Raw genomic sequence first — 144,179 nt, forward strand, 5'->3', positions numbered from 1 at the left:
TAGAAATGCATGCATTGATCCAGTCTGTCCATCTGGTGGACCACACTGATCAGCAAGAAATGTGCAGCAGTCATTATGTGATGTCAGAAATTGCAGGAGGCAGAGGTGTGGTTCCATCCAACTAGGAAGATATTTTAATCTCCCAACTACAATGAACCTCACGGGGTTGATGGCTGTCTAGCTCACTATTTAAATTGTTGCAAGTGGACCAGGAATCCCAGGAATGGAGATTTTCAGGGTATTTTGATCATTCATACTTTCAAATAAAAGTCAGCAAGTCAACTCAACAATGTGCCTTTTTGAGCATACTGCAAGGAAATCCCAGCAACTTCATCTAAGAAAAAGATGCAAATAGAATGAGATTTTGACAAGGTCATCAAGTTAAGTTACTACTTGAGAAAATCACCAGCAGCTTTCTTGAGTGAAAAATTATATATATCAGCCAATAGGAACTCTGTATAGTGGGTTCCAGTGTATAGATCCATCTCCACTCATTAGGTGGGCCACATGTACATGTTGGATACGAACTGTTGGTGTGCTTCCTTAAACCACACTGCATATTGTCCTCTTTACACTTGTGTGCCATCTTAGGCCCCACTCAAATGTCCACACACTTGTGTTGGAGGGGCTAATTAAATGAACCACTTCTAATGTTTTGTTCTGTAGATGCTCATAAGATCGACGCCAACAATGTAATGAAATGTAGAACTCATAGAAGGCTATAAGTTTGGGTTGGCAGAGAAAGTGGCTCCCAATTCAATTCAAATGAAATGGAAGAAAACATCCATGCAAATGGAGTTAAACAGGTCGCTAGGGTCATTAATCTGATCTAGAAGAGCTGATGCCAATCCTAGTTTCAACAAAGGCCAGACACAAAACAAATGCGGGAGGGCCTACATACTTAAACTACTAAGGCCTTATTTAGTAGACGCCTAAAAATGAGTTGATCTCTTTTTAATTAACAGTAATTATGTGTTAGAGATCTTCATCTCTAATACATAATCATTAACAGTGAATGCTTGTTTGAATAGTGGAAGAAGCAGAGGTTGTATTTATTTTAAAATTCATATTAAGCAGCTACCTAATTCTCTAATAGTATTAGCTATTATGCTTGTTACAAGTAATCAAATAGGTTGGTTTTATGTTCAAGGAATCCATCTTCCAGTCTTCTATTCACTGTTTGGCTGGGTATCTCTCTGCTTACTCGAAATTTGCCGATGGCAAATGGTGGGGCAGGATTACTAACTTCGGTGGGGCCATCGCCAAAATAGTGGGTTTTGAGAATTTAAGGGACCCACAAAATCAGGATTGAGGATTAAGCCCTAATAATGCCAATTTTGGCAGGCCACATACCCTCCATCTCAGATATGTACTTGTGGAGCAGCATTTTCCTGGTTTAACTACCATATAATTGTGATTCAGGGGTTAAAACGCTGCTTTCTTGTGAAGAATCTGACTTGGAGATGTGAGGCCCACCTGAAATGCCATCAGGGCACGATCTCGATTGTACACCAGATGATCCCCTAAAAAAAGAAGACAATTTGTTTCATTTACACTCTGTTTATAACATTGATCTAGTCCGTACATTTTGTAAACCACACCCATCAGCAAAAAATGTGAAGCAGTCATCATGTGATGTGAAAAATGCCAGGAGTCAAAGAGTTGTGTGCCATCCAGCCAGAAAGATACTTTCGTCTCTCAACTGCATGGATCCTGCAGTATTTATGGCTGTCTGGATTATTTTAAATTATTATATGGCGAAGAATCTATTACAGGTGCCTAAAATGGAACATATATAGGCAATAATCTTGATGTGATCTTACTTAGATGCGATCCTTCTCTTTCCCTTTGAACATCTCTAGTTTGTTGTGGGGTGTAGCATGGAGATTGAAAAGGAATATGATTATTTGTTTATTTTAAAGAGAGACTGCAGATCAGATCATAAGGATTGTTTGAGCATTGAGGCTTTGAACTGTGGCCCATACATGGCAGGGTACATGAGATAAATCATACATGTCCATGGTAGTACCTCAATTTGTGTCCCATCACCAATCCCATGGCACAAAAAACTAACCAGACAGCCCCCATCAAGTGACCAGTTGCAATCACAATCACCATACATGTCTATGTTGGAGATTGGGGTGAACAGAATTTGAGGTGTACTTGAAGGACAGCTTCCTTTCCTATTGAAATAAGAAACTCGGTCAACATCCTGCATTATTAAGGAAGGTGGCCCACAACATTGACATTACGAATTAAGGTAACAAACATTGGCAGCTTCTCTATGCTTTTCATGTCCTTTTTTAATATGAAAGTCAGTCAACATCCTTTTTTAATTCTTCTCTTTTGAGTCCTTGTTCTCCCACTTCATGAAAAGTAGAAACAAGAACATGCACTGTTGGTTATAGGTGTTTGATTTACTAACAGAGGTTGTGAGTTTGAAGTTTAGTACTGGTAATTAAGCGACCTGCCTCAAGTAACCATCGCCAATTTAAGTAGTGGTTAGAAGTGTGGGTGGGTCCGACTTAGCCCTGCAATGGCTACATCAATTTCCCTTTTATTAGCTTCTAGTCCATCATTTAGGCTGGTTAATGTTTCATTCTGAAATTGATATAACTCCGACGACACTGAGTCACATCATATTAATTTTTAGACCATGGGTACGACAGAATGTATTAAGTTGATCAAATGTGCAAACCACCTCGACCTACAGGGCCAAGTCACTCTCACAAGAAAGTTTTCTAATGACCCAGCTCAAAATCTTGTCCAGCCTAGTCAAATACGCCACATTCCGAGTTAGGACACCGGATGGTACGCTTCGTGGGAGATGGCTGATGTGGTAAGAGTGCGTAGAGTAGCATAGCCTCATATGTTTCAACTAAGGAATGATATGCACTAGGTCAAAAATCAAGCTAATCTACTCATTGGGTAAGCTACACATTAATGTTGAATATGGACACACATGGGTGGTCTGCTAATTGAGTGGAAAGCTATCAAAGATCGGGCCATTCCACTCATCTCTTGGAGTTTCTACCACAAAGGAAGGTATCTTGGGCCTGTTTGGTCCATGGGGTTTAATGGTATGGAATTGTATTAGATGAAAACAATGACAGCATGTCTGGAAATACCATGGTATTTTGGGCATCTAATCTCCATGTTTGAGATAAAATTCTTCCTCTCCGATAAACACTGCATTAAGTGAAACCTTGTATGGTGGATCATGGAATTGTAATCAACAGATTAGATAGAAAACTGATGTTGGTCATTTGTACATGTATATAACTATAACTTCACATGTAAAGGGTGTATGTGGAAGGATCACGTGGATAAAACACATGCATCAATGTGGCGCCGACGTGTAGTGGATTTCAAAGTAGCTTCTTGATGCTTTCCATGATCCTCATTATGCCACAGATGATCCAGTACCAAAACTGACCATCTGTTCCATTTATACACGCGCCTTTAAAACCTTAGAATTTATCACATGAATCTAATCTGAAACAATGAACTTGGAACATCCTTGTTCTGGTGCTCAAAATGCATGTGGTGATCCCGTCTGTCCATCTGGCGGGCCATGCCCATTGGAAAAAATGTACATTAGTCATAACAAGATGTTGGAAATTTCGGGAGATAATTAAGAGGTGTGGTGTCATCTGGCAAGGAAAATATATTAATTTCCCAATTTCTGTGGGCCCCACTGGGTTGGTGGCCGTCTATATCATTTTTTAAATTGTTGCAAGTGGACCATTGTTTATGTTCCCAGACAGGAAGAGAGTTGTTGGAGTTTATTGTATTTTATTTTTATATATTTATATATTTATATTTCTTTTATCATTAATCCTTTCATGCAGAAAGGGTCCGCAAGCTAACTCAAGAATGTCCCCTTTCTGGCCGGCCGTGCTTAAAGAAAATCAATAGCAGATTCCTCTAACAAAAGGATGCACATAGAATGGACACGGCTTGGGTGGGCCACCCTGATGCATGTGCCTTACATCCAGTCCGTCCATCTATCTGCTTCATTTTTTGGATCAAGCCCCAAAATGAGATGTCAGAGTGCATGTAAGGCACATAGATCATGGTGGGCCCTACAGTGATGTGCCACATGTAAAACAATTACCCGTTTATGTTGAAGAGAGGCTGTAGATCCGATTATTAAGATTTATTTGATCATTGAGGCTTTCGGGCTGTGGCCCATTAATATTCCTTGGAAGGGCACATAAGATGAAGCATACATGTTGGTGGAAACTTAGATTGTGTCCAATCCCCAAACCCATGGCAAGAAAACTCAACCAGATGGCCCCCATCAAGTGATCAGTTGCAATCAAGATTACATAGATGTCTATGGTGGAGATTAGATTGAACACAATTTAAGGTGTCGTTGAGGGCGAGATTCAAATAGAAGCCTGATTAACGGTGCTGATGAAAGATATACCACATGGTGGCCCACAAACAAACCAATGGTCAACATCCCATTCACATTATTCCATATAGTGTGGCCCATCTGATTTGTGGATCGAGCTGATTTTTTACCTCAAGTTCTAACATTGAGCATAGAATTTGATTAGCAGAGTGGATTTTGTAATTAGAACATGATGGGCCTCCTAGACTTGGACACGGGCATAGTGGGGCAAGATTACTAACTTCAGTGGGCCACTGCCAAAATAGTGGGTTTTGGGAATTTTAGGGACCCACAAAATCAGGATTGAGGATTAAGCCTTAATAATGCCAGTTTTCGCGGGCCACATACCCTTCATGTCAGATTTGTACATGTGGAGCAGCATTTTCCCAACTTAACAGCCATATAATTGTGATTAAGGGGTTAAAACGCTGCTTTCTTGTGAAGAATTTGACTTGGAGATGTGGGGGCCACCTGAACTGCCATCAGGGCATGATCCTTATTGTGTCCTGAATGATCCCCTAGCGAACAGACCATTTCGTCCATTTATACACATGTTTAAAACCTTGGGATTTATGACATTCATCCATTGGAAATGTTGGAACTTGCAAGGTCCCTGTTCAACCACATGACATGCATGCATTGATCCAGTCCGTTCATATGGTGGACCACTCTGATCCGCAAGAATTGTGCAGAAATCATTATGTGATGTCAGAAATTGAAGGAGTCGGAGATGGGGTTCCATCCAGCTAGAAAAATATTTTCACCACCCCACTACGCTGGGCTCTGTAGGGTTGACGGCTGTCTAGGTCACTATTTAAATTGTTACAGGTGGACCAGGAATCACAGGAAGGGAGATTTTTGGGGTATTTTGGTCGTTCTTACTTTCACGTAATGGTTGGCATGTCAAGTCAATAACGCGCCTTTTCGACTATACTTAAAGGAAATCACCAAGCAACTTTCTCTACAAAAAAGATGCACTTACGTAAAGTGAGATTTTGTCTAGGTCATCAAGTTAAGTTTCTAGAGAAAATCACCAGCAACTTCCTTGAGTGACAAATTACATATATCAGCCAATTAGGACCTCTATATAGTGGCCCACCAGACCAACAATCCTAATCCATCCACTAGGTGGGTTCCACTATATAGATCCATCTCCACTTATTAGGTGGGCCACAAGTACATGTTGGATACGAACCGTTGGTGTGTTTCCTTAAACGACACTGCATATTGTCCTCTTTACACTATTGTGCCATCTTAGGCACATTTGGGCTAGTTAAATGAACCACTTCTAAGGTTTTGTTCTATAGATGCTCATAAGATTGACGCCAACAATGTAATGAAATGTAGTACACAAAGAAGGCCACAAGTTTGGGTTGGCAGAGAAGGTGACTCCCGATTCAATTCAAATGATAGAAGAAAACATCCATGTGAATGGAGTCAAGGAGGTGGCTGGGGCCAGGCCAATCCTAGTTTCCAACAAAGGCTGGATACAAAACAAATGCAGGAGGGCCTGCATATGTAAACTACTAAAGACCATATGTAAACTACTGAAGGCCTTATTTAGTAGACACCTAAAAATGAATTGATCTCTTTTTAATTAACAGTAATTATGCGTTGGAGATCTTTATCTCTAATACATAATCATTAACAGTGAATGCTTGTTTGAATAGTGGAAGAAGCAGAGTTTGTATTTATTTCAGAATTCATATTAAACAGCCACCTAATTCTCTAATAGTATTAGCTATTATGCTTGTTAAAAGTAATCAAATGGGTTGGTTTTATGTTCAATGAATCCATCTTCCATTCTATTCACTGTTTGGCTGGGTATCTCTCTGCTTACTTGAAATTTGCCGATGGCAGATGGTGGGCCAGGATTACTAACTTCGGTGGGCCATCACCAAAATAGTGGGTTTTGAGAATTTAAGGGACCCACAAAATCAGGATTGAGGATTAAGCCTAAATAATGCCAATTTTGGCAGGCCACATACCCTCCATGTCAGATTTGTACTTGTGGAGCAGCATTTTCCTGGTTTAACTGCCATATAATTGTGATTAATGGGTTAAAACACTGCTTTCTTGTGAAGAATTTGACTTGGAGATGTGGGGCCCACCTGAATTGCCATCAGCGCATGATCCTGATTGTACACTAGATGATCCCCTACCCAAAAAGACAATTTTCATTTACACTCTGTTTGTAATATTGATCCAGTCCATCCATCTTGTGGACCGCACCTATCAGCAAAAAATGTGAAGCAGTCATCATGCGATGTCAAAAATACCATGAGTCAAGTTGGGTGCCATCCAGCTAAAAAGACAGTTTGATCTCTCAACTGCATGGACCCTGCAGTATTTATGGCTGTCTGGATCACTTCAAATTATTAGATTGCGAAGAATCTATTACTGCTGCCTAAAATGGAACATTATAAGCAATAATCTTGTATGTGATCTTACTTAGATGTGATCCTTCTCTTTCTCTTACTTTCGACATCTCTAGTTTGTTGTTGGTTGTAGCATGGAGATTGAAAAGGATTATGATTACTCATTTATTTTAAAGAGAGGCTGCAGATCAAATCATAAGGTTGTTTGATCATTGAGGCTTTGAGTTGTGGCCCATCCATGGCAGGGCACATGAAATAAATCATACATGTACATGGTAGTACCTCAATTTGTGTCCCATCACCAAACCCACTGTACAAAAAGGTAACCAGACAGCCCCCATCAAGTGACCAATTGCAATCACGACCACTATACATGTCTATGTTGGAGATCGGGGTGAACACAATTTGAGGTGTCCTTGAAAGACAACTTCCTTTCTTATTGAAATATGAAATTCAATCAACATCCTGCATTATTAAGGGAGGTGGCCCATGACATTGACATCAAGAAGGCAACAACATTGGCAGCTTCTTGATGCTTTCCATTTTTTTTTTTAATTCTTCTCTTTTGAGTCCTTGTTCTTCCACTTCATGGAAAGCAGAGTATAGACCTACAGTTTCATCATTTTCAATTCCACATTATTACATTTTCAGCTCTTGGGCATTTCCACCTGTGTAGAGAGAGAGAGAGAGAATTCCTTCATCCACTTCTGCTCCATCATCACACATCTGTGGTGTGGTTCACCTGTGTGGATAGCTTACGTCATCCTCTTCTTCTACCAAAGGATCTGACCCCGCTCTCTGTTTCTCCCTCAACCTGCAATAGATCGGTGAGAGACTTCTTAGTTTAAAAGATTTATATTAAACTCTTCATCGTACAAATCTATCCACGCAGTTGTGATCTTTTAAAGGTAAGATCTTATCCATTCATATTTAGATCATTGTTAGAAATTTGACTTTATCACACATGGGATGTTCCTAGGAGTTGGATCCTTAAAAATACTGAGTTTCCGCTGTTTTTATACCCAAAGGATCCAACAACGCCTCACCCCACCATGAAAATGAGATGCTCTGAAAATCATGGCAATCCAACCATCAAGTGGTCCACCATGCAAATTTAAAGGATTATGTTGTGGCCCACTTAATGATTAGATTAGCCTGATCTTTTAGATGTCTGAATTTTTTTGGTGGAGAAGCCCTGTGGACGGTTTAGATGCCATACATGCACCGTGATGTTCTGATTTTGTCTTGCTTCCTTGTACCTGATAGAGGTCATATAGGTCATTTGGTACATGCGACAAAAAATAAGGTATTTTCAGGACTTAAATGGGCCACACGAGAGGAAACAGTGGAGATTAAGTGACCACCGTTGAAATATTTATATGGCCACAAAGTTTTTTTTATCGGTCTAAGTTTTTAATGTTTTCACTTCATCCCACTAAAAATGACTTTATAAACGGTTTGGATGGCAAATAAACATCAAGGCAGAGTTAACGGCAGAAATTTCTTTCACCACTGTTTCATCTTGTATAGCCCAGTTGAGTTTTGGATCCTCCTATTTTTTTGGTTACATTTACTAAAATGAGCTCAAAAAATGGATGGACGGGTTGGATTTCTCATAAACATCACGGTGGACCCCACCTTGCATCCCGCGCAGTAACTTCCTCCCAAAGACTTTAACAGGAAATCCGGTTCCGGGGTTCGGGAGAATCGAAACGGATTGGCTACTCCCCGGCCACCAGCCAATGGCTGGTGTTTGGTGCTATGTGGGCCCCACCATGATGTACATGTTTCATCCATGCCGTGCATCTATTTTTCTAGATCATTTTATGTTATGATACCAAAAATGATTTATATCACAATCTCAAGCGGACCACATTACAAGAAACAATGTTGAATGAACATCGACCATTAAAAACATTTCTAGGGGCCATAAAAGTTTTGGATCAAGCTGATATTTGTTTTTTCCCTTCATCTGGGTCTGTATGACCTAATCAACAGATTGGATGTCAAATAAACAGTACATTGGGCCTTAGGAGGATTTTAATGGTGGATATCCAATTACTATTGTTTTCCTGTTGTGTGGTCCACATGAGATTTATTTTTTTCTCATTTTTGGTATAAAACCGTAATATGATCTTTAAAAATGGATGAACCGAATGGATGAAACACATATATCATGGTGGGGCCCACGGAGCACCGACCACTAGCCACAAAAAGTTCTATGGGTCTCATCATGAGGTAAGTGTTACATTCAAACCTTCCATCCATCTGGCTAGCTCGTCTTAGGGCTTGAGACGAAAAATAAGATAGATCTAACTATTAAGTGAACCACACTGGAAAAAGTAGTAGGGAATTGAACGTCTACCATTGAAAACCTTGTAGGGGTCACAGAAGTTTTGGATCAATAGGAAATTTGTTTTTCCTCTTCTTTCATGTCTTTGTAACCTTATGAACAGATTGGATTGAAAATAAACATTATGGTGGGTCTTATGAATTTTTTAACGGTGAAAATCATTATCCGTGATGCTATTTGTGGTGTGTCCAGTTGATCTTTGGATATGATTCATTTTTTGGATAATGCTCTAAAATGATCTCGAAAAATGGATGAACGGTGTGGATATAATAAATACATCACTGTAGGGCCATGTAACTTTTATCTCCTTTGAACCGTTCGTACAACACGGAGCTCGAGGAGCCCGAGAGGGTGCCGATTAGGTACTACCCCCAACTGTTCCGAGCTCGGGATAGGCAGAGGCACCATGATGTATGACTTCTATCCACACGGTTCATCCATTTTTCCATATTATTTTAGAATGGTTTACCAAAAATAAGACGAATAAAAGGCTCAAGTGGACCACACCACAGGAAGTAGCAGTGTTAAGGACACACACCATTGAAACCTTCTTAGGGTCCACCGTGTCATTTATTTTCCATCCAACATGTTGATATGGTCATATACATCTGGATGAAGTGAAAAAATAAATATCATCATGATCCAAAACTTCTATGGTCCTTGAGAATTTTTCAACGGTAGGAATTTACTCTCCACTATGTGGTCCATTTAAAACTTGAATGTGCTTTATTTTTGGTAAAACATTTTAAAATAATATGGAAAAATGGATGGACGGTGTGGATAGAAGTCATACATCATGGTAGCCCCTCAGTAGCCCGTGGGGCCTCCGCCTGTCCCGAGCTCGGAACAGGCAGAGGTAGTACCTAATCCACTCCCCGGCTCGCATGACACGTACCTACACCAGCTATATAGCTGGTGTGTGGTACACTAGCCAATCTGCTTCCCTGATTTTCCCTATGTGTGGACTTTGGAAGCGGATTAGATACTGACAGGTTGAATAGCGAGACTAGCTACTGAAGTCACGTCACCAAGTTCACCAAGTTCTATAGGGCCTACCATGATGTATGTGTTGTATCTATACTATCCATCCTTTTGGAGAGATCATTTTAGGCCATGAGATAAAGAATGAGTCAAATCAAAATATTGAGTGAACCCCACCACAGAAAACAGTGAGGAGAGTGACGCCCTCCGGTGAAACCTTCCTGAAGTCCACTATGATGTTTATCTGATGAACAAAAGGCACAAAAATTCTACCCTGGTCCAAAAGTTTTTTTGACCCCATGAGGGTTCAATCCCAATTGTTTCCTAATGCGTGGCTCACTTGAATTTTAGATCTATCTCATTTTTTAACATGTTATTGGAGAAACGACCCTATGTAAGTATTTTAATATAGATTAAAACAAATAAGAGAAAACAAAAATCCAAACAAACATATGTAAAAAAACCCTCGTAGGTAAAAAAAAACTACGGCATAAAATGATGATATTTAGAGAAGCTCATAGGGATGTAGAGAACTTACGGCCAAAACCCTAAATCTCTTTCTTGGAAGCTCTCAAAAAACACACATGTAAGAAAAAAATAAAAATAAAAATCGTAACCCACTCTTCACTCTAACATAACTTACTAAAAGCCACTCTTTCAAAATAAAGATGTCAAAACTACCCCTCTAATGATCTATTAACACGTGTGCCTTGTTAACACGTGAAATATGGTTCATATGGGCCCATAAAAGTGAATAAACCCAAAGTGAATTTGGTGTCAAAATTTTAACAATATCTTCCTTGATTGTAAAATCACTGGTGTCACAATTTTAACAATCTCTTCCTTGATTGTAAAATCACTTCATTGCCTGGTCAATTTTCTTTTAAACATCACCATCATCGTTTTGTGAACACTCCATGTCTATTTCTTTTTTGCTAAGTTGAGAGAAGTCGAGCAGAGCTTGAACTCTTCAGTAGGAACGACCTTTGTAAGCATATCCACTAGATTCTTACTGGTGTGAATCTTATCAACAGAAATATTTCATTCTTCTAGCATCTGCCAAATAAAGTGATAATAAATATTAATGTTCTCATTCAGGGAGCAAATAAAATTTGTGCCGTTCTGCAACAATATATCTGAATCATGCTCACATGGTTGTAATCAGACTACATGGTTGGATTTCTGGGGCTCTGTCCCACCTAAAAAAACAGATTAGATCGGAAAGAGGGGCCCACTTGAGTGTGATGGGTTCTCCCAGACAATGAAGAAGATGACGAGCATGATAATGGTGAAATGTTGATGGAGGGATAATCCTCTACTGTAAGTCGCTTGGAGGGTTTGCATTGAACCCCAGAAATTTGTGGGACCCACCAAATGGACGATTGACCACCATTTCTTGGTAGGTTTCAAGATTTTCAGCTGTGGCCACAAACTTGTGCACTTGCGAGTTTTTCGCGAGAAATCCAGATCAGCGCGAGATAGCCTTGTTGGCTGCCTTAAAATCGACATCTGAAAGGTGCTAGGCAGTTCATATATGGAAGTGAGCGGTTGGGATCGTGCCAGCGTTCCAAATGGAAAGATTCTTTCCGCTACTTTTACAGCTGTGGAAGTCCTAAAACGAAATGGATGGAGGGCTGGGATGTACCGGAATGGAAGGTCTAGACTGTGAGAGTCTTCCCATATAAGGATTGCCAGCTTGGCAGCCATGGAATGTTTCTATTTTTGGAAATGATTCGTGCGCACCACTCAGTTTGCGCTGGATTTCGCGTGCACACAAGTGCATAGTGACGGGTGTGATTTATTGGGTTTTGGTCAGCTTCGAGAGCTTGTCAAGATGGACGGTTTGGATGGTTCGAACTGATCATGATGTTGGGCACAACGACCACAAACGGACGTGGTCCGTTCGAGCTGCACTGGGCAGAAATCAGAGAGAAAGAGTGCTTTTTTTTTTCTCCTATATTTAGTCAGCGCCCCTTTGACTGGGCTGGCTGGACTCATGTATTGCGAGTGGGCACGTCTTGGTGCACACGCACCATAGGTGTGGGGTCCACAGTGATGCCTTGAGAAATCCTCTCCGTTCATAGGACTCCATAGGCCTAACTGGGTCATTTGACCGAAGATGCGGGAGATCAAAACTTAGGTGGCCCATAAAAACTTGATTTTGAGTTATTTCATTGACTTTTATTAATTCAATGGTCAAATTGATTTCAATACGAACTCTAATGGTAAAAAAAGGTATCAGGAATTTGTTTGGATAATTAGGACACTTAATCTATGGTCTTTTACTATTAATACCTTTATTATAACATCTTTCATAATATAAATTATTATTATTATTGTCTTAACTTACAATTGCAGTGTCTACTTCTAAATGGAATTGTCCTTGTGATCGATTCTTAAGGTAATTTTTAACTATTGTGTGGGCCACACCACATGAACGTCTAATTACCCAACCTTGGTTTATTGAGCATTCAAACCATCTAATGGTTGAATTGACTAATATATAATTACCAATAATCTTAGGGATCTTAAGAATGTTTAGGTGTGATCTGGGAGTTGGATATGAAATCAAAGAATCTGATGTGTGTTCTCAAAGGATGGACCATTGTAAATTCGACGAATTGTGGATTTGATGGTTTGACAATTCATCATGAAAATCAATGGATGATTGGCTTGGCTTATGGATGGAAATTACTTATAATGGTTAGACTTAGGTCAGGTTGTAGGTGAATGTTAACATAAGATAGGTTGGTACTTATACTACGTTAGGTTACACAGTAACACCCGAGTACTAAAAAGTATGGGGTGTTACAGAGAATGAGAAAATCAAATGCAAAACTAACTAAGTAATGGAAGCTAAATAGATGAAATGATTTTGAGAGTTTTTTAGGGTGTGGAATTCAATTAATTTGAAAACAACACCCAAGCTTCAAAGTTCTACATATAGGTTAATAACCCATAAATCATGATGATTTTGATAATCACAATTAGGATCCGAGCACTATGGTCAGCCTAATCAAAAAATAAAACAGTTAAATATTTTTAATAACTGATATAAAAGATTAGAGAATTATGGATTAGCATCATCGATATATATTCTCAGGCGCCAGTGATTTTAAGCATTCAATATCCATGAAATAATGAATTAAAGTAATGTAACAGGTTGAGAACATCTCTCATCTAAGAAATCTAATTGATATAGGTTAAGCCTATCCATCAATATGGATCTCACATGATGGAGACATATAGATATCACATGAGGATAAAAAACCTAAACCTAGATAATTGATAACATGTATACACCATTCATCTCATCATTAAAAATAATCAATCATCATAATTTATAAAATCATTAAACCAATGTGTTTCCCTTCTAGCTTGGGCTAAAGGGAATTAGAAAAACATAACTAAATTGCAAAAATAAAAAGCAACAGGAAAGCAAGAAAAAATAAATAAATAAAACTTGTAAAGAAAAATAAGAACTATGAAACTTGAAAGCTCTCTAAAAACCCTAGAAAAACCCTAGAATGCTCTTAAATGCTCTGAATAATGCTTAGGAATTCCCTGGGAAACCCTATTTATAAGTGGGGAACTCCCTCCAAACAGATTTGAAAAATTTAGAAACTGCCTCAAATTTTCTTACTCCGCGTAAATCCTTTTATGACAACGAGCAACTTTCGATGTCATCTAAGATTGGCTTCGATGTCATCGAAGACTACATCCAATTTGTTCAGCAACCAAACTTGATTTTCCTGTAATTCTTCCATTGTCATCTAAGAATATTCTTCAATGTCATCTAAGCTGAAATCCTGCGAATTTATGCACTACTTTCTGTACTTCCTTCCTTTTTCACTTGGTTTTTTTGACTCTTGGGGTCTTGAAATCTTCAATCTTGGTCTCCAAATGTCTATTCTTTTACTCGGTGATTCTTGAGTATCAAATCCATGCTTTTAACATTCTTTTTTAATCCAAGCTTTAAAACTCACCTTACAACACAAACATGTATAAAATATACCATTAAGCAGTTTCATGTTCATAAAACCAAGATATAAATGAGAAAAAATATGCAATATTTGAAACTCAACAATGGTTCAAGCCGTAGTTTTATAAGGTTGTCCTTCGGGTCTTGGTTAAAGAGAGTTCTCGTTTTAGTTCATATCCAACTTAGTGATAAAAAACTCTTCCACTATGTCTATGGTCATAGATTATCCTAGAAAGGTTTCCAATAGCCTAAAACTTTATCTGTATATTTCTATTTCGATCTTATAGGTGTGGGTTATGAGAAAATCACTCTTTAATTTCATTAATTTTGAGAGAGAATGAAGAATCAAAAGTTCTAAGATATTTTGGAGGTTTAGAGGGCTGATAAAGCTAGGAAGGGCGCAGAAAAAAAAGAAGAAGAACATCGTCTCCTCAATGTAGTATGAACTTTGAATCCACAAAAGAATAAGGAAATCATAATATTTTAGTAAAGTCCGCCTCTAATACAAAATTACAAAGTCTTAAACAATCAAACTCAGCCCTACTCAAGAGTCGTAGTTCAACTATACTAGAAAATACTTAGAAATAGAAAAATACACCAAAAACAATCTAATTTAATTATACAGGACGATTCCTGGCATAATTAGAAGCAATTTTTTAAAAGATATAAAGTCCTAAAACTCAAATATTTTTTAAAAGATATAAAGTCCTAAAACTCAAATATAAAAGAGATACATTTGGTCCATCGACAACTTGAAGTTGAAGAAATTTTTTGTTTCAACCAATCTATTGTTCATAACATTTATGTCACTTTTAGTTACTAAATTAATTTTATAATTTTTCTAGTAATTTATTATTAAGCTTAATTTTATTTCACAAAATTTCGTTTCATTTTAATTTCCCAAAAATTTATAAATTTTTTTGAAGTACTAGTTGTCCAAAACTGACGACTTCAGTATGATTGCAAAACGTCTCTATTTCTTGTAATGTTTCTTGTACTTTAAGTAACTGAATTATTTTTATAATTTTTATGATAGTTTATAATTAAGTTTAAACTCATCTCGTAAAATTTTATTTCATTTGGAGTTGTTAAAAAATATTAAAATTCTATAGGTAATAGCTGTCTGAAATTATTGATACTTGGATACTTGTTAAAACATCCTAAAATTAATTATATTTAATTTAATTTTAATTTTTATTTATTTTTGTAAAACTAGACTTATCAACTTTCAATATGTATTTTGAATCACCTCAATCGGAGTTATATTTAAGTAAATATGAAATTTTGAATACGACACAAAAATAGACAAAAAAATTCAAAAATTTTGGCGATGGGGCCGCCTATTTGGTGGTGGAGCCGCCGCTCCCTGCCACTCCGGCGGTGGCACTGTCAGTGGTCCGGTGGGGAGCCGCTGCTTTGTTGGCGGTACCGTCAGCCCTTGGTGGATTTTGGCGGTAGCGCCGCTGGATTTTATTTTTTTTATTTTTTTACAAAAGAATTTTTTTCCCACTTTTTTCTCTACTACATGTATATGTATATATGTATATATAAGCATATAAATATTTTTTTCTCTATTTCCTTCTTTATTCATTCAACAGGTATATTTCGCAAACCGGAATGAGTTACTTGACGTAGCATATACTATTTTGGGGTAGGATAAGCTACTTTGGCCAACCAACCAACCTGACTATTTTGCGAGATTCCATCAGGTCGTCAATCAAAAATCCATTTTATTTTCGTTTTTACTATTTATAGTAAGTTTTAGTTTGATTATAACTCTTCGTCCTTTGAGCTTTAGGAGTTGTGTCCAACATGAAAGTGGTTAAGCCAAATAGGACACTTACTATAAAGATCAAATTTACTATTTATATTAAGTTACGAATTTTAGAGAGTTGGAGTTGGAGTTTGATTCTGAAACTTCTTATAAGGTTTGGTATCACTATTTAAAGGATTGTAAATTCATTTTTATTATATACCAATGAAATTTCAAATTTTCTAGAATTTATTTCTATTTTCTTATTTTCCCTTGTGGATTCGAGGTATCTCTATGAGGAGTCCAAAGAAGCTCCGTGGATTCAGAGTAGTTATATATGGTATATTTATAAGGGTTTGAATTTAATTACTAAATCAACTTTAATATCTCTAATTAATGAACATATGTAATGTTTGACATAATGGTTGTAAGAAGCCCATTGAAATATATACATTGCTCGAAAATGATGAGATTCCAAGTATCGGATGGGCTACAAGCACAAGATCATGTCCGAGTGACTAAAAAATGATTTTTAACCATTGATTTACATGGAAAATGTTTGGACGGTGCCGATCATTATATTAAAGTAATTATAGTGATGCAATTGATAATCTAGTTATTTTAAGATATCATTAGTAGGCCATGTGCCCAATAGTTTAATAGTCTAATGACACACATATTGCACATGCAACTCTTGGAAGTATTTTAGATGTAATCCAAGCTCTCATTGAGGATTTCAAACCTCCTCTTTGAGGGGATTTGAAACTCCCAGTTACTTTATGGTGCCAAACAACTAGGGGATTTGAAATCCCCACAAATCCATGGTGCTAAATGACCCCTAACTATTAAGATCTAAACCCTGGTCATGTCATACATTGTGAACATACATGATCAGTCGTCTTGTGAACCAATTCAATTGACTTAGGAGAACCCCGTTGCAACTAGCATTGGGTGCAAGCATCCTGTGTAGTCCAGCTACTGTCGATCGTGCGTATTTAACTCGGGTTGATCGAACAAGCCTAGGGTGACTGGCCTAACTCGGGCCACCCCTTGGTTTGGGTGATTTACCGACTGACCCAATATCCTAAGCAATTCTAAACATCGCTAAGAGCTAACAATTCATCAGGAAATCATAATAAGATTTAATATGAAACCTAAATTTAATAACATAACTACCTACGCATTTCATTGAACATATGAGCATCAACTACCATGCTGGAAAGAAGTGTCAAAGCTCTTCGCTCTCGTGGAAGATAATTCCCAGATTCTTCTAGGAGATGGCACTTATAATTCGTGGTCCTCCAATTGGATAGGTTTAGGCCCCCTACAAGGATGGATCTCAGGCCAAATCCCCATAAAGCAGCGCTATCTAAAGGTCAAGGACATCCTGGGACCTAATGGCATTCTGCCTAATGCCACTCTGCCACCCATGCTCCATCCTGTGGTCCTACAGCACGTCCTATCAAAGGGTCTCTTTATGCAAATTGGAGAGGATATTCCCATTTGGATCGGGGAATCATCAAGAAAATTCCCAGCTAGGTCAGCCTGGAGGATAATTCGGTAGGCCGATGTTAGAAGATCTTGGTCTAAATGGGTATGGCATGCCAAGGTGCCTCCCAAAATAATGATGTTTATTTGGAAACTGCTCCACGACGCCATCTGAGTGGAGGTCAACAAAAAGAAGCTGAAAGGGGTGTCCCTCGCATCCTGTTGTAATTGTTGTAGCTCAGGTAGCCCTCGTCAAGAGGAATCGCCGGATCATCTCTTTGCAGCAGGCGATCTGTCCTGCAACCTTTGGTCCGAATTTTTCCTCAATTCTTGACGTTTCCTTCCTTTCCGATCAGACAACAGTAGGAAGAGCAACACAATGGTGGGCTTTTGCCTTAGTCTCGTCCAACATAGGTACCATTCGAGGTTTGGCCACATCACTCATCCTCTGGGAAATATAGATCTCCAGAAATGCAAAAGTTTTTAAAGAAAATCAGATTTGTGCAGCCTGGTCCATTTAGAGGATTAAAAGTTAGATTTCCGTCATTATGAACTCATTCCGAACTCCAACAGGCATGCGGCAGAGTAACAGGGACGGGGTTAGGGACCTTGGCATCTTGGCCAAAATGACTGTTTCAATGGTAAGATGGAGAAGGCCTAAGGCAGGGTGGTTGAAGTTGAATGTTGACGGGTCCTCTAGGGGAAACCCGAGCCCATCTAGCAGTGGAGGAGTCTGCAAAGATGAGAGAGGTAACCTCATTTTTGTTTGCATTCACCAAAGGGCAAGGAGTTGGAACCAGCTTCCAGGCAAAGACCAAAGCAGTGGTGGCAGGTCTAATCCTATGCAGGGACAAAGGTTTTGACAAGGTGGAAGTGGAAAGTGACTCACTTTCGGTGGTGAACTTATGATCAAGTCCTGTGGTAAATTTTCTACTAGAAAAGGCGTTCTAATCATATTAGGGACTGCCGGTGTCTCAATTTCCCACATTCCAAGGGAGTGCAATTACGTGGCTGATAGTCTGGCTCAAATGGGTAGCGATAACTAGCAGGACAAAGTCTTCATAGTTCCTTCTGATCTTCCATTCCTTGCAAAAGGGAACCTTGTTCTCGACAGGACGGGCTTGGGAGCGATAAGGGTTACTTACTCAGAACCGGCTAGAAGTAGAATTTAAGGGCACGGTAGGTTTCCCTTTCCCCTGTTTTTGCGAAAGGGAAGCCCGAATTGTAATTTGTTCTATACAGTTCCCTCAAGATTATATATACATATATATTTCCTTTAAAAAAAAGTAGCTTATCTTAAGTAACTTACAATCCAAATGCCCCTATAGGTCATCTCCTAATGATGAATGGACCACATCAAAGGTGCGACCCACACAATGAATGGTCTATATCAATGGCCCCACATGATGGACGGTGGATGTGAGGGGGACCAAACAGACTCGAGGAATAATTACTTATGATGTTTGAAGCCAAACATGCTTTTCTAATTTTTGGCTAATAAGTATGCTGTTTACCAAGCGTACTTCTCCACTGAATAAGTAGAAACTAAAATAAGTTGGTTATAGCATTAGTTGCTTATCTAAAGTAACTTACCATCCAAATGCCTCCTAAATATGCAACATTGTGTCATATATGGGTGCTTGGAGCTAAATCATAGCATGCTTAGTGCATGTGGGATACTTGAAGATGGATAATAAACATGCATGTGGCAAACGTGGTATATGTGATAGTTGAAGTCGAAATATGGCACATGTGATACATGTGAGGTGCTTGAAGTTGTAGGGTGGCACATGTGGCACAAGACATGCATTCACACATTTGACACATGTGGGCCCTTCAAGAACTTGTGCACATTGGCACATGAGGCACATATGGAGGGATTGAAAATGGACGATGGTAGGTGTGGCACATTGGTGCATATGGGTGCTTTGCACATGTGTGGCACCAAAGAAGATGAACGATGGTACATGTACATGGGCTGCAAGAGAAGATAGAATGCTAGTACATGTGGCACATTAGCACATATAGGATGCTTTGCACATGTGGGGTACAAGAAAAGATGGAATGATAGAATATGTGGCATAGTGACACGTGTGGGGCACAACCAAAGATGGACAATGGCTCATTAGGCATATTCATATATGTGAAGCCATTGAAGATAGATGGTGGCACATTTGAGTTTAACTCCATTGTCTTTCCATAATGTAAAAATGACCTCCCTTCACACCAGTGGATGTGTAAGAATAAATTAAAAATAGTTTTCAATAAAGATACAAAATGGGAAAAGAGGTTAAAACAAAAAAAAAAAAAAAAAAAAAAACAACTAAAATTTAGTTTCACGGGATTATTTTCTTTCCTTTCATTAATCCAAACAAGCCGTTGTGATCTTAGGAATAAAAACACGTAGAACGAGAGATTTTGTCAAGATCATCATGTCAAGTCAATACTCTAGAAAATCACTAGCAGTTTCCTTAAAAAATTGCACATCTTAAAAAATTGCACATACCGGGCAATTGCCCACCAGACCAACAATCCTAATCAACGAACATGAGCCACACGTAAGCTGGAGACAGACAATTATGTCAACTCACGTGTTGGGCTCTCATTGGCTTATTATATAGTGAAGAATCTAAGATAGATGGAACATGTACATGCAATAATAGAAGAGGATATGATAGATGAAACATATATAGGCAATGATAGAAGAGGATAATCTTGTATGTGATCTTTGAGATCCTTCTCTTTCCCTTACTTTGAACATCTCTAATTTTTTTTCTTGTGATTTCCTTGTTAGGAACAAGGAATGGCAGAAGCAGTTGTATCCGGCATTCTTCAACTAGTTATCGGAAAACTAACCTTGCCAATCCTAGAACAGTGTAAACTGTTCTGGGGTGTTGACAAGGAGATGGAAAATCTAATAAGTAAGTTATCGACGATAGAAGCAGTGCTTGCAGATGCAGAGGAGCAGCCAGTACAGAGCAAGGCGCTACAGAATTGGCTGGGAAAGCTTAAAGATGTGGTTTATGATGCAGAAGACATATTGGATGAGTTCACAAACGAAGTGGAAGCGGAAGCAAATGTGGAAACTAAACGCAGAAAAGTGAAGATTGGGGATTGCATTACGAAGGCATGCAACTTCTTTTCGTCATCTAACCCACTGGTATCCCGTTCAAATATGGGGAATAAGATAAAGGAGATAGGACTGCGATTAGATGCGATTGCTGAGGAGAGGTCTAAATTCCATTTGAGAGGGGGAGAACGGGTGTCGGATATTAAAGGCCGAGAACCAACTGACTCGTTTGTAATTGAATCAGATGTTTATGGAAGGGAAGAAGATAAAAGAAGGGTAATGGAATTACTTATTAATGAGGATTACATAGAGGATGTTATGGTCATTCCTATTGTCGGTATGGGGGGACTTGGAAAGACAACAGTTGCTCAGCTAGCATACAATGATGCGAGGGTGGAGAGGCATTTCGATTTAAGAATGTGGGTTTGTGTGTCAGATGATTTCGATGTGCAGAGGCTAACAAAAGCAATTTTAGAATCTGCTGCGGACAACAAATGTGATCTCCTAGATGTGGATTTACTGCAGCGTCGCCTTCGAGAAAAGCTGAGTGGGAAGAAGTTCTTACTTGTGTTGGATGATGTATGGGATGAAAATCCCGAGAAATGGTATCGGTTGAAACAATTTCTCAGAGGAGGTGCAAGGGGTAGTAAAATCATAGTAACTACCCGCATTGAAAAAGTTGCTTTAATCGTGGGCACTCTCCCTCCACAGCATTTGCAGAGATTATCAGATGATGATTGTTGGTCTCTGTTCAAGCAGCAGGCATTTGGGCATGGAAGACAAGAACATCCAAACTTTGTAATGCTTGGAAAAGAAATTGTGAAGAAGTGCGGGGGCATCCCTTTGGCAGCGAAGGCGCTCGGAAGCTTGATGCGCTTTAAAACAGAGGAAAGAGAGTGGTTGTTTGTCAAAGAAAGTGACATTTGGAATCTACCTGAAGAAGAGAATCACATTTTACCTGCTTTGAGGTTGAGTTATTATCATCTTCCACCACATTTGAAGCAATGCTTTGCATATTGCTCAATATTTCCAAAAGATTATGAAATCGAGAAGGAGAAGCTAATCCGACTATGGATGGCAGAAGGTTTCATTAAATCATCAGGCAGAAGTCAACAAATGGAAGACGTGGGTGGAGAGTATTTCAATAATCTATTATGGAGGTCCTTCTTTCAGGATGTTCAGAAAAATAAAGATGGGAATATAGTAAGGTGCAAGATGCATGACCTTGTGCATGATCTTGCATGCTCTGTTGCTAAAAATGAATGCTCGATTGTGCAGGTCAGGAATGCAATGAGTATCCCTAACATATCTCGTCGTTTGTTGTTGGAGTGCGGGGATAACATATGTGCCCTAACAGACCCAGAGCCCTCAAGGAGAGCAAACCATTTGCGAACGCTGCTTGTTCTTGGAAGTCAGTATTTCAGCATTTCTCATAATTTTTTGGTACATTTTATGTTCTTACGTGTGCTAGATTTAAACTGTGTGAATGTCACCGTGGAGTTGTTGGTTTCAATCAGCAGGTTGAAGCACTTAAGATACCTTGAGTTCTCTAATACTGAAATACAAGCCCTTCCTGAATCCATTTGCACCCTTCACCATTTGCAAACCTTGAGACTCTCGAACTGTTATAAACTTGCAGAGTTACCCAGGGACATGAGCAAAATGACTAGCTTAAGGCATCTTGATATCAGTGAATATTTTAAATTGACCCATATGCCAGCTAATATGGGAGAATTAAAGTTCCTTCAGACCTTGCCAATATTCATAGTTGGTAAGGATAGTGGATGTGGTATAAGAGAGCTGCAAGGTCTATACCTAGGAGGAAACTTGACTATTCGAAACCTCGAGAATGTGATGTGTGCAGCAGATGCCCAGGAAGCAAACTTGAAGAATAAGCCAAACCTTTGTATGTTATACTTTTCATGGGGTCGTGATATTGATCTTCAGTTGAAAGTAAACATTGAGCAAACCTTTGAAGGTCTCCGACCACATTCAAATCTCAAAACGTTGACTGTGGAAGGGTATATGGGTGTCAGATTTCCACATTGGATGAGTTCTTCATTGCTTCCGAATCTGATTGAAGTTTCACTGATCAATTGCAGAAGATGTGAACAGCTCCCCCCACTCGGCCACTTATCATTCCTGAAGGTTCTTGTGATACAAGGAATGGATGCTGTGAAATCTATTGGCAACCATTTTTACGGCAGCAATGATGTCACAGAGGCATTCCCATCACTGAAACGACTCACCATCCGAGATATGCCTAATTTAGAGGAGTGGTCAGGATCCAATGGAAGAGAAGTACTCCCTCACCTTGTCAATTTAACTGTCTGGGGATGTCCAAAGTTAACAACGCTTCCATTCCTTCCTTCTCTAAAAAAATTGAAATTGAAGGATGGTAATGAGATGTTGTTAGGTTCAGTGGCAAATCTATCCTCACTTTCCTCCCTTTACATTGAAGGTTTCAAGGAGCTAAGGTCGCTGCCAGATTGGTTGTTTGAAAACCATACCCATCTCTCGGGCCTAACAATTCGGGACTGCAGTATGTTGGTATCTTTGCCAGAGCATTTACAAAACCTCTCCTCTCTCCGTCAGCTGTGGATTGAAGACTGCAATGGTCTAACGTCCTCGAGACTACAAGGCTTGAGCTCTCTTCAACATCTTTCCATCCAAGGGTGTCAAAGCTTAACGAGTTTGATAGGGGGACTGCAACAACTCACTGCCTTACAATCCTTGGAAATTATTAATTGTCGGGAGCTGGAATATTTACCAGAGGATATGCAACACCTTACTTCCCTTCGACACCTCAATATATACAGCTGTCAGAAGTTGACATATTTGCCGGAAGGGCTACGACATGTCACAACACTGGAAGGCCTACGAATCGGTAGTCGGGGAACTGGAATGACTCTGCCGGAGTGGATAGGAAACCTGTCCTCGCTTCGACGTTTGGAGATTAACCATTGTGATAAATTGACGTGTTTGCCATCAGGGTTGCAACTCCTAACAAACCTCCAACACCTACGAATCTGCCGTTGGCCATGTCTAACAGCTCTGCCGGAGTGGATAGGAAACCTCTCATCGCTTCGATTTTTGGAAATTGAATATTGTCCTCGATTGGAGTGTTTGCCATCAGGGTTGCAACTGCTAACAAATCTCCAACGTCTAACAATCATAAGCTGTCGCCAATTAGAGAAGCGATGCGAGAAGGAGAAAGGCGAGGATTGGCACTACATATCATTAAAATTATTTAATTTGGTACCTTTTAAAATTTCTTGCATTAAATACCTCATAACCAATTTTCAAAGGGTATTATTAGTTTTTCATTAAATGAAAAAATGCCTACCTTAATGATTTATTTAATTTTAAATGTAAAACCATGTTTTTGATGTTTATTGTTGAAAGCTGTTGGTAGCAGGGTATTGGATGCTCTAGGAATTTGATAATTTTATGGAGATTCAAAAATTAAGTACTCCAAATTAGGTGGACCAAAAATAGTTCTTTCACCCACAATTAAAAACTTTTAAAGGCCACAAGTCTAAAGTCTTGTTTATTAGTAAATTTTTTAAAAAAATTACAATATTGCTCACCTTTCTTTTCTTTACAACAAAGGGAGAATAAAAGTTGTGGGGTCCATTTATTGTTTACATCCAATCCCCAAATTTGACACTAATATTATTATTAATGGGAAAAATTGAAAAATCTAAAAAAGGGGCTTCCTAAAAAGTAAGAAAAAAATTTCAATTTAAGTGCAGCCCATCAGCTAATATGATTGACCTCATATTCACCATGGGGTGCATATGTTGGATGGTTTGGATGTTATAAATATAGTATCGAGTTTCACTACTTACTAAGAAAAAATGGGAGTATTTTCGTAATTTCATCCCTCAAATCACCTCATAATTTTTAATTGTAGAGGCTTTATTTGGTAAAAAAATTCCCAAGTTTGCTAAAATCCCAAAAATAGAGGTCATTAGTATTTCCTGCCAAAAGGCAATTTACGTGCCCTTTGTAAGACCCTGTTTAAAAAGTTATTATTCGAATGATTTATTTTAATTAATTTATTCTTCAGGGTCTGGACCACCATGGGATCAAACACCAGAAATTCAGGAGCTCATGAAATAATTATCTAAAAGCACCTTGAACCATGGTTAAGTTACACTGAAATGTCAATTAAATCTAAGGTAATTAACTTTAAATTATTTTTAAAATATATTGGTGTAAGTCACTAAGGCCTAGCTCTGATAAAAATAAAATTTTAAATGGAAAAATAATTTTATTTTTTTTAATTTTTACTGTTTTGGGAAGGACTAATTAGAACCTAATCTAGAGCATCTCAATCTGGAAAAAAAAACCAAAAAAACCAAAATTCCTTTTATCGTGCGATAACACTGGTTTGGATACCACAAAATAAGTTACTTTTTCTATTAAACATATTTTAACAAAATAATTTGGTTTAGATTAGTTATAAAACTTTTTTCTTAAAATCACTTAATCACTTATTTAGTTTTTAGGTTTTCTACTTTTCATGTTACTGAAAACACCGGATAACGAAAGAAAAATTGTAATTGTTGTTAACCAAACATACTTATTGTTAATTATGTCCAAATACTAAGGGAAATTGGAATGACCTAATGAAAAAGTGAATTTATTAAAAATTGGAAATGTGGAAATCGGCTTTGGAAGAAAAGGAAAAGCTCTTTTTTAGGAAAACTGTGAAAAGTATTTTCCCGTTATTTATTTCGGGTGGAAAAATACTCAGCATTTTCCACTTATTTTTGGAAAATAAACGGGCGGCCTACCTTTTATGGACATCCAATTTTTTGGTAGTGTTGTTGGTTTGGTTGTTTTATGGTTTGTATTGTTTCCAGACATTTAAACACCACACATTGTAAAACCTAAATTAAAGGGCCTACCAAACAGCCATTTTACCTTGTGGGAGACCAAAACTTTTAACCAAAAATCGGCCATCTCTTATTAGGTGGTGAAAGCACTGGAAGGAACAAAGATACTAGAAAATTTCCAATTTTTGTTAAAAACTTACTACTGGTGGAGGTGGTTAGCAAAACTCATTTGCAATGGTGTTTTTTTTTTTTTTCTCCTTCTCTCCTTTCTTCCCCTTTTTCTTTTCTTGATATTTAACCTACGCACCTCTTGAAATCTTCTTTCTCCTTCTTCTCTTTTCCTTTTCTCTTTTTTCTCTCCTTTTTCCTTCTAAATTTGGTTTTCATCCACATGGGGAATGGGAAGCCAATTGGGCAAGCCTTATAAAATTATTTGTGTTTTTCATTGGTTAAAATTCAAATTTCACTTTTTTTTTATTTTTAATTTTTTTTTTTTTTTTTTTTTTTTTTTTTTAATTTTTCCCAAATTTTTTTTTAAATTTTAATTTTTATTTTGGGCAAAACACAAACCAAAACCCCATCCCTTAGTTTAATTGTTTTGTTTATTTAGATGATTTTAAATTTGTGGTTTGCAAAAGTGCAGATTTATTTTATTTTTCCCCTGCCTTTGTGGGAAAAAGTGTTTTTTTTAAAAAGGTAAATGGTTAGGGAGAGATTGTAGGATACAAATATTTAATTTTCCCTTTAATTTAATTAAAAAAAATAAATTTTGGAATTTGGAAAAGCGAAACGTTTCAAAATTGATTTTTAAAATGGTTTAATTATTTATCATATTCTATTTTTGGCAAGATTTTTTAAACCATTGATATTTTTTGTCTTTTTGTTATTTTCTTTGTTTGCAAGGGTTTTAGTAAGCCTGTATTTTGTTTCTTTTGCTTTTCTTTGTTTCAGGATTTTTCATATTTTTATAAGATAGACAAAAATGAATTTTTTTGATTCATTGGAATTTTTTTGTTATTTTTTGGTTTTTGGATTAAAAAAAATTGCTTGAATGAAGTTAATCTCAATTCAACCATTAATAAATTTAAAAATAATTTTAAATAACAAAAAAATGGATTTAAAACAATAAATTTTAATTGATTTTTATTGGGTTAAAACCCGCTTTGATAATGTGTTTACATCCATTCACGCAAATAATGTTAAAACAAGTTTTCCAAAACCCCATTCGGATATTAATGTGGGCCATGGTTCAAAACGGGACGGTGACAATGATTAATTTAAAATCATTTAGACCACTTTGAGGTTTTTGGTTTTTGTGGAAAAGGAAAAAAACAAGAGGGAATCAGATAAGTTAATTTTTCATTTAGCTAAACTTGAAAGTGGTTTTTGGAAAAAGGGAAGGGAAAAAAACTAGATGATAGATAAGGAGGATTTTTCTCCTTTTCTCTAGACTATGGTGCCCTTGTGGCAATCTAGTTGATTGTAAGCTCAGATCTCACATGCATTTGTCATATTGGAACATACAATGGCATATACATGAGCAGGGGACTACATGAGTGAGGAATAGCAAACCTCTGTCTACAATGTATTCTGTCTTGTATATTTTGTGACGAAGGCAACATGCTTGTGGGGCCCTATGGATCCACAAGCAAGCACACATGCTAACATGGCACATATGTAATATTCAAGCTTTCCAGGAAGTGAGGGATGCTATTTTATCTTCTGGCCAAATAATCAATCTGGTCCACTCGGGTGGGCCACAATGTAAAACAAATAGAGGGCTAAAACATCCTGATGTATAGACTGGCATGGCTTTTGGGCTAGGGCACCTACTTGGTGGAGATCACATGATGGAAGGCCTGGATGTCTAAAACATGCTCTGGATTTGCACACGTCTTTGCACATAGATGTGCTTGGCTCTACGCATGGGATTAACTAACCTCTTATCATAACTCCCTACAATCAATGCAAATAAATAGAACCAAAATACACGTCCGCATTACCTGAGTTCTTATTTAGAGGTTTGCTAAGTGTGTGTGCCAGGGGGCCCAGCTACATGTCATCTGTTGTATTTATTTTAGAATACATATTAAGTAGCTATTCAAGTCTGAGATATTAACTGTTATGCTAGTTACAATTAATCAAATGGGTTTTATGTGCTATACTTATGTTCAAGGAATTGATCTGCCATTGTATTTTGCTGTTTGGTTGGGTATCACTCCATTTACTTTCTTGTTCATACTCAAAATTTTACAATGCCAAACAGCTGGGACAGGAATACTAAGTTCGATGGGCCGTTGCCAAATAACAGGTTTCAAGAACTCAGGGGATTCCACAAAAGGGATTTTCATTTGGATGGCAGAATGGATGTCTTGTTCAAAATATAGTTTAAAATCCCAAAAACTTGACTCGACTCGATGCTCAATCAGTTCAGGTTGACACGAGGACTCGGACCCAACTTGACTCAATATTTAATAATTATAAAATAAAAAATCAAGATTAATTGGTAGTAAAAAAAATATTTACATATAGTATATAAGTAACATAAAATAGGAAAACAAACAGTAAGATACTGAATAGGATGAGGGTTAAGGGAGGGCAAGTGACTGATTCTCACCAGCCCATCTACACACACACACACACACACATATTTATTAATTTACCCTTTACCAAAGTAAGTGACTCTGTTTGAGTCACCGTGAGTCGTGTTGAGTCAGCTGAGTCGGCGGATTGACTCGATGGGTTTCTCCGAGTTGGACCCAAGCCACTTCTAGAACTGAGTTTCTGTTGACCCAGTTCAATATCTTGCCAAGTCAATAGGCCGAGTTTTTATTTGAGTTAGTGAGTTTTAGAACTGATGCTATTTGTCACTTGGGTTTGTTTTGTGAGAAAAATGGTCATACTCTAGTATGTGTGTGATGGTTATTATGCATGTATGATTCAAAATCAAACCATCCAAACTGTATGCCCTACTTTAGATGTGTGATAAACCATAAGCTATATGGAACTGATGTCTGATTTCCTAAGTGGCTGGTTGGTGGGTATCTAATGCACAATTAAAATGGAAAAAAAAAAACTAGTCAATTTGGCATGTGGGCCTTGATCAACATCAAATACATGCATGGTTTTTGTTGTTTGTTAACAGAGGTTTCATGCTTGGCTGACATCTTTATACTTTCTTCTTCACAACTAGTTACATTTTTTAGCCATAGTGTTGCATGAATTATGAATTATCATTTAACATATCTACTATACTACTTTGAATTTATGAAAGGGCTAGTCGTTAGCATTATCTGACTTTGGTTATGATGGTACATGTCTAATGAATATTTCCAACATGATAACACGATCTTACCCTTTGTCAAGCCCTCTGCCCCATTCATCTAATTGTCTCTCATCCCAACTGATATATTCTTATTTCTTTTGCAAGATAGCTTGAATTTTGTTAAAGAAAGAACCAAGCTATAAACTGGGCACGCAGCTTAAGGGAGGGGAAAGGAGTGGATGATCAGGAGGGACCCCTGAACTAGTGTTGATGTACATGACAGTCCATAAATGTAAGTGAGCTGCATCATTCTTCCATGAAGCTTTCCTCTCCTCCCATTCATAACAATAAAGGCAAAATGAACAATGCGAAAGGTTAGTCTGCTCCTAAAATTCCTTTTTCTTTCACAAGATTTTTTCATAGATACGTCGACACAATTTTGTTGTATTGCTTTTGATGGGCCATAACTTTTCACTTAAATAAGGTTAAATGTCTTATTATTTCATTCTTTTCCCTTGTTTATGCAGTTGATTTCTTAGCCAGTCATCATTTGCAAAATATCACAAGTTGATAATACAAGGAATTCTAAGTGGACTTGCTCATGTGTGGTGGATGTAGGTTGGTCGTAGCTCGCCTGCCAACTTAGGGTATATGTTATAGACATGAGCATTCATCTGGTAGGGAACACTATCATCAAGCCCTAACACAAACATAAGGCTGGTCAACTCACTGGATAAGACGTGCAACATTGAATATGGACCATTGGTCATTTTTATCCATGGTTCAATTTTCTCATACAAGTGTGGCCCACTTATTGAGTAGACTAGTATGATTTTTGGGCTTGAGCATTAGCATAGTGTGCCTTCACCTGTCATGTTCTGCTACCTGTACACCTCAAGCAGTGTTCATCTAATTATATTCATTGTATGGGCTGTTTATGAAACATAATACAGATACATGTTTGCTAGGTGTTTCTATATCAAGCTGAGCAAGCCTTACATTGGAAAATGAGAAAGGAAACATGCATGGAACTCAACAGAGGATATTTCCCTGTAAACAGAAAAAATAACAAGAAGTTGGTCACTCCTTTGTTATATTTATTCCAAAAAAAAAAAAAGAAGAAAAAAGAGAAGGTTCCCCTGTTTTGAGTGCAAGAAGCACACTAGCACCCTTGGTACAGTCATGGTTCTCCTTATCTTTTCTACAATGTTTTTGAACATTAGATTTTAATCTTACCTTTTACATTCCATCAGAGTGCTATATTTTGCTTTATTCACGTGTAAGAAGTCTATGACAAAAATTGGCATTCTTTTCTTGTATTTTTCTTTATTATGAGGTTACTTAGTTTCCCAAAATGTGTTTTGGTTGAATTTGGCTGATGAAGTAAATGAGGCATTGTATACGCAGGTGATAATAAACAAAAACTATGACATGATGTTGGTGAGCTACATCAGGCATCCATCTCTCTGTTCTAATACTAAAGGAATGGGCCAAAAGAGGGAAGCAATGATTGACTGAGGATAGCTAGCATCCCCACGATGGAGTATGACCATAGAAAGATCTTTCCACATTGAAGAAAGCTTTCTTGACTTGCATTGGGTAACGATTGCATTCTACCTTCATCTTTTTCTCCTATTCTCATATTCCATGCTTGGTTTCAATTGGAGCATTAATACTAGGAACTTCCATTTGAATTGCATTTTTTAATGACATATGTAGGTTCTCTTATATATATCTAATATTAAACTGACTCACCAAGTTGTTCAAGTGTTGATATATTATCATGCAGGAACCGGACACTTAGAATGCCTTAGATGAGAAGCAACAATAGCTGGTGAATGCCAACACTAAGGATGGAAGCGTCTATGAACAAGTAAGAAAGCTTATTTGTACATGAAAAGTTGAATCTAATTAATGCTTCTTACATTGGTATGACAATGTTGCCCACACCCAATGTGAGTTGTAACCAAAATAAAATGCTTGTTATATATGTTCAACAGGCCTGTTTCCTTTACCATTTTTATGGGTTTGTAGAACTCAACAACATGTCGCAATCTCCTTTTTTGATATTTAATCATTTCCTTTTTTCAGTTGGCATCCATCCATTGAAAATTCACAAGTTTCCAAGTTCAGTTATTTGCTGGAAGTGTCTTCTGGCAAGGCCATATGGATTTCGGTTGGCACTTTTTAAGTAAATAAAACATAGAGAAATGCAAGGGATTTGGCAGGCAGCAAAGGGCATAGATTCAAGTAGAATTGCAAGATCCAAATTTCATTAGGTGGGGAAGCTATAAACATGCATTGTCCCTTCACTGGATCTGCTATCGGTAACAATGGAGATAAATGCCACCGTACAATGCAGTTGAATTTTTACCAGGGATGAAGGTGGCCCCCATAGATCATGGAAGATCTTGCAACTTTGTACTGCCCCATTTCCAAAACTCTCCACTTCAAACAAGGGAAATGATTTATTAAGCATTTTGTATTTGTCCTTTGTGGTGATTTGATCTTCTGATCGACATAAGCGAAATAAAATGCCACAAAGTTCCTTTTTATCAGTAAGAAATTTACTTAAAGCAATTGAAAAGACAATGTCATTTACTTGGAATATATTCCATGGAAGACTTTAGCATAAGAAACAAATTGTGCTTTTTTTTTTTTTTTGGGTTACTTTTAGTCCACCCATGTATACACCACTCCATTTACCACCCCCTAATTGATACCAAGTCAAGTTTAAACAGGATCTCCATCCAAATTGTGATTTGGGCATCCTGGAAAATCATGAAAATAGAGTTTATTTCAGCCTATGGAAATTATTAAATTTTTTTTTTTTTCCAATAAAGTTTTAGTTCTAATTCTACTAAACTTATTACTTGTCAAAGGTTGCCTTTTTTTTTAATCAAATCAAGGGGACCTCTCAATATCCTATAAGACACATCTAGAAGGCCCCATCATGGGATGGTCCATGGGCCTTTATCTGAAGAAATCACTCATCCAACAAAAATGGGCAATTGCAACCAACAGTCTGCAACGTACAGAACAGTTATCCAATGGTGAAGATTTTTGGGTATCTCCCATCCACCGTGGGGCCCACCAATGTAAAATTAACTCAGGAGAATCTCGGATCCTTAGCTTGTAGAAGTGGCGCCCATGGCTTGGTGATCCAAAACCATTTGTTTATTGGGCCCCACCATGGAAGTGTCCTTCAAGATCTTGACTAGTTATAGGGAAACTTTTTTTTTTTTTTTTTCCATATAAAAGTTTTAGTGTCTACCAATAATCTATCTCCCACACTTCCTAACGGGGTTGATGACTTAATTTGCTAATGGGTTCTGCCTTTTTGTCATTTTTGAGAAATGCCAATGAAAATTTTGACTCCCATGCTAAAGAGGAAGTTCAGAAAGCTCCAATTTGAGCTAGAATACATTTTCCTGTTTCATATGTATATGGTGTTTGGAACCAAGAGAGAATATATGTTTTAAAAACATAGGAACCAAGAGAGAATATACGTTTTAAAAACATACTCTTATTGACACACATTATTAAATGCCATGGAAGAGAAGTTTCTTTACTTTTTGGTAAAATGTTTGTTGATGAAATATCATGCTCTCTCCTCCACACACACACACGCACAAAAACACAATATGCACGCTGATGTGGTGATAACTGTGGATGCCTATTAGCTTGTGTTTTTATTAGGATATCTATTCTTGGTTCGGTGTTGACCTTATATAAGTTGTTTCTAATAAAATAACTTTCATATGTCATTATACGTCTGTACAGACATGTGGGAGTGGGGGTTTTCCAGAACCTTGTTTCTACTTATTTCATTGTCCCAAAAAAAAAAAAAAAAAAAAAAAAAAACCTGCACTGCTGTCCATGTCCAAAATAGGTATACATATGTATGTCAACGTTGCAGTGTCGCAACATTGCTTTTCGGTTACATTGACTGCCCCTCTTTAAATCCTGTATTGTTTAATGGAACGCTTTACTCTTTTTACTCTTTTAGGCTTGTCTTCTATCGGTGATTTGAGTAGTCCCTAAAAGAAATTTGGGGATTGAGTACCTGAGAAAGTGAAAAAAGGTGACATGTTTATCGGAAAGTATGGGAAGGAGATGGGGAAAAAGGGTGAGGAGAAGAGGGATACAGTAGAAGGAGATGGGGTAAGAACTCCCATTAACTGCGTTATGAAAAGACAAGGACCTCTAGCAATGAAATAGAGTTATTACACTTGATTTAGAAGTTAGGTGATAGGCTCATTGCTCATATTGGAAAGTTGAGACAATAGCCACAGGCTTAACAAGGCGTGTGATGAAATGGAGTTGACCAATTTTTTTTTCAAATGAGACAATTCTATTAAAAACATGCATTTTTCCATTCATCAGTTGACCACATTTATGTGAAAATGATGTTAAAAATCGAAAATGATAACCAATGGTAATGAGTGGACCACTAATTCCCATGTTAGTATGAAACTTTTACATAGGAATTTACCAAGGGGTAGATGAGAATGGAATGGATTCAATCATATCTAACTCACACATGAGACCCTTATTTTTGCCCTTAGAATCATCCAAAGAAGGCAACTCCTTCAAATTAAAATTTTAACTTGCTTATTTTCAATCCTATGTTTATTAATTTAGAAAGACAAAGCCAAAGAAGGGTTGTTCTGGAATGACTCTGTGTATTGAAACATAACTTACTAAAGGCCAGAACAATTTGCACATTGTTGGGGATTTCGAAACGGAACTTTTGAAGAAATGGCCAGATAAATATGTTGGGTGGATTTTTAAATAGTAAGTTTCTTGGCTTCAAATTTTCTTGTTTGTGTTTTATTTCATGATAAAGCAACATTGTACCCATTTTGTTGGAAAGGTTTTTACTGACCAATTTTGATTGGATGAGAACAGTTAATGGCTTTGTAAAGATTAATAAATATAATATTTGCAGGTTTAACCAGCCAGGAAATTAATAAGCAGCCCAATTAGAAATGGAAAATCTTGATGAAATCTCTTTTTCAATCAAGAACACTGGAATTTCTTTCTTTGTTTTCAAATTTATAATTTGAAAAAATGAGAACTACAAACTAAAACCTCAAATTGCGTAACACTTCTTTATTTAATTTTAAAAAGAGAAAACAATATAAAATCATCATTCCTTCCCATCGAGGCTACAGGATCTATTGGTTTTCATTTTATAGTACCTCAAACAGTAATATTAATATGAGTGGATTTTTTCCACTACCTCAGCAATTTTAACCTCATAATTGGGGTTATGATAACATGTTTCAATTGTCAAATTATTTTTTAATTTATGAATTGATAATTCAACAATTTGGAGTAAAATATTTAACCAAGGTTATGTTTGTTGCAGAATGCCCATTTAATTTAATACATGAATTTGATCTCCTCTCCTATCATAATACAATTTTGCATTCCAGCAAAAATTCTATGAACGTTGCCAAATTATCCAATACAAAGTTGGATTGGAACCTACGGGTACCTTTCACCCTTCATGTTCAAGTTTTGAAAAGGGGGACCAAGTAAAGGAAGGGCTACTTTGAATTGAGGTGTGGCTTAGCTTTGGGTGGCCCACTGCAAGGACAAGATAAGAACCACCCTTGTGCCCCTAATTTGGGTGATTTACAAAACAAACTGTGGATTAGGACCAGCATCACCACCTATTTTGTGGGTGAAATTACAAAAATTGAGATAGGGAAAGCTCCCTTTTCCTGTTGAATGTGATATTTAACAGTTTGTATAAAATCTTATTTTCACACCCATTTTTAAGGTTTATGGACAAGGTTTTAATTGAAGATATTTAACAGTTGCCCACCAAGGGCTGATAAATTGACAACCAGTGATCCACCCATAGCCATCAGGCCTAATCAACAGTAGATTGAAAAAGCAGGAAATTAAAATGAACCAATGGCCCTCAAATTTTTCAAGGGTGGGCAAATCCCTTTGTTCGGGTTCCAGTGAGATGGTGTTTTCATTTTTGCAATTTTATCCTTATGCTTTAAGTGGCAGAAAAGCAAATCATTTGCTACTGTTTGTAGCTTATCCTTTGTTATTTAGAAGGAAAACATAAATGGATTTTAATAAAAAAAAATTTATTTATTTTAGTGCATAAAAACAGACTTTCTCCCGTTTTGTTAAAGAATTATGATTTCATAACAAGTTTCAAGAATTTAGGGTGTCCCACAAAATTAACCTTTTAATCTCAATTTTGGTGGGCCCCATGACTTCTACATCAGATTTGTACATAGGGAGTTGCATTTCCTGGATTGATCACAACCGTGGATCATTTGTTTTTCTTTTTTGAAACTTAGTATAGTTGTGATCAAGGGGTTAAAATGCTAATTCCTTGTGCAGAATCAGAGGTGGAGATATAGGGCCCACCTGAATTGGCATAAGGGCATGATCCTGATTGTGCCCTGGATGATCGCCTTCCCAAACAGACCATTTATTCTATTTATAAACGTGTGTTTAAAACCTTAGGATTTTTGTCATGCATCTATCTGAAATGTTTGTAACTAGAAAGGTCCCTGTTCTGGTACTCCACACGCATGTGGTGATCCAATCCGTGCATCTTGTAGACTGCACCGATCGGTAAAAAATACGCTGCAGTTGAACGTATGAAATTCCAGGAATGAGGGGTACTGCTAAGCAGCTAGCAAGATATTTTCTCCTCCCAACTGTAGTGGGCCCTGCAGTGGTGATAGCTGTGTGTATCATTTTAAGGTAATTAAATAAAAATAAAAATACACAAGCTAGATTATGTTAATGGGAACTAGCAAGCAAAAGGATGGTGCCTAAGGTGGGCTTCACTATGTGAAATCTACCCCAATCAACAGTTGCATCACCTTATCTTAGGTTCAGAAATAAAAATAAAAAATAAAAAATCAGTCTCATCTGTAATTTAGGTGAATCACATGATTGAAAAAAGTGTACAATGCAATACCACCCTTCAAATTATTTTTCTTGGTTTATCCCACCTAAACCACATATGGACCTAAATTTTGGACACTATTTTTAAATTTGACATGGAATCTAATAATTAGAGTGAATTTTCTATAATCTCATTGGTGGCCTGCAAAAATCAGGGTACATGTCTCTCCGTGAGTTGTTTCGATTGGTAGCGCGCGGATTAGGTACCACCCTCGCCTGTTTGGACAGGACAGGGGAGGCTTGGAGGGATATTGAGAGGCTACCGTTATGTATGAATTCTATCCACACCATTCTTTTATTTTTTCCATAACATTTTAGAGCACTGGACCAAAAATAAGTCAGATATAAGTCTGAAGTGGACCACACCACTGGAAGCAGTGGTGCTAAGAATGCCCACCATTGAAACCTTTTTAAGGTCCACCATGTTGTTTATTTTCCATCCAACCTGTTGATATGGTCATATACACTTGGAAGAAGTGAAAAAAGCAAATATCATCTTCATCCAAAACTTATGTAGCCACCAAGAATTTTTCAACGGTAGGAATTTAATCCACAGTTTGTAGTCCATTTGGGCCTTGGATCTTCCTTATTTTTGGGGTCATAATCTAAAATGATATGTAAAAATAGATGAACGGTGTGTATAAAATTCATACATCATATTGGCCCCTCAGTGACCCTCAGAGCCTCTGCTTATCCCACCTCATATTGGTAAGCCACGGGTGCAAGTGAATTACGCACATTTAGAGGGAGATACGAACCACGTGTCAGTAGGGCTGCACGGATCCATCCATCCCTCCATCATCCATCTTATTAATTAAATATTTGATTTGGGGGTTAGGTTGGGTTGGGTGGCTGGGTTGAATCAAGTGCGGTGATTTGGGGGTTGGGTTGGGTTGGGTTGGGTTGGGTTGGGTGAATCAGGTGCGTGTTGGGTCGGGTTGGGAGTAAGCTCGCCTCAACTTGAGGTAAGCTTGCCTCGACTGGATCCACTAGTTCGCCTCAAGCTTGACTCGACTTGGCTTGATGTACTGTGGCAACCCAGCTGAAGGCTCTTAGATATGGATAAGTATCAAACATACTATGGAAATCCTGTAGCGTGACAACAACAACATACCAGTGATAGTTGCCTCAGTTTTTTATATAACATCAACAGCTCTATGGTATATTTAAATAAGTATACACGCTCTTTCAAAAATGACAGGTGGAGACCATGATTTGCTACCCTAGGCAAATGATCCATTGGTCCCACCATGGATGAACCATGCCTGAACGAACAATGACCCTAAGGGCTGGGAGAATGTGGCAGTTTTTACATAACTCTTATTATCCATTCATATGCAGGTCAGAAATTTAAATGTAGATTTTGTTTCTATTAGTCTGATTTTGAACTATAAGCCATCCATTGTGGGTCCACAACTGATAAATAGTCTCGATTTCCAAAATATGACTACAAGTTTCAGAAATAAAAGAAGAGGTGTAGGAAGCAAAAATGCGGTTTGCAACTAGCATTGGAAAGGAAACAATTAGCAAAGATGTGGATTGGCTATCATACCAACAACTAGCATTGGAAAGGAAACAATTAGCAAAGATGTGGATTGGTTATCATACCAAACACCACCGACCTAGCTGGTGTGTTGACGTCACCATGTTATGTGGGTCCCATCATGAGGTATGTATTATATCCAAACCGTTTATAGATTTTTCGAACTCGTCCTAAAGATTTAGCCAAAAAATAAGACAGATCTAAAGATTTCGTGGACCACACTGCAAAAGGCAGTGGAGGATTGAACGTCTACCATTGAAACCTTTTTGGGTAACAGAAGTTTTGGATTAATATGATATTTGTTTTTCCTCTTTATCTAGGTATTTTTGACCTTATGAACAAATTGGATGGAAAATAAACATTATGGTGAGCCCTATGAATGTTTTAACGGTGATAATTATTGTCTTACTACTATTAATGGTATGGTCTATTTAAAGCTTGTATACTATTCATTTTTGGATTAATGCTTTAAAAAGATATCTCCGAATGGATGAACTGTCTGGATATAACAAATACAACATTTTGAGGCCAATATAATTTTGATTTCCTTTGAACCATTTGTACATCTAGAGCTATAGGAGCGCCAGTGCTCGTCTTCACACGACACGGACCCACACCAGCCAAGTCGGAGGTGTGTGGTACACCAGCCAATGGAAACGGGTGGGCTACTCCACTGCCACTCGCCAATGGCTGGTGGTCGGTGCTATGTGGACCCAACATGATATATGTATCTCATCCATGCCGTCCATCCATTTTTCCAGATAATTTTATGGTGTGAACATAAAATCGAGGTAGATTAAAATCTCAAGTGGGCCACACAGTGTTGATTGAACTCTCACCATTAAAACTTCTTGGGGCTACAAAAGTTTTGGATCAAGCTGATATTTTTTTATTTTTTTATTTTTTAACCTTCATCCAGGTTTCATCCATGTTTGTATGACCTAATATATAGGTTGGATGTCAAATAAACATTACAGTGGGCCCTAGGAGGTTTTTAATGGTAGACGCTCAATTACTATTGTTTTCTCATGGTGTGGTCCACCTGAGATTTTGATCTACCTCAATTATAGGTTCATAAAATAAAACTATCTTGAAAAATGGATGGACGGCATGGATGAGATACATACATCATGTTGGGATCCACAGATCACCGACTAATAGCAATTTGCTAGTGGCAAGGGGAATTTCTTGGACGCGGATTGTGTCTTACCCCCGCCCGAACGGTAATCCGTCCAGGCAGGGCTCTGTGCCGCCCAACGTGATGTAAGTGTTTTATCCACACCGTTCATCGCTTTTATCATATCATTTTAAGGTATGATACTAAAAATGAAGCAGATCCACATCTATGGTGGACCACACCAAAGGAAGCTGCAGTGATAATGAAACCCACCATTGAAAGCTTTCTAAGGGCCACCGTGATGTTTTTTTACCGTTTCAACTTGGGCAGGTTGGGTTGAGGTCGACCCAAGCACAACCCGACATCAAGAGGACCCAACCTGCAATCTGACGGCTAACCTAATCAGAATTCCAACACAAGGTGACCAACCTCAACCTAACATGATCAATTACATGTGATTACTCCCAACCCAACCTAAACCAACCCAAATTTAGTCAACAGAAATTCAAATCTGGTTGGCATTTTTCAACCTGAACCCAACCCAAGGACGTCGACGACCCAACCCATACTCAGGTTGGGAGTTGGGTTCAGGTTGTCCTGTACCCAAGTTGCATCCCTAGTGTCAATGCGTCAGGCTAGGGCCAGACCAGGCTCTGATCACCTAAGCCCTAGCCCTAATCAAGCTGAAAAGGCATTGGTCATTGATGGGGACATCTCGCGCACACGCGCACGCCCGCCGCCCCACCTACGCACGTACGCACAGAGTAGGAGGGCCCCACCATCGATCTGGCTCAATGACGACGTCCAGAGAGGGTTTCCTACCTAGAAGACGAAGTTTGGTTTAAATGATTAGGCCTGATAGTCAAAAAAAGCCCATCATGGGATCTCATGATCGTGGCGCACTCATCGGATTGATTTCATATTTTAGGTTTTGCTTATTGTTATTATTTAGAACATTGTGAACACTTTAGATTTTCGTTTGGTTTTATTTTAGTTTACTTCATCGCCAAGTAATAAGTTGCGCACATGGTGCGAGTTTTGGGGTATAGGATTTTTCCTATAAATAGGCACCCCTTATAGTTCTTTTGATTCATTGAAGTTAATAAAAAATTCCTGCTTTATTTTTCTGCTCTCTTCGTGAGTTGTGGAAGAATTCAAAAGTGGGTGCGAAGCCCTCCCTTTTCGAAGGGCTAACTACCGTGGTGCGAAGCCACATCGATCCCAATTCACCCCCATCTTCCATCATCTTTTTTTTCATCTTCCCCCACCATTCGTACTTCGAATTTGTCCTTTTGTTGCATCAGATTTCTTCATTACAGCAGGTTTCCAGATTTTGGCCTGCAGGTGAGCTGAAACTTCGGCGGAGCACCACGCACAAACCGTACATCGGATCGAGCTAAGATTTGGAGGTTTTGGAGTCCATCCCTGGCCGACCAGGGCCAAGGTAGCCTTTTTCTGAATAGTGGGCCCCACACACATGCGGCCGATATCACACGCACGTCCGTTTGGGCCATTGTTACTATCCATACGCGGGATCATCTTTTTGCTCAGGTTTTTATCCTCTTTTATCCTCTCATAGCCGTTTTTCGTGAATCATAACCCTAGATTACATGATCCCTAATTGATTTATCCCTTTTTATCACCTTAGGGTTCCTTGAATTGAAATTAGGGAATCCTTTGGATTAGGGACTGATTTTTATGCACGAGTAGTTGATTTTATTTCCCTTTGACATCGTTTGGTTTATAATTTTTATTGGTCCAGTCCTAGCCTGTGTCGGCTTGGACCCTCATAGATTCCCCTTTTTAATTGAATGTTTGGATTTTCATGTGGGACGTGAAATTTGTGTGATTGTTTCTGACTTGGTAGGATCTAAGCCTAAAATCTTGCATATCATATTTAATTTTCCATGTCCTGCATCAAATTTGGTATTAGAGCCTAGGGTTCTTGTAGGGGAATTCATTACATGTTTAGGGTTTGGTTGTTTATGTCCATTACGCATCAATTCTCATCATATATGGCTGTTTAGAAGTCCATAAACCCTGACATAAGCTACTGAAATTTTCTGTTATCCCCTTATTTGAATTATTTAAGAAATTAGCTTAGCTTTATATTTCTAGGTTTAGAAGCTTTTCTTTTCTGTTTTTAGAAACTAAATTTTTAGAAACTTTCTTAACCTGTTTTTAGAAACTAATTTTCTTTCCTTTTTCTTTTTTAGAAACTAGTTTACTTTCCTTTTTCTTTTTTAGAAACTATCTTACATTCTATTTTTAGAAACTTTCCTTTTTCTTTTTTTAGAAACTAGGTTGCTTTTTAAAAACTTTCTTTTTTCGTTTTTAGAAACTAGGTTACTTTTTTTAGAAACTTTCCTAATTTGTTTTTTAGAAACTTTCTTTTTTTCGTTTTTAGAAACTAGGTTGCTTTTTTTGAAACTTTCCTAATTTGTTTTCAGAAACTTTCCTTTTTCGTTTTTAGAAACTAGGTTGTTTCTCAAAAAAAAAAAAAAAAACCCTTATATTTTGACAACTATATTGCTGAATTTTGGCTTGCACCCTACACTAAACATGGAGCAACTGCTAGAGTCATTGAACAAGTTGTCCCAGCAGATCGAGTATTTGGGTAAGCGCTATGAACAATATATAGACCAACGCTTTGATCAATTTGATGCGTGCATTACCCGATTAAAGGCCTCCGCCGGGACAAATCCTAGTATTGGGGTAGATGTCCAATCTCAGGCAGGTGGCCTGGAGGATAGACCAATGAATGAAGTTGGTCAAGGAATCAATTATGGGTGTGCACCCGTGCACCCACCCCATGAGAGACATCAAGACCACTATTTTGAGGGGTACAACATGTGCAGCCTTGTGGCTGGAGAGAGTGCACCAGAGGCTAGTGTAGAATTACCCACTGAGGCCATTCCGGTAATGGATGAGTTACGTGATATCTTTCCTAATGATCTACCGGATGAGTCTCCCCCTAGGAGGGATATAGAGCACACCAGAACATGGGACACCGTAATACCTACAGTTGAGTTTGCGTTTAATAGTTCTGTCAATAGGTTCACAGGTATCGGTCCTTATGAAGTCGTTACTGTTTATAAACCTCGGAAACCTATTGATCTTGTCCCTATGTCACTGTCTCATAGGGTGTCAGAGCCTGCAGAGTCTTTTGCGCATCACATTCATTCATGGCATTGAAAAATCAGGCAGAAGATCACTACTAGTAATGAACATTACAAATTTTCTATAAACCAACATAAACGTTTCAAAGAATTCAATATTGGGGACTCTGTGATGGTCCACATCTGGCCCGAGCGGTACCCTCCGGGGGCTGTTCGTAAGTTACACGGGCATAACGCTGGATCCTTCAAAATTATAAAACGAAACGGTCTCAACGTGTATGAGGTAGATCTTCCACCTTACATGGGAATTAGTTTCACATTTGATGTGAAAGATCTAGTTACTTTTCAGGAGACCACTGATACTTTGTCTGGCCCTTCGCCCACCCATCCTGATTCCCCATATTTATCCCTTGAACCATGTCCCCTTCCCGACCCATTTTCTCAGCCTCTACCTCCCATACCCACTCTTCCTGACCTTTCTTCCCAGCCTCTACCTCTCATACCTACCCTTCCCGACCCATTTTCCCAGCCTCTACCTCCCATACCCACTCTTCCTGACCTTTCTTCCCAGCCTCTACCTCTCATACCTACCCTTCCCGGCTCATTTTCCCAGCCTCTACGTCCCATACCTACCCGTCCCGACCCAATTTTTCAGCCTCTACGTCCCATACCTACCCGTCCCGACCCATTTTCCCAGCCTCTACCTCCCATACCTACCCGTGCCAACCCATTTTCCTAGCCTCTCCCTCCCATACCTAACCTTCACACACCCAGAGAGGAAATAGAGGATATCCTGGACCATCAGATAGTTTCAACGTCGGACGTCGGGTTTCAGAAGTACCTGGTCAAGTGGAAGTCACGCCCAGCTTCAGACAACACGTGGCTCACTGCGGAAGAGCTTCAGAGACTTGATCTTGACGTCCTGGAGCGGTTCAGGAGTTTTATTTCGCCAGTGGCAAAATCTTCACAGCCGAAGAGAATTGATGGGGACATCTCGCGCACACGCGCACGCACGCCGGCCCACCTACGTACGTACACACAGAGTAGGAGGGTCCTACCATCGATTTGGCTCGATGACGACATCCAGGGAGGGTCTCCTACCTGGAAGACGAGGTTTGGTTCAAATGATTGGGCCCGATAGTCAAGAAAAGCCTATCATGGGATCTCATGATCGTAGCCCACTCGTCTGATTGATTTCATATTTTAGGTTTTGCTTATTATTATTATTTAGAACATTATGAATGCTTTAGATTTCTGTTTGGTTTTTATTTTAGTTTACTTCATCGTCAAGTAATAGGTTGCGCACATGGTGCGAGTTTTGGGGTATAAAATTTTTCCTATAAATAGGTACCCCTTGTAGTTCTTTTGATTCATTGAAGTTAATAAAAAAATTTTGCTTTATTTTTCTGCTCTCTTCGTGAGTTGTGAAAGAATTTAAAAGTGGGTGCGAAGCCCTCCCTTTTCGAAGGGCTAACTATCATGGTGCGAAGCCACATCGATCCCAATTCACCCCCATCTTCTATTATCTTTTTTTTCATCTTCCCCCACCATCCGCACTTCGAATTTGTCCTTTTGTTGCATCAGATTTCTTCATTACAGCAGGTTTCCAGATTTCGGCCTGCAAGCGAGCTGAAACTTCGGTAGAGCACCACGCACAAACCGTACATCGGATCGAGCTAAGATTTGGGAGTTTTGGAGTCCATCCCTGGCCGACCAGGGCTAAGGTGGCCTTTTTCTGAATAGTGGGCCCCATACAAGTGCGGCTGGGATCACACGCACGTCCGTCTGGGCTATTGTTGCTATCCATATGCGGGATCATCTTTTGGCTCAGGTTTTTATCCTCTTTTATCCTATCATAGCCGTTTTTCGTAAATCATAACCCTAGATTACATGATCTCTAATTGATTTGCCCCTTTTTATCACCTTAGGATTCCTTGAATTGAAATTAGAGAATCCCTTGGATTAGGGACTGATTTTTATGCATAAGTAATTGATTTTATTTCCCTTTGACATCGTTTGGTTTATAATTTTTATTGGTCCAGTCCTAGCCTGTGTCGGCTTGAACCCGCATAGATTCATCTTTTTAATTGAATGTTTGGATTTTCATGTGGGACGTGGAATTTGTGTGATTGTTTCTAAATTGGTAGGATCTAAGCCTAAAATCTTGCATATCTTCCATGTCCTGCATCAGTCATGTCTTAGCCTCATTGGATCGTGCCATCCCATAAAAGCGGGAGTCTCATATGGGTGCATGATCCTATCAGTCCCTCAGGTGGCTCCCATAGTGTAGATACCTTGTCGAATAATCATGCATATTCACAAATTTGGTAGGCTACTCATAGTTTATAAAACAAATGGATGGCTAAGACAATTGATTAAGTTTTCCTGAGTTGTCCATTTGTTTCTAACATTGAGTTTTCCTTAGCTGTCCATTTGTTTCTAACATTGAGGCACACCTTTTGAGTGGCTAGGCCTAGCTTTTAGGCCAAGGCATCTACATGGCCAGACCCTCAAGACGGGGCAGATTTGATCTCACACTTGTCTCCAACACAAACAGGAACACTCTCAGGCCAATTTTACCAAGTCAGTCACCCCAGGCTACAGTTTTAGTGAGCCAAACTATCACATTCACTATCACATATGAGGCCTCAATGTTGAAATGCACTGTCTACCATTAAGGCACAGGCTCTAACCATAGACACGGTTCTTAACAATGCATATAATGTGTGGAGATCTGAGCATGATTTCATGCATGTAAGAAGTTCAATTTGAATCAACAAAAAGCTAAATGGATAATTTTTAAGTATTCAAACTTACTAAGCATAACGCGTTTTGCATGGAAGGCACAAATCATTCTGTCTTCGAACAAAATGGACCAAATAATCTTCAGCTGCCTGCAGAAATATCACCTACTTAAATGAAGTAATGCACATATCTATGAAATGTCAAATTCAAGAACAAATCATGGCAAGAAGTGGACAAAATAATCTTAAGCCCCACAGAAAATGGAAATATCATCCCCTTCGATGCACAAGAGCACATATCTTATAGAAGTTCAAATTTCAACTAGTAATAGTGGCGAAGGAATTGTATGAACCTCGATGCAAGAATATGCATTGCATCCTCGAGTCTTCAGTTTGTATTAATGGAACCACTGGTTTAGTCACTTCAGTGGTCAGCCCATAATTATTTGATGAGTTGAGCACCATTTTGGATGAACCATACCACAAAATTCTTCCAAAGCAAAAGAGTTAAGCAACTCAAAACCTTTGGCTACCTTTTCAATGGGTTGTGGAATGTTGGCATCTAATTAGTTACAGTCACTAATACTGGGGTTGGGTCATCCTACGAAGAAGAATTTACGGGATGGTCTATCCACTGTGGGGCCTATCGGACCTATAGTCTGGATCAATGATGTAAAAATAGAACACCTAAGGGATACCATGCATATCATTGGACCATGTAATTCCTCATAGCAACAATGTATTGCTGAACGCATTCAATACAGTTGGGATGAATTTTGATTTCATAAACCAAAATTTTGGATTTAGTGAGAAGTATATGTTGTAAGAAATTGAAAACATAGAGATCATTGAAGGCAAGGAATTGAGACAAACTTCTCTAGACAAAGGCATATCAAGTTCTGCATTCCCCGCCATTTCAAAGATCTTAATCACTCAATACATTGTCCATGTGACACACATAGGGGATCCAGGTAGTCTAAACCATTGGTACCATTGGCAGCAACATCGCCTAATAATCAATCACACTGATGATCTCAACCAATTGGAAGGGAATAAACACATTTAAAAGAGAGCAGTTTTGTGGCTTGATTGAAGGAGAAGATTATAACAACTGATTAGTCAAGAGGGGGATTTCTTTGACAATTCATTGCAAATTCCAGGGCTTCCAGGAATAATCATGGCTAGGCGTGTTTGACATAGACATGTACCCAAACACATTCCACTCTTTTGCAGAATCCAGAAATGGTTGTGCCATCCCGTGGGAATTGGGAAATGAGAGTTTCTATAATGAGGGAGTTTGTTCCAATAGTTCAGGAAATTTTGAAGGAGCTAAATGTAAGAGTCTCCGTTCCCATTAATGCTCCAACAAGGGAAGTTAAAGGGCTCTCCTTCATGACTGTTCTGAAGTATTATCAGGAAGTTGGCTAGTTGCAAACCAAATGTAGGGTAGCAAGATCTACTGTCACCCCAACAAGCCATTCAATTTGTTGAGAAACTCCCACGAGTAGTTTCAAATAGGCTACGTGATGGCGTCCAAGTACAGGAGTAACTTTTGAGCCAGCATCAATTTACAAAAGATATGGATAGAAGGTGATTCTCTCCTCACCATTCCTTGACTAGAGGAGTGTCCCCCTCCCTAGCATCTTAACCTCCTTTTAAGGAAGCAGATTTCTTCTCATGAAGATAGACATTGGGTAGATTTCTCATATTCACCTTGAAGCAACTATCTTAACATTTGTTTAGCACATTTGGGAGCTAGATACAACAATCTTGTGTATTAGGATCATAGTTCTAAAGCAATTGTTGACTTGCAACACAGTCAACTCAACTAGACAAGGTTTCATGCCCATAAGCCTTACTCCATTGAAACCGTTGACTCAAAGTGACTCAAACCAAGTCACTTGGTTCAATGCAAATCTGGGTTAACCATTTTGTGGGGTTTTTCTTTCTTATAAAGATGTAAAAGATTGAACTCAGAATTGAATCTTCATGTTGACTCAACCCAAATAAACAGATTCGAGTCAAGTCTTCAGTTATAGAAATTAAAACTATGATGACAATCATATACCAAACACTTGATGTGTGTGTTTGTGTTTCCCTTCTCTACTAAGGCTCCCCTTTTGTAGCTTTTCTTTATATTTCTCACTTGTACATAAAAGAATAATAATAATAATGTAACTAATTGGTATCCTTATTGTGCAAATAGGAGATCTGATCTAGAAAGAGTATATAAACCTTTTCAATATAAATATATTTGTAACTCTTGTATTTCTTATCTTTGGTTTTGCTAACACAGTATTAGGGTGAGTTGAATCTTGTTTGACTTTGTTCATTTTTCTTGTTTATCTTATTATGGTTTCATCTGACATATACTTTGCGCATTACACTCTACTGGCTTTGACATCAAAAATTACAAATCACATCTATTTTGGGATCAAATCTTTTCCCATTAGAAGATTGCAATTGTGTTTATTTTGTATTTTCTTTACTTGCATTTAGTTTCTCAAACCCACCATCCACTGTTGATTTAACCTTGCTTTATGCACCGCTTAACAAGTTTTTAACATATGTCTATGTGAGAGTTGCACCTTGGAAAACCAATGCGAATCTTATCCATTGATTACATATTGATGATATTGACCATATTCATGAGTCCTCGATGGAGAGATTGCAATGCAATAGTTAATGTGAAAGTGTCTTAAACATATGTGAACATAGGTTAATGGAGAAGGATTTCATTGGTTGTCCTTGGGAACTTGAGATTGGACACCACAATCACTGACTAAGGGAGAGTTGTGGGCCATGGATCTCGGTACTCTATTGTGCCAGGACCATCTAGCAAGTTGTTGGACAAACCTATGGATATTAGCATTATTATGTTGTCATCTTGTGCGAGGGGATTGATGACAAGTCAAGAAAGTCTCCACCATCAAGCATAACGACAGGTCGGTGTGTGCCTTGCCCAACCCCACATAGGAGTGTGGGTGTGCCAGGGGAGTAGGCTCCTGCTTTTGGACCTATTGGACACTTGAAATGGTGGATTGAGTTCAAGTCTCTAGACTAAGAGGCTTGTCATACGTGGACTATGATCGACTTAAGGATGTATCGGATCTGATTAATCCATAGACTTAAGGGTGTGTGAAGATTTCAAGATCTTGATTATAGGTACTTTGGCTCACTTGATGAGGTCATGTGGCCAACAAAAGATGGTGTAGCTTGGCGCGTCCGTAAATGTTCACTGAGGCTCACATGGTGGATCCACTGATTTCCTAAGAAATTACTTATGTATTAGATCTTGGGGATCAAATGTTCATTAAGAGGTGTTCCATTGAGCTTGGCACTTAAATGGTTTTAAAAGCTTTTACAAATGTTTTCAACCATTAAGCTATTGTTTTAATCGATAAAAAGGTTATTATTGCACTTAATGATGATTTGATGGTTTAGATATGGTGTTCCACCACTTGATATGCAAGAAGATTGGTCATGATAGTGAAGGGATTAAGTTATATATAGGTACATAAGATAAGGCGGGATTACATGATTTCAATGTAGTAGGGCATGTGGAAACTTGTGGATGGTAAAGTACCACAATTGGTGTCTCCCTAAAACCCGAACTCCTTATATATAGATCTCGTCCTAGAGGAAGAGGGGAAATGACAGAGCCTCCCACATCATCCCTGGGCATTAATGTATACCATATGCTTCCCACTTCCTCAACATCATGCATCATGTGTGGGGTCCACTTGAGTAAAGTGCCCTATGTGTTTCCCTTGGCCATACTACAAGGGTTGACTAGTGGCTCCCATACTCTCTTTTGTCTAGGATAAATCTGAAATGGATCTCCTATGTTGGAGGATCAACATTGTCAAGTGACGATTCGTCGATGACATCAATCAAGGTAATCCTAATCGTAGGAAACTTGAGAATATCTTAACGAGGATACATAGTGATGTAAAATCTAAAACAAGGTTTTTGAACATTGTCAAACTCCACTTTGTTTTGCTAAACAACACTAACTGCATGTATATTTTGATATTAGGATGTAGATTTTGGCTTCCTTGATGTGTTAGAGTACACAATCGTTGGTGTGCATACCTTACAATATATTTGACTGTGAGAGTATACATATTTAGTTATCCTATGGTGCACCATATCCTTGAAGATAATGGTGCATCTTTTAAATTCAATTTACATTTATTTTAAGCTTATCTTTCATAACAAGTGGTCTATAAATAAGAGCTAGTTGGGGGGGGGGGGGGGTGGCGGGAGAATGAAAAAAATATTTTCTTCCCCTCTTTTCTTCATCTCTGCATCTTCCACAATGTACTCTTGAATTTAATATGATATTAGAATCATGATAGCTTTCGTATTTATAATCTTTCTTCTTTTGTTCTTTCCCCCATTTTCCATTCTTACAATTTGTCAAGAAGTTTTGAAGGGCTGTTACTAGCATATTTGTCAGGAAATAAAAAGGGCATCATCATGTGTCGACAACTGTTAAAAGTGTTGACTGATCGTCATCCAACCATCGGAAATGATTTCAGATCATCATACAGCCACCATAGGCGTTGAAAAATCATAATGCAGCAACTAGAGATGCTATCAGGACATTCTATGGCCATAAAAAATGTTATAAAAACATTCTAAATCCCCCGGACGTGTGGTCGCATAATATAACAGCCACCAGAAGAGTGATAAGTTCTTTGTTAGCAACCAAAAATGCATGTGACTCACATCAGCGAACATAAGTGCCTACAATTCAAATCCCATCCAACACAATCGTTAGAAGTACAATTAGCTTATTCCACAGTCTCCAAATTCTGGCAAGCTTGACATGTAAGATATACATGCACTAGAGTGTTAGAGTACACCGTTTGTGATGTGCATGTATTACAGTATATTTTGGGTGTGATAGTACACATTTAGTTGTCCTATGGTGCACCACATCCTTGGAGATAATGGTGTGTCTTGCAGATTTGATTTCCATTTATTTTAAGCTTACCTTTTATAACAAGTGGTATATGAAACGAGTGTTGCTTCAGGAATGCTTATTCATTCACTACGTATTTGCCAAGGAGATTTGGGATCTTATATATATATATATATATATATATATAGAAGTAACAGAGATTATATTGGAAAAGAGAAATTACAAAAAAGGAGGAAGATCTCGCTGATTTAGCAAGAATAGAAACCTCCATCAAAAAATAGATTACATTCCTTAATATTTAGGAAATTATAGGCCCATTCAGCTATGTATTGCTGCGCTTTATGGAGAACAAGATCCACTGAATTTGAAATATTGTTGAAACATCTCCCGTTTCTTTCTTCCCAGACCGACCACCATACCGCCATCAGGCAAAGCTTCCAAATCTTGTTTGTTTGGGAACCCAGATTAGAGCTAATCCAAGCTGGAAAAAAAAATCTTCCGTTGAAGCAGGGCCACACCAAGAAGTGTTGAAAGATCTAAGAACGGCATACCACATTTGAGATGTGTAAGGACAGTGGAGAAAAAGGTGATTCACTGATTCTTCAGATTTCATACAACAAAGGCATATGTTTGGAAGGATCATACCCCTTTTTCTCAAATTATCCACTGTCAGCACTTTTCGTTTAATTACCAGCCAGCCGAACGCTGAGATCTTAGGAGGGACTTTGATTTTTCATATTTTCTGGATCGAGTCCTGAAACGAAGCTTTCGAATCGATGGCAATAAAATCGTAAAGATATTTTACTGAGAAAGGGGCTGCCTGGTCTCGCCTCCAAACTAGGGAGTCCTCACAAGATTTATCTAACTTATAGCAAGACAAACGGCGCTGCAGGGTTACAAACTCCTCAACCTCCCAGTCGTTGAGGTTCCTTCTACATGAGATGTTCCAAGACTGATATTCCCCTGTTGAAGTATTGCAGTCGGCCACCAAGATAGAGCGATCTGGGGAAAAACGATAAAGATTAGGGTAGTCATCCTTGAGAGGGGAGTCTCTCGCCCATCTGTCTTCCCAGAAATGGATTCCATCTCCTTTATCGATTGCCATACTAGTCCCAGCTAAAACCAGATTTTTTGAGGATAAGATGCCTCTCCACACAGCGAAAACTCTTTTACCTGATGAATCTTTGGTCCACCAACCTTCGGAAGAGGAATCGTATTTGCTTTTGATGATTCTCGTCCACATACTGCCACGATCAAAACCCAGTCTCCATGTCCATTTGCCAAGCAAAGCCCTATTCATTATTTTCAGATCTCTGATCCCTGCGCCACCTAGTTGATGGTGAGTACAGACTACCTTCCATTTGACGAGATGGAATTTCCTGGCCTCTTTTCCATGCCACAGAAAATCTCTTTTGATTTTATCAAGGAGCGATAATATGACACCTGGACATTTAAAAAGAGACATGAAGTAGATGGGAAGGTTTGACATAGCTGATTTGATCAATGTTAGGCGACCTCCCAGCGAGAGATATCGGCACTTCCATATGGCCAGATAGAGCTGGAATCTATCGATGACTTTGTCCCACAAATGAAGAGGGGGGATGCCAAGGCAAAGAGGGAGACTAACAAAAGTGGTTGGGAGATTACCTATTGGGCAGTCAAGAATTTCTGCAAAGATTTGAACTTCCTCATCTGTCTGAGTGACTCCAAACATCTTGGATTTTGCTAGATTGATTTTGAGGTCCGAGACAGCTTCAAAACAGCAGATGATGGTTTTTAGGATGCAGACTTGTTCCTCTTCTGCTTGACAAAATATTAGCGTATCATCTGCAAACTGGATGTGCGATATCAGCGTGTCCATCCCTTTCACATTGAAGCCACTGAATGGATTTTCTTCCTAACCCTTTAACAGCATTCTAGAAAGTGCCTCGCCAACAATTAGAAAGAGAAAAGGGGATAGAGGATCTCCCTGTTGGAGGCCTTTAGATCCACTAAAGAATCCCTTTGGAGAGCCATTTAGGAGGATAGAGAAGGTCGCAGATCAGACGCATTCGCCCATCCATGCTATCCATTTGACACCAAAACCCATACAGCCCAGCATATATGAGAGGAAGCACCAATCGACATGATCATAGGTTTTTTAAATGTCGAGCTTACAGATGAGGCCTTTTTTACCTGCCTTATGGCAAGAATCCAAACATTCAAGGGCGATGAGAGCGCTATCGGTGATTTGCCTACCAAGGATAAAAGCGTTTTGGTTTTCAGAGATGATTGTACCCATGACTACTTTGAGGCAGGTGGCTAGGACTTTTGCCAAAATCTTGTAGGGGCTACCGATCAAGCCGATGGGCCTGAAATCTGTCATAGAATCAGGACCTGCTCGCTTTGGGATTAAGGCTATGAAAGAAGCCCCTAACTCTTTGGATAATCGGCCTCTATCATGAAATTCAGAAAAGAACTCCATAAGGTTTGGGGTCTTTTTCTCTAAGGGCATGTTTGATTTTCTCAGGTAAATGTAAATGCAAAGGAAATGGGCTATAATTATTGTCACGCCCCAAACTCGGAAACCGGGCTTACAAAATTCCTGATCGCCGAATCCAGCGCCGACAGCCTCTGTAGAACCCCATTCTCGGCTCCCAGCGCCCATTCGCTAGGTTTCGATCCTGGGATGCTACGATGAGGATTTTCAACATCAGTTTGATTCGTAATAAGCATAAAGGCATAACCTACAAACAACAACCAAAAACTCCATCACATTTCTACTATGATCAAAAACTTTAAAAGTACAATGAGCATAAAGGGAAATACAATGATAAAAAAGCTCCAAGATGATCTACAAAACGCTCTTGCCTCAACGCTATTGTGCTCCAACGTCACCTGCACGCAACGGTCGTGCATAAGCTTATGGAAAGCTTAGAGGGAGGTGAAAGTGTGTGCACGAGGTAGTAATACAACTATGTAGTATCAGAGTAATGCGGAACATGCTAATGAACCCATGAATACCATTAGCCATACTAAGGCTATGCAATGTAAGACATGAATGATGTCGGCCATACCAAGGCCATGCGATGCAAAATGCAACTCAAGCATACAAATCCTCATCTGAGTCCATACATCAATACAGTTCAACTCTTGAATATCACCGGGGTCTAGTACACTCCAACCAAATTACCGCCCCATCGCGCGCAGTAAAGGGAGTGGAAGAGACCTCACTATCCACCTGCCAATATCGGGCTCGGCTTGTCAATAGCGGACCCATTCCTCGAGCTGGTCAGACTCAGCCTAGCTTTGCCCCCTCCTCTCGGGCGGGTAAGGCCGCACCCCCTTCCAACCGACCACGACACAGTGGAAAGCGCAACTGTCTGGTAATCGGCACTCGGCGCTCATGCACCCACTCGGTCTAGACGTTGGAGCAACCTCTTGGTATCATAAGGGTTTAGGGACTTTCACCCAGGGATATCTATAGCACCCCATGTAGAACAAGATTTTCGGTATCCAATCCTGCCAACCACGATACGCCTGTGGAGGCTACGACCCTGAAGTCGCTAGGGCGTACAGTACCATATCACACAATGCGAATGCATGAATCATACTATCCAGTCATGCAGCAGTCCTGCGCGTATCGTGCGCTCATGTAGGGCAGCACCGCCTATCCGGGAGCCCATAAATAATCTGCCCGAGGGCATATGCTATGATCAGTCACTTCTCATATCAAGCATACATATGATGCGTATGGTCGTGAATTATGGAACTATACTAAGCATGTTATATGGTAATGGATGCAGTTCATAACCAAGATGGGCCTATTAATGAGCTCTAGGGAGAGTCCTAATGTGGACTTTTAACCAACACTATACTTGCAATGTGGATGTCAAACCAACATTACTCCCAAGGCATAGCCCGTCGTAAACATCATTACATAAACCATGTTGGGATCACACATTGTAATGGCCCCTAGGTACATCCCATTGGGCCTTCATTATATCAAATGAGCCGTATCACATGGGCCTTACATTCGTCAAATGGGCCGCATTAATGGGCCTCACCAACGGGCCTTATGTACATTGCAATGAGCCATAACCCATTGGGCCTTAAAATACATCACAATGGACCTAATCACATGGGCCTTATGTATATCAAATGGGCCGCACCAATTAGGCCCCATGCATATCCAATGGGCCACACCCAACAAGAGTGGTGGTGATGATTTCCACCATTAAAATTCCTAAGGCCCACCATGAAATATGTTTCCCATCAACCCCTTCCATAATTTACATAGTGATAGATGGAGTGGGGTCAATATCAACTTGATGGGAAACTGCTATGGCCCCTTGGAAATTTTGAACAGTGGGCGTCATTGACCACTACTTTGAATGGTGGAGTCCACTTGAATTTTAGATCTGGCTCATTCCTTAACTTCTGACATAAAATGAGCTCTCAAAATGGATGGACGGTTTTGGATGCAACACTTGCATCATGGGGGGGGGGGGGTGGGGGGGGTCCGCATGAAGGCCCACCACCCAGTATATTATATATAATATAAAATATAATTTATATATAGTATATACAATATTATACACACACACACACACACACACACACACACACACATACACGCCCACACACACACGCACACGCACACACCGATAGAACACAAATCACAGTGGGCTCCATCGCCCGCCTGGACGGTGGGAGTAAAACACCTACATCACTATGGGCTCCATGTGGGGCCCACCATAATGTTTACATACCATCCAATCCGTTGATAAGGTCCCATGGACACAAATGAATAGGAAGAACAAATCTCAGCTGGATCCAAAACTTCTGTGGCCCAGAAAAGGATTCCAAGGGCAGACGTTTAATCCCATTGTTTCCTATGATGTGGGCCACCTGAGCGCTGGATTAAGCTGATTTTGGAGTGGGCCCCCTTCAGGGAGTGGCCCACCCAATGAACGGTGTGGATTTCCAATACACATCATGGTGGGGCCCACGGCTGGGGCCATGGGTCTATTGCCCGGTCCGTCCATCCGCTGCTACGCAGGCAGCGCCTGCTGCCTTCTGACATAGCAGCAGCGCCTGCTGCCTTCTGACATAGCAGCAGCGCCTGCTGCTGCTGATGTTAATTATTTATTTATTTTTTCCTGTGGTTTTTCACAGGTTGGGTCCACATCTAGAAAATCGAACCTAGCCATTAGATTCCCTATCTCAAGACCAGCTATATGAGTCCAATATTGAGTATTTTTCGGTGTATAAAAATATCAGGGAAGATTTCAACGGTGAAAACCACCATTTGCTATGGTATGGCCCGCCAGAACCTCAGATTGACTCTATTTTTCAGTTCAACGCTTAAAATGAGGTTGAGAAGGGAATGGACGGCGTGGATTAAATACATACATCAAGGTGCGGCCTATATGAGTGGGCCACCCCATAAGCTTGGAAACAAGCTAATATTTATTTCTTCCCTTTTTGTCCAGCGTCCAGGGACGCTGGACGGTCTGGCCTTGCACATGCATTTGAAGTGGGCCCTACTTAGATGGGCCACCAAATGATATATGGTGTGGGTACAACTCATTAAAAGTGGGCCCCTCTTATAAATGGCTTGGATAAAATACCTGCCTCATGGTGGGGTCCATCCTAATGGGCCACAAGAACATATTAACACAAGAAAAGAAAAAAAAAATGAAAAAGAGTGGGAGAGAGAGAGAGAGAGAGAAAGAGAGAGTGGGACACGCGTGATGGAGGGACCCCGGCACTATGGGCCCTCCCTTGCAACCAATCATACATCAAGTGGGTCCCATTACACATGGGCCCATAAATCAAAATCCAATGGTGGAGATCCCTTCTCCACTAAAATAGAGGGTCTAGATGACCCTAGGTATACAAGAAAAATAAACATCATAATGGGGTCCATGGAGAATGGCCCTATCATGGAATGATCATGATGATCAAAGTGGGCCATTGGCCACATCTTAGGGTCCCAAGTGAGATCCAAACCATTGGTCGGTTGGCCTCACTTGGCCCATCTTAAAAATATTAAAACTACTCTACCAAAGCACCCACCGCTTGATCTTCTTACTCCCTTGGCTTCCTTAGCTCCTTAGCTTCGATTTCAACGGAGGAGATGGAGTTTGGATGGTTGAGATGGGAGATTAGAGGGTGAAAAGGTGGGCCACACTTGTTGCTTGGGAATGCTTGGAAAGGCTTGGACGTATGGTGTTTTCTCTCTTGCTTGGGAATGAGTTTGAAAATGAGAGAGAGAGACTTGTAAAGGAAGAGAAAGTGATGGGTGATGGAGTGATGGATGTGGTGAGTGATGGGTGTGTAAGAGATTTTTGACTTTTGGGGTTTTTAGTCTAAGAAAGGTATGGGCTTGTAAGAACTTTTTTGACTTTTGTGGTTGCTTGGGAATGGGTGAAAGGTGATGTGTACTTGACATGTACTTGACATGATGGGATTGATGGGTTGATTGATTGATGTGACATCTCGTAGAGATTCTTTCGTAATTCGCATGTGTGGCGTTTTTCTCACACCGAACACTAGCCCGCTTCTCCTGGCCAGAGTATCGGATCAGCACGCGAGTCAAGGCATCGGAACCGCGGCGACGGCGCAGTCACTAGGGTACACATCTTGGGTTGAGTCAACTCGGGTTAATAGCATGCATCTCAAGGTCGCGCGCAAACATCGAATAAGGGTCGAAGGTTGCCGGAATTCGACCGGGAAGACTACGGAAGTCTATGGAACGGCACAGTCTAGGACACGGGACTTACAGCTCTCCCCTCCTAATAAAAATTTCATCCTCAAAATTTACATAATCATCGCAACTAGTCATAACTCATGAGGGAGAAGAAACATAACATCACTATATAAAATCAGAGATAACATACAACATACAACACAATCAATTATAAAAAAGATGGGGATAACGCTCTCGAATCTCAGCCTCACGCTCCCAAGAAGCCTCCTCGACAGAATGGTGACCCCACTGAACCTTCACCAACGGAATGATCTTAGTCCGGAGGACCTGCTCCTTCCGATCAAGGATACGGACTGGCTGCTCAATATAGGAAGCGTCCTCACGAACCTCTAACGGTTGCCAGTTAATAACAGGAACGATGTCTGACCCACACTTCCTCAACATGGAGACATGGAAAACGTTGTGGATGCCAGACAACTGAGATGGCAAGGCAAGCCGATAGGCTACGGCGCCAATGCGCCCAGTGATCTCAAAAGGTCCTATGAATCTCGGGGCAAGCTTGCCCTTTGCTCCAAATAGAACTACACCCTTCATGGGCGAGACCTTGAGATACACATGGTCCCCTACATCAAACTCCAAGGGACGACACCGACGATCAGCAAAACTCTTCTGCCGACTCTGAGCTGTGCGCATCCTCTACTTGATGATATCAATAGCCTCTGACGTCTCCTGCACAAGCTTGGGACCTAGGAGACGATGCTCTCCAACCTCGGTCCAACAACTCGGTGATCTGCATGGTCTACCATATAGTACCTCAAAAGGAGCCATGCCGATGGTTGCCTGATAGCTGTTATTATATGCGAACTCAGCCAATCGTAGATGCTCATCCCAGCTACCCCCGAAATTAATCGCGCAGGCCCGAAGCATATCCTCAAGGATCTGGCTGACCCTCTCAGTCTGGCCATCGGTCTGCGGATGGTACGCGGTGCTGAGCTGCAAATCAATCCCCATTGCCCTCTAGAAGCTCCCCCAAAAATAAGACGTGAACCTCGGGTCTCGGTTAGAAACGATCGAGACTGGAACGCCATGCAGTCTCATAATATCCTCGATGAATAATTTCGCAAGCCAGTCCAAGGGCCAAGTCGTACGAATTACAATAAAGTGTGCCGACTTCGTCAGACGATCCACAACAACCCAAATGGCGTCATGACCTCGCTGAGTCCTCAGTAAGCCCATAATGAAATCTGTCGACACGTGCTCCCACTTCCACATTGGGACACTCAATGGCTGTAATAGACTAGGGGGTCTCTGATGATCGGCCTTGACACGCTGGCATGTGTCACACTCGGCCACAAAACTGGCTATCTGGCACTTCATCCCTGCCCAAAAATACCGTCACCTCATATCGTGGTACATCTTCGTCGAGCCAGGGTGGATAGAAAACCGCGATCGATGTACCTCGGTCATAAGTTCTCTACGTAACTCAGTAATATCCAGGACACATAATCGGCCCCTGAAGCGAAGTCTACCGTCAGAACCAATCTGCGAATCTGCCAATCTGCCCAACTCTTAGATGCTGCCTCTGCTCGGTAATCCTATAACAAATCATCTGCCTGCTGAGCCTCGATCACCCTTACGACAAGAGAGGGTTGAATCGACAGGCTCGGTAACTACACAATAGAAGACTGCAAGCCAAACTCAAAGTCGTACTTTGCTATATCCTCGAGCATCCTCCACTCCTGAATCATCATATGTGCCACCAGGCCTCGTGGTTGACGGCTGAGGGCATCCGCTACCACGTTCGCCTTACCCGGGTGGTACTGGAGATTGAAATCATAGTCCTTTAGGAGCTCCATCCAGCGCCTCTACCTCATGTTCAACTCAGACTGCGAGAAGAGGTACTTCAAGCTCTTGTGGTTAGAAAAGAGCTCGAACCTAATCCCGTAGAGATAGTGTCTCCACACCTTCAATGCGAAGATAACTGCAGCCAACTCTAAATCATGCGTGGGGTAGTTCAGCTCATGGACCTTGAGCTGACGAGATGCGAAGGCCACTGGTCTCCCGTGTTGCATCAGGACAACACCCAAACCAATATGCGAGGCATCGGTAAATACAATAAAACCATCACTCCCAAAGGGAAGAGTGAGGACAGGAGCGGACGTGAGGCGGTCCTTCAACTCCATAAATGCTACCTCGCAGGCGTCGCTCTAAATAAACTTCGCGCCCTTCCGAGTCAACCTGGTCAGCGAAGCTGCAGTATGAGAGAAGCCCTCAATAAAACGCTGGTAGTAGCCCGCCAAACCAAGAAAACTGCAGATCTCGGACGCATTTGTGGGCTCACCCCACTGACGCACTACCTCAACTTTTGAGGGGTCCACTGCGACACCCTCCCTCGTCACCACGTGACCGAGGAACTTCACCTCCTCCTGCCAAAACTCGCACTTCTCCAGCTTCTCATATAACTGGTGTGTGCGGAGGGTCTGCAACGTAACCTCCAAATGCTGCTCGTGCTCCTCACGGGTCCTTGAATAGATCAGAATGTCGTCGATAAAGACTATAACAAACTGATCGAGATACGGACGAAAGACCTCGTTCATCAACTGCATGAAGACCGCGGGTGCATTGGTCAGTCCGAAGGACATGACCTGGAACTCAAAATGGCCGTAACGCGTCCTGAATGCTATCTTCGGAATGTCCTCCTCTCGGACTCGAATCTGATGATAATCAGAACACAAGTCGATCTTCGAAAAGAACTGTGCACCCTGCAGCTGATTAAACAAATCATCAATCCTCGGGAGCGGGTACTTGTTCTTGATTGTGACCTTGTTGAGCTTGCGGTAATCTACGCAGAGCCTCAATGAGCGATCCGTCTTCTTCACGAAGAGTACCGACGCTCCCCACGGTGAACTGCTCGGTCGGATAAAGCCCAACTCGTGCAACTCGTCCAACTGCTTCTCCAGTTCCCGCAACTCCAATGGTGCCATACGATACGGGGCCTTCGAAATAGGCATGGTATTGGGCACGAGATCAATCGAAAACTCGGTGAGTCGGCGAGGCGGTAATCTCGAAATCTCCTGGAACACATCGAGAAAATCACAAACCACAGGCAACTGGTTGATGCTCACCGCTATGGCTCCTCTATGGCACATGACATCAAACAAGACAATGGCTCTCCTCTGGGCTCAGTAATGAACTGTAACTGTGGCAAGCCAGGTATACAAAACGTGACTGTCCTCGCGGAACAATCCAATATGGTGTGGTACTCGACAAGCCAGTCCATGCCCAGGATGACGTCAAACTCGGACATCGGCAATGCAAACAGATCGGCATGCAAAAAGATATCCCAACACTGCAGTCTTTCCCAAGGGAGTCGATACTGACAAGCCCTCACGAGCAGACTCCAACGGTAAACCAGTCGATCGGTAAAAACTCTCGGCCACAAAAGAATGTGATGCACCAGAATCAAACAACACACGTGCAATGCATGCAGATACTAAAAGTATACCCTCGACGACTCCCCGGATGACTGCGGGTCCTGCTGAACCACATAAAACCTTGCCTGAGCCGGCTGGGGAGGCTCCTGTCCCCTCTGAGCGTGCTGCTGCTGCTGTCGCTGAGGTGGTCGAAATTGTTGCCTCTGCTGCTGTGGTCTCGGAGGCTGGTGCTGATGCTACTGCTGAGGTTGCCTCGGTGGTGGGGGCTACTGTCGCTGTAGCTGTGGGGGTCTCTATTGCTGCTACGGTGGAGGCTGCTATGGACCTCTCTGCTGCTGCTGCTGCTGGGGGCGAGGACACTCCCACATACAATGCCCCGTCTCACGGCACATAAAACAAGAGCCGGCGAACTACCTCGGAGGTAGTGCTGGAGGTGCTACTAGCGCTCGGAAGGCTGGGCGACCTTTGCGCCTTTGCTGTGGTCGACCCTGCTAGGAATCACTGGAAGGAGCTTGCCTCTTCCGGTCTCTCCTCTGACCACGATCAGACTAAGAACCGGCCCACTCAGCCTTAAAAATCTGGGCCTTCCGTACCACCCCCTCGAACGTCGGGAACTCATGCCCAATGACACGGCCTCAAAGACTGTAACGCAAGCTGTCCTCAAATCAACGGGCTCTCCGCTCCTCATCATCCACCAAATACGGTGCAAATCTGGACAGTGCTACAAAGCGAGCGGCATACTGAGCCACCGTCATATCACCCTGCACCAAGGCCTCAAACTCCAACGCTCGCTGTCGTCGGATGTGATCAGGAAAATATAGTTGGTCAAACCGATCTACAAAATCCTCTCAAGTACACACAAAATCAGCGCCCACTGCTCGGGAGACTGACGTCCACCAGTGCTCAACCTCACCATGGAGGAGAAATATGGCTAATTGGACTAGCCGCTCAGTTGTGTATCCCATCGTCTCGAATATCTTCTCCACATCGGTGCGCCATCTCTCAGCTACCGTCGAGTCTCACTCACCCTAGAAACGCGGGGGATCAAGCCGTCGGAACTCTCGAAGGAGGCTCCTGTTCTGCCTGGGCCGGTAAAACAACAAGGTGTCTGCTCTGCCCCTGAAGTGCGGTCGTCACAGCCTGCAACATCTGCTACAACTGGGAGGCACTCACAGATACGGTCGGATTCACACCGGTCTCTAGTGGAGGAGCTGCATCCATAGGATGGGCAGTGGGAATCTCTAGTGGTGGAGCAGAGATCGTAGGTGATAGTGCGAGAGCCACAGGTGGTGGAGCTGGAGTATCCGGTGGTGGTGCGGGAGTCGATCGGGTCACTCTCCTGCACGGCATGTCCTACAGGAAAGAGCGAAGGCGCGTATCAACTTTGAAAACTCTCGAAGGCACGCTCATTAAGGGCCTATAACGGAAGATCGTTAAACTATCCGAACTTCGGGACTTAGTTATTCCAAACTCATAGCAGACATGTAATGTTGTTCTTGGTTATTCTCAAGTTATGCGCTGATACCAACTTCTGTCATGCCCCAAACTCGGAAACCGGGCTAACAAAATTTTCGATTGCCGAATCCGGCGCCGACAGCCTCCATAGAACTTCATTCTCGGCTCCCAACGCCCATTCGCCAGGTTCTGATCCTGAGATGCTACGAGGAGGATTTTCAACATCAATTTGATTCGTAATAAGCATAACCAAAGGCATAACTTACAAACAACAATAAAAAACTTCATCACATTTCCACTATGATAAAAAACTTTAAAAGTACAATGAGCATAAAGGGAAATACAATGATTAAAAAGCTCCAAGATGATCTACAAAGCGCTCCTGCCTCAGCGCTGCTGTGTTCCAACGTCACCTGCACGCAACGGTCGTGCATAAGCTTATGGAAAGCTTAGAGGGAGGTGAAAGTGTGTGCACAAGGTAGTAATACAACTATGCAGTATTAGAGTAATGCGGAACATGCTGATGAATCACACTATCCAGTCCTGCGCGTATCGTGCGCTCATGTAGGGCAGCACCGCCTATCCGAGAGCCCATAAACAATCTACCCGAGGGCATATGCTATGATCAGTCACTTTTCATATTAAGCATACATATGCTGCATATGGTCGTGAATCATGGAACTATACTAAGCATGTTATATGGTAATGGATGCAGTTCATAACCAAGATGGGCTTACACGGCCTACACATTACATATACGGGCCTATCAATGAGCTCTAGGGAGAGTCATAATGTGGACTTTTAACAAACACTATACTTGTAATGTGGACGTCAAACCAACATTATTCCCAAGGCATAGCCCGTCGTAAACATCATTACATAAACCATGTTGGGATCACACATTGCAATGGACCCTAGGTACATCCCATTGGGCCTTCATTATATCAAATGGGCCGTATCACATGGGCCTTACATTCGTCAAATGGGCCGCATTAATGGGCCTCACCAACGGGCCTTATGTACATTGCAATGAGCCATAACCCATTGGGCCTTAAAATACATCACAATGGACCTAATCACATGGGCCTTATGTATATCAAATGGGCCGCACCAATTAGGCCCCATGCATATCCAATGGGCCACACCCAACAAGAGTGGTGGTGATGATTTCCACCATTAAAATTCCTAAGGCCCACCATGAATATGTTTCCCATCAACCCCTTCCATAATTTACATAGTGATAGATGGAGTGGGGTCAATATCAACTTGATGGGAAACTGCTATGGACCCTTGGAAATTTTGAACAGTGGGCGTCATTGACCACTACTTTGAATGGTGGGGTCCACTTGAATTTTAGATCTGGCCCATTCCTTAACTCCTGACATAAAATGAGCTCTCAAAATGGATGGACGGTTTTGGATGCAACACTTGCATCATGGTGGGGGGGGGGGGGGGGGTCCGCATGAGGGCCCACCACCCAATATATTATATATAATATAATATATAATTTATATATAGTATATACAATATTATATATAATATAATATTATATATATACACACACACACGGCCACACACACGCACACGCACACACCCACCTTCCCCTGGACGGTGGGGATAGAACACAAATCATGGTGGGCTCCACCGCTCGCCTGAACGGTGGGAGTAAAACACCTACATCACTGTGGGCTTCACGTGGGGCCCACCATAATGTTTACATACCATCCAATCCGTTGATAAGGTCCCATGGACTCAAATGAATAGGAAGAACAAATCTCAGCTGGATCCAAAACTTCTATGGCCCAGAAAAGGGTTCCAAGGGCAGACGTTTAATCTCACTGTTTCCTATGATGTGGGCCACCTGAGCGCTGGATTAGCTGATTTTTGGAGTGGGCCCACTTCAGGGAGTGGCCCACCCAATGAACGGTGTGGATTTCCAATACACATCATGGTGGGGCCCACGGCTGGGGCCATGGGTTTGCTGCCCGGTCTGTCCGTCTGCTGCTACGCAGGCAGCGCCTGGTACTGCTGATGTTATTTATTTTTATTTTTTTTCCTGTGGTTTTTCACAGGTGGGGTCCACATCCAGAAAATCGAACCCAACCATTAGATTCCCTATCTCAAGACTAGCTATATGAGTCCAATATTGAGTATTTTTCGGTGTATAAAAATATCAAGGAAGATTTCAACGGTGAAAACCACCATTTGCTATGGTATGGCCCGCCAGAACCTCGGATTGACTCTGTTTTTCGGTTCAACGCCTAAAATGAGGTTGAGAAGGGAATGGACGGCGTGGATTGAATACATACATCAAGGTGGGGCCTATATGAGTGGTCCACCCCATAAGCTTGGAAACAAGCTAATATTTATTTCTTCCCTTTTTGTCCAGTGTCCAGGGATGCTGGACGGTCTGACCTTGCACATGCATTTGAAGTGGGCCCTACTTAGATGGGCCACCAAATGATATGGTGTGGGTACAACTCATTTAAAGTGGGCCCCTCTTATAAATGGCTTGGATAAAATACCTGCCTCATGGTGGGGTCCATCCTAATGGGCCACAAGAACATATTAACACAAGAAAAGGAAAAAAATGAAAAAGAGAGGGAGAGAGAGAGAGAGAGAGAGAGAGAGAGAGAGAGAGAGAGTGGGACACGCGTGATGGAGGGACCCCGACACTATGGGCCCTCCCTTGCAACCAATCATTCATCAAGTGGGTCCCATTACACATGGGCCCATTAAATCAAAATCCAATGGTGGAGATCCCTTCTCCACTAAAATAGACGGTCTAGATGACCCTAGGTATACAAGAAAAATAAACATCATAATGGGGTCTATGGAGAATGGCCCCATCATGGAATGATCATGATGATCAAAGTGGGCCATCGGCCATATCTTAGGGTCCCAAGTGAGATCCAAACCATTGGTCGGTTGGCCTCACTTGGCCCATCTTAAAAATATTGTAACTACTCTACCAAAGCACCCACCGCTTGATCTTCTTGCTCCCTTGGCTTCCTTAGCTCCTTAGCTTCGATTCCAACGGAGGAGATGGAGTTTGGATGGTTGAGATGGTAGATGAGTGGGTGGGAAGGTGGGCCATACTTGTTGCTCGGGAATGCTTGGAAAGGCTTGGACGTATGGTGTTTTCTCTCTTGCTTGGGAATGAGTTTGAAAATGAGAGAGAGAGAGACTTATAAAGGGAGAGAGTGATGGGTGATGAAGTGATGGATGTGGTAAGTGATGGGTGTGTAATAGATTTTTGACTTTTGGGATTTTTGGTGTAAGAAATGTATGGGCTTGTAAGAACTTTTTTGACTTTTATGGTTGCTTGGGAATGGGTGAAAGGTGATGTGTACTTGACATGATGGGATTGATGGGTTGATTGATTGATGTGACATATCGTAGAGATTCTCTCATAATTCGCACGCGCGGCGTTTTTCTCGTATCGAACGCTGGCCCGCATCTCCTGGCCAGAGTATCGGATCAGCACGCGTGTCGTGGCATCGGAACCATGGCGACGGCACGGTCGCTAGGGTACACATCTTGGGTTGAGTCGACTCGGGTTAACGGCATACATCTCAGGGTCGTCCGCAAATATCGGATAAGGGTCGAAGGTTGCCGGAATTCAACCGGGAAGACCACAGAAGTCTATGGAATGGTACAGTCTAGGACACGGGGCTTACAATTATTTCCTTGGTAATTACCTTCATCGTTACCTATGTTGATTTGACTCCTACTTTTTTTAACGCAAAAATGGAGGAGGCTGCCAAATATAGGGGGCCCCACCATGATGTATGTGAATTATCCACACCGTCCATCCACCATGCTAATTGAATTTAGGACATGAGCACAAAACTGAGGCAGATTCAAAGTTCAAGTGGACCACGCCACAATAAAAATGTAATTGAACACTTATCGTTAAAAACTTCTTGGGGCCACTGTTTACTTTAGTGTGGGCCACTTGAATGTTGGATTTTTCTCATTTTTCGGCTCATGCATCAAAATGTTATGGTAAAACGGATGGACGATGTAGATATATCATATACATGACGGTGGGGCCCACAAATTTATGCCAGTCATTTTGGACCGTTTTTCAAACCAGGAATACCCTGGCATTTTCAAACAGGCGAAATTGTAATAATGGGCTATTTACAGGGTATTTACCCTGAATTTAGAAAATCAAACAGGCACTAATTGTTCAGGCTACTATGGGTGTTCCCGAAGATGATAAAGGAAAGGTTGCTTGGCACAGTGGGAGGATAGAGAAAGAAGGGAAAAGGTTGTAGCGATTAAGTTTCTCTGCTAGTCTATGGGCTTAATAGGGGGAAAACAAACCATCGTTGCTTTAGGAACAAAATGAGTGGACTGGTGCAAGTATTCACTAGGGCAATTCTTAATATGAAGGATTGGGTGGAAGCATAGATTTTTCAATCTTCTCACTTGTCATTTGGGGAGCGTTTCACTGGGTGTAGTTGTATTTTTGTATTTTTGTATATTTGCATGCTTTGGCTTTAGCCTTTTTATAATATATCATAATTGTTCAAAAAAAAAAAAGAAAAAAAAAGTGGTATATGAATAAGGCTAGTAGAGGGAACGAGATGAAGAAAATATTTCTCTTTTCTTCATCTCCACATCTTCCACAATGTATTCTCTTGAATTGAACTTGTAAGATTTTGATTATTTCTTTTCTTTGCTTGTTAAGTCATTGTTATCTATTATGGGATGTGGTTCACATATTTACTACACAATGATGCACTTATTTCTACATATGTTATCCGTACCTCTCAACCATTTTCTTCAAGAGGATTTTGGATGTGAGTGACATTCTTATAACTCAATGGTTCTCTAGTTCTATTAAACCCTATTGTTTTGAATAAGGTTGGTTTAGTCTCACATAGAATAGTCAAGATTTAAAAAAGTGACCAACGATTGCTATCTGTATAGTGGAGCTTAAATTGTCTAAGTTAATACTGAGTCGACAAGGATGCAACACCTTGTATGCCCAAGAGATCTTATCTAGTAGGAGTTCCCTAGCCTTTTATCATTTCTAAAATAGAGAAATGCTTCAATTTTCTTTGAGCACTATAAGTTATAGTGCTCCTAATTGCATTTAGTTGCATTAATTGGGGCTCGTGGACTATGTATCCATTGATCTAGATTGTTCATTGGGTCCAATGAACATTCCTAGTCTACCATGCAAGAATCACACCAATCTAACAAATATTAACCACTCACTCAATGCTCTCTAATTTGGACAGTCAAGATCATTTACATATAAATAGGTCCAAGCAACAATTTGATCCATCTATTTGTTAGAGATCATGATGGATTGTTTATCATTCTAAAGAATCCTTTTGTTAGGCAATCATAGCCACGCCATCAAGGATGGATTGGATCATCCAATCAGTGCATTTTTCGAATGGTAGCTTGAGGAATATTTTCTGAACTTAATGCATAGCTCAGATCGATTGATTGAACTATCTAACTAAACTCAGGCAACTGGGAGCATTATAAGTTATAGTGCTCGGAGAGCATTTCTCACTAAAATTCTCATCATTTGTCTTTCATTTTAGTTTTGTTAAAACTTACTAAAGAAATCCCAAATCCAATATTAGTTTTTCATTAGTGAAGTTATGCTTTCAAATACACACTTTTTGCATCAATTTGAGATGGAGTTTCAAACATATCATTCGTGTACCTCATCATATCAACGGAGTTAGTTTAGTTCATTTATTACATTCTTTTTCTCCCAAGGTCAACATGTCGATGATTACGTTTATGTAGAGTATAAGAAGGTCATTTCTAATTCTCTTAGTTGATGATTTATACTGAATAGAGTTTACAAGGCCCTATTCATAGAAATGAGACTCGACCAACCTCTTTTAAAAAAATCTAGTATTTTCTCTTTGCTTTTAACATAGGCATTTGCTCCAAACAAAAGTTTACTACCCATCATTTAAGGTAAATGATGCAAAAATAAATAAATAAATGAATGAAGAATGTTGTAAAAATTTAAAACTACGTCAGAGTATTTAGCATCAAGTTTAGTTGGAACAAGGTATTCCATAATGGCAATAGTGGCCATAATGGTCATTATGCTTAATAAAAAATTATTTAAAAAAAAACTATTTTGGCCCCATAAGGGGCCATTGTAGCCGTTACAGGACCGTTACAGGTCATTACAAGACAATTATGGGGTCAATTTTTCCAAAGCAGCCGTTACGACAACATAACGAGGGACGGTTACCACCATTACTAAGGATACCTTGAGTTGGAAGCATAACTACTTAACTTGAAACCACAAAGAAACTCAGGACCGTAAGTTGAACAACAATCATTGAATAACATTTCAACCAATGGAAAGGAAACATAGACTTCAAATAGTTTTTGGCTGCAAAAAACAACAATGACAGATTGGCCATCCATGCTCCTAACAATATTTTGTAGTTCCCATACCTCTTGGATTGCTTCTAAAGCTTCAGTCGTCCAACGATTAACTCCCCTAGGATAGAAAGCAGTTAGCTCCCTTACCTAAAACAAAAAAAAACAAAAAAGAAAAAGAAAAAGAAAAAAGGAGGAGGACCATGAGACTAATACACGTGCATGCAAATATTAAGACTCTTCTGTTGGAATTTTATACAGATTAATGTATTTCTATATAATGTGGAAACCAAAAAGTGTAAAATAATCAGAAATTAGGACAGGCTGAAGCAGGTCTGAAACGCTGTCCTTAAAGCGTTATTTGCCCCTACTCAAGTGAATTGAGTATGCTGGTAGGTTACAGGCAAATAGCTTCTAGGATACGACGAGCCTGGTGTGGGTCTGCGTTCAGCAAACACGAAGGCCCACCAAATGGAACTCAATTACACGCTTTCTGGCAGTATTACAATATAAAAGAAAAAATCCCAAAAGAAGAAGAAAAGAAGAGAAAAATTCTGCACAGGCCAGTTCAAATCTTCAGCTACTGGTTCAGTTGAACCGTTCTAGACCACACCGCTGGTCTGTTCTTCAAGCTAAGGTTTAAGCCTTGCTATGTTGCTGGAAACACTAGAATATATGAGTGGAGAGGGGCTGGCTGTCTCAGTTCGTATGGGTTTGCTGGAGTGAGTTGAGATGGTTTGGAAACCCATCCAGGTCCTCCTTTTATAGGCTATTGTGGCTAGGGGGTTATGGTCCAGAGACTTAAATTCCATTAAGTCATTTTTGGCTATTGGAAAACTAGCCGTTTTATGGCCATTTTCTGACTGTTGTGCATGGACCATCAAGCTGCTGCATGCTGACTATTGTGAGACAACGGCTAGCCGTTTTCTAGCTGTTGGGCTAGCCATGCAGCAGTTACAGCTGGACCCTGCACTAATGGCTCAGCTGTTACAGTTTCTGCTGCAACAGCTCTTTTCAGTCCCTCTATTTATACTGAGAGATTTCTCTCTCAGTCCTTTAGACTCTCTACTGACCAGCCACCCGCTATAGCCACTTAGTCGCACCGCGACTCGCACACGTCTCGCTCTGGTTCGTTCAAGGTCGCGAAGGAGCGACTCTCTGCGATACGATGCGGACATGCGAAGTGTAAAGTGTGCCACTAGCGCCTCTACAGCCACACTGCCTCACATGCCCACGCCCTCGCACCGAGCCCGAGCCCGTGCCCGTGCCCGTGCCCGAGCGCGAGCGCGAGCGCGGGTGTTCCAGTGCTACGCACTGGAACACGCAAGGTCCATAGTCCACGGACTAGGTAGGTAAATATTATAATACTCCACTTCCTTCATATAAACCACAGGTTTTTCTCTTCTCTTTTCCATGTGGGACTATTCCAAAAAACCCGTAGAAAAGTGTTTTTCAAAACAACTTTTTATATTATATTATATTTTATTATTAAAATATTTTTATTAAAATCAATATTTTTGCAACATCTTCAATGTATGAAAATCCATATAAGATTCTTAAAAGCAAGGATCACCTAGCAATAGAAAGGAAAAATGCTCGAAAGTAAAAGCTCATTGAGAACACAAACATAACATATTCCTAAATTTGCCTAGTGTGTGTTTATATTATTGCATTGTTGTTTAATCCCCACTGGATTCATAGAGAATAGCCGAAGACACTCGTTGACTTCAGGGGGCCTAAGTTGTATAAGTCAGCCATGTTGTAACAGTTTGCGCACGTCAGAGCTCTAACCTTTTGTAGAGTTCTCAAGTTCTTTTAATATAAAATGTTCTTGTGCTTTGATATTTCTGACATGTAAAATGGTATCAAAGAAGTTTAATTGTGTTTCACTATGATTTTGTTTTGAGTTGGATTGAGGTTGACCGGATTAGTAACCAAACCTCGAGATAGAGAACAAAATCAAATCACAAGAGCACATCTATGAGCAAATGAGCAAGGGAGGCATCTACTTTCCTAAAAATTGGATTAGGAGACTACAAAGATCTTGCAGATGAAACTTTCACCATTACATGGAATATACGTTGAAGGAAAACCATTCTAACAGAGCAAGCCTTGCCCAATTACAACCTCCCAAGTAGGAATCTATTAATCGATTGGTCCAATCAACCAAACCTATGACTTTCAAGTCGCAACTTTTAAAGACTGTCATGGGACCTTTTGAAGAAATGTGGGTGTGAAAATCACTCTGTTATAGAGCATTAAAAGAGCTTACATCCCAAGAATCCCAAGTTCTATATTCAAGTAGGAAGTTAAGGCCAGAGCATGCTCACCCAAGCTAAAACATCAATAGTTCAAGCCAAGCATTGTAAAAGTTGAGTCCAAGTAGGAAGCTATAGCCAAAATATCCAAACATACACGCCAAAACTAAAACAGTAATTATTCAAGCCAAGCATTGCAAGAGCCCATTTGGAACCTTGTATTGGTCAATAAAAAACGGATCAATACATGCATTTTAAACTGGATTGGCACAAAAAATAAATAAATAAAAATAAAAATAAAAATTGTTTGAACTGCAAGCATTGCGGATTGCTTGCCTCCAAGTACAGAGGTTCGTAAGTAATATCCTGTGAATACAGGGTCGATCACATGGGGAGATGAATTGTGAGAAGGAGAAAATCAAATGCAAAACAAACTAAATAATAAAAACTAAACTGATGATTTGATTTTAGGATTTTTGAATGGATGTAATTCAACTGAATTAAAACAACACCCAAGTTTCAAAGTTCCACACATAGGTTAATGTTCCAAAATCATAATGACTTGGATAACACAATAAGGATCTGAGCACTATGGACAGCCTAATCGAAAAATAAAACAGTTTAAATATTTTAATAAATGATATAAAAAAAAATAGAAAATCATGGATTTGCAAGCGCTAGTGATTTTAAGAATTCAATATCAATGAGATAATGAAAATCAAAGAAATATAACAGGTTGAGAACCTCTCCTATCTAGAAAATCTGATTGATCTAGGGTAAGCCTATCCATCAATATGGATCTCATATGATGAAAACATATCAATCTCACGAGAGGATAAAAAAATAAAACCTAAACAATAGATAACACACACACCATTCTTCTCATCATTAAAACAATCAACATCATAACTTAAAGAATTACTAAACCCATGTGCTTCCCTTCTAGCTTGGGCTAGAAGGAACTTAGAAAAATATAACTAGAATAGAAAAAGAAAGCAAAAAGAAAGAAATAAATGCAAATAGAAAAGATCTAAAAGGATAAAAAAACAACTTATAAAATTGAAAACCCTTTAAAAACCCTAAATATTGCTCTTAAATGCTTCTAATGATGCCTAGGAAGCCCTATTTATAAGTAGGGAACTCCAATTTTCGTACAAAGTTGAAAAACCCTAGAAACCGCGTCATATATACGTAGTTTCCTAAAATAGACTTCTCGCTGCACAGTTTGTTTAAAATAGATTTTTCGTTGTGCAGTTTCCCAAAATAGACTTCAAAGATTTAGAATATACTTTTTCAAGATGATTTCAGGATTCTTCACTTCAAATTTTCGATTTTCTTCATTCTTCACTTGGTTTTCTTGGATCTTTAGCATGTGAATTCTTCAATCTTGGTCTCCTAAGATCCATCCCTTGCCTTGGTGATTCTTGAGCATCAAATCCATGCTTTTTAGCACCCTTTTTCAATCCAAGCACTTAAATTCACCTTGCACACATACATGAGTAAAATAGAATATTAAGCTGATTTATGTTCATAAAACTAAGATATAAATGGGGGAAATTATGCAATATTTGAGTCTCAACACACCCCCCACCAACATTTTGCTAGTCCCGAGCAAAATAAGCGAAGAAAAATAAAAATAAGAATAAAATTTAATTCTAGAAACAAAATTAAAATGAAAAAAATTCTAACTACACCACTTTCACAGGTAATCTCGATTACATTTAGCATATGCAACAAGCCTTTAAACCCCTAGGTTTCCCCTAGTGGACAAGTTATAGTCTCGTGAGGGTTTCCAAAAATATTACCCACAAACATTGAAAACACGAAAAATAACTCAATACTCAGAAATTTATACAATTATGCCTCCATTCATCATGTGAATTCCAAAACAAAACAATACTTACCCTGAGTCTGAAGTTAGTTAAAATCTCAATTTCTTAATCCATTACATCTTTGAGTTAAGAGACCTAATCAAAATTTGAAATAGTTATGATCCAAAATACTTAGCTGCTCGTGAGACTAGTCTAACTTCGAGAAATATGCATGTTCTCGATCCTAACTCCTTTCAATCATTCCAAGAATATGAAATCTCTAGCTATCTTATTTCCTTGATGACCTTTCTTCTATTACCATATCCTCATTATTATAGATCACCCTTAGATGAAGATTCCCACCAGGTTTGCTTCAGAACCTAAGGTATCGTACTTGTAATAGTAACAGTAAGAGATACTTAGGTATCCTTACTCCGGATTACTGACACGATCGTTATGGTCATTGCATTCACGCTCTATAATAATAATAATAAAATTTTCATAACTCTTTTTTTTCCCTTCAATATTCTCTCTTTTAAGCATATATCAATGGTACTAGTTCATTCAATCTTGTTTGAATCAAAAGTTGTTATCCTAGTTCACATATCATATTCTTCACTTAATTAGCTAGGGTGTATTGTGAATTCAGGTCATCAAATTACAACTCACTTTAAACTAGTGATTAGATAATTAAACTCAAGTCTATAATTTTCAGTTATCAGAATTCTGACTACTATCGACGTAGAATAAATATTAACTTTGCCTTTGGAATTCGCGTAATATCATGTTCATATTCTTGTATATATTATTTTGAAAATGTTAAAAAAATTTCCCCATAAACCTATAAAAAAAAAAAAAAAAAAATTGAAACCTAAAAAAAAACCTCACATGGATGACTATCCACACCCCCCAACCTAAAATCTACATTATCCTCAATGTAATGATAATGTAATGCAGAGAACAATAAAAATAAGGGGTGAATAGTACCTACCATGAAGAACTCACCTGCTAGGTGATACTAAAAAAATTTGAATATGATACAAATCCTACACAAATGCTCCATCAGACTAGGAGCATCAATCTGAATATTCTGGCTCATGAAGAGGGAAGGAGTCCTCTCCCAAATGAAAGTTTTCCACATAAGGCATCAATCTCTGACCATTAACCTTATACATAATGCCATTACGTGGATTCTCAATTTCAACAGCCCCATGAGTATAAACATTCTTCACAATAAAGGGGGCAAGGGATGGATCTTAGGAGACCAAGATCGAAGAATTCACATGCCAAAGATCTAAGAAAACCAAGTGAAGAATGAAGAAAATCGAAGATTTGAAGTGAAGAATCCTGAAATCGTCCTGAAAAAGTGTATTCTGAAGCTCTGAAGTCTATTTTGAGAAACTGCATGTTGAGGGTCAAATATTGCATATTAAACCCCAGTTATTGCTTAGATTTATGAACATGATACCGTTTAATGGCCCACTTTAATCATGTTTGTGATGCAGAGTGTATTTACGAGCATGGACTGAAAAGGGAGCTTAAAGCATGGATTTAGCGCTCTGATGACACTAAAGGCAAGGGACGGACTCCAGGGGACCAGAATTGACGGAATTACACACCAAAGATCTGAGAAAAATCGAAAAACTGAAGCTCAAGTGGCCCAAAAATCATCCAGAATGCAAGATCACGGGGTTCCCACCATTCGTTCAGCTCGAAACTCCATACATTGCATGAGGACCATAAATTAACCGTACACATCAAATTTCAGCCATTGGATCCCAGTAGAAGTGGCCCACCGGATAGATCAGCCCATAAACCGTCGATTTTGGACCCACATGACATCTGGATATGCCTTAATTTTTGACTCAACGCCTTAAATGATATGGCAGAATGGATGGACGGAGTAGATTTCTCACAAACATCTCTGTGGGACCCATACATGTAGTGCATGTTCAAGGTATGCAGGTGCACCGGGCATACACCAAACATCCGAAAGTCGGTCAGCAAGTGCTGACCGACTATTCTTCTCAAACCAGAAAATTCTCACAGCGGCAGACGTGAGTCCGCTGGTTTCACTTAGTGGGGCCCACCCCTTGCTCCTTTGAATGATCTGAGCTGCCCATCTGCTTCAGAGGGGAGTCTAACCATCTCCAAGCTTTCTCTTCGGACTCATGCAACTGTAAGCATGTAAGAGCACCGTCAATCGCAGAATGGACGGTGGAATAGAAAATGACGTGGGCCACACCGATTCTAATAAAAAATTATCCATTTCCAATTGGTTTTTCGAGTAAAGTTCAATGATCGGTGTGGATTTTTGAACCGACATCAATCGTGGGTCCACCGACCATCACAGTGCTGAACGCGCAGGCTCTGTTTCGCAACGGAGCCTGCGGGCTAATCTTGTGGGCCACCACCGTACTTCATCGGTCGGATCTGGACCATCCATTAAGAGCCCAAGGTCCCTCTCATCCAAGCCTAGATGGTCGAATCTTAGAAGACAGTGGAGATCAGTTTTTATTCATCCAAACGGAAGATGGACGGTGAATTGTACCGGCAAGAGGGCCACGTCATCAGCAGTCTAAAACTAGCCGTCTCTGAGTGATTTTTTCTTGTGAGTCTAATGGACGGCGTGGATTTCTCATAAGGATCCGATCATGGGTCTCGCCAAGGTTCAACGCAAAAATGACTTGCGTAAGAGGGTGCTGCTGCGTAAAATTTTTGTATAGAGTGCGGAAACTCCACCGCCTCCTTCTGCACTACCCGACCCCATCAATCTATAAAAGGAGACGTGAGAGAGAGGGAAGAAAAAACGTGGAGCCGAGAACGGGTGGAGTACGGGCGATCTTCAAAGAGTTCTTTTTCTTCTCTTTTGCTTAATTGCTATTTATATTTATTTGAGATTTAGCCTAATCATAAACATGTCTGGCTAAACCTCTTAGCTAGAGCTAAGAGGTGAAGCTTGTAGCGTAATGGGGAGACTTTTTGTTTGAGCCTTTTGCTTAGACTGAATTGATCTTGAATTTAGTTTAATTATGGAGAATGTTTTCAGTTTTTAATGGTCTGTTGTAACTGAAATTACAATGGGTCTGCGATAGCTTTGAGCATGTTCCTTTTCTTATTTTGATTATGATATCAGGAAGCCCTGTTGTTCACCATCGTCTCCTGGGCATGGTTGGATGACGAAACCCTTCCTAACCCTCATATCATGTTGATTGGTTTTTAATTAGTTTAATTCTGTTGTTTACTTTGTCTCCTGTGCATGGTTTGGTGATGGAATCCATTCTAATTCATATACCTTTCATCTCTTAAAAACTATATCAAAGGAAGTTCAGTTGATTTTCATGGTACACCCTTCAATTGGATGAAGATGAGACTCTAAGTCCAGTTGAGTTTTTGAAACAGGCATAAGATTTCCCTGATCTCTACAAGTGGATCCTTTGAATCCCTAGTTTCCTACCTCTAAATTTCTTAAGTTTTACATTAATATTTCACCATTATTCCTCAAATTATAATCAATTTAGATTTCATCTTAGTCTTATTTTAATTCTACCTAGTTTCAGATAATGTACAGGTTTCAGTCCCTTGGGATTCGACCTCGGTCTCATCGAGTTTATTTGTAATGACCTTGGAAATTTTTGTGTAAATCTTTCCCTAAGTAGTTGTTTTTGGGGTAAATTAGCGCTATACTCGATTGCTTGTGAAATCTGCATCAATCACTTTAAATTAGATCTGCATGACTTAAAACTTGTAGATTAGTTAGCGCTATGTTACTCTGAAATCTGGGATCCATCGCTAAATTCAGTTGTTCTGGGGAATTTTTGGAAGTTCTGGATCGGACCTGGACCGCGCGTCGAAAGTCCGATTGCGATGATCTTAGGCTGTTGCGGTCACTAGGTTGGGCTTGACCATCACCTCGAAAATCAAGTCCATGTGATGTTCTGGGTCGATTTGTGTGAGTCTGGAGTGAAGAGTGTGGGAACGGTTGGAAATTTAATAAGCTTTTATGAAATCTGAGTCGTGTCGCTTACGCGATGATTTTAAGCTATCTAACCGTTGGATTCTGACCCAATTTCACCCTCTGATCAGGAAAGGTGGCCCGGGCATATCCTTGTGCTTGTGGACCTGATCGAGATTCTGTGACCGTTGAAATGAGTGTGGTCCGCCACGGCTGATCTGAAGAGCCGGTCGGTACGAAAACTCAGCTTGACCTAGATCTATGGTCAAAGAGTTTAAGTCCGACCTTTCGTGGTAATAGGCCCACCAGAAGTGCTTCGTTGGATCGAGAGAGGCTTGCTTTGGTTATAACCTAAGTATACCTTGTCCCTGGGGTTATTTCCATCATTTTGAGGCCTATTTATAGTCCTTAAACCCTAGCTCTATTTTTCATACGAATTTTCTCTAACCCTAGCTTGGAAAGAGAGTGGAAAAGAGAGAGAAAGTGAGAGAGTAGTTGGTGAATCATCTTGGATTCTTTCCTGTTCTTCTACATCCTTGAACCTTCACTTTGAATTGTTATTCTGACGATTCTGAGTTCATCTTTGGGTAAGTTAACCTAACCCTAATCTGTGTTAGAGCTTAGAATAGTCTTGGTGTTGTTGTATCTCATTTCTGTTCTTGCTTTAGGGTATTCTATCGCCGTTGACGAAGACAACTCGTCTGAAATCAGTTCGGTGTTCTTTTCTGGCTTAAGGTGCGGACTTTAAGTGTATAGGTTATGGTTTTCAAGGCTTTCAATCCCAGTTAATGATTTATTCTTGTTATGGATGAGATTTCACATGCCAAATGTTGTGTTTATGTTGCGTTCCTGATATGCATGTGTTATATTGAGATTTGTGTATTCTACGTGTATCTATAAAGTACCGTATACGTATAAAATATGCACTTGTGTTTGCCATGATTATTTGTCATGTATGTATGCTAGATGTGTGTATGACAACTCCTTGGTAAAAGGAATTGTCCAAATGTGTGTTTTTCAACATATGTCATATATGTTGTATTGTGTATTCTAAGTGTTTGTAGAAATGTCTGAATGATCTAAAGTGTAACTCATTACACTATTTGCAGGCATTGAGAAGTGATTCTCAACACTCCTATTGATGTGTATGATTTCCTCCATGTTAGTTACATTCCTTGTTATTTAATTTCAAGCATTGCTTATGCTTTCATTTATGTTAAGTTGATATTATTCAAATGCTTGAGTACCACATGATTGAAGTTGTTGTTCCATTACTGTTCTACATTTAATGCAAATATATGTCATAGTGTAATGTGTTTGGGACTATGAATAGTCCAGGAAATCGGTAATCTGCCTTAAGGTTGTGGCTGAGATTGCTTTCGCCACAAAGGATGTAATTAGACTAACCCGAGCCTTATTAGAGTTGGCGGCAGTGGTTTGGCCACGTGGAGTGTTTGCGCACTCTATGTCGTTCAACCCAACGTGCGCTCGTGCTAATCGAGTTCGTCAAGTAACCCGATTGTCCAATGTATGTTCACCATGTATGGACACTACTGCTTGAATCTAGGGTACTGAACTTACCAGTGAAATCCTATTAACCATGGTACCTTGATCCGCAAAGACTCATGAGCCAGACATGGTGGTATGGGACACCGTGGTCGAGCTGTCGGCCTACGCTGGGGTGACGAGCCTCCCCGTAGTGACCAGTGAGCAACTGAACTCGTGAGTCGATTATGGTGGTATGGGACACTATATTCATGCTGTCGGCTTACATTGATTGGTGACGAGCCCTTTATAGTGACCTCGAGCATGCCTAGATACCGCAATGAGGTGACGAGCCGAACTGTGGTAATAAAGGTATGAAAGGCGTGCATTGATTGGTGACGAGCCCTTTGCAACGACCTACAACTACATGATCGTATGAGATGTCTAGGATTGACGACCCTAGAATGGATCACTGTTTGGATGGTGATATGAGGAAGGTACTTTAGCTTCCCAATCCTGTTGTGTGAAAAGGACTAATAACAACTTGGTAATCATATCCATGCACCGCATTTGCATGTGCTTTGTAGATGTGGCGCACTTTGAGGCGATGTCATGCGTAACGTAAGATGAAGACGCTGAGGGTGTACGCGTGAGGGCACGCATCATTCTGCATACATCCTTGCATTAACAAGAGTACTTAGGACTTGTTTAATTGTTCTGCTTTATCATTACTGCTTAATTGAATTGATAACATGTTAACCTGTGCTTTATTGTTCCACTGAGTTGATCACTCACTCCCACATTCTGGGGCGGTGTTAAACACCCACCAGACTGTCTTAGGTTCTGATGTTGCAGATGTTGATGCGACTTCTGAGGCAGAGCGGGAGATGGATGATGATGAGGCTGCTTTCTCTTATATGCAGTTTTCAGACGGGTTCTAGCGAGCTTGTTCTGATGCGCGGGACTCTGGGATTATTTTTGGGATTTAAATGATGTAATTTGATATTTGTAATTTTGATAAGTAACACTTACAGTACGACCTGGTTTGTATATATACTTCAGGGATTCACACATGTACACATATATTTCTATAAGTCTTCCGCTTGCTTTATTCACTTATCCCTGAGTTATATTTGAGTTTTGGCTTAATCTATTCCATGTTTTATGCACTAATACAGACAACATACATCCATCATTAAATATGTTGCATAAGTGATGTTTTGGAACTTGGGAGCTGAGTTATGCTCGACCCCCGAATTTCAGGGTGTTACATTATTACTACATCACAACCCTATACTTAGGGAGTGAACAAGTTTTTGGCGCCGTTGCCAGGGATTGACGGTTACGTTTTTCTGAAATTAACTAGTTCTAGGATTAGTGAGATTACTTATCTTGTATTGTGGTTTAGGATTGGGGAGCGATTGTGCAGGAAGCATCCTCTTTTCTATAACCGTCATACGTGAATCCATCTTTTGCATAAAATCTCGAATTGCCTGGGTTAGCTCTTACATGATACTACACCGGTACTTGAAGTTAACAGGTGGAGGCCACAATTTTAAGAATTGCCCCAAACTAATGTAGTGTCTCTACCGTCTAATCTCAAGCCGCCGAAACTTGACCTAAAACCTTTGCCCTCTGATTTGAAATATGTCTACTTAGGTCAAGATGAGACATACCCGGTGGTGATCTCTACCCACCTGGAGAAAGAACAGGAGAGTATGCTCATATCTACTCTCATTGAGCATAAGGGAGCCCTTGGATGGACGATAGCAGACCTCAAGGGAATCGACCCCTCGATTTGTTCTCACCGCATATATCTTGAGGATAATGCGAAGACCACTCGACAATCACAATGTAGACTAAATCCAAACATAAGGAAAGTGGTTAAGGCTGAGGTTCTTAAAATATTGGATGTGGGTATCATATACCCTATATCCGATAGTCAATGGGTGAGTCCAACTCAGGTGGTTCCTAAGAAGTCCGGGATCACCATCGTAGCCAATGCCAATAATGAACTCGTACCAACAAGAGTTACTACTGGTTGGAGAATGTGCATTGACTACAGGAAGCTGAATACCATCACGAGGAAGGACCACGTTCCTTTGCCCTTCATTGATCAAATCTTGGAAAGGCTAGCTGGTCATTCCTATTACTATTTCCTTGACGGGTATTCGGGCTACAATCAGATTGAAATCTCTCCTGAGGATCAAGAAAAGACCACATTTACATGTCCCTACGGCACATTTGCCTACAGAAGGATGCCATTCGGATTATGTAATGCCCCTGCCACCTTTCAGCGATGTATGATGAGTATCTTTTCTGACATGGTGGGGAAATATCTAAAGGTCTTCATGAACGATTTCTCTGTTTTCAGTTCATCTTTCAGCGAGTACTTAGAGAGACTTAAATGTATGCTGAAAAGATGTGAAGAAAAGAACTTGGTACTTAATTGTGAGAAGTGCCATGTTATGGTTCATAAGGGAATTTTCCTTGGACATATTATCTCGTCCAAAGGAATCGAGGTAGATAAGGCAAAAATCGATCTTATCTGTAACCTACCTCCACCCAAGAACATTAAAGACGTGCGATCCTTCTTAGGACACACAGGATTTTACAGGCGATTCATAAAGGACTTTAGTCTCCTCTCTCGTCCTTTATGTAATCTACTTCAAAAGGATGCACCATACGAGTGGACTGAGATATGTCAGGAAGCCTTCACTAAGCTTAAGGGCATGTTGACTAGTGCACCCATCATATAACCACCCGACTGGAGCCTTCCTTTTGAGCTTATGTGCGACGCTTCTGATTATGCTCTAGTAGCAGTTCTAGGTCAGAGAAAAGATAAAAGGCCTTACGTCATTCATTATGCAAGTAGGACTCTAAATCCTGCCCAAGTGAACTATTCGACTACGGAAAAGGAACTCTTAGCCGTAGTGTTCGCCTTGGACAAATTTAGGTCCTACCTGATTGGATCCAAGATCATTATCTACATAGATCATGCGGCACTCAAGTATCATCTTTCTAAGAATGATTCTAAGCCCCGCCTGATAAGATGGATCCTTCTACTCCAAGAATTTGATTTGGAAATTAAAGATAAAAAGGGAGTAGAGAACGTAGTGGTCAATCACCTTTCTCGCCTCAATACCTCTGATTCCCTTGAGGCGACCCATATCAATGATACGTTCCCTGATGAACAACTTTTCAGAGTCTCCCATTCACCTTGGTTCGCTGATATTGCTAATTATCTTGCCACAGGTTCCATACCAACATATTGGACTGCGCAAGATAAGAAGAAATTTTTACCAAGGTACATAACTTTTTCTGGGACGATCCATATTTATTTAAATATTGCTCAGACCAAATCTTAAGGAGATGTGTGCGAGACGTTGAGCATCAGAGTGTCATCTCTTTCTGTCATTCACAGGCCTGTGGTGGTCACTTTTCTGCCAAAAAAGACCACAGCCAAGATTTTACAGTGTGGCTTTTACTGGCCCACTATGTTCAGGGACACTCATGAGTTTTGTAAAGCTTGTGAGAGTTGTTAGAAATTAGGAGTGTTGTCCCGTCGAAATATGATGCCCTTGAATCCCATTCTTATCATCGAGGCATTTGATTGCCGGGGCATTGATTTCATGGGACCATTCCCCCAATCTTTTGAAAATCTATATATTTTGCTCGCTGTAGACTATGTCACTAAATGGGTTGAAGCGATTCCATGTCAGAATAATGATCATCGCATGGTCATTAAATTCCTAAAAGAGAACGTCATTTCCCGATTCGGAACACCTCGAGCTATCATTAGTGATGGGGGCTCACACTTTTGTAATAGACCATTCGAAAGCTTAATGAAGAAATATGGTATCTCTCACAAGGTGAGCACCCCATACCATCCACAGACAAGCGGACAAGCTAAGATTTTCAATAGGGAGATCAAACATATCCTAGAGAAAACGGTTAACCTTGATCATAAGGATTGGTCAACCCGATTAACCGATGCCTTATGGGCATACCATACTGCGTTTAAAACCCCTATTGGAATGTCTCCCTTTAGACTTGTCTATGGGAAGGCTTGCCACTTGCCTATGGAGTTGGAACATAGAGCCTACTGGGCAATCAAAAAATTGAATTTCAATCTGGACAATGCTGGCTCGCTACGCAAACTTCAGTTGAATGAACTCGAAGAAATCCAGAACGATGCATACGAGAACTCGAGAATTTACAAGGACAGAATGAAGGCGTTTCATAAGCAACGTATTCTACGAAAATCATTCACACCTGGTCAGAAAGTCCTTTTGTATAATTCTCGATTACATCTCTTTCCAGGTAAGCTTCGATCTCGTTGGACTGGCCCTTACATTGTGGTCACTGCGTATCCTCATGGGGCCGTTGAGATAAGAGATCCGGATAATGGCAAGGAGTTTAAAGTAAATAGACATCGCTTAAAGTTATTTGTTGAGAAAGTTGATTCAGAGGACATGTCCATACCTCTGACTGATCCTGTTTACCAGGATTGATCTCCTAGTCTAATGGAGGTATAGGTAGGTTTCCTACTTTCATAAGACTAAGATAGTTTGTTTTATACTGCTTTAGGATAGATGGTAAACTTAGCACTCCTGGCAGGCAACCTAGCTTTTCATTCCATTTTATTTTCTTAGTTCAATATTTGTGGGTAACATTGCTGCAAACCCTCACGAGACTACAACTCATCCACTAGGGGCAACCTAGGAGTTTAAAGGCTTGTTGCATATGCTAAATGCAATCGAGAGCGCCTGCGAAAGTGGTATAGGTAGGATTTTATTTTTATTTTTGTTGGTTTCTTTCTTGTACTGACCTGCTCTTACGTAGATATCTATGAAAAGCCTCTTGATTCTTTCGTTCAGGTATTATCTTCCCATCACTTCTCATTTACTTTCATTGTCCCATGTGCATTGCATGCTTATTCTTTTTCATTGAGGACAATGTAGATTTTAGGTTGGGGGTGGGAGACTAGGTTACCTAATCAGTATTTTCTTAATCTTGAGCAAGAATGGTGAAAATTTGTAAATTTTTATGAAATTTCTTGTGAATTTGAAGTGATTTTGATGATAATCTCGCACTGAGAATTTCAAGATATGTGATGTTGGTAATTTATGACTCTTGGATTCAGTATCTGTTAGATTTCACAGTTAAGTTTGAATTATTAATCCAGAATTAGAAGTCGTAAACATTGATTGAGTCATGATTTCACATGTCACATCTTACTTTCACATTAAGGTTTCAGTCTGATATTGAAGGGTTAACTTGGTAATCACTAAACATGTAAGGAACCAGCTTGGAAAATTTTCTCATCATGATTAACTGTAGAAAAAGAAAAGACCCAGTATATAAAAAAAACAGATACCTTTAGAAAGGGTTGGGCGAATAATCTTCACCATAGGTTTGCTCCCTATAGGTGCGGATTTGATTCCCCATAGATGATATTGGAAAAGGGTTGGGTGTACAGTCTTCACCATAGGTTTGCTCCCTGTAGGTGAGGATTTGATTCCCCTTCTTGGCATTACTTTTACTGAAAAAATTAAAAGCTGAAGGACTGAAAGGACGATCTGTGGGGCAAATTTTGGTTATCATGAATTCTCTTGTTTGCTACCAATGATATCCTGAAATAGAGAAGTGAGTTTCATGTTGATAAGCTGAGATTATACTATACACCCATGAAACTAAATGTTTAGAATTATTCTAATTGATGGATTAATACTTTGAACTTAATTATGACGTTTACCGTGTGCTTGAATCTAGGAGAAAGTTATGCCTAACATTCATGAACTTTTGAATTTTGGAATTTGAATAGTTTTTCAAAAATCACTCGAGAAATTCTCCTATGATTCTCAACTTAATTTTCACATATTTTGCTCGGGACTAGCAAAATGCTGTTTGGGGGTTGTGTTGAGGGTCAAATATTGCATATTAGACCCCAGTTATTGCTTGGATTTACGAACATGATATCGTTTAATGACCCGCTTTAATCATGTTTGTGATGCAGAGTGTATTTATGAGCATGGACTGAAAAGGGAGCTTAAAGCATGGATTTAACGCTCTGATGACACTAACGCTCTATTTGCATTTATTTCTTTCTTTTTGTTTTCTTTTTCTATTCTAGTTATGTTTTTCTAAGTTCCTTCTAGCCCAAGCTAGAAGGGAAGCACATGGGTTTAGTAATTCTTTAAGTTATGATAATTGATTGTTTTAATGATGAGAAGAATGGTGTGTGCATGTTATCTATTATTTAGGTTTTATTTTTTTATCCTCTCGTGAGATCGATATGTTTCCATCATATGAGATCCATATGATGGATAGGCTTACCCTAGATCAATCAGATTTTCTAGATAGGAGAGGTTCTCAACCTGTTATATTTCTTTGATTTTCATTATCTCATTGATATTGAATTCTTAAAATCACTGGCGCTTGCAAATCCATGATTTTCTAATTTTTTTTATATCATTTATTAAAATATTTAAACTGTTTTATTTTCCGATTAGGCTAACCATAGTGCTCAGATCCTTGTTGTGTTATCCAAGTCATTATGATTTTGGAACATTAACTTATGTGTGGAACTTTGAAACTTGGGTGTTGTTTTAATTCAGTTGAATTACATCCATTCAAAAATCTCAAAATCAAATCATCAGTTTAGTTTTTATTATTTAGTTTGTTTTGCATTTGATTTTCTCCTTCTCGCAATTCATCTCCTCGTGAGATCAACCCTGTATTCACAGGATATTACTTACGAACCTTTGCACTTGGAGGCAAGCAATCAAGTTTTTGGCATCATTGCGAAGGAGAGATTTGGATAGATTAGATCTGTGCAAGATGGCTAAGGTAAGTTCTCTTCTAAACCCTCCAAATTTTCTATAGATTTTATTTTTTATTTTTCTTCTTTTAAAGTAAATTCAGTTGGGTCTTTCAAGCACTAATTATGACATAAGGTTGCCCTGTTTGGGATTTTATCACCCAAGTGCTATGGTTGTCCTACAGTTGCTGTTTGATCACAAAGATCATCCGCTGAATCTATTTTCCAAATTAGCATAGTTTAATTTCTGCATTAGTTTTACTTTACTTTTATTGATTTATTTTTTTTATTTTTGTTTGTGGATTGAACCCTCATGGTCGGTCCTGTCGCCTGGGTTGTTAATTTATTTTTGCTTTGTGGATTGAACCCTCATGGTCGGCCCTACTGCCTGGGTTGTTGATTTATTTTTGCTTTGTGGACTGAACCCTCATGGTCGGCCCTGCCGCTTGGGTTATTGGTTAAGTTTTTATTTTTATTTTAAGTATCATACTTGCTATTTGAATTAATGGTATTTGTTGTGTGGTGTGGATGGTTTATGTCCCGTTGGAGTAGGGATCAAAACAATCAACTCTCTTCTGAAGGTGGATTAGTTTCAGGCCTTGATCATTCACTTAGAAGAGGCACTCAACATCACTTGGATTCCATGGCAAACCCAGTTGATAATCCAAATCCAAATCTGTCAGATCCAATTATAAATTAAAACAGAGAAAATCGACTCAATCATCCTCTTGAGGATGAAAATGAAGTTCATAGGAATGTGTTAAACCAACCACGGACTTTACTTGAACATCTACACCCTGAGAGATCAACTTTACCATCTTGCATAGTATTCCCTGCTCACACAGGGAACATTGATTTTAAACTAGGTATGATTCAATTGATTCTTAAGTTTCATGGCTTGAATTCTGAAAGCCCCTACTTGCACCTCAAGGACTTTGAGGAAGTAATTGCAACATTACAAGTAAACAATGGCAATAGAGATGTACTTAAGCTTAGGTTATTCTCATTTTCTCTAAAGGATCAGGCCAAAGCATGACTCAACTCTCTAAGACCTAATACCATCACTACATGGCAAGCCTTAGGTAAAGAGTTTTTGAAAAACTTTCCCGTGCACAAAACAAATACACTAAAACAAGAAATCATGTCATTCTCCCAAAAGGGGAATGAACTGTTTTTCCAAGCTTGGGAGCACTTCAAAGACCTTCTAATTACTTGTCCACATCATGGTTATGAACCATGGCAAGTGATTGATGCGTTCCGAAAGGGGCTCACCATGGATACCGGTCAGTTCATAAAGATGATGTGTGGTGGAACCTTTCTTGATAAGGATGATAATGAGGCTTAGGATTTTCTAGAAATGTTAGCAGAGAATACGCAGACATGGGATGTCTCTACTAAACTAGGCCAAACTAGACCCATTCCTAGAGAGAGTGGGGTTGTATGTCCTAAGAGAGGAAGACGACCTTAATGCAAAATTCGCTGCATTGGTTAGAAAGGTCAAAGCCTTGAAAATTAGGAAGGTTGATATGGTTAAAGCAAACACTTCCTTGGGTAATTTTTGTAGCATTTGTAGTGGTACAGAGCATGACACAAAGGATTGTCTAATAATCTCAGTTGTACAAAATATCACGCATGAGCATGAGTAAGCAAATGCTATAAATAACTACCAAAGGTCAGTTATGCAATCAATGGGAAACATGTATAATCCAAATTGGCGTAACCATCCTAATCTTAGTTGGAGGAATGGACCACAAATTAATGCGCCCACTGCACCTCAAATGCCTCCGCAAAACAACTTCTTCGGGGCACCTAACAATGCACCATATGTGCCCCCACCAAAGTGATCATCTGTGGAGGATGAATTGACCGCATTCATGAACTCTCAAGCTCAAATGAATCAGTCTCTAATCCAATCAAATCAGGAATTAAAGACGGCCGTGGCTAGGATTGAGACTCAACTAAATGCTAAGGAAAAAGGCATCATTCCTTCTCAACTTGTGCCAAACCCTAGAAACACACATTTCATTGGAGACTCAAATCCAAGTGAGCTACATCATGAACAAGCTAAGGCCATCATTACCTTGAGAAGTGGAAAAGAGGTCGATAACAAGTAATGCAACCGGTAGAAATACCAGAGGATGAGCCATCGTCTTAAGAGAATGATGAACCAGCTATAGTTCAAGAGCCACAATAACAAAAGGATAAAGAGATTAAGTCATATGAGCCTCCAATTCCATTCCCATCTAGACTTCGGAATCCTACTGTCCCCATGAAATATCACAAGGTGTTGGATATGCTCCAAAAGGTTACTGTTAATATTCCTCTGCTTAATGCCATTAGACAAATTCCATCATATGCCAAATATCTCAAGGACTTGTGCACTGTAAAGAGGAAATTAAATGTGCACAAAAAGGCCTTCCTTACTGAGAAAGTGAGTGTTATCATTCAACAAAGGGCCGTACCCAAATAGAAAGACCCGGGAAGTCCCACTATTCCTTGTGTTATTGGGAATTTCCAAATTAAGCATGCTCTGCTAGATTTGGGTGTAAGTGTTGTTCACTCCCCAAGTATAGGGTTGTGATATAGTAATAAACTCGATGAGACCGAGGTCGAATCCCAAGGGACTGATACCTGTAGGTAATCTGAAACTAGGTAGAAATAGAACTAGCTTAAGATGAAATCTAAATCAAATATAAATTAATGAATAATGGTGAGAGATTAATGTAAAACTTAAGAGAAATCAGAGATAAGAAACTAGGGATTCAGAGGATCCACTTGTAGAGATCAGGGAGATCTTATGCCTGCTTCAAAAATCATGGAAATTAAACTGAACTTCCTCTGATATAATTTTAAAGAGATGAAAAGTATATGAATTAGAATGGATTCCATCACCAAACCATGCCCAGGAGACAAAGCAAACAACAGAATTAAACTAATTACCAACCAATCAACATGCTATGAAGGTTAGGAAGGGTACCGACATCCAACCATGCCCAGGAGACGATGGCGAACAACAGAGCTTCCTGACGTCATAATCAAAATAAGGGAAGGAATATGCTCAAAGTCATTGCAGACCCATTGTAATTTTAGTCACAACAGACCATTAAAAACTAAAAATATTTTCATAATAAAATTAAATCAAAATTCATTCAATCTAAACAAAAGGGCACACACATAAATTCTCCCATCACGCTACAAGCTTCACCTCTTAGCCCTAGCTAAGAGGTTTAGCCTAACATAGACATGATTAGGCTAAACATCTTAAAAGAAAACAACTAAAATTGAAAAAAAAAAATAGGGAAGAAACGGAACCAGCCGGCCGAACTCTCTCTCCTTCTTGCTCTTCTTGGTTTCCAACGTCTCAAAGATAATGCCTTACACGTCCTCTCTCTCTCTCCCTTTTATAGGCAAGGGTAGTCGGTTTGGAGCTTTACGCAGCCAAAAAAAAAACCCATGCGTAAAGCTGTTTACACACCAAGAATCATGCGTAGCAAAGACACCCCTTTCCAAGCTTATTTTCCTGAAAAATAATGTCACCTAGGACGTTTTTGGACGGTCTTGGCGATGGATGGTTTGGATCGGCCATCCGATCAATAATGGTGGCCCACCCGAATTCGAACACAACTCTGTTTCGTAAACAGAGCTTCGTCAATGCGTTGCTGTGAAAGATGGTGGCCCGTGATTGGTGCCAGATAGTGTATCCATTCCGTTCATTGGAATACTCTTGAAAAACCATTCGGGAATGGATTGTTTAGCTTGGATTAGGTGTGGTCCACTAAACTTTCCATTTTACCGTCCATCTTCCATTCCGCTGAGATCTTCACACAACTGCTTGCAAGGTGGCAAACGGACACCTATACGTTGGTCTTGGCCGTCCAAAGGATCGAATAGACGGTCTAGATCTATCGTTTGAATGATGTATGGGCCCCACAACTCAAAACCGGATGGACACTGTCCGTCCGCTGGACGTTTTATGGAGAGACGGGTCAGCCCGTCTTTGACTGGGCTAACCGTCCGGTGCACAGTCGGTGCGTGTACACCATGTATACGCACTGTACATGTAGGGTCCACTGTGATACTTGTGAGAAATTCGCTCCGTCCATCCGTTTTTCTAGCTCATTTAGGACGTTGAGTCCAAAATTGAAGCGTATCCAACAATCAGGTGGGCCCCAAATTGCTGATATGGGGGCTAATCTGTCCGTTGCGCCACTTCCAGAGGGATCCAATGGCTGAAATTTGACATGTACGGTTAATTTATTCTCTTCACGCCATTTATAAAGTTTCGAACTGAACGGATGGTGAGAACCCTATGATCTCGCATTCTGAACCCCTTTTAGGGCACTTGAGCTTTAGTTTCTCAATTTCCTTAGATCTCTGGCGTGCAAATCCGTCGATCTTGGTCCTCTGGAGTCCGTCCCTTGCCTTTGTGACTTCTGAGCGTTAATTTCATGCTTTTAGCACCCTGTTTCAGTTCAAGCTCCTAAACACACCTTGCAGCATAAACACAATTGAATTAGGTCGTTAAACAGTACCATGTTCATAAATCCAAGCAATAACTAGGGTCTAATATGCAATATTTGACCCTCAACACAACCCCCAACTAGCATCTTGCTAGTCCCGAGCAAAGTATGCGAAAATAAGTTGAGAACTTTAAGAGAATTTCTATAAACTCGAGTGATTTTTGAAAAATAATCTAGAGATGAAAATTCTAATATTCATGAATGTTGGGTATTACTTTCTCCTGGACTCAAGCGCATGGTAAACTTCATAATCAAGTTCAAAGTATTAATCCATCAATTAGAACAATTCTAAACATTAAGTTCCATGAGTGTATAGACTAATCTCGGCTTATCATCATTAAAATTCACTTCTCTATTTCAGGATATCAATGGTAACCAACAAGAAAATTCATGATAACCAAGACTTAAACCAAAACTTGCCTCACAGATCATCTTTTTATTCTTTTAGTTTTTTATTTTTTCATTAAAAGTAACGCCAAGAAGGGGAATTAAATCCTCACCTATAGGGAGTAAACCTATGGTAAAGACTGTACACCCAACCCTTTTTTACATATCATCCATGGGGAATCGAATCCTCACTTATAGGGAGCAAACCTATGGTGAAGATCGTACACCCAATCCATTTAATTTTCTCAGGTTAGTTCCTTTCATGTTTAGTGATTACCAAGTTAATCCTTCCATATCGACTGAAACCTTATTGTGTAAGCGAGATGTGACATGTAACATTATGATTCAATCAATGTTTAAAACTTCTAATCATGGATTGATAAGTCGCTCTCAACTGTGAAATCTATTAAACAACTAAATCTAAGAGACATAAATAACCAACATCATGTATCTTGTACGTCTAAATCCAAGATGGTCGTCAAAATCACTTCGAATTTATACGAAATTCCAGAAAAATTTAAAAATTTTCACAATTTCTGCTCAAGACCAAGAAAACACTGATTAGGTAACCTAATCTCCCACCCCCAACTAAAAATCTACATTGTCTTCAATGTAAAAGAAATAAGCATGCAATGCACATTGGACAACGAAAGTAAAGGAAAAGTGATGGAAAGATAGTACCTGAATGAAGAAATCATGAGACTTTCCAAAGATATCTACGTAAGGGCGGGTTAACACAAGAAAGAAACCAACAGAAGTAAAACAAAAATAACAAAAATAAAATCCTACCTACACCACTTCCGCAGGTGTTCTCGATTGCATTTAGCGTATGCAACAAGCCTTTAAACCCCTAGGTTGCCCCTAGTGGACGAGTTGTAATCTCGTGAGGGTTTGCAGTAATGTTACCCACAAACATTGAACTAACTAACTAGGAAAATGAAATGGAATGAAAAACTGGGTTGCCTCCCAGGAGCGCTAAGTTTACCATCTTCAGCCAGACAAATAAAGCAAACTACCCTAGTCCTATGAAAGCGATAAACCTACTTATACCTCCATCAGAATAGGAGATCAATCCTGGTAAACAGGATCAGTCAGAGGTATGGACATGTCCTCTGAATCAATTTCTCGACAAATGGCTTTAAGCGATGTCCATTTACTTTAAACTCCTTGCCATTGTCAGGATCTCTTATCTCAACGGCCCCATGAGGATACGCAGTGACCACAATGTAAGGGCCAGTCCAACGAGATCGAAGTTTACTAACGAGATCGAAGTTTACCAACGAGATCGAAGCTTACCTAGAAAGAAATGTAATCGAGAATTATATAAAAGGACTTTCTGACCAAGTGTGAATGATTTCTGTAGAATACGTTGGTCATGAAATGCCTTCATTCTGTCCTCATAAATTCTCGAGTTCTCGTATGCATCGTTCTGGATTTCTTCGAGTTCATTCAACTGAAGTTTGCGTAGCGAGCCAGCGTTGTCCAGATTGAAATTCAATTTTTTAATTGCCCAGTAAGCTCTATGTTCCAACTCCACAGGCAAGTGGCAAGCCTTCCCATAGACAAGTCTAAAGGGAGACATTCCAATAGGGGTTTTAAACGTAGTACGGTAAGCCCATAAGACATCAGTCAATCGGATTGACCAATCCTTACGGTTAGGGTTAGCCATTTTCTCCAAAATGTATTTGATCTCCCTATTGGAAATCTCAACTTGCCCACTTGTCTGTGGGTGATAGGGGGTGCTCACCTTATAAGAGATATCATATTTCTTCATTAAACTCTCGAATGACCTATTACAAAAGTGTGAACCCCCATCACTAATGATAGCTCGAGGCGTTCCGAATCGGGACAGGATGTTCTCTTTTAGGAATTTAATGACTGTGCGATGGTCATTATTCCGACACGGAATCGCTTCAACCCATTTAGTGACATAGTCTACAGTGAGTAAAATATATAGATTTCCAAAAGATTGGGGGAATGGTCCCATGAAATCAATGCCCCAGCAATTAAATGCCTCGATGATAAGAATGAGATTCAAGGGCATTATATTTCGACGAGACAACGCTCCTAATTTCTGACAACGCTCACAAGCTTTGCAAAACTCATGAGTGTCCCTGAACATAGTGGGCCAGTAAAAGCCACACTGCAAAATCTTGGTTGTAGTCTTTTTGGCAGAAAAGTGACCACCACAGGCCTGTGAATGACAGAATGAGATGACACTCTGATGCTCAACATCTGGCACACATCTTCTTAAGATTTGGTCTGGGCAATATTTAAATAAATATGGATCATCTCAGAAAAAGTTACGCACCTCGGTGAAAAATTTCTTCTTATCTTGCACAGTCCAATGTGTCGGTATGGAACCTGTGGCTAAATAATTAGCGATATCAGCAAACTAAGGTGAATGGGAGACTCTAAACAGTTGTTCATTAGGGAACATATCATTGATATGGGTCGCCTCAAGGGAATCAGAGCTATTAAGGTGAGAAAGGTGATCAGCCACTACATTCTCTACTCCCTTTTTATCTTTAATTTTCAAATCAAATTCTTGGAGTAGAAGGATCCATCTTATCAGGCGAGGCTTAGAATCATTCTTAGAGAGAAGATACTTGAGTGCCACATGATCTATGTAGATAATGATCTTGGATCCAATCAGGTAGGACCTAAATTTGTCCACGACGAACACTACGGCTAAGAGTTTCTTTTCCGTAGTCGAGTAGTTCACTTGGGCAGGATTTAGAGTCCTACTCGCATAATGAATGACGTAAGGCCTCTTATCTTTTCTTTGACCTAGAACCGCTCCAAGAGCATAATCAGAAGTGTCACACATAAGCTCAAAAGGAAGGCTCCAGTCGGGTGGTTGTATGATGGGTGCACTAGTCAACATGCCCTTAAGCTTAGTGAAAGCTTCCTGACATGGCTCAGTCCACTCGTATGGTGCATCCTTTTGAAGTAGATTACATAAAGGACGAGAGATGAGACTAAAGTCCTTTATGAATCTCCTGTAAAACCGAGCGTGTCCTAAGAAGGATCGCACGTCCCGTATGTTCTTGGGTGGAGGTAGGTTAGAGATAAGATCAATTTTTGCCTTATCCACCTCGATTCCTTTGGACGAGATAATATGTCCAAGGACAATTCCCTTATGAACCATGAAATGACACTTCTCCCAATTAAGTACCAGGTTCTTTTCTTCACATCTTTTCATCACACATTTAAGACCCTCTAAGCACTCGCTGAAAGATGAATCGAAAACAGAGAAATCGTCTATGAAGAACTCTAGATATTTCCCCACCATGTCAGAAAAGATACTCATCATACATCGCTGAAAGGTGGCAGGGGCATTACATAATCCGAATGACATCCTTCTGTAGGCAAAGGTGCCGTAGGGACATGTAAATGTGGTCTTTTCCTGGTCCTTAGGGGCGATTTCAATCTGATTGTAGCCCGAATACCCGTCAAGGAAACAGTAATAAGAATGACCAGCTAGCCTTTCCAAGATTGGATCAATGAAGGGCAATGGAAAGTGGTCCTTTCTCGTGACGGTATTCAGCTTCCTGTAGTCAATGCACATTCTCCAACCAGTAGTAACTCTTGTTGGCACGAATTCATTATTGGCATTGGCTACGATGGTGATCCCGGACTTCTTAAGAACTACCTGAGTTGGACTCACCCATTGACTATCGGATATGGGGTATATGATACCCACATCCAATAGTTTAAGAACCTCGGCCTTAACCACTTTCCTCATGTTTGGATTTAGTATACGTTGTGATTGTCGAGTGGTCTTCACATTATCCTCAAGATATATGCGGTGAGTACAAATCGAGGGGTCGATCCCATTGAGGTCCGCTATCATCCATCCAAGGGCTCCCTTATGCTCAATGAGAGTAGATATAAGCATACTCTCCTGTTCTTTCTCCAGGTGGGGGGTTGTACAGGAAGCATCCATTTTTCTATATCCGTCATATGTGAATCCATCTTTTGCATAAAATCTCGCATTGCCTGGGTCAGCTCTTACATGGAATTTTGAACCGGTTCTTCTTAAGGTTTTCCCTGATTTGGATTTTGATTGAAGAAACTTTGAGGGGTAGCAGTTTGTCCATTTCTTCAACTAAAGTTTGGATGATTTTTCCAACCAGGATTGTACGTATTAGAGGTCGGTCCATTGAAAGGTCTTTGATAATTATTTACGGCATTGGATTGTTCATTCAACACTTCTCGAAAGGCGGGTATTGTAGGATAATTTTCAGTTGTATGAATGTTACAATCACAGATGCCGCAAACACTTTCATTAACCTTATCCTTCTTTCCTTCCATGGCCTCAACTTTCCTTATGAACGTAGTCACTTTATACTTGAGATCATCCTCTTCTTTCAAGAGATACAATTCACCTTTCTCCTTAGATTGAGTCGGCCTAGACGTGATGTTCGATTTTAGGTAATAATCTCATGATTGTGTTTTTTCAGCAAGACTATCGAGGTAATCCCATACCTCGTCAACATTTTTATTAATGAATTCTCCATTACACATTGTCTCGACCATTTGGCGCATGGAAGATGTCAGTTCATCATAGAAAAAATTTGTAATGCGCCATGTTTCAAAGCCGTGTTGTGGGCATGAACTGACCAAATCCTTGAACCTTTCCCAACATTGGTAAAATATTTCATCCTCCTTTTGGGTGAAGTTCATGATTGCTTTTCTACGGGTAATCGTTTTATGATGTGAAAAAAATTTCTTTATAAATTCCCTTTGCATATCATTCCATGTGCTAATGAATATAAGACGTAGTGAATGTAACCACGTCTTAGCCTTCTCCTTTAAGAAAAAAGGGAAGAGTCTCAGCCTGATTGTGTCCTCAGACACATTTTGAAAATATAAAGTGGCTATGATCTCATCAAACTCTTTCAAATGTAGATATGGTTCTTCAGATTCAAGCTCATGGAACTTAGGAAGGAGTTGGATAACCCCTGGCTTGATGTCCACATGTCCTGTATTTTCAGAAAAAATCATGCATGAGGGCGTACTCACCCCCGCTAGTTATAAATAATCTCGTAAAGTACAAGGCGAGGGTGCTTGATGCACCTCATTCTCATCCTGAATGTCCTTCACCCTAAGTTGGGGTAGAAGAGGTTGGTTTTCAGCCATCACTTTAATTAACTCAGGAATTTCGAGTGGTGTCTAGTCCTGCGATGGATAGTTAACCCCTCAACCAACCCTCCTTCAGTCAAGAGATGTCGAGTGTTGTCACAGGCCCACTTGGGCATGAAACACTCGCAGCCCTCAATCTAATTCGAAACCTAATCCTAAGAAAGGAAAAGAAAATATAGAAAGAAAGAGAGGATTGGAAAGAAGTTACCAAGTTGGAGTCCCTAAGTTAAAAACTTGCAAAAGAAAACAAAACAAGTCAGTTTCTAAAGAGAAGGTCTAAAATTAGAAAATCCTTAAAAAGAAAGATAGAAGTAAACTAGTTTCTAAAAGAAGAAATTCCTAAAGAAAAGTGAAAATTTCTAAAATAAATTAGGAAAGTCCTAAACTAGAAAGCAAGTTACTAAAAGAGATCTGGAAAATAGAAAGTAGAGAAGTAGCTTACCGAATTAGAAATTTCTATCTTAAAAGCCTACAAAATAGGAAAGTTAGTTTTTAAACAAAAACTCTACAAGTAGAAAATTTCTAAAAATAAATTAGGAAACAAAGTTAGATTCTAAAAGAGTTAGAATTAGAAAGTTACTAAAAATAAAAATAGAAAGTTAGTTTCTAAAAAGAAGACCTAGAATTAAAAAGTTTCTAAAATAGAAAATCCAAACCTAAAATTAAAAAGTTTCTAAAAATAAAATAAAGGAAAGATGAGTTAGTTTCTAAAATTAGAAAGAATTTCTAAAAAGGGAAATAACTAACTTAGTTTCTAAAAACAAAAGTGGAAAGTTTCTAAAAATAAACTATTTCCTAAAAATAGAAAACTACTAGAATTAGAAAATTTCTAAAACTCAAGCCCTAATTCTAAAAATAGAAAAAGTAGAGGAATTAGAAAAGGATTACCAATTTAGAAGTTTATGTCAGGATCCTACAAAACAGGAAACAAGTTATTTCTAGAAATCAAATAGAAATAAAAATCTAAAACTAAAGTTAGCAAAATCTTAATCTCAAACTAATTCTAAAACTAATTAATTTCAAAGAATCGTAACCGTCAATCCCTGGCAACGGCCCCAAAAACTTGTTCACTCCCCAAGTATAGGGTTATGATGTAGTAATAAACTCGATGAGACCGAGGTCGAATCCCAAGGGACTGATACCTGTACGTAATCTGAAACTAGGTAGAAATAGAACTAGCCTAAGATGAAATCTAAATCAAATATAAATTGATGAATAATAGTGAGAGATTAATGTAAAACTTAAAAGAAATCAGAGATAAGAAACTAGGTATTCAGAGGATCCACTTGTAGAGATTAGGGAGATCTTATGCCTGCTTCAAAAATCATGGAAATTAAACTGAACTTCCTCTGATATAATTTTAAAGAGATAAAAAGTATATGAATTAGAATGGATTCCATCACCAAACCATGCCCAGGAGACAAAGCAAACAACAGAATTAAACTAATTACCAACCAATCAACATGCTATGAAGGTTAGGAAGGGTACTGACATCCAACCATGCCCAGGAGACGATGGCGAACAACAGAGCTTCCTGACGTCATAATCAAAATAAGGGAAGGAATATGCTCAAAGTCATCGCAGACCCATTGTAATTTTAGTCACAACAGACCATTAAAACTAAAAATATTTTCATAATAAAATTAAATCAAAATCCATTCAATCTAAACAAAAGGGCACACACATAAATTCTCCCATCACGCTACAAGCTTCACCTCTTAGCCCTAGCTAAGAGGTTTAGCCTAACATAGACATGATTAGGCTAAACATCTTAAAAGAAAACAACTAAAATTGAAAAAAAAAACAGGGAAGAAACGGAACCAGCCGGCCGAACTCTCTCTCTCCTTCTTGCTCTTCTTGGCTTCCAACGTCTCAAAGATAATGCCTTACACGTCCTCTCTCTCTCCCTTTTATAGGCAAGGGTAGTCGGTTTGGAGCTTTACGCAGCCAAAAAAAAACCCATGCGTAAAGCTGTTTACACACCAAGAATCATGCGTAGCAAAGACACCCCTTTCCAAGCTTATTTTCCTGAAAAATAATGTCACCTAGGACGTTTTTGGACGGTCTTGGCGATGGATGGTTTGGATCGGCCATCCGATCAATAATGGTGGCCCACCCGAATTCTAACACAACTCTGTTTCGTAAACAGAGCTTCGTCAATGCGTTGCTGTGAAAGATGGTGGCCCGTGATTGGTGCCAGATAGTGAATCCATTCCGTTCATTGGAATACTCTTGAAAAACCATTCGGGAATGGATTGTTTGGCTTGGATTAGGTGTGGTCCACTAAAATTTCTATTTTACCGTCCATCTTCTGTTCCGCTGAGATCTTCACACAACTGCTTGCAAGGTGGCAAACGGACACCTATACGTTGGTCTTGGCCGTCCAAAGGATCAAATAGACGGTCTAGATCTATCGTTTGAACGATGTATGGGCCCCACAACTCAAAACCGGATGGACACTGTCCATCCGCTGGATGTTTTACGGAGAGACGGGTCAGCCCGTCTTTGACCGGGCTAACCGTCCGGTGCACAGTCGGTGCGTGTACACCATGTATACGCACTGTACATGTAGGGTCCACTGTGATACTTGTGAGAAATTCGCTCTGTCCATCCATTTTTTAAGCTCATTTAGGACGTTGAGTCCAAAATTGAAGCGTATCTAGCGATCAGGTGGGCCTCAGATTGCTGATATGGGGGCTGATTTGTCTGTTGGGCCACTTACAAAGGGATCCAATGGCTGAAATTTGACATGTACGGTTAATTTATTCTCTTCAGGCCATTTATAAAGTTTCGAACTGAACGGATGGTGAGAACCCTGTGATCTCGCATTCTAAACCCTTTTTAGGGCACTTGAGCTTCAGTTTCTCAATTTCCTTAGATCTCTGGCGTGCAAATCCGTCGATCTTGGTCCTCTGGAGTCCGTCCCTTGCCTTAGTGACTTCTGAGCGATAATTTCATGCTTTTAGCACCCTGTTTCAGTTCAAGCTCCTAAACACACCTTGCAGTATAAACACAATTGAATTGGGTCGTTAAACAGTACTATGTTCGTAAATCCAGGCAATAACTAGGGTCTAATGTGCAATATTTGACCCTCAACAAGTATCTACTTAGTACCTTATTCGGTTTACAAACAAATGGGGTTAGGCGAGCTTAAACCAACCACGATTACACTCCAACTCGCTGACCATTCCATTAAGGTACCAAGGGAAATTTTGGAGGACCTACTAGTCTAAGTGGAGAAACTCTACTTCCCCGTGGATTTTATTGTACTAGACACTGAGCCATGTGTAAACGCTAGCGCTCAAGTTCCCATCATTTTAGGTCGCCCATTCCTAGCAACTTCAAATGCAATCATAAATTGCATGAATGAAATAATGAACTTGTCTTTTGGTAACATGACTCTAGAGCTAAATATTTTCAATCTATGTAAGCAGCCCATTGATAATAATGAAATCCATGAGCTGAATTTCATGGACTGCTTGATAGAGGAAGAGGAATTGGAACCTAGTCTGACTAAGGAATTGATTCAAGTCTTTGGGGACTTAAAAAATTCTGATTTCGAAAAAGTGCTTACTGAAATTTGTAATGATAATCAGAGCACTATCACCCAGGACATTGGTATGTACCAATGAAGACCTCGTACTCAAATCCTATCTATCGAGGACTCACAACCTCTACCATCACCAACCAATGTTCCAAAGCTTGATTTAAAACCACTACCAAATGAGCTTAAGTATGTATACTTAGGTGAAAATAAAACTTATCCTGTGGTGATCTTTTCATTTTTAGATAAGGATCAAGAGATTAAATTGTTGAATGTTCTAAGGAACCACAAAGGAGCCTTGGGCTAGACCATTTCTGACATCAAGGGTATAAGCCCTTCCATATGCACCCATCGGATCTAGCTCGATGAGGACGCCAAACCAATTAGACAACCTCAAAGGCGTCTCAATCCAAATATGATGGAAGTTGTAAAAAATGAGGTAATCAAATTGTTAGATGTGAGAATCATTTACCCAATATCCGATAGTGTTTAGGTGAGTCCAACTCAAGTAGTCCCAAAGAAATCCGGAATAACTATTGTGAAGAATTCTAATAATGAACTCATACCAACACATGTCACCACTGTTGGCGTGTTTGCATTGACTATAGAAAATTGAAGCAGGTCACAAAGAAGGACAATTTCCCTCTACTATTCATTGATCAAGTTTTAGAGAGGGTAGTAGGTCACTCCTATAGTTTTCTTGATGGATATTCCAGATATAACCAAATAGAGATAACTCTGGAAGACCAAGAGAAAATCACGTTCACTTGTCCATTTGGCACATTTGCTTTCAAACGGATGTCATTTGGATTGTGTAACGCTCCAGCAACTTTTCAACAGTGTATGTTAAGTATTTTTTCAAATATTGTTGGGAAGTTTCTTAAGGTTTTTGTGGATGACTTCTTTGTATATGGGAGTAGTTTCGAGGAATGCTTCAATAATATATCTCGTCTTGTCTAGGTGTGAAGAGAAACACCTTGTCTTAAATTGGGAGAAATGTTATTTCATGGTTCAAAAGAGAATTGTTTTGGGTCATGTTATTTCCAAAAATAGAATTGAGGTAGATCGCTCAAAGCTTGACATTATTGTTAATCTACCTATCCGCCGAACTGTTAAAGATATCAGATCACTTCTAGGGCATGCTGGTTTTTATAGAAGATTCATGAAGGACTTTAGTGCCATTACTAAACCCTTGACTAATCTTCTTCAAAAGGATGTTTCATTTAAGTGGACAGATGAGTGTGCAAGTGCTTTTAATAAAATTAAATCATCCCTTACCACTGCACCTATCATGTGTCCACCAGATTGGACACTTCCTTATGAACTAATGTGCGATGTAAGTGATTATGCCATAGGGGCTGTTTTGGTCCAGAGGAAAGATAAACGGCCCTACGTTATTCATTATGCGAGTAGAACTCTAAACTCAGCCCAAGTGAACTACTCAACAACCGAAAAAGAGTTAGTTGCAGTAGTTTTTACTTTAAATAAGTTTATGTCCTACTTGCTGGGATCCAAAGTGGTTATTTTCACGGACCACTCGGCTTTAAAATATTTGCTATCTAAGAAGGATGCAAAGCCGAGACTTTTGAGATAGATCCTCCTACTCCAAAAATTTGACTTAGAGATAAAAGATAAGAAAGGAGTAGAAAACGTAGTAGCCGATCACCTTTTCAGATTGGTGTTAGATGATTCCATTGAGGAGATGCATATCCAGGATACTTTCCCTGATGAACAATTATTTACGATCTCCAAATTGCCTTGGTATGTGGATATAATGAACTATCATGTAACGGGAAAAATGTCATATCATTGGAAGTTACAAGATAGGAAGCATTTTGAAATCGAAGTTAGGAACTTCTTCTCGAATGACCCGTATTTATATAAATATGGGACTGATCAGATTTTTAAATATTGTGTCACAGAGGATGAAGTTCAGAGTATTATTTCTTTTTGCCACATAGAAGCATGTGGTGGCCATTTTTCTGCTAAGAAAACCACTGCAAAAATCTTACAGTGTGGTTTTTACTAGCCTACTATGTTTAAAGACACTTATGCTTTCTGTGTTGGTTGTGATAGATGTCAAAGGTTAGGAAGAGTGTCCCGGCGCAACATGATGCCTTTATCTCTAATTATATTATTGGAGATATTTGATTGTTGGGATATTGATTTTATAGGCCCATTTCCATCTTCTTTTGGATTTTTTTATATATTGGTTGGTGTGGACTATGTTTCAAAGTGGATTGAGGCAGTTCATACGATTCCTCAAGGAAAATATTTTTTTAGATTTATAACTCCAAAGGCCATTATTAGTGATGGCGGGTCTCACTTTTACAATAGGACATTTGAGGCTTTGATGAAGAAATATGGCATCAAACATAAAGTGAGTACCATATACCACCCACAAACGAGTGGACAAGCTGAGATTTCTAATCGGAAAATCAAACACATTTTAGAGAAAACTATAAGGCCAGATAGGAAGGATTGGTCCCTCAGACTATCCGACGATTTATGGGCTTATAGGACTGCTTATAAGACCCCGATTGGAATGTCTCCATATAGATTGGTGTATGGGAAGACTTATCACTTACCTGTGGAATTGGAACATAGAGCCTACTGGGCAATAAAGAAATTAAACTTTGATATAGACCAAGCAAGTGGACAAAGAAAATTAGAGTTGAATGAATTAGAAGAGATGAGGCGAGACTCCTATGAAAATTCTAAAATTTACAAAGAGATGATCAAAGCTTTTCATGACAAAAATATCCTGAGAAAAAATTTTGAACCTTGGCAAAAGGTCCTATTATATAATTCCCATCTCCGGTTCTTTCCGGGAAAGTTAAAATCAAGATGAACAAGCTAGGTGATTCTTGAGCATCAAATCCATGCTTTTTAGCACCCTTTTTCAATCTAAACACTTAAATTCACCTTGCACACATACATGAGTAAAATAGAATACTAAGCTGATTTATGTTCATAAAACCAAAATATAAATGGGAGAAATTATGCAATATTTGAGTCTCAACAATTGCCAATCCTAGATTGACCAATATAACAATCCAAATGTGCACTAAATGTACTGAATGCTCAAATAGTCAAATCCATCAATCTGAACTGCCCATTCAGTCCTAACAGTGTCATATGGCTGATCAAACAATCATAACCATACAATCCAAATAAAAGCAATGGGTGAATAGACAGACACCCACGTGTCGAATGAAAGGAGCTGTGGGTATCAACAGCTCACAGGACTTCTGATACTTCCGTATCTCCCTAAGAGCCACAGTCCCCGGCCTGAACCTGTTGGGCTTCCGCGGCTACCTCCCTGATGAAGGCCCTGCTCTTCCAAAACCGGTCCACCGTCGAAACTCAACAAAGACAAATAAAAATTAAAATAATTATTATTATTAAAAACACACACACACACCTGCATGTGCATTTGCAGGTACCTCATCCCGCCCATTGGCTTGACTTTCTTGTTTTATTCTAATTCTTTTTCAGAAACTTCAAGAATAAAACAAATCAACAGGAGAAAAATAAAATAAAAAGAGGATCGGAAATGAAGTGAGAGAAGTACCGAGGCAAGGGTTGGGCGAGGCGATGACGCTGGATCTTCTTGAGATCCTGTAAGTTAGAAAAGGGGGAAGAAATGGAAATTTGATTTTCAGGGGTTTTGAGAAAGACCCAAATAGGGGAGAGAAAGGTACACCATCAGCAGGACCACCTGAAATGGTAGTCTATGGGAAGCGGTGCAGTAGACATTGTGGTCTACACCCTACATGATTGGAGCTGTTAATCGAGTGTCCTGAATTGTGGATGGCACCATGGGTTATATGATTCGTCCGACCCTTGCACCCTATGCAAATGGACAGATGACGATGAAATGGCAGGAGATTCATCATCGATTAGCGAAAAGTCATCAACCCAACAGGGCGATTCTGGCATGGCAGACCGTCCATGGTGGAGGCCTTAAAGACGAGTGATTCTGACCTACAAGGAGTGGGTCTCATTTATGGCGGAAGGCTACATTTTAAAATGGTACCATGGTCTGCTGAAACGAGAGAGAGAGAGAGAGAGAGAGAGAGAGAGAGAGAGAGAGAGCTGACCTTGTTGACTCGTTCGAGCGGGTGGACGCCTTCTGGCGGGAGTTGAGAACCGGCGGTTCGGTGGTGAGGGGCGATGGGAGAAATGCTTTCTCCTCGCCATGGGATTGTGCCCTCAGAGAGAGGGAGAGAGAGAGAGAGAGAGAGAGAGAGAGAGAGAGAGAGACGGCTGATGATTTCAAAATGCTCTTTTCCCGCTAGATTTTCAGTACGTCCGTCATGTGGAGGGATGTACGGCTCGCACTTGTGCTTCAGCTGAGCTCGGGGTCCAACAGGAGAATGAACGGTCTGATGGGGGAATTGGATTGCCTGGGGTGCCACGCAACGGAAACGGATTGGCTACTCCCCCCGCCACCAGCCCGGTGGTTGATGGTTGGTGCTCTGTGGGCCCTTCTATGATGTATGTGTTTCATCCATTCCGTTCATCCATTGTTACAGATCATTTTAGTGCTTCATCCCAAAAATTAGAGGGATATAAATCTCAGGTGGACCACACCATAGGAAAATATTATTGATTGGATATCCAACATGAAAATCCTCCCAAGGCTTACTGTACTGTTTACTTGACATCCAATTTGTTTATTAAGTCATACAGGCCCAAATGAAGGGAAAAAACAAAGATCAACTTGATCCAAAACTTTTTTGGCCCCCAAAAGGTTTTTAATGGTTGACACTCATTCAACACTGTTTCCTTTAATGTGGTCCATTTGAGATTTTTATACATCTAATTTTTTGTCTTGTAATGTAAAATGATCTGAAAAAATATACGGACGGCATGGATGAAACAAATACATCATGGTGGGGCCCATAGAGCACCGACCATCAGCCATTGGCTGGTGGCAGGGGAGTAGCCAATCCGTTCCCCCAGGCAACACCAACCTCCGTGGTGTGTTGACATCACTAAGTTCTCTAGGCCCATCATGATGTATGTTTTATATCCAGATTGTTCATCCATCTGGCTATAGCATTTTAGGACATGAGCCCAAAAATGATGCAGATACAAAGCTCAAGTGGACCATATCACAGAAAGCAAGTGAAGACAATGACATCCGCTTTTGAAACCTTCCCAAGGCCTCGATGTTGTTCATTTGAGATGCGGTCTGGCTAGTGACGCTGCCACTGGCAAGGTGGGCCCACCGTGATATATATGTTTTATTCACACCACTTATCTTTTCTTTTCTTTTTTGTCATTTTAGGTCTTATAGTGGCTCAATTCAGCATTAAAAACCTCCTAAGGCCCAACATAATGTTTATTTGAAGACTATTGATTTGGTAACTAAGAACTCCGCGAAACTAAAAGAAAAAAAAAATTTTAATAAAAAATATTAACTTGATTCGTAACTATTTTAGTCTCAAAAGTTTTTAATGGCAGGAGTTTAATCAACACAGTGTCTTATGTTGTTGTCCACTTGATATTTGGATCTACATTTTTTTTTGGGTTCATACTCAGTAATCTGAAAACATGGATGAAACACATTTATCATCATGAGCCCATCAAGCACTGACTACTAGTCACTGGCTAGTGGCTCAGTCACTGGTCAATTCCCATCCGTTTATTTGCTATTCAACCTGTTCATAAAGTCACATACACTTACACAAAAGAAAACATAAATATCAACTCAGATCCACAACTTCTGTGCCCCTAAGAAGTTTTCAATGGTATACATTGAATTTTCATTGCTTTTCTATGGTGTGGTCCACTTGAGCTTTAGATCCACCTCTTATTGGGCTCATGCTTAAAACAATCTCGCAAAGTGAATGGATGGTGTGGATATAACACATGCATCATTGTGGGCTCTACAGAACTTGATGATGTCAACACACCACTAAGGTCGTTGGTGTGTTGCCCACCACGCAATCCGCTTCGTCTGGTTGGAAGCTGAGCATGAGGCCTTGCACCTGGGCCTTCAGTGTAAATAGCGTTACAAATGGGCCCAGCTGTTGAAGCTCAAATGGGGGTTGGCAATTAGCCAGGTATGGACTAAAGCTGAGTCAGGCTCACCGGATTGGGTGGCTTACCTTGCCTAATCCCACCCTTATGCCGAGAACTCGCTCATCCTATTCTGGGCCGGATTCATGATCTGGACCTGGGCCTATTTCGGGCAGAGTAAGCTTACCCCAACAGGATAGACTGGGCCAGCTTTCCTATGATAAGACCAAAATCAAATTGAGCTGGATGGGCGCAATTTTTGCTAGTTGGACCGGCCAAGACGGCCGTACAGGTTCTGAACACACCTAAGACCCGAGATGGAGCTGAGCGCAACTTGGCTGTGACCCGCCAGCGATGTGGGTTTGACCTTGACCATGGGGCCCACTTTGATGTGTGCGTTGTATATCCATGCCGTCCATCAGTTTTTTCAGCTAATTTGAAGGCATGGTTACAAAAACGAGTCAGATACCAATTTCAGGTGGACCACACCACAGGAAACAGTGGTTATTAACCATTAAAAACTTTTTGTGGACCACATCACAGGAAACAGTAGCTATTAACCATTAAAAACTTTTTATGGACCACACCACGGGAAACAGTGGTTATTAACCATTAAAAACTTTTTGTGGACCACAAAGTTTTGGATCAAGCTGATGTTTTTTTTTTTTTTTTTTTTTTTTTTTGTTTGTCTCTCATACAGGTCAGTGTGACTTTATCAACAGGTTGAATGTTCAATAAACATTAGGTGGTCCCATGAAAGTTTTTTATGGAGGACTTTCAATGACCACATATTCTTGTGGTGTGGTCTACGTGAAATTTGCATGTGGCTCAGTCTTGTAATCATGCCCTAAAATAAGCTGGCAAAACCGATGGACAGTGTGAATGAAGAGAGAGAGAGAGGCTGTCTAATTTGAGAGTTATAACTTGTTAGCAAAATGAGCAGTTCCCAATCCACTAATGATATGGGTCTACTTAGTTTTGATATTGAACGGATTTTTATTTGTTTTTCCTAATGTTAACTGAATGAAACTCATTCACTCAAAATATTAAAAAACATATATATATATATATATATATATATATATATATATATATATATATATATATATATATATATAGGAAATGGTTCCGTGCAGTCCACCTCATGGGAACTTTTCAAGAAGTCGAGCTGTGTGGGCCCCACCGTAATGCGCAACGAAAATCTACCCCATCAGTCAGATGCACCATTCCATGGTGGGCCTCGGGCTTAAAAATCAAGTCAATCTGTGACTTGTGTGGGCCACACCACATACAAAAGTTGAGAGGGGTTACCCTCCCATTAAAACATTCATAATCATTTGTTGGGTCCACCGAGATATGTTTCATAAATCCAACCCATCCATCATGTGTGTCCCACTTGGATGAGGGGTCAAACCAAGTTTCATATGCATCCAAATTTCAGGTGGGCCCCACCAAGTGCTTTTAGATGTTTTACGCATGTCCATGATTTTAGTTTGTATGGCCAACCTGAGTCCCTTATACGGCTGATTTTTGGAATATCCCATAATTTAAAGGGAACCCATCAAATGCACGGTGTTGATGTTCGACACACATCATAGTGGGGCCCACACAGCTCAACCTCGGGGGAAGTTCCCATGAGGTGCAGACAAGACTCACAAATATGGAATATATATATATATATATATATATATATATATATATATATATATATATATATATATAGGGAAAAGGTACTATGCACTTGACCTCACGATAAGCTCCGTGAGGTCGAGCTGTGTGGGCCCCATCATGATGCGTGTTGACCATCAACACCGTTCATTCGATGGGTCCCCTCTAAATTATGGGATATCCCAAAAAGCAGTCGTATACGGAACTCAGGTGGGTCATACCATCTAAAATCATGTGAAGACACCATTAAAACATATAAAAGCACTTGGTGGGGCCCACCTGAGTTTTGAATGTTGCTAAAACTTGGTCTGAACCCTCATCCAAGTGGGACACACATAATGGATGGGCTGGATTTGCAAACCACATCTCGGTGGACCCAAAAAATGATTATGAATGTTTTAATGGTGCACGGCCCCTCCCCACTTCTGTATGTGGTGTGGCCCACACTAGTCACGGATTGACTTGATTTTTGAGACCTAGGCCCACGATGGAATGGTGCATCTGACTGATGGGGTAAATGTTCAAATGCATCACAGTGGGGCCCACATAGCTTGACCTCATGGGATGGACTCGTGAGGTCGAGCGCATAGTACCTTTTCATATATATATATATATATATATGAAAATGGTACTTTGAGGTCAACACCGCGGGAACCTCCCGTGAGGTCAATTTGTGTGGGCCCTACCATTATGTTTGTCGAACATCAACACCGTGCATTTGATGGGTCCCCTTCCATTTATGGGATATCCCAAAAATCAACCATATACAAAACTCAGGTGGGCCATACCATGTGAAGAAATGCCTAAAACATATAAAAATACTTGGTGAGGCCCACATGAGTTTTGGATGTGGCTGAAACTCGGTCTAAACCCTCATCCAAGTGGGACACACACAATGGATGGGCTGGATTTATGAACCACATCTTCGTGCGTCCAATAAATGATTATGAATGTTTTAATGGGAGGGTAACCGCTCTCAACTGTTGTATGTGATGTGGCTCACCCAAGTCATGGATTGACTAGATTTTTAAGCACATAACCCAAAATGGAATGGTGCATTTGGCTAATGGGGTAGATGTTTGATACATATCACGGTGGGGCCCACACAACTCGACCTCATGGGAAGTTCCCATAAGGTCGACCTCATAGTACCACTTCCCATATATATATATATATATATAGGAATGCTCATATGCACACCTTCTTATGTTATCATCTGTGAGCACCTTTGCACACATGTGCTAGGCATAAAATATGAATGGTCAGTGTGATGCGACACCCCTTGAAACACTCTAGTGGAGCATAGAAAAAAGAAATGCAAATCAATTGAGGAGAATGTTTCCTTTTGCCATGGACCACCAGAGTTTTGTATCATGCTGAAAGTTGGTTTGGTAAGGTTTGATGGGGATTTTCTCCTCATTGCTGGGTTCGATATCATCGATAATTGCTGGATTTTTCACCGCTGGTCGCTGGACAGTTTTTTGGTCCTGTCGATATCATCGATAGGACTTTAGATGATATCGAGGCTGTCATCGAGAGTGGTTCGATGACATCGATAATTGTTGGATTTTTCACTCCTGGTCGCTGGACAGTTTTGGTCCTGTTTCGATATCATCGAAGGACGATCGATGATATCGAAGTTGTTATCGAGAGCCCATTGATATCATCGAAGAGTTCCGCAGATGTGATTGTGGAAATGCAAATTTTGTGGATTTTGTTTCCTATTTGGATTCTTCCTCTTTCTATTCTTATATAAAGGGGTGTATGCAAGATTGAGGTGTATTCCAGGGTATTCTAAGGTTTCCTAAAGCTTTGCAAGTGTTTGCTAAAGGGCTTAGGGTTATCAAAGGTGAGAGAGAAGGAAAGAAAGAGAGAGGAGAAGCTTATGGAAGGGAGGCTATGATCGTAGCGGTGATCTACCATATCTCAGTACTTTCACGTCCTCGTAATCGGTGAGATCTCTCCGTCTTCTTTGTTTCTCTTATTGTTTATCCACTCCTGCATTAGTAAAGAAGGTTTGATCCAAGCGGTGTGTGCTTGTGATTGGTTGTAACGTTCTGCTTTTAGTGGATTGTTGATCTAGACGAGGTCCCGTGGTTTTTACCTCTTTAAGGGTTTTCCACGTAAAAATCCCTAGTGTTGTGTGATTTATGCTTTGATTGTTTTTCCATTGCATTATTATTCCATAATTCTGGTTTGCTTTAGAGGGCTAGATCCTAAGATTTTGTGCAAGGCCCCCAACAAGGTTGAGGGATACTGCATCACGTTAACTCTTTAGGTTTTGTGCCTAGCACACGTATGCAAAAGTGCTCATGGGTGCTCATGTAAGGTGCGAGGGGAGCGTTACTCTCTCTATATATAGAGAAAGAAATGTCACAAATAACAAGAAAAAATTCCTCTCAAATGTAATACATATACCTATTTCCAATTAATTAATTCCAATTAATGTTGAGAGAGAGAAGGGTTATTATTTATTAATCCTAAGAGAGAGAAGAGAGTTTGCTCCACATTAGCTCTTCAAAAGGTCTTTTGAAAATAATCCCTGCTTTAGTGAGCTCCACTGTGATGATAACTTAAAATCCATATTGGCCATTAAGCGTGTCCATCCCCCATTAAACCTATGAATCGAAAATCAACTCCATCCAAATGGATTGCACAATTAGAAATAGTGTACAAAAAAGCTTACCTTCCAAAATGATTCATTTGATGAGGCACATTTAAATCAAGTATGGCTTGATTTTTGAGTTCTACACCTAACTTTTGCTGTGGCATCTAATAGTTGGAATGGATTAACTTACTTATGACCGTGGATCTTGCAAAAATAAAAGGTAGACATTTCTCCCTCTAGTATTATATTAATGTGGCCTACTTGAATCAAAAGTCAACCTAATATTTTGTCTTGAGATGTAGAATGAGATCACATATTTGATGGTCATAATGGATCTCACATGCACATCACAACATCACAATGGGCCCAATTAAAATAAGGTTAGGCATTCCTCTTTTGTGATTAAGCTTCTTCCGCTTGGTTACAAGAGAAAAAGGTCATTATTAGAAGAAGAAAAAAAGTGTGGATTAAGTGCAACCCTTCCTTGGGTAACACAGTTTGTTTTGACCATGCCACCCACCTCAATGCATGTATTGTATATCTACTCCATCCTTCTTCTTTCTTTCTTTTTTTTTCCAGCTTATTTTAGAACATTAATATAAAAAAATGAAGCAATTATAAAGCTCAAGTAGGGGTGTACACGAACTGAGCTAGCTCGGTTAGCTCGCTCGACTTGACTCGAAAAGGCTTGATTCGACTTGGTTCGAAGCTGAGTTCAAGCCGAGTCAAGTTGATTTTTTGAGCTCGAAAATGAGTTCGAGCCGAGTTCGAGCAGGCCCTAGCTTGACTTGACTCGGATTGAATCCAGCTCGAATCCAGCTTGAATCGAACTCGGATCAAACTAGTTCGGTGACTCAATTACTTTGCCATTGATGTTGCTCAACAAGTGTTTGATAAAATGACTCAATGAAGTGTGGCTGGTGGCAAGGAAGGAATGTACATGAAACAAATACCCTTTTTTTTCTTGGGTTTTCTTAGTTTTTGTGTTGCTTAGAAGGTGTTTGATAAAATACTTGTAAAACCATTGCTTCTATTTCACATACAAAGGGATTTTGAAGGTGCAGTCCAAGTGTTTGTGGAAATGCCTCAATGGCAAACTCGTCTTGATCTTGGCTCAAACTCGGCCCAAGCTGGCCCGAGTTGTTTTTTTCTTGGGTTTTCTTAGTTTTTGTGTTGCTTAGAAGGTGTTTGATAAAATACCTGTAAAACCATTGCTTCTATTTCACATACAAAGGGATTTTGAAGGTGCAGTCCAAGTGTTTGTGGAAATACCTCAATGGCGAACTCGGCTTGATCTTAGCTCAAACTCGGCCCGAGCTGGCCCGAGTTGCTAACCGAACCGAGCCGAGCTGGCCAGTCAGGCTCGAGGACCAAGCTGAGCCGAGTTCAAGCTGAGGTCAGCTAGTGGCCGAGTCGAGTTGAGCTAAGGCCAGCTTGACTCGATGTACACCCCTAAGCTCAAGTAGTCCACCGTACAAAAATAGCGGATATTGAACTCTTACCATTAAAAATTTCTTAGGGCCCATCGTAATTTTTTACTTGCCACCTAATTTATTAATAAGGTCACAAAGACCTTCGTGAAGGTAAATAAAAATTAAAAAAAAAAAAATTCAGCATGGTCCAAAACTTTTGGGCCATAAAATTTTTTTAATGGTCCACCTAAGATTTGTATCAACTTCATTTTTCGAATCATGTCCTGTTATGGGCTGAAAATATGGATGTAGGGCATAAATATAATATTTATCAAGGTAGGCTCCGGAGTTAGGGATGCACAGTACTGTATGTGTACTACGCAGCACGCCAACAATGCAGTGAACCGAGATCTAATCTCCGGTCTCACCCACAAACGATAAACAAGAAGAAATATAAACTAGAAAAAGAATCAAAGCATTCCAAACAAACCACAAGATAAGATATACATGGAAAAACCCCAAACAAGAGTAAAAAGCCAAGGATGTAAACTTTCACTGTGAAGAAAAATAAAGATTACAAGGTAATATACTAACTTCCCCCTTGAAAGTATAGAGAAAACCCTTTGCCTACACCTTGGAATAACTCTCATAATGCCTAGAAAAGCCCTAGGGACCTCCTATTTATAGTTTAGAAAACTCCCCTTTCGCACCTCTACGAAAACCGACTAAAAAATCCGCAGTCCGCATCAAATTCGGAAATGAATCTGTGTAACCTCGACTGGTCAAGCATGTGCCTCGACCAGTCAAGTACCATGGAGTAAAATACCTGATGCTCGTTGAACTTTGTGTCGAGCCAGTCCACGACTGGTCGAGTGGGCCACTCGACCGGTCGAGCAGGGCACTCGACTGGTCGAACGACCATCTAGATGTGGCTCCACATCTCAACAATCTCTCACTTGGAGACACATCGCCATAAACTTTTGTCTTCTACATCCGGAGTGCACCACCTCCCAGTCTTCAAGCCTGAAGACCAATCGAAGCTGAACAGAGCTTCAGCTTCTCCTATGTGACTGCCTTGGTCAGCATATCCGCAGGATTCTCACTTGTATGAATCTTCTCCAGATCAATCGATCCATCTTCCAGTAACGAACGTATGAAGTGATATCTGATGGCAATATGCTTGGTCCTTAAATGAAAGGCTGAATTCTTAGCCAAGTGTATTGTACTCTAACTGTCATTGTATAGCTTGCAATCTGCTTACCTCTTACCTAACTCTTCCATAAAACCTTGCATCCATACCATCTCCTTGCACGCTTCTTTAGCCGCAACATATTCTGCTTCTGTCGTACTGATAGATACTATCTTCTGTAACTGGGAGACCCAACTGACTGCAGCACTACCCAGAGTAAAGACATAACCTATAGTGCTTCTTCTACTGTCGATATCTCCTGCCAAATCTGAATCCACGTAGCCTTGTAGCTTGATTTTTGATCCACCATAACACAGCCTTACATCCTTAGTACCTACCAAGTATTTGAGGATCCACTTCACAACTTCCCAATGTTCCTTCTCAGGGTTGTTCATGAACCTGGTAACAACTCCCACTGCTTGAGCAATGTGTGGCCTCATGCTCACCATAGCATACATGAGACTCCCAATAACTGACACGTATGGAACTTTAGCCATGTAGTCCCATTCCTCCTGCGTCTTTGCACCTTGCTCCTTAGATAGCTTGAAGTGGTTGACTAATGGAGTGTTAACCAGCTTAGCACCTCCCATATTGAATCGATCAAGTACCTTGGCTATGTACTCTGCCTGTGACAAAACTAATTTCTTGTTTTCCCTGTAACGCTTTATCCTCATGCCTAGGATTTATTTTGTAGCTCCTAAATCCTTCATGGCAAATTCTCTAGATAGTTGTCTTTTGAGATCTGAGATGTCCTTCATGCTTGAACTAGCCACAAGCATATCATCAACGTAAAGAAAAAGTATAATGTACGACATATCAAACTTCTTCAAATAGCAACAGTAGTCTGCATGACATCTCCTAAAACCGTTTCCTAACATGAAATGTCGAACTTCTTGTACCACTGCCCCGGGGCGTGCTTCAGGACATAAAAACTCTTCTTCAGTTTGCACACCTTTTTCTCCTTTCCTAGTGCCACATATCCTGTCGGCTGATGCATATATATTTCTTTTTCAATGTCCCCATGAAGAAAGGTTGTCTTAACATCTAGCTGCTCTAGATGTAAGTCCTCTGTAGCCAGTCTACACACCCAGATCCATAGCTCAACTGGCAGACTGAGTGAAGATACCTCGTTTCAACACTTGAGATCTTGGTATCGATCCCTAGCGGGGGTGGCTAACATGGAGTGTCTATACTGACATGGCTTGTACTAATAAGCTAACCCCCAAAAAAAAGTCCTCTGTAGCCACTATACTCAAGACTATGCGAATCATATACATTTTCACTACCGGTGAAAATATTTCAGTGAAATCGATACATGCCTTTTGTTGAAACCCTTTCACAACCAATCTGGTCTTGTACCGTTTCGAACCATCGTGCTCCTCCTTCAGTCTGTAAACCCACTTGTTATGAAGAATTTTCTTATCCTTTGGTAGAGTGACTAGCTCCCATGTACGATTAGATTCAAGAGAGTTTATCTCATCATCAATGGCCTGCTCCCACTTAAACTGTGTATTTGACTGTAATGTCTCTTTAAAATATTCTGGTTCACCATTATCTGTCAGCAGTAGATAATGTGAGAAGGGTGAGTATTAGACCATGGGTCCCTCTCTCTAGTAGATCTCCTCACAACCGGTGTCTGTGGCTCTGCCTCATAATGCTCTTGTGCATGATCATCCTGTGGCACTGTAATACCCATGTCCGGTAACTCTTCCAACTCTACGAATTCTTTCTCCTTAGCCTTATTTTTCTGCACATTGTCCTTATGCATCACTTTTTTATTGAAGACTACGTCCTTGCTTCTGATGATTTTCCTATTTTCTACATCCCAAAACCTGCACCTCCTGGACTTCGCATTTAGTTTGTTTCTGTGCTTTGCATCAATGTGAACATATAAAGTGCAACCAAACACTCTGAGATGTGCAAGGTTCACTTCTTTTCCAGTCCACGTTTCTTCTAGTAGCCCACCATCCAATGGTGCTGAGGGACTTCTATTGATGAGATATGCGGCAGTATTCACACCATCTGCCCAAAACATCTTAAGTAACCCTGCATATAACCTCATGCTCCTAGCGCGCTCAAGGGTGGTCCTGTTAATGCGCTCAGCCATACCGTTCTGTTGTGGTGTCCCTGGAATTATTTTTTTATGTTTGATTCCATTTGCTGCACAATACTCCTCAAACCTCTTATCACAGTACTCTCCTCCATTATCAGATCTGAAACACTTTACTATTTTACCTGTCTCATTTTCTACCATTGCTTTTTACTTCTTAAATACATCAAATATATCAGATTTATGTTTTAAAAAATAGGCCTACAGTTTTCTACTAGCATCATTAATGAAAGAAATAAAATAACATGAGCCACTAAGAGATAATACCTGTGTCGATCCCCACACATCAATGTGTACAAGCTCCAATAAATGTGTCTTTGGAGCGCATCCTGTTTTCTTGAAACTTACCCTCTTCTGCTTGCCATTTACGCAGTCCTCACAGAATTCCAAGTCAATAGACTTCAGCCCTGGTAGCTTCCCTTTTGAAAATAACACTTTCATCCCTTTTTCACTCATATGTCCCAACCTTTGATGCCATAGTTGCCCATTCACTCCAGTTGATGCGACTGTGAGTGAACTATACAATCCTGAAGTTACGTATAAAGTATCTTCCTTCTTGCCTTGAGATATCACCGGAGCACATTTTGTGATCTTCAAGGAATCACTGGTGAATGTCGTCACATAACCATTATCGGCTAACTGCCCCACTGAGATTAAGTTCCGTCTCAAACTCGGTACATGTCTGACATCCTTCAATTTCAAAGTCGTTCTATCTTTCTAATTTATATGAACGTCTCCCTTTCCAACAATACTGCACGACTCATCATCACCCAGGTAGACTCTCCTGAAGTCACCTAACACATAATCACGCAGAACTTCCTTATATGAAGTGACATGAAACGAAGCAACCGAGTCTATAACCCAAGACTCATTCCTCGCATCAAGAGACAAGATCAACGCCTTTGTGTCACTCTCCTCAGACAGATTCACTGAATCCTTCCCACCTTAAGAGCTTCCTTCTTGTTTCTTAAGCGCCCTGTAATCACGTTTCATGTGTCCCTTCTTGCCGCAATGCCAACACCCGTCTTTCTCTTTTAGTCCCTTGGACTTCTTCGTCGACTTGGAACGTCCGTGTTTATTGCCTCCTTTATTCAGCGATCTTCCTCTTCCTTCAACGTTTAGAGCATTCCTTGAATCCCCTGAAACTCCTGATACCTTCCTTCTAGATTCATCGCTGAGAATTAGACCTACCATATCATCAAATTTCAGCTTTGTTGACCCTAAAGAATTGCTCACAGCAATCACCAAACTATCCCAACTGTCTGATAATCTAGATAAGATTAAAAATGCCCTGACCTCATCCTCAAAAATAATGCCAACGGATTTCAACTAGCTCGTGACTGTATTGAACTCATTTAGAAGTTCAGCCACGCTCCCACCATCTGACATCTTCATGTTGAATAGCTATTTCATAAGATGAACCTTGTTGGACGCTGAGGGTTTTTCATACATGGTGGTTAGGGCTTCCATTAATTCTTTTGTAGTTTTCATCTTCGATATATTGAAGGCGACGCTCTTAGACAAAGGGAGTCGGATCATTCCTAAAGCCTTCCGATCCAATAAAAACCATTCATCATCTGTCATCTTTTCTAGTTTCTTTTCTTTTTCCCTAGAGGAATATAGAGTTTCTTTTAATACGGATAATCATCCATCTTCATCTTCTAAAAGATAAAGTTTGAACTATCAAACTTCTCAATTCTAGTCTTCACTTCTTCCGTCATCGCTCCCAATAGAACTAAACCAATAGCTCTGATACCAGTTGTTGTGTCGCACGCCAACAACGCAATGAACCGAGATTTAATCTCTGGTCTCACCCACAAATGATAAACAAGAAGAAATATAAACTAGAAAAAGAATTAAAGCATTCCAAACAAACCACAAGACAAGATATATGTGAAAAAATCCCACGGATGCAAACTCCCATTATGAAGTAAAATGAAGATTACAAGGCAATATACTAACCTCTCCCTTAGAAGTAAAGAGAAAACCCTTTGCTCACACCTTAGAATAACTCTCATAATACCTAAAAAAGCCCTAGAGACCCCTATTTATAGTTTAGGTAACTCCCCTTTCGCACCTCTGCGAAAACCGACTCAAAAATCCACAATCCGCATCAAATTCGGAAACGAATCTGCGTAACTTCGACTGGTCGAGCAGACTGCTCGATTGGTCGAGCGGACCCTCGACTGGTCGAGCATGTGCCTCGACCGGTCGAGTACTGCGGAGTAAAATACCCGAGCTCGCTGGACTTTGAGTCGAGCTAGTCCACGACTGGTCGAGTGGGCCACTCGACCGGTCGAGTAGGGCACTTGACTGGTCGAACGGCCGTACAGATGTGGCTCCACATCTCAACAGTGAGGACAGGCTACACCAAATCCACTCCTGGGAACACATACCTTTTCTCTTGAAATCGGAAGAAGTTTAATAGTAAGAGAAAAAGTTGACCTTGATTTTTTATATGACCCACTGTATTATACATGTAAGGTCCACTCCAACCATCAGATGTGCAATGTCATTTTAGAACTAGATCAAAAATATAACACAAACTGATAATTCAGGTGGGCCACACCAATGAAACAGTTAAGGTAAAGGCATCCACCTTTAATTTTTACAAGACCCCAATTATGAATATGTAAAATACACTCCAACCATTAGAAGCAACATCAAAGGTTAGGCATGGGACCCAAAAATCAGATCCATACGTGATTCAAGTAGGCCTCATCAAACGAACCATTTTGGAGGGTGAGCATTTTTAGCACAATGTTTCCAATTGTGTGGTCCATGTAAACCACCAATGGGGTCCATTTTCAGTCTTTAAGTCTAACATGGGGTGACAGACATGATGGTTGGGGTAGATTTTACATTAATACTATAATAAGGCCTACCCAAGCCAATGATCATTTTGAAAGACCTCTTTAAAAGTTAACGTGAAACAAAGTCCAATCTCTCTCTCAACATTAATCAGTATTAATTAATTCAAACTAGTTGAACGGCCCAATTTGTGGTGTATGAGACTCTTTTTCCAAATATATGGATAAAGTTTCCATGCCCTTGGCATTGCTTTCATGAAGGGCACCTCTTTTTCAAAGTTGCATTTAAATCACTCGCATTATGAGGATTAATTACCAAAATATGCCACTTTTCTGTCAGATTATGACCATTAATTACTGTAAGTGCTATAGTTGATAGCCCCTTTTTGTTGTCAAATTTGTGGTGCCAAAGACACTGTTATAAAGCTTGCATATGTGAAGACCAAAACTCTACTCAAGATCAGCTTAGATTGACAAGCACTGTTTACAAGTCAAGATCTCAAGAAGCTTTCAAGTTCAACCTCAAGATCTTAAGAAGCTTTCAAGTTCGAGCTGCATCGAGACTTCAAGCTTCACTACTTTCAAAGGTCACTCGTCTCCTATTTTCAATGTCCTTACTTCACTATTGAGGCATGACTGACCTTAGGTTGACCTTTAGAGTAGGCCATTCAGGATACATAATTCATATATTTTATATAAGTGAGTTTAGCCTGTTCTAAGACTAGTCCTGAACCTTATTCGACTAGTCCTAGCACTGCTTCAACCTGTCTAAGAATTTCCTAGATCAGTCGTAAGTTTGTTGCAAAATTCAAAAAATTTCTGTTAGGCTTCGACTAGTCTTAGGGTCTGTTCGACTAGTCGTATGAACAGTGTCGACTATTTCTCCGACCAGTCGTAGACCTATGATTTAAAGTACAGTATTGAAATTCGGCTAGCTTCGACTAGTCGTGAGCAACCTACGACCAGTCGAAGGAGACCTACGACCAGTCGTGAAACCGCCAAATCTTATCACGCCCGAATTTTCAAATATTTGTTGGTTTTACGACCAGTCGTAGAGTTCTTTAGACCAGTCGAAGATGTGATTTGCTCACCTATAAATAGAGCACGAATCTCAGAATAAAAGAAGAAATTGAAGCTACTTTAATTCGGCCTTCTGAGAGATAAGTCTGCGCTCCATTTTAAGCTAAGTGTGCATATTTAATATTCTCTTTCTTTAGCTTTTCTTATTTGATTTTGTTCCTATATTCTAATTTTATTTGAAAAAAGGAATTGCTGTATTCTGTCTTCTTGGAATCAAAATCAAATAGAGCTACGCCCCATTTGGTTTAATTTAAAATCTATTAGAACCTAGAACCATTATAAAGTGAGTATTGAACATTGAACTTTGACATTCAAATCTCAACTCCGACTTGGTTCTTCTGGGCTGCTATAACGAAGGAGAAAGTCAAGTATTTTACGTTTATGTAATTTACTTTCATTTGGTTTTCTTTTGGGATTTTTCAGAAAAATCTCATTGTATTGGTTATCTGAGGAGAGCCAGGAAAACTCAGAAGAGGGGTTTTTTTTAATTGTGTAAGCCCACTGAGAAAGACACAATTGTGAAGGTTTTGGGTGAACCTGGAAAACCTATCTTTGATAGTGAACGCTGATATCCCCTGTGTGAGGATATTAGGAGTGGAGTAGCTATGTGGCTGTTTATTAACAGTTGGTGTACACATAGGCAAACCACTATATTCCCTTGTGTTTTGTGGTTGTGTGATTTATATTTCATATTTTTAATTATTCATTTGTGGGATGTATATGTGAATGTGAATAATTGTAATCATTTTATTTCAAAGCTCAGTGGGGAATGTTGTAATAGTTTAGATTTATATTTCTGCAACTTATTCATTACTATCTCTTTATTAATTTCAGCTTCAGTTTCTCTAATTGTTCTAGTAAGATTGTCCTGCCATTTTTATGGTGCATGGTTGTCCTTAGAACAATCAATATTTTGAGATTGCATTCAACATCGTGTATTAATTTATTTAGCTATCTCACTTTCTTTATTTCCGCTGTATTTATTTTAAATTTAGCATAGTCCTATTCGCCCCCCCTCCCCTCTAGGACATATAAGCTTAGCCATTTCAATTGGAATCAGAGCCTAATAGCTCTCTTTCTTATTTGGATTTAATTCCTGAGCTAACAATCTAAGCTTTATATAAGATGTCAAATTTTGATAGCCTATCAGTCACTAGGCTTCCACCCTTTGATGGCTCCAACTATGCCTATTGGAAAGCCAGGTTGAGGATCTTCCTCAAATCAATGGATGAAAGTGTGTGGCAACCCACAGTGACTGAATGAAACCACCTACCACTGAAGTGACTGGTATCGATGGTTCAAAATCAATAAGAGTAACTCCTTATTTCTCTTGGACCACCCTTCAGAAAAATGAGAGTAGTGTCAATGCAAAAGCACTAAATGCAATCACTTGCGCACTATCACTGGATAAGTTCAAAAGAATCATATCCTATGATACTACAAAGCAAGCCTGGGATATATTAGAAATGACACACGAGGGTACTACAATTGTCAAAAAATCTAAAGTCCAACTCCTCACAACCAAATTTGAAGAAATTCATATGGAGGAAAATAAAATGTTTATGGATTTTTACACTAGATTAAATGACATTGTGAACTCAATGTGGGGTCTTGGCGATAAAATTCCAGAAAGTAAAGTGTGTGCAAAGATACTACGCTCACTTCTTGAACGGTTCAACTCTAAGGTAACCGTGATCCAGGAACTTCGTGATACGGATAATATGAGGGTAGAAGAACTAGTTGGTTCTTTACAAACCTATGAGTTAAATTTTAAAGCTTCTAAAAGTAAATCTATCACTCTTAAATCTTCTAAAGACAACTCTAATTTTGAAGATGATATGACTCTTTTAGCGAAAAAGTTTTACAAGATTTTCAAGAGGAAGAAGAGGGTTGATTTTCAAAAATCAAATGACAAGATTAGATCAAAACCTAAATCTAAAATTTGGAAGTCTTTAAAAGATAGTCAATGTTACAACTGCCAAGAATATGGACATTTAGCAAACAAGTATCCTAAAAAGGACAAACCTAAAAAGAAGGGTATGTTAGCTACTTGGGATGAATTGTCTGATTCTGAAGCTTCTTCTGAATCAGAAGATTCTGAAACCAAGTCAGGCAGTGAAGTTAAAGCCCTTATGACTCTAGCCAAATTCACTTTTTCAGATCATGATGATTCAACTAGCGAAGAAAATCTGAATAGTGATTATAAAAATGAAGATGATCTTCAAGACACTTACAATGCCCTATATAAGGAAAGTTGTAAAATTGCTGTCAAACTTAAACTTCAAACAGAAAAGTTTTTTAAACTCAAAGAATGTTTTGAATCTCTTATTTTAGAAAAATCTCAAATTTCAGATTGTTTTGAAAAATCTAAAATGCGATTTAAAATTCAAAACCTCCCTGATTGAAAATCTAAAATCTGAAAATGAGAAACTTAAAAATGAAGTATCTTCTCTTCTGAGTTTAAAGGATACATGGAGGTATGCCCAAGGAGATCCAAAGTTAGAAAAACTTTTATCCGGATCTAGAAAATGTGGCGATAGATCTGGGTTGGGCTATGATAAAAATGTTCCTCATAAACAAAAGTATACTCCTCCTAAGTTTGTGAAAGGAAAGTCCTCTAACTCAAAAGGAAAAAATACTAGTCAAGGTTTTCTTAAAAATACAAAAGCTTTTCAAAAACCAAAAAGCAGCTATGTCAACTTCAAAAATCAGAACAGAAACCCACTAGCTGAAAAGATAATTGATTTACTCAAGGAGCTCTTAAGATCTAACTCAGTAGGTCATTCTTATAACAACAGACATAAGAAGATCAACTATATTTCCAAACCCAAAACAATTCTAAAATGGGTTCCTAAGGTTGCCTGCTTGGTTACCCACACTACTTTCAAAGCTACAAGTCATTCAAAGTGCTACCTAGATAGTGGATGCTCGAGGCATATGACAGGTGACAAGGCTTTATTCACCGATTTTAAAGATGTGACTGACGGGTCAGTTACTTTTGGTGATGGAAGCAACTGCAAGATTATGGGCCAAGGTACGATTCAACTCTATAACCTTCCTTTGTTTAAAAATATTTTGTATGTTGAAGGTTTGAAACATAATCTTCTAAGCATATCTCAAATTTGTGATAATAACCATAGTGTACGGTTTTCTAATCAAAGCTATGAGATTCTAAACAACAAGGGTTTAGTAATACTAACTAGATGTAGAATGTCTGAAAACTGCTATATTGTTAGCGAATCCAGCTCATCTAATCAATCGTGTTACATGGTCCATACAGACGAGACTGATTTGTGGCACAAACGTCTTGGACATGTACCCTACCGAAATCTATATAAATTGAGCAAACGAGAACTTATAAGAGGTATACCCAAACTACAAAAATTAGATAAAATATGTGGTGAATGCTAGATTGGTAAACAAACACACACAAAAAGGTGAATTCCGATACCACATCAAGACCACTCGAGCTTTTCCATATGGATCTTGTAGGACCTACCAGGACAGAAAGTCGAGGTGGCAAAAGATATATCTTGGTAATAGTAAATGACTTTACTAGATATACATGGGTTGTCTTCCTAAGGGACAAATCATAAACCCTTGAAGAAGTGAAAAAGGTTCTCAAAAGGATTCAAACTAAAAAAAGTTCTCAAGTCAGTAAGATTCGTAGTGATCATGGATCTGAATTTGAGAATAGCAGTTTTGATAAGTTCTGTAGCGACTAGGGAATATTACATGAATTCTCAGCACCCAAAACTCCACAACAAAATGGTATAGTTGAAAGGAAAAATAGAGTGCTTCAAGAAATGGCTAATGTCATGTTGAATAGTATAAAACTCTCTAAGAATCTTTGGGTTAAAGCAGTCAATACAGCTTGCTATATCATTAACCGGGTTTACACTGGTAAAGGTAATAATAAAACAGCTTATGAAATGTGGTTCGATAAAAAGCCTACTGTTAAATACTTTCGAGTTTTTGGCAGCAAGTGCTATATTTTACGAGATCGTGAAAATCTGGAAAAGTTTGATACGAAGAGTGATTAAGGGATCTTTTTAAGATACTCTTTAAACAGTCAAGCTTATAGGGTTCTGAACAAAAGGACCGATGTGATTTAAGAGTCTATCAATGTAGTCATTGATATCACTTAAACACACGAGTCTCAAGTTTAGATAATGATGAAATTCTAGTAATTGATAAATTTGATAGTTCATCTAATCAGATTGATTTTGAACTGAGGACTGTTAAAGATCATCCAACCACATAGATTCTTGAAAACACTCTCACTGGTGTTCGTACTCATAGACAATTTGAGGATATATGTAATTATGTATGTTTTACATCCTAGATAAGACCATTTAACATAAAAGAAGCTCTTGTTGATGAAAACTGGATTGTTGCGATGCACGAAAAACTTAACCAATTTGTGAGAAATGATGTTTGGTATCTCGTACCTAGACCTAAAGATAAACACATCATTGGAACCAAATGGATTTTTAAAAATTGGTAATATAATTTGAAACAGAGCTAGGCTAGTGGTACAAGGTTACACTCAAATTAAAGGTATTGATTTTGATGAAACCTTCGCACCAGTAGCACGTCTTGAATCAATTAGACTCTTTATATCCATTGCGTGTTTTAGAAAGTTCAAGATTTACCAAATGGATGTGAAAAGTGCATTTTTAAATGGCGATCTACATGAGGAAGTTTATGTTGAACAACCAATGAGTTTTGAAGACTCCAAAAATGTTGATCATGTGTATCGCCTTAAAAAGGCACCTTACGGTTTAAAACAAGCTCCTAGGGCATGGTACGAGAAACTAACAAAGTTTCTATTAAGCCATAATTTTCAAATGGGATGTGTTGATAAGACTGTTTATTAAAAAACATAATGATCACATTATAATAGTACAGATTTATGTTGATGATATCATTTATGGATCTACCTGTACTGACATGACTATTGAGTTTGCAGATTTGATGAAATCTCAGTTTGAAATGAGCATGGTTGGGGAATTGAATTATATCCTTGGGTTGCAAGTTAAGCAAAAACCTGATGGAATGTTCATTTCTCAATCTAAATATGCTTTGAATTTGATTAAGAGATTTAAATTTGAGAATGGGAAGAACTTTGATACTTCTATGAGTATAACTTTGAAAGTCTCAAAAGATTCTAAAGGTAAAAATGTGGATTCAAAATTATATCAGAGTATGATTGGTAGTTTACTATATTTAACTGCTAGTAGACTCGATATCGCTCTAAGTGTTGGTATTTGCGCTAGATATTAGTCTGATCCTAAAGAGTCGCACTTGACTACTGTCAAGCGGATTATACGATATATCGCAAGTACAATTAATCTCGGTCTCTGGTATCCACATGAGACTAGTGTTCAATTAGTTGGGTACGCGGATGCTAACTGGGCTGGTAATCTTGATGATAGAAAATCAACCAATGGTGGTTGCTTTTGTAAGACCTGTATCCTAGCCCGTACTGTTCCTTAGGCTTCCGCGGTCTTTCCGGTCGAATTCCGGCGACCCGCGATCCGTTATCGGCAGTTCCGCACAACCTTGAGTCATGTCCCATATACCAGAGTCGGATCAACCCGAGACTTGTACCCTAGCGACCTCGCTGTCGCCGCGGTTCCGATGCCGCGTATTACCCGCCAAGGCGATACCCAGGCCAAGAGTTGTGGGCCTGCGTTCAGTTCGAGGAGGATGAATGTCACGCGTTACAATCCCTAGAAATTATCACATCAATTAAGTACACATCACTCCCATCACTCACCCATCCCCAAGTATAACCACCCTCCTTAAAGTCAACTCTCTCCCTTACACAAGTACACCCATCACCTCACTCACCCATCCCATCCTCTCTCTCTCTCTCTCTCTCTCTCTCTCATTTTCTTCATTTTTAAGCAACCATGAGATTCCAACATCCAAGCTCTCCATGAGAGGAGCCAAGTGTGGCCCACCTTCATACCACTCAATCCAACCCTTGGACCATCATCCCAACCGTCGAAGTTGTCCCCTTGGAGCTTTAGATCGTGTTGGCGGAAGAAGTCCATGAAAATCAAAGGTGGGTGATTTTATGACTTGATTTTTTTATTTGAGGGTCCACATGGTGGGACCCATCTTGATGTATGCTTTGTATGTGTAGCCCACTCGTCTTCTCTCTCTCCCTCTCCTCCTTGATTTTTTTGGTGGCCCACCTAATGTATGTATGTGTGGCATATCCATGCCATCTAACCACGGGACCCACCCTGATGGTGTGCCCCATCTAGGCGCCGTCCATCCACTGGATACCCAGTGTCCCTGGACGAAAGGAAAACACAAACATCATCTTATCCAATATGAGGTAGGCAGCAGATTGGCTTCTCCACGACACAGCAATGCATCAGGGTTAGCAAGCTCTGAAGGTTTGATTAAGTAGACCCCACCTTGATGTTTGAATCTGATCCACACCGTCCATTCAATTTTCCACTCATTTTAGGCGCTGAGCCAAAAAATGGAGTTAATCCGAATCTCTGGCAGGCAATATTGTGGAAACTAGTAGTTTTGAGTGATATTAATTATTCGGGCTCGTTATGATGTTTCTATGCACCGAAACATATTCGATAAGGGGCTTGTTAGACTTGTCCCAAGTCTAGGAATCCAACCAATGGAGTAGATTATCCTGATAAGGGCCCCATCTATGGAAAACCCCAAGAAAATCGAAAAAAATGATATAAAAAAAAGGAGAAGTTGACGCTGCATGCTGCATGCTGCAGCGTCCAGAGGACGCTGGCAGCAGCCGCGTCCTACTGTTTGTACGTATGGGCAGGGAGAGTTGGCCCCACCTCAGGCCCCCACCGTGATGCATGTGGAGCATCCACACCGTCCATTTGATAGGTCCCTTTTATTTATGTGGTGTCTTCAAAAATCAGCCGTAAACAGAACTCAAGTAGCCCACATCATCTACAATCTTGTGAAGACCTGCTAAGCCATATAAAAGCACTTGCTGGGCCCACCTGAAATTTGGATGCTTCTGAAACTTGGTCTGATCCCTTAACCAAGTGGGACACACTAAATGGATGGGCTGGATTTGTGAACCATGGCTCGGTGGGCCCTGATGTATGAGGGACCCACTGTTGGAAGCAGATTGGCTGGTGTACGTTGACGTTACAGCAGCAATAGTTGTTGTATTAACGCCTCCAATATGTGGTCCATTACGAGGTGTGGGTTAAATCCCAACCGTCTTTTTGCTGAGGACGTGGACCCCACCACCATTAATATTTGTGTCCCATGTTCCTCCGCCCATCCATTTTGACGTGGCCCACCAGATCTGGACGGTGGGCCCTATCTTGATGCATGTGTTCATCCATGCGGTCCACTACCCAAATAGGGACGGTGACACCCAAGTGATGCATGTGTCTGGCCATCCGTCCAGGGCTGGCCTGAGGACAACCACACGTGTGGCCTTCCAGGTAGGTGGGATGTGAATCCCCTCTATGATGTATGTGTTACGTGATCCCACCCACTGTCTGATGCAGTGAGTTGTGTGGGCCATTGATGTATGTGTTAAATCCTAACTGTCCATCTGTTGGACTGGCTGCTGCCCTCACGTCAGCGACCGTGGGACCCACCTGCTGCTTATGATGTTAGCAAGTTCCGTGGAAACCCATCACGTGTATGTTTTATAATCCACACCGTCCATCTGGACCGTGGACCCACCGTGATGTACTTATTCCACACCGTCCAAATTGCATTGGACGGTGCTAGACAATGTTTGGATGGCGCCGATCATCATTCGTGGACCATGTGTGCAATGATACTTATGTTACACCTACAACTATTGCAATTATTTTGGTACGGCCCATGTGATGAGGCCCACCCGGATGTATTTGTGGCCTATCCATGAGGCCCACCTTGATGTATTGGTGGCCCATCCATTAAGGCCCGCCTTGATTGCAATTGCAGCCCACATGATGCGGCCCATTTGATGTATATGGGCCCATTGATGCGGCCCACTTGATGTATGAGGCCCATGGGTTGAGGCCCAATGTAATGTCTGAGGCCCATGGGTTGAGGCCCAATGTAATGTAAACAAGTACCATGAGCGGGCCCAATGGGACGTATGTGAGGCCTTTGTGTGGGCCGAATGTGATGTATTTATGGCCCATGTGCAGGGCCCACCTGCTGTGTGTTTGAAGACGATATATTTCGGCCCTTGAATAAGCCCCGACTTGATGTATTTATGGCCTATTGTGATATATTTTCGGCCCATATGATGAAGCCTATTGTAATGTATTTTCGGCCCATTTGGTAAGGCCCATTGAGATGTATTTTCGGCACATGTTCAAGGCCCACCTGTTGTATATATGAGGCCCATGAGTGAGGCCCAGAGTGATGTATGTGCGGTCCATATGTGAGGCCCATCATAATATGTGTTTGGCCATTGAGAGGCCCATGGTGGTGTATATTGCGCCATTGTATGAGGCCATGGGTCCACTATGTGTTAAGCTCCATGTGGGCCACTCCTTGGGAGCAATGTTGGTTAAATGGCCACATTGTTATCGTTGGGCAATGATGGTTTAACGTCCATATTGTGACCTTCCCTTAAGCCTTGTTTGGCCGATTATCGTGGCTGATTTTGATTATCGATCGATCCGATTGACATGACCGATTTGCCGATTCTGATTGTCGATCGATTCGATTGACGTGACCGATTTGCCGAGTCTGATTATCGATCGATCCCGATTGTCGTGACCGATTTGCTGACTTTGATTATCGATCGATCCCGATTGTTGTGACCGATTTGCCTACTTTGACTATCGATCGACCCGATTGTCATGACCGATTTGCTGATTTTGATTATCGATCGATCCGATTGTCGTGACCGATTTGCCGATTTTGATTATCGATCGATCCGATTGTCGTGACCAATTTGCCGATTCTGATTATCGATCGATCTGATTGTCATGATCGATTTGCCGATTCTGATTATCGATCGACCCGATGTCGTGACTGATTTGCCGATTCTGATTATCGATCGACCCGATTGTTGTGACCGATTTGCCGATTCTGATTATCGATCGATCCGATTGTCGTGACCGATTTGCCGATTCTGATTATTGATCGACCCGATTGTCGTGACCGATTTGTCGATTCTGATTATCGATCGACCCGATTGTCGTGACCGATTTGTCGATTCTGATTATCGATCGACCCGATTGTCGTATCCGATTTGCTGATTCTGATTATCGATCGATCCGATTGTCGTGACCGATTTGCCGATTCTGATTATCGATCGATCCCGATTGTCGAGGCCGAGTATCGAAACCGATTCCGATTGTCGAGGTCGATTGTATAAGCCGACTCCGATTGTTGAGGCTGATTCCGAGTGTCCATTCCGATTGTCGAGACCTATATGATGTATATGCGAACTGTAGTTGAGGCCTACTGTGATGTATTCATGGCCCATGAGCAAGGCCCATTGTGGTGTATTCGTGGCCTATGGGCAAGGCCGTTGTAATATGTATTAGGCCCATGATGTATGACGCATTTGATGTATTCGTGACCCATGTGTAGGGCCCACATGTCATGTATTCGAAGCCCATGAGCAGGGCCCACCTGTTGTGTATATGTGGCCCTTGAGTAAGGCCCATGGTGTTGTATATTAGGTCCTTGTGTGAGGCCATGAGTCTACTATATATTAGGCTTTATGTGGGTCATTCCTTGAGGGCGATGCTGGTTAAATTCCACATTGTCGGGATCGATTGTCGATGCCGGTCATTGATACTGATTATGAGAATGTGACTGCATAGGATCATGATACATGCCTATACGCATCATCTGCATGTTTGTTATGAGATGTGGTTGACCATTCCATATTTCATAAGCAGATTGTTATGAGAATCCCCGATAGGCGGAGGTTATCTCACATGAGCGCATGGTATGCGCAAGGTTGATGCATGACTGGATTGTATGACTCATGAATCTTGCATTGTGTGTCCTAACGACATCAGGGCTATAGCCTCCACAGGCATATTGTGGATGGCCACATGGGACATCGAAAATCTGTTCTACATGGGGTGCTATAGATATCCCTATGTGAAAGTCCCTAAACCCTCTTGGTTCCAGAGGTTGCTCCAACGTCTAGACCTCGTGGATGCATGAGCGCATGAGGGCTGTTTACCGTTAGGCTGCGTCTCCCACTGTGTCGTGGTCGGTTGGAAGGGGGTATGTCTTACTTGCCCTAGAGGAGGGGGCAATACTAGGCTGAGTCTGACCAGTTCGAGGAATGGGTCCGCTATCGATGAGTCGTGCCCAATATTGGTAGGCGGATAGTGAGGTCTCTTCCACTCACCTTGTTGCGCGCGATGGGGCGGCAATCTGGTTTGGAGTGTAATAGACCCCGGTGATTTCCTCAGAGAGGAAGCGTACTGATATGTGGACTTATTGAGCAGGTGTTACAACTATTTATTACGTGAACATTCGCAATCTAGGATTTCGGTTGGGCGCGCGACTAACCTGAGATCAGGAGTTTACTACATTGAATCTGACTATCCAAATTTAGGTATGGGACTTATTTGGATAGAAGTCCCTTGTGATGGACCCCGTAACCTGCGATACTACGTACTATCATCCCGACTTCACACTCCATCATGGTCATTCTATTCGCACCACATATCGCCTTACATCCGCCGCATATGGCATTTCGAGTTACTATGTTTATGCATTTATATGACCTAGATACAACTGACGGTATTCGTGGACTCATCAGGATTTGTACATTGCATTGCATCAGCGACATATGATATTTGGCTTGTTGTCTCCTCATTGCATAGTTGATCTACATTGCTTCATCAATATATGATATTATTTTTATTATATTTCTACGTCGCATAGCCTGGATAAGACTGATAGTATTTATGGGCCTATCAGTATGTTTTCGTATTACTCTGATTTCGTATGATCTATGATCTTGCTAGTGTTTCTGATATTGTATGATTATGGGTTTATCAGTATTTCCACTTACTTTGATTACACTGATATTGTTTATTTGGCACTTACCTTATGCACACACTTTCACTACCCACTAAGCTTTCTATAAGCTTATGCACGATAGATGCGTGCATGTGATGTTAGGTTGCAGCAGCTTTGAGCTTGGAGTGTGCAGCTGACTCCTGGAGCTTTGGATTTTGATATATGTATTTTCCCTTTTAGCATTGTACTCAAATGTTTATATTAGTGGATATGTGATGATGATGTTGCCTCTATGATTTGGGTATACTTGTGATTATGCTTATCACGAGGTAAATGTACACTGAAAAATCCTCCTTATAGGATCCCAGGATCGAAATCTGGCGTATAGACGCTAGGAGTCGAGAATTGGATACTACGGAGGCTGTCAGCACCGAATTCGGTGATCGGGGTTCTTGTAAGTCTGATCTCCGGGTTTGGGGCATGACAGAAGTTGGTATCAGAGCATAACTTGGGAATACCTGAAGATAACACCACATATCTGTTGATAAGCTATCCTGAAACTCTTTGATTGTTGAGAACCTAGAATGGTTAGATCCTCAAGCTCGAATAACTTAGACATTTTATGACATAGCTCCCTATCGTTGAGATTATGAGGTTGCATAGTTTCGATCGTTTTTTATCCCGGATCCGAGATTCAGTGGGATTATCATAGTGCTGATGAGGCGTCTTGAGAGTAAGAAGCTGAGATTCGTGGGCGTCATCCCCATCCCTTGGGTGTTTGATTATGTTGGTATGGAGTGTTCTGATAAGATTTTCCTCCCTTGGTGAACTCTGTATGAGTTGTATTGTGATTTAAATTTCGAGGACGAAATTTTTATTAGGTGGATAGAGTTGTAAGACCTGTATCCTAGCCCGTACTATTCCTTAGGCTTTCGCGATCTTTCCGGTCGAATTTCGGCGACCCGCGATCTGTTATTGGCAGTTCCGCACAACCTTGAGTCATGTCCCGTATCCCAGAGTCGGATCAACCCAAGACTTGTACCCTAGCGACCGCGCCGTCGCCGCAGTTCCGATGTCGCGTATTGCCCGCCGAGGTGATACGCAGGCCAAGAGATATAGGCCTGCGTTCAGTTAGAGGATGAACGCCGCGCGTTACAATCCCTAGAAATTATCACATCAATCACATCAATCAAGTACACATCACTCACTCATCCCAAGTACAACCACAACCCTTAAAGTCAACTCTCTCCCTTACACAAGTATACCCATCACCTCACTCACCCATCTCATCCTCTCTCTCTCTCTCTCTCTCTCTCTCTCTCTCTCTCATTTTCTTCATTTTCAAGCAACCATGAGATTCCAACTTCCAAGCTCTCCATGAGAAGAGCCAAGTGTGGCCCACCTTCATACCACTCAATCCAACCCTTGGACCATCATCCCAACCGTCGAAGTTGTCCCCTTGGAGCTTTAGATCGTGTTGGCGGAAGAAGTCCATGAAAATCAAAGGTGGGTGATTTTATGACTTGATTTTTTTTATTTGAGGGCCCACATGGTGGGACCCATCTTGATGTATGCTTTGTATGTGTAGCCCACTCGTCTTCTCTCTCTCCCTCTCCTCCTTGATTTTTTTGGTGGCCCACCTAATGTATGTATGTGTGGCATATCCATGCCATCTAACCGCGGGACCCACCCTGATGGTGTGCCCCATCTAGGCGCCGTCCATCCACTGGATACCCAGTGTCCCTGGACGAAAGGAAAACACAAACATCATCTTATCCAATATAAGGTAGGCAGCAGATTGGCTTCTCCACGACACAGCAATGCATCAGGGTTAGCAAGCTCTGAAGGTTTGATTAAGTAGACCCCACCTTGATGTTTGAATCTGATCCACACCGTCCATTCAATTTTTCCGCTCATTTTAGGCGTTGAGCCAAAAAATGGAGTTAATCTGAATCTCTGGCAGGCCCTATTGTGGAAACTAGTGGTTTTGAGTGATATTAATTATTCGGGCTCGCTATGATGTTTCTATGCACCGAAACATATTCGATAAGGGGCTTGTTAGACTTGTCCCGAGTCTAGGAATCCAACCAATGGAGTAGATTCTCCTGATAAGGGCCCCATCTATGGAAAACCCCAAGAAAATCGAAAAAAATGATATAAAAAAAAGAAGAAGTTGACGCCGCTTGCTGTAGTGTCCAGAGGACGCTGGCAGCAGCCGCGTCCTGCTGTTTGTACGTATGGGCAGGGAGAGTTGGCCCCACCTCAGGCCCCCACCGTGATGCATGTGGAGCATCCACACCGTCCATTTGATAGGTCCCTTTTATTCATGTGGTTTCTTCAAAAATCAGCCGTAAACAGAACTCAAGTGGCCCACATCATCTACAATCTTGTGAAGACCTGCTAAGCCATATAAAAGCACTTGCTGGGCCCACCTGAAATTTGGATGCTTCTGAAACTCGGTCTGACCTCTTAACCAAGTGGGACACACTAAATGGATGGGCTGGATTTGTGAACCATGGCTCGGTGGGCGCTGATGTATGAGGGACCCACTGTTGGAAGCAGATTGGCTGGTGTACGTTAACGTTACAGCAGCAATAGCTTCTGTATTAACGCCTCCAATATGTGGTCCATTACGAGGTGTGGGTTAAATCCCAACCGTCCGTCTGCTGAGGACGTGGACCCCACCACCATTAATATTTGTGTCTCATGTCCCTCCGCCCATCCATTTTGACGTGGCCCACCAAATTTGGACGGTGGGCCCTATCTTGATGCATGTGTTCATCCATGCGGTCCACTACCCAGATAGGGACGGTGAGACCCAAGTGATGTATGTGTCTGGCCATCCGTCCAGGGCTGGCCTGAGGACAGCCACACGTGTGGCCTTCCACGTGGGTGGGACGTAAATCCCCTCTATGATGTATGTGTTACATGATCCCACCCACTGACTGATGCAGTGAGTTGTGTGGGCCATTGATGTATGTGTTAAATCCTAACTGTCCATCTGTTGGACTGGCTGCTGCCCTCACATCAGCAACCGTGGGACCCACCTGCTGCTTATGATGTTAGCAAGTTCCATGGAAACCCATCGTGTGTATGTTTTATAATCCACGCCGTCCATCTGGACCATGGACCCACCGTGATGTATTTATTCCACACCGTCCAGATTGCGTTGGACGGTGCTAGACAATGTTTGGATGGCGCCGACTTACATGGATAATGTTGGATGGTACTGGTTTACCTGGACAATGTTTGGACAGTACTGATCATCATTCGTGGACCATGTGTGCAGTGATACTTATGTTACACCTACAACTATTGCAATTATTTTGGTACGGCCCATGTGATGAGGCCCACCCAGATGTATTTGTGGCCTATCCATGAGGCCCACCTTGATGTATTGGTGGCCCATCCATTAAGGCCCGCCTTGATTGCAATTGCGGCCCACATGATGTGGCCCATTTGATGTATATGGGCCCATTGATGCGGCCCACTTGATGTATGAGGCCCATGGGTTGAGGCCCAATGTAATGTATGAGGCCCATGGGTTGAGGCCCAATGTAATGTAAACAAGTACCATGAGCGGGCCTAATGGGACGTATGTGAGGCCTTTGTGTGGGCCGAATGTGATGTATTTATGGCCCATGTGCAGGGCCCACCTGCTGTGTGTTTGAAGACGATATATTTCGGCCCTTGAATAAGCCCCGACTTGATGTATTTATGGCCCATTGTGATATATTTTCGGCCCATATGATGAAGCCCATTGTAATGTATTTTCGGCCCATTTGGTAAGGCCCATTGAGATGTATTTTTGGCACATGTTCAGGGCCCACCTGTTGTATATATGAGGCCCATGAGTGAGGCCTAGAGTGATGTATGTGCGGTCCATATGTGAGGCCCATCATGATGTGTGTTAGGCCATTGAGAGGCCCATGGTGGTATATATTGGACCATTGTGTGAGGCCATGGGTCCACTATGTGTTAAGCTCCATGTGGGCCACTCCTTGGGAGCAATGTTGGTTAAATAGCCACATTGTTATCGTTGGGCAATGATGGTTTAACATCCATATTGTGACCTTCCCTTAGGCCTTGTTCGGCCGATTATCGTGGCTGATTTTGATTATCGATCGATCCGATTGACATGACCGATTTGCCGATTCTGATTGTCGATCGATTCGATTGACATGACCGATTTGCCGAGTCTGATTATCGATCAATCCCGATTGTCGTGACCGATTTGCTGACTTTGATTATCGATCGATCCCGATTATTGTGACCGATTTGCCGACTTTGACTATCGATCGACCCGATTGTCGTGACCGATTTGCCGATTTTGATTATCGATCGATCCGATTGTCGTGACCGATTTGCCGATTTTGATTATCGATCGATCCGATTGTCGTGACCAATTTGCCGATTCTGATTATCGATCGATCTGATTGTCATGATCGATTTGCCGATTCTGATTATCGATCGACCCGATTGTCGTGACTGATTTGTCGATTCTGATTATCGATCGACCCGATTGTTGTGACCGATTTGCCGATTCTGATTATCGATCGATCCGATTGTCGTGACCGATTTGCCGATTCTGATTATCGATCGACCCGATTGTCATGACCTATTTGCCGATTCTGATTATCGATCGACCCGATTGTTGTGACCGATTTGCCGATTCTGATTATCAATCGACCCGATTGTCATGACCGATTTGTCGATTCTGATTATCAATCAATCAGATCCCGATTGTCGAGGCCGAGTATCGAAACCGATTCCGATTGTCAAGGTCGATTGTATAGGCCGACTCCGATTGTTGAGGCTGATTCCGAGTGTCGATTCCGATTGTCGAGACCTATATGATGTATATGCGAACCGTAGTTGAGGACTACTGTGATGTATTCATGGCCCATGGGCAAGGCCCATTGTGGTGTATTCGTGGCCTATGGGCAAGGCCGTTGTAATATGTATTAGGCCCATGATGTATGACGCATTTGATGTATTCGTGACCCATGTGTACGGCCCACATGTCATGTATTCGAAGCCCATGAGCAGGGCCCACCTGTTGTGTATATGTGGCCCTTGAGTAAGGCCCATGGTGTTGTATATTAGGTCCTTGTGTGAGGCCATGAGTCTACTATATATTAGGCTTTATGTGGGTCATTCTTTGAGGGCAATGCTGGTTAAATGTCTACATTGTCGAGATCGATTGTCGATGCCGGTCATTGATACCGATTATGAGTATGTGACTGCATAGGATCATGATACATGCCCATACGCATCATCTGCATGTTTGTTATGAGATGTGGTTGACCATTGCATATTTCATTAGGCAGATTGTTATGAGACTCCCCGATAGGCGGAGGTTATCTCACATGAGCGCATGGTATGCGCAAGGTTGATGCATGACTGGATTGTATGACTCATGCATCTTGCATTGTGTGCCCTAGCGACATTAGGGCTATAGCCTCCACAGGCATATTGTGGATGGCCAGACGGGACACCAGAAATCTGTTCTACATGGGGTGCTATAGATATCCCTGGGTGAAAGTCCCTAAACCCTCTTGGTTCCAGAGGTTGCTCCAACGTCTAGACCGAGTGGATGCATGAGCGCATGAGGGCCGTATACTGTTAGGCCACATCTCCCACTGTGTTGTGGTCGGTTGGAAAGGGGTATGGCCTTACCTGCTCGAGAGGAGGGGACAATGCTAGGCTGAGTCTGACCAACTCGAGGAATGGGTCCGCTATCGATGAGTCGGGCCCGATATTAGCAGGCAGATAGTGAGGTCTCTTCCACTCACCTTGTTGCGCGCGATGGGGCAGCAATCTGGTTTGGAGTGTAATAGACCCCGGTGATTTTCTCAGAGAGAAACCATACTGATATGTGGACTTATTGAGCAGACGTTGCATACTCATTCATTCATTCATTCACTATCCACTCGGGCTGGTGGTAGGCAACTATTTATTACATGTACATTCGCAATCTAGGATTTCGGTTGAGCGTGCGACTAACCTGAGATAAGGAGTTTACTACATTGAGTCTGACTATCCAAATTTAGGTATGGGACTGGTTTGGATAGAAGTCCCTTGTGATGGACCCGATGACCTGCGATACTACGTACTATCATCCCGACTTCACACTCCAGCATGGTCATTCTATTCGCACCACATATCGCCTTACATCCGCCACATATGGCATTTCAGGTTACTATGTTTATGCATTTATATGACTTAGATACAATTGACAGTATTCGTGGACTCATCAGGATTTATATATTGCATTGCATCAGCGGCATCTGATATTTGGCTTGTTGTCTCCGCATTGCATAGTTGATCTACATTGCTTCATCAATATATGATATTATTTTTATTATATTTCTACGTCGCATAGCCTGGATAAAATTGATGGTATTTATGGGCCTATCAGTATGTTTTCGTATTACTCTGATTTCGTATGATTTATGATCTTGCTAGTATTTCTGATATTGTATGATTATGGGTTTATCAGTATTTCCGCTTACTCTGATTACTCTGATATTATTTATTTAGCACTTATCTTATGCACACACTTTCACCACCCACTAAGCTTTCTATAAGTTTATGCACGATAGATGCGTGCAGGTGATGTTAAGTTGTAGCAGCATTGAGCTTGGAGTGTGCAGCTAACTCCTGGAGCTTTGGATTTTGATATATTTATTTTCCCTTTTAGCATTGTACTCAAATGTTTATATTAATGGATATGTGATGATGATGTTGTCTCTATGATTTAGGTATACTTGTGGTTATGCTTATCACGAGGTCAATGTACACTAAAAAATCCTCCTTATAGGATCCCAGGATCGGAATCTGTCGTATAGACGCTAGGAGCCGAGAATGGGATACTACGGAGGTTGTCAGCACCGGATTCGACGATCGGGGTTCTTGTTAGTCTGATTTCCGAGTTTGGGGCGTGACAGCTTTTATATTGGAAACTGTTTAGCTTCTTGGTTTAGCAAGAAATAAAGTTCTATATCACTTTCAACAGCTGAAGCTGCATATATCGCAGCTGGTAATGCGTGTACATAGCTTGTTTGGATGAAATGTATGCTAAGTGATTATGGAATTAAACAGGATTCTATATTATTATATTGTGATAATTCCAGTGCCATAAACATTTTGAAAAATCCGATTTAACATTCTCGTACTAAGCACATTGACATTAAATTTCATTATATTCGAGAATTAGTAGAAGAAAAGGTTATATCTTTGGAATATATCCCTACCGAGAATCAACGTGCTGACATTTTCACTAAGTCGCTCGACAAAAGCAGGTTTAACAAAATGAAATTTGATCTTGGCATGTGCATTTTTAAATGAGTATTTATGCCTATTTGTATTATATTGTATATAATTACTTGATTAGATTTTAATTTTTGTATATATTGCTGGAAATCAAAATTTTTTTTTTGGCCGGTACTCGACCAGTTGTGAGTATACACGACCAGTCGTGTACATCTATGACCAGTCATGAATCGCGTGAATCACTTAAAATTGGGGGAAATACTTCATCTTCTTCATTTTCTCTTCACTCTCCAACGGGCTGACGCACGACTAGTCGAACCTTTCCTTCAAAATCTTCAAGGTTAGTGCTCCATTTGTATTTTTCTTGTAGATTTGAGTCTAGATTTCTTCTATTTTTCTCTTGAAATTATTTATTTCAAATTTCGTTGAGATTTGGGGTTTTTCTTGGGTAAAATCTGATTTGAGAAAACCCATTTCTCAATCCTTTGCAACTCTCTATTTCCTTGAACTCCTTGTTGCAAATGACATCTAGAGGGAGAAAGACAACATCCTATGGTCCATCTTCTTCCTCCAGATAGGCCCCTATCACTAAGCGTCATCTTCGAGCTCCCGAGGACGATCCATCTTATGTTCGGGACATCAGATTGCGTTACGTTATTGTTGAACATCCTGTTGATACTAATCATGTTGCTCCGTTTGATATCCTTCCTATGCTCCAAGCTAGGTTGGGATAACTTATTACATTGGGGTGGGCCAGCATACCGGTCCATTGCCCAATCCATGTTCGCATGCATATGTGATTTTTCATTGAAAAATTTATCTTTTAAGATAGCCACAAGAGAATGATCATTTGACGTTGATTGTCATTTGATTTCAGCTCTTATGAAAATTCCTGTGAATGATGAGGGCATTCCTATCCATACCTTATCTGAAAAACCCTCAGTATCTGAAAAATGTATGCTCACTAATGATTTATGCAATTTGGATGTTCAATGGACACATAAAGGGAATGCGCTTCCCTCAAAGTATCTGTTACCCAAATACAGAGTTCTTCACAAAATCTGTGTCTAACTTGTATCCTCGATCGGGTAATAAATCTGAATTGACTTCCTTCATGGTCCATGTTCTTCATGCTATTGCTAGCGGTGCTCATGTTTGTCTACCATCCTTGATTTTTCAGTCCATTATTCAGTTTCGACTCCATCCAGGTCACAGTGACATTCCTTTTGGTTATTTGATGACTATGTTGGCTACGCATATGTTAGTCGATATGCCAGTTGGAGAGGCACCTATCCATCATCCGATATTTAACAATTCTAATATCAATAAGATGAAGCTTAATTTCCTTCCTGGTTAAGGTGCTGGTGTTAGCAATCCTGAAGCTGAACATGAAGAAGAAGCTAGTGATCATCCTCTTGATGATATTAACATGGATGATATTTTTAACGAACTTGAATCTGATTCTACAACTGATCCAGATTATGAGCCTTTTGAGTTTGATGCACGTCTGCGTGCATTGGAAGATAAGGTTGAGAATAAAAATGTTAAAATGGAAAACATATCTGTTGCCCATGATTTACAATTTAAGTATATGCACAAATATCTTAGGCGCTTGAACAAGGGCATGCATCAACTTGATCCTTCCATCCCCGCTCCTTCATTTGGTTCAGATTAGTTTTTTATTTTATTTTCTAGTCTGTTATAACTTTATTATTCTTGCACTAGCTTAACTGGTTTTGAGATTATAATTATCTTTGACTTAGCTCAGTTTATGGATTATGTTATCTTGTTTCCACTCATATATCTCTTTACTTATTTCTCCTTAGCCATCTTCCTTTGTCCTATTGTGACAAAAAGGGGGAGAATGGATATAGATGTGATGTGTCTAATGATTATGTTATGAGGAGAGAATAGCATTGCATTTTTTTATGTATGTTACTCAGGGGGAATATGTGCAGAAGTGGACTGTATGTTATGTTGAATATTGATTTACAGGTTTGCAGGATCATGTTAGTATGCCGGTTGGTAACAACTGGTGCATGATATAACAACTATTGCATGATTCTTTAATCAGATATTCTGTGTTATGTAACATATCTTGTAAGTGTGTTTTGTCACTAATTTGACAAAGGGAGAGATTGTAAGTGCTATAGTTGATAGCCCCTTTTTGTTGTCAAATTTGTGGTGTCAAAGACACTGTTATGAAGCTTGCATATGTGAAGACCAAGCTCTACTCAAAATCAGCTTTGATTGACAAGCATTGTTCACAAGTCAAGATCTTAAGAAGCTTTCAAGTTCAACCTCAAGATCTCAAGAAGCTTTCAAGTTCGAGCTGCATCAAGACTTCAAGCTTCACTAATTTCAAAGGTCACTCGTCTTCTATTTTCAATGTCCTTTACTATTGAGGTATGACTGACCTTAGGTTGACCTTTAGAGTAGGCCATTCTGGATACATAATTCATATATTTTATATAAGTGAGTTTAGTTTGTTCTAAGACTAGTTCTGGATCTTGTTCGACTAGTCCTAGCACTGCTTCGACCTGTCTAAGAATTTCCTAGATCAGTCGTAAGTTTGTTGCAAATTTTAAAAATTTTCTTTTAGGCTTTGACTAGTCTTAGGGTCTGTTCGACTAGTCGTATAAATAGTGTCGACTGTTTCTTCTACCAGTCATAGACCTACAACTCAAAGTATAGTATTGAAATTCGGCTAGCTTTAACTAGTCATGAGCAACCTACTACCAGTCGATGTTGAGGGTCAATTATTGCATATCTGACCCTAGTTATTGCGTGGATTTACGAACAAAATACTGTTTAATAGCTTGATTTAATCATGTTTGTGATGTAGGGTGAAGTTGCGAACTTGGACCGAAACAGGGTGCTAAAAGTTAGTATTTAACACTTAGAATTCACCAAGGGAAGGGACGGACCCCAGGGTATCAAGATCAATAGATTTACACGTAAAAAATCCGAGGGAACTGATAAACCGAAGCTCAAGTAGCCCGAAAGACGTCCAGAATGCAAGATCATAAGGTTCCCACCATCCGTTCAGCTCAAAACTTCATACGTTGCCTGAAGACCACAAATGAACCGTACACGTCGAATTTCAGCTCTTGGATCACTGTGAAAGTGGCCCAACTAACAGATCAATCACCAAAACAGTGATATGAGGCCCACCTGATCTCTAGATACGCTTCAGTTTTGGACTCAACGTCTTAAATTAAATGAGGAAGGGGATGGACGGAGCGGATTTCTCGAATACATCACCTCGGACCCACACATGCGATGCATGTGCATAGCACACACACCAGCCGCGCTGCGCCGGACGGTCAACCCAATCAAAGCCGGGCTGCCCCGACTCTTACTAGGACTCAACAGCGTCCGACGCTGTTTTCACCGGGTGATCACCGTGGGCCTCACTCATCATCCAGTTCGATGATCCGACCTGTCCACTTGTCTTAGGAGATGGCCAAGACCAGCGCCTAGGTGTCCTGTTGCCACTATGCAAGCGTCTTCGCGATCCTAGTCGTTCAATGCAAGATGAACGGTGTAACGCCAAGTCTTGTGGGCCACAACGAAATCAACCCGGTCTCGCCCTTCCCCAACAGTTTTTCGAAAGGATGACAATGGACGGATCGGATTTTTCAGTATACCCTGGTCATGGGCCCACCTTCTTTCACAGCGAAGACGCAGAAGCTCTGTTTCGCAACAGAGCTTGCGATTCTTCTTTGTGGGCCACCATCACGAGCTGTCTCTCCGATCCACACCGTCCATCGTGCAGAGGGCCTTGATCTAGTCGAACACATGTTGATCTTGTGCATTCATGTATGCACATGTGCTAGTTTCAACGGTCACAAACGGACAGCCATGCGCCAATTGCAGCATGATTACTACCTTTGGCCGCGTCAATGACATTTCAAAACTAGCCATCTCCGGTCGAAATTTCGAGGGGAAGCGGGTGAACGGAGTGGATCTCTTGTCTGAGCTCAATAACTGGCCCCACCAAGGTTCAGCGCAAGAACGGCTTGCGTAAGTGGTTTTGCTACGTAAAACCTCCGCCTGGAGTGTGGAAATTCCAACCACCACCTCTGGCACTCGACCTTCCCTGCTGCTTATAAGAGAGAGAAGGAGACTTCGGGGGGAGGGGGGGGGGGGGAGGGGGGGACTTTTGGCAGGGATCGATAGCTGAGAAGAGAAGTTGGAGACAGTCGTGGATGTCCGACTAAGAGAGTATTTTTTTAGAGTTTTATTTGTTTGTTTATTATTTTTATGTTTTTATTGAGGATAGCCTAATTATGGTAGGCTAAACCTCTTAGCTAGGGCTAAGAGGTGAAGCTTGTAGTGAGATGGGAGACTCTACTTTATGTCTTTAATTTAGTTTTAATTTATGAACTGAATTTGATAATGGTTTGATTATCGGGAATGTTTTTAGTTTTTAATGGTTTGTTGTGATTGAAATTACAATGGGTCTGCGATAGCTTTGAGCATGTCCCTTTCCTTTTATGTTTATGATGTCAGGAAGCCCTGTTGCTCACCATCGTCTCCTAGGCATGGTAGGATGACGGTACCCTTCCTAACCTTCATAGCATGTTGATTGGTTGGTAATTAGTTTAATTCTGTTGTTTGTTTTGTCTCCTGGGCATGGTTTGGTGATGGAATCCATTCTAATTCATATACCTTCCATCTCTTTAAAATTATATCAGAGGAAGTTCAGTTTAATTTCCATGATTCTTAAAACAGGCATAAGATCTCCATGATCTCTACAAGTGGATCCTCTGAATCCCTAGTTTCATACCTTTAAATTCTACATATTTTAGTTTACTATTCATCATTATTCCTCAAATCCACCTGATTTAGATTTCATCTTTTTCTAGTTCTAGTTATTTTCAGATTACGTACAGGTTTCAGTCCCTTGGGATTCGACCTCGGTCTTACCGAGTTTATTATTACATCACAACCCTATACTTGGGGAGTGAACAAGTTTTTGGCGCCGTTGCCGGGGATTGACAGTTGCGATTCTCTGAAATTAATTAGGTTTAGAATTAGTTTAAGATTAGGATTTTATTAACTTTAGTTTTAGATTTTTATTTCTATTTGATTTCTAGAACTAACTTGTTTCCTGTTTTATAGGACCCTGACATAAACTTTTAAATTGGTAATCCCTTTCTAATTCCTCTACTTTTTCTATTTTTAATTAGGGTTTGAATTTTAGAAAATTTCTTCTTTTGTTTTTAGAAACTAGGTTAGTTATTTCCCTTTTTAGAAACTAACTCATCTTTCCTTTATTTTATTTTTAGAAACTTTCTAATTTTAGGTTTAGATTTTCTATTTTAGAAACTTTCTAATTCTGGCTCTTTTAGAATCTAATTTTGTTTCCTAATTTATTTTTAGAATTTTTGTTTAGAACTAACTTTCCTATTTTGTAGGCTTTTAAGATAGAAATTTCTAATTCGGTAAACTCTTTCTCTACTTTTCAGATCTCTTTTAGGAACTTACTTTCTAGATTAGGACTTTCCTAATTTATTTTAGAAATTTTCACTTTCTTTTAGAAATTTCTTCTTTTAGAAATCAGTTTACTACTATCTTTCTTTTAAGGATTTTTCTTCTATTTTTAGAATCTAACTTATTTTGTTTTATTTTGCAGGTTTTTAACTTAGGGACTCCAAGTTGGTAACTTCTTTCCAACTCTCTCTTTCTTTTTAGATTTTCTTTTCCTTTCTTAGGAATAGGTTTTGAATTTGATTGAGGGCTGCGAGTGTTTCATGCCCAAGTGGGCCCGTGACAACACTCGACGTCTCATGATTGAATGAGGATTGATTGAGGGATTAACTATCCATCATAGGACTAAACACCACTCGAAATCCCCTGAGTTAATTGAAGTGATGGCTGAAAACCAACCTCTTCTACCCAACCTAGGGTGGAGGACATTCAGAATGAGAATGAGGTGCATCAAGCACCCCCGCCACGTACTTTACGAGATTATTTACAACCAACGGGGGTGATTAAGCCCTTATGCATGATTTTTTTTGAAAATACAGGATATATGGACACCAAGTCAGGGGTTATCCAACTCCTTCCTAAGTTCCATGGGCTTGAATCTGAAGAACCATATTTACATTTGAAAGAGTTTGATGAGATCATAGCCACTTTATATTTTCAAATTGTGTCTGAGGACACAGTCAAGCTGAGACTCTTTCCTTTTTCCTTAAAGGAGAAGGCTAAGACGTGGTTACATTCACTGCGTCCTAGATCCATTGACACATGGAATGATATGCAAAGAGAATTTATAAAGAAATTTTTTCCACATCATAAAACGATTATCCTTAGAAAAGCAATCATAAACTTCACCCAAAAGGAGGATGAAACATTTTACCAATGTTGGGAAAGATTAAAGGATTTGGTCAGTTCATGCCCACAACACGGCTTTGAAACGTGGCGCATTACAAATTTTTTCTACGATGGACTGACATCTTCCATGCGCCAAATGATCGAGACAATGTGTAATGGAGAATTCATTAATAAAAATGTCGACGAGGTATGGGATTACCTCGGTAGTCTTGCTGAAAAAACACAATCATAGGACTATTACCCAAAATCGAACACCACATTTAGGCCGACTCAATTAAAGGAGAAAGGTGGATTATATCTCTTGAAAGAAGAGGATGATCTCAAGTATAAAGTGACTACGCTCATAAGAAAAGTTGAGGCCATGGAAGGAAAGAAGGATAAGGTTAATGAAAGTGTTTGCGGCATATGTGATTGCAACATTCATACAACTGAAAATTGTCCTACGATACCCGCCTTTTGAGAAGTGTTGAATGAACAATCCAATGCCGTAAATAATTATCAAAGACCTTTCAATGGACCAACCTCTAATACGTACAATCCTGGTTGGAAAAATCATCCAAACTTTAGTTGGAGAAATGGACAAACTGTTACCCCTCAAGGTTTCTTCAATCAAAATCCAAATCAGGGGAAAACCTCAAGAAGAACTGGTACAAAATTCCATGCAAGAGCTAACCCATGCAATGCGAGACTTTATACAAAAGATGAATTCACGTATGACGATTATAGAAAAGAGGATGCTTCCTGCACAACCGCTCCCCAATCCTAAACCACAGTACGAGATAAGTAATCAAATGGAGCACGCTAAATCCATCACCACTCTTAGGAGTGGGAAGATCATTGATAAAACCCTTCCAGTTAGGCCCGAAAAGCCTCAAGAACCGGAAGAGGACAACAATAATAGATCTAGTGATGCCCCACAAAAATTAGAATCGAAACTTATAGAAAAGCCAGTTGCTCCATTTCCCCAACGGTTGGTCACTCCAAAACCTCTCTCTAACTCTCATGATATCCTAGAGGTGTTGAAATAAGTGAAAGTCAACATTCCTCTACTTGATGTCGTAAAGCAAATACCTTCATATGCTAAATTTCTGAAAGACTTATGCACGACCAAACAATAGCAGAGTATTCAAAAGAAGATCTTCTTAACCGAGAAAGTGAGTGCCATCCTAAAGCAAGACGTGCCACAGAAATTCAAGGATCCTGGTAGCCCAACCATATCATGTGTAATCGGGGACCATCGAATTGATCATGCACTTCTTGACTTAGGAGCAAGCGTCAATTTGATTCCCTACTCGGTATACAAACAGTTAGGTTTGGGTGAATTAAAACCCACCCTAACTACACTACAACTTGCTGATCGCTCTGTTTGTGTACTAAGAGGGATAATTGAGGATGTGTTGGTTCAAGTTGATAGATTTTACTACCCTGTAGATTTTATCATCTTGGACACCGAACCCATCAATAACATGAGCACTCAGATTCCCATCATTCTTGGTCGCCCATTCCTTGTCACTTCAAACGCAATTATCAATTGTATGAATGGTGTCATGACTATATCCTTTGGGAATATGACATTGGAGTCAAACATCTTTTTCAATAATGGCAGAAACTTAGAGGATGATGACGATTTCCACGACATTAACATGATTGACTCTTTAGTGGAAGATACGACACCTCTGACCTTATCCTTTGACTCTCTAGAGACGTGCCTGGCCCACTCCCATGATTTTGATGATGACATGATTAGGAAGACGTGTGCTTTGCTTGATACTGCACCGGTACTTGAAGTTAACCGGTGAAGGCCACAATTTGAAGAGTTGCCCCAAACTGATGTAATGCCTCTACCATCTAACCTCAAACCACCGAAGCTTGACTTAAAACCTTTACCCTCTGATTTAAAATATGTTTACTTAGGTCAAGATAAGACATACCCGATGGTGATCTCTGCCCACTTGGAGAAAAAACAGGAGAGTATGCTCATATCTACTCTCATTGAGCATAAGGGAGCCCTTGGATGGACGATAGCGGACCTCAAGGGAATCGACCCCTCGATTTATACTCACCGCATATATCTTGAGGATAACGCGAAGATGGCTCGGCAATCACAACGTAGACTAAATCCAAACGTGAGGGAAGTGGTTAAGGCCGAGGTTCTGAAACTATTGGATGTGGGTATCATATACCCCATATCCGATAGTCAATGGTGAGTCCAACTCAGGTAGTTCCTAAGAAGTCTGGGATCACCATCGTAGCCAAGGCCAATAATGAACTCGTGCTAACTAGAGTTACTACTGGTTGGAGAATGTGCATTAACTATAGGAAGCCGAATACCGTCACGAGGAAGGACCACTTTCCTTTGCCCTTCATTGATCAAATCTTGGAAAGGCTAGCTGGTCATTCCTATTACTGTATCCTTGACGGGTATTCGGGCTACAATCAGATTGAAATTGCCCTTGAGGACCAGGAAAAGACCACATTTATATGTCCCTATGACACCTTTGCCTACAGAAGGATGTCATTCGGATTATATAATGCCCCTGCCACCTTTCAGTGATGTATGATAAGTATCTTTTCTAACATAGTGGGGAAATATCTAGAGGTCTTCATGGACGATTTCTCTGTTTTCGGTTCATCTTTCAGCGAGTGCTTAGGGAGTCTTAAATGTGTGCTGAAAAGGTGTGAAGAAAAGAACTTGGTACTTACTTGGGAGAAGTGTCATTTCATGGTTCATAAGGAAATTGTCCTTAGACATATTATCTCATCCAAAGGAATCGAGGTGGATAAGGTAAAAATTGATCTTATCTCTAACTTACCTCCACCCAAGAATATACGGGACGTGCGATCCTTCTTAGGACATGCTGGGTTTTACAGAAGATTCATAAAGGACTTTAGTCTCATCTCTCATCTTTTATATAATCCACTTCAAAAGGATGCACCATACGAGTGGACTGAGCCATGTCAGGAAGCTTTCACTAAGCTTAAGGGCATGTTGACTAGTGCACCCATCATACAACCACCCGACTGGAGCCTTCCTTTTGAGCTTATGTGTAACGCTTCTGATTATGCTCTTGGAGCAGTTCTAAGTCAGAGAAAAGATAAGAGGCCAGGTATAGGTAGGTTTCCTGTTTTCATAGGACTAGGATAGTTTCCTTTATGCTGTTTTAGGATAGATGTTAAACTTAGCGCTCCTGGGAGGCAACCCAGCTCTTCATTCCATTTCATTTTCCTAGTTAGTTAGTTCAATGTTTGTGGGTAACATTACTGCAAACCCTCACGAGACTACAACTCGTTCACTAAGGGCAACCTAGGGGTTTAAAGGCTTATTGCATACGCTAAATGCAATCGAGAGTACCTGCGAAAGTGGTATAGGTAGGATTTTATTTTTATTTTTGTTGGTTTTTCTCTTGTGCTGACCCGCTTTTACGTAGAAATCTCTGGAAAGCCTCTTGATTCTTTCGTTCAGGTATTATCGTCCCATCACTTCTCATTTACTTTCATTGTCCCATGTGCATTGCATGCTTATTCTTTTACATTGAGGACAATGTAGATTTTTGGTTGGGGGTGGGAGATTTGGTCACCTCATCAGTACTTTCTTATTCTTGAGCAAATTGTGAAAAAATTATAAAATTTTTCTGAAAATTCTTGTGAATTCGATGTGATTTTGACGATCATCATTGATTTGGAATTATAAGATATGGGTGTTGTGGATTTACGTCTCTTGGATTTAGCTGTCTGATAGATTCCACGGTTGAGTTTGAATTATCAATCCATGATTAGAGGCTTTAAATATTGATTGAGTCATGATTTCACATGTCACATCTTGCTTACACATTGAAGTTTCAATTCGATATTGAAGGAATAACCTGGTAATCCCTAAGCAT

At 40.3% G+C, this 144,179-nt stretch overlaps 1 protein-coding gene, 1 long non-coding RNA gene, 2 other non-coding genes and 1 pseudogene across 5 annotated transcripts; 3 read left to right on the forward strand and 2 right to left on the reverse strand.

The window, feature by feature from the left end:
* The first annotated feature begins 19,863 nt into the window (after positions 1-19,863).
* Positions 19,864-23,839, forward strand: LOC131228822 (putative disease resistance protein RGA4). Its single transcript, XM_058224680.1, has 2 exons — positions 19,864-23,662; positions 23,810-23,839. Exons 1-2 carry the CDS (start codon positions 20,138-20,140, stop codon positions 23,837-23,839), a joined length of 3,555 nt encoding a protein of 1,184 aa, XP_058080663.1. The 5' UTR covers positions 19,864-20,137.
* A 4,821-nt stretch (positions 23,840-28,660) lies between these two features.
* LOC131229444 (uncharacterized) lies at positions 28,661-30,481 on the forward strand. Of its 2 annotated transcripts, XR_009163326.1 has the most exons (4): positions 28,661-28,887; positions 29,041-29,131; positions 29,921-30,112; positions 30,303-30,481. It is a non-coding gene; the product is annotated as an uncharacterized LOC131229444 (long non-coding RNA). The 2 variants fall into 2 exon arrangements; XR_009163325.1 differs by lacking the exon at positions 29,041-29,131 and having other exon boundaries at positions 28,667-28,887; positions 30,303-30,475.
* A 13,535-nt stretch (positions 30,482-44,016) lies between these two features.
* On the reverse strand, positions 44,017-100,239 carry LOC131228823 (histone H3-like centromeric protein CENH3; annotated as a pseudogene).
* Positions 92,718-92,824, forward strand: LOC131230070 (small nucleolar RNA R71). Its single transcript, XR_009163797.1, has one exon. It is a non-coding gene; the product is annotated as a small nucleolar RNA R71 (small nucleolar RNA).
* A 40,030-nt stretch (positions 100,240-140,269) lies between the features above and the next one.
* Positions 140,270-140,376, reverse strand: LOC131230009 (small nucleolar RNA R71). Its single transcript, XR_009163739.1, has one exon. It is a non-coding gene; the product is annotated as a small nucleolar RNA R71 (small nucleolar RNA).
* Positions 140,377-144,179: the final 3,803 nt, after the last annotated feature.

The sequence above is a fragment of the Magnolia sinica genome, chromosome 16, assembly GCF_029962835.1.
Source record: "Magnolia sinica isolate HGM2019 chromosome 16, MsV1, whole genome shotgun sequence".
NCBI classification, from domain to species: Eukaryota; Viridiplantae; Streptophyta; class Magnoliopsida; order Magnoliales; family Magnoliaceae; genus Magnolia; species Magnolia sinica.

What these genes read in the sequence shown, in the direction of transcription:
- LOC131228822 (XM_058224680.1), top strand. Translation starts at nt 20,138, where the DNA reads ATGGCAGAAGCAGTTGTATCCGGCATTCTTCAACTAGTTATCGGAAAA. An exon ending in CATTAAAATTATTTAATTTG is followed by an intron (nt 23,663 to 23,809) that starts GTACCTTTTAAA and finishes TATTGTTGAAAG; the next exon opens with CTGTTGGTAGCAGGGTATTG.